The sequence below is a fragment of the Sceloporus occidentalis genome, unplaced genomic scaffold (genome assembly GCF_023333645.1).
Source record: "Sceloporus occidentalis isolate IW3139 unplaced genomic scaffold, rSceOcc1.0.p SCAF_66, whole genome shotgun sequence".
Taxonomy (NCBI): Eukaryota; Metazoa; Chordata; class Lepidosauria; order Squamata; family Phrynosomatidae; genus Sceloporus; species Sceloporus occidentalis.
In genome coordinates, this window is record NW_028317046.1 from 1,883,104 (window position 1) to 2,015,360 (window position 132,257).

The 132,257-nt window shown below is 42.3% G+C and overlaps 3 protein-coding genes and 1 pseudogene across 3 annotated transcripts; 3 read left to right on the forward strand and 1 right to left on the reverse strand.

Moving 5' to 3' along the window:
- Window positions 1-36,688: 36,688 nt before the first annotated feature.
- LOC149286833 (kazrin-like) lies at window positions 36,689-85,955 on the forward strand (annotated as a pseudogene).
- Window positions 85,956-98,360: 12,405 nt separating this feature from the next.
- LOC149286834 (transmembrane protein 51-like) lies at window positions 98,361-102,486 on the forward strand. The gene is made up of 2 exons (XM_089493658.1): window positions 98,361-98,707; window positions 102,084-102,486. The coding sequence occupies exons 1-2, from the start codon at window positions 98,361-98,363 to the stop codon at window positions 102,484-102,486; spliced, it is 750 nt and encodes a 249-aa protein (XP_089349784.1).
- A 4,351-nt stretch (window positions 102,487-106,837) lies between these two features.
- LOC149286835 (EF-hand domain-containing protein D2-like) lies at window positions 106,838-111,462 on the forward strand. Its single transcript, XM_089493764.1, has 4 exons — window positions 106,838-107,031; window positions 109,661-109,808; window positions 110,872-111,006; window positions 111,328-111,462. Exons 1-4 carry the CDS (start codon window positions 106,838-106,840, stop codon window positions 111,460-111,462), a joined length of 612 nt encoding a protein of 203 aa, XP_089349890.1.
- Window positions 111,463-114,875: 3,413 nt separating this feature from the next.
- FOXJ3 (forkhead box J3) lies at window positions 114,876-123,178 on the reverse strand. The gene is made up of 11 exons (XM_089493612.1): window positions 122,855-123,178; window positions 120,594-120,668; window positions 119,719-119,802; window positions 118,928-119,029; window positions 118,154-118,282; window positions 117,476-117,635; window positions 116,759-117,157; window positions 116,170-116,259; window positions 115,591-115,782; window positions 115,074-115,190; window positions 114,876-115,009 (listed from the first exon to the last, which is right to left on the reverse strand). Exons 1-11 carry the CDS (start codon window positions 123,176-123,178, stop codon window positions 114,876-114,878), a joined length of 1,806 nt encoding a protein of 601 aa, XP_089349738.1.
- Window positions 123,179-132,257: the final 9,079 nt, after the last annotated feature.

Consider the following 132,257-nt stretch of genomic DNA (forward strand, 5'->3'; position numbering starts at 1 on the left):
TGAGGATAGAGGTGAGATGTTCAAGATGGAGCATGACATAGGTTCTTCATTGGTGAAAAGTTCCTCCCATGAGCAAAAAGCTATGGAAAGTAGCACTTTCTGCCCCATAAAAACAGAAAAAAGTCATGTTTCTGTGACCGGCTTCCACTTCCACTTCCATCACAAGCCTTAGGACATTCATGTCTCGTGGCCGCCCATAACGCCATGATAAACGAGATGTTCAAGAAACGTCTCATCACTTCTCATGTCGGAAAGTGTCAGTTTCTTCCATGTGAAGTTACCGTGAAAGTTGACGAAAATTTTACTTTTCTGCTTTAGCTTCCTGAAGGACCTTTTTTTTCTCGAGTTTGTGACCAGCTCTAATTTCTACATCATCGGATTAAAGTTTTGAAGCTTTGTAAAGTTATGTGCTGCTCCTAAAAAAATCTCCCTCTCTTTTCTTGACTGAGCAGAATTTTTTTTTTCTGAACTTGTTTTGAGTGGGGAAAGTCACTCGTCTCTCCGACAGCGAAAAATGTTGATTTTTCCACGTAACCAATTTATAGATATCCAGAAGTGGAGGAGACCTGTCAAACTCCGCGGTGCTTGAGTGACACAAACGAGCAGCTTAAACTGGGTCATCTTTAAGACGTGACTTTGTGTCATTTTGTTTGTGTTTTTTCCTAAGAGCAAAAAATAGAGAATCTGAAGGCAAAAACTTTAACCCTTAATGCAAGAGATGCTTTGCTTCTTTTTATTTTTTTTATTACTAAGCTTAAAACTCAAATGCTAATGAACCCTGGGCTCCTTTTCTCCAAAATATAGCCCCTATGTCTACACCAGGGCTCTCGTTGTTTTGCTAATGCATCAGGCGTCATACTTCTAGGATAACAGGTGATAAAATAGGGAAAAAAATTTATTATTCATATTTCTTTAACAAAAAAAATCTAATATAGTGAGAGAAAATGGCCTTTCACACCATATGTCTCTGTTTAACTATGTCATTTTTCATGGTACAGGACTGAGAGATATATTGGTGCCATATAAGTAAATTATAATAACAACATTACGATGATTTGTATTGCAGCTACACAATTCTTTAATTCCCTGCAATCCTACATTCCAAGTTCCACGTGGATCACTGGGAGCTCTTATCTAACTGCCTCACGAGCTTCCGTAGTCGTGCAGGGGTAGTGATAAAAATGTAGAGAGATGTAAAAAAAAAAAATGTTAAAAAAAGGGAATTACGGTACATTTTCTGAATGAAAGCGTGGCTCGGCCCGTACTGGGCACCTGCCACACCGGGCAAATGCTGTCAGCGCTACAGAGTCGCGCTACATGAGCATAAAAGCGTAGCATAGAGCCGCGCATATCCAGCAGGCCTCAGGCAGCCGTTGGCCTCAAAGTGACAGGAACACCCTGCCATTGCCAGTCCGGTGGAAAAGAGGCCGATAGGGCCACATACCTACCAATAGTACTGCTGTTCCAGAGGCAGATCAGGTCCTGCATTTATTAAGCGTTAATAACCCTAGATAATTAACCCTAGATAAAAACAGCAATTCTATACCTTAATAATATTTTTTTCTTTGCCCCTTTTTATTATTAATTTACGGATTTTTACAGCTCCATCATATTCCATAGCAACGTACAATGACGAAACATTCTACCTTTTTCTAATAAAAATGATCTAATGGAAGACCGTATGCCCTCTGCTATAAATAGAGCAGTTCTGGTTCAAAGTTCTAAAAGTGACTTTGTTCCCATGGCAACCTATAGAATGTTCCTGCTCATTGGCAAATCCTATTGGTTTCTCTGGCCATAAGACCTCTTCCCACTATCCTTCACGTGCCACGTCTTCATTTTAATATGTTACTAATTCACTACGCATTCCAAAACTAACGGGTTAAAATATCTCAGGCACGAAATACGGCCGACCCTGATTGAAAACAATCGGCTAGAGATATCATTAATGCATTTTATATATATGAAAACCGCAAGGACGCACGAGGACGGAATTGTAATCTCATTAATTGCCGTCTAACACCAGGGAGAGGAGTGTCCGCAGCGCTGAGATAATAGTGGGGTTGGGAGGCATCATGATTGCTTTGGGATCTGAAGCTGGCCACTTATTTCAACGGTATTTTATTTAATTTTATGTCACATGGAGGCCAGCCAGCCAACCTATAACTAATGTGATCCATAGTCTTTTCCGTAGGATACTAAAACAGGGGCTTGGAAAGTGTGCACCTCATGGAAGAACTCCTATGGGTTGTTTCTTTTATTGAGGGTACAGTTGTGTAGTAGGGTACCTAGCGTTGTGTGCTTTGTACGTTGGTGTTAGTCGAAGCAGTATGTTGGAAAACGTGACAAAGCACCTCTCGGTGCGAAACGCGTTGAGCGTGTTCCTTTTGCTGCGCTATTAGCGGGTTTGACCGGCCGGTATGTTTATTGTTTTGTTTTGGATTTATTTAACTACGGGACTACGGACCTAAATAAATGACTTATCATACATGTTAGCAATGTATTACTTTCATCAAGGATTGCCAGCACTTGGTTACATTTTATGTTGCCGTTGGACTAGGGTGCTCCACATTTCATGCTTGAGCAGCCCGAGAGAGACTATAATACGTCGTTTGGCTACAATTTCACAGTCGGAGCTGGCATTCCATCCATTAAGCATGTTGGAAAGCAAAACGTACCCAAAGTTTTCCATATGTGTCCTTGGTTCCTGGTTCTTTCCATGTGCACAGCCTGCCATTTTTTTTCCATCTCTCCCACCCGGACCCTTGCGTGGAGCTGCACGATGCCTAAAACTGCAGCTTTTTTGGCAATATCCAGTTTCTATATGGGACACCATTTGCAGCCACCATACGTATGTGATGACTACGTTGTGTGGAACGTTATTGCTGAAGTGTTCAAGGTCATGGGGCAAAGGTTGGAGAGTTCTAGAGGATTATAGATGAGTATTCATGATAAACATCAACGTAAGTAAAATGCATCATTTTTTACATACTTATTGATTTATTAAAATAAAAATGAAAATAAAAAAATAATAAAATAATACAAAATATTATAATAAATCTTTGGCCAGGGTGGTGGGAGTTCCGCATTAAGGGTATAAGCATAGAGGACTTGGGGAGACTTGCCCTCACATTTAGATTTTTGTTTTATAAAAATTAAATGTTTTGTATCAGGGAGTCGTTAAAATTGTCTTTCCTTCTCAAAGGGTTGGCTCTTACAAAGCTTAGTCCTTTGGAAATTGATTACTTTTTTGCTTAGAAAAGGATTAGTACATGGTTAAAAAAAAAAGGAGCGTATATAAGGATTTTCCGGCCGATAAAGAAAAGCCAGAATACATTTTCCTGACAGCTCTAACTTGCCTTTAAACTGTATGTTTCTCGGTGCAAAGATCACTTTCTACAAAATTGAGGACTGCCACATGCTATGATGACCTGATACATAGAATTTCGTCTCTAAATACAGTATTTTGACAGTGGGAGGCATCGTGTACTATGGTGGGACATGCTGGATAGAGTTTACCCCTATATTAACCCCTTAACGACAAAGCCCATACATCTACGGGCTCAAAATGCATTGTTTTCAATGGGTTTAGGGACCGCCCATTGCCCTTAAGGGGTTAATGGACACAACCCAACATTCATGCTGAGATACCTACTTAGTACACATTAATACAAACTTTAATAATATAGAAAAAATAATATAATGGAAAATATAGTAAATTGAGTGGCTTTACTCTCACCCGAAACAGAGATACCCCCGTATGAAGTGTCCCGAGACACGATCGTAAGCCTTTTTCCATGTAAAAACTGAGCATTATCGAAGCAGAACCTAAAAACGTAAAAACTAAATAGAAAAATCGAACATTGCCGTAATAAGCCTGTTATTGGCTCAAACTGAATTTAAAGAGCAAAAAGTTGCCTTTAAGCCTTTTACCATTATATCCCCCTTTTAAAGCCGATTGACTATTTTTTGCAACCGAAAAGATATTACAAATTTATTTCCCCTGCAAAGTAACAGGATTTAGTCTAGAATTTCCCCTTGATATTTCTATATCAATGTCTATTCCAGAAACTTGCTCCCAATTCTTTTTTTTTTTTTTTTATATAATCACAATTTTGGTTTTTTAATCCTCAAAAATGTTAACTTTTCCATGACGAAGACACTTTTATTTGATTTAATTGCTGGCTAGCATGGAATCCATTCCTTTTGTGCTTAAATTGCTAAAATGTGAAAAAAGATTGAGCTCATAAGAAGAAGCTTTGCCAATGGGGTATATTATTATTATTCTAGAATGTAACGTTTTTAGTTAGCATTCCAGAATGCAAAGTTCCTTGGCATCCGTGGCACAATCATCCGCTGGATCTATCAGATGCATCATTCGTGCTCCTCGCTCATATTATTTCATTCACACTTGTCCCCAGATTGGTCAAAATGTCCTAGCAGAAAATATAATTCCGTCTTCTGCCGCTCACCTTGTATCCTCTATTACATTTTAACTCAGAAAAAGTAGTTTTGCAGCAGTCTCCATGGCGAAGCAAATGAAAGTCTCCAGTTTGATCTTTTACTAGCTAGTTCTCGATACACGTTTCATTATCCGCATGTGTCAGGTTGTCATGTACGCTTTATTAAAAAACACGAGGCGAATGATTTACCCTCTTCCCACCTTATGCTCGGTAATATCGGTGCTCTCGGTAGCAAATTCCTAGCTGCCCCCAAATGTCCTTTCACTGGAAACCTCTAAAGAAATATATTATTCACACTCTGAATAAAAAAAGAACTATTTTTGCGGTTGCTAATAATTTTAATGGTGTTCTTCTATATTGACCACCATACTTACTTAATGAGCTGACGCTGAGACTCTTGGTATAATAACTAGACTTGTGTATTCGGATTCGTACCAAGCTCCAAAAACGGGGTAATACCCCCCATGAATTGAAAGAAAACTAAGCAAAAAGTGCAGAATTTTCGTCTGCAAATTATGGGTCCACATTCACTCACACTCTCTCGCATTCTCATTCACTCTCTCTCTCTCACAGTCTCTAAATATATTCCTACCTTCTCTGCCGACCTCTTCCGCTTCTTCATCTTCTCCGTGAGAGAGAGTTAAAGAGAGTGTGAGTGTGAGAGTTAATGTGGGCAGCAAATTTAGTTCCCGAATCAAAAATGCTAAAAAAAAATGGGCGGGTAACAAGATTTGTTGCCTGAAAACAAACGGGACTGAAATGCTGATGGAGATTTTTTTCTCTTTAATGATAAAGTGAGCTAAAATTTGGGATGCTCCTAATGAAGGACGCACCGTGAGGAGGCTACTAAAATGCCATTCATTCTGAGTTAGCCTCATAACTCTCTGTACACATTTTTGGGTATCTCTTTAGGTTTTCCTCAAGTATAATGGGGAGTCCAGATGTAGACCTCCCTGATCACGTTTAAAGCAGGGAGCGTAGGCAAGAAGATCTATGATAAACCAAAAATCGTCTTTAATTGCCGTGTTTTGGCTGAGAATGCTTAAAAAGTCTGTTGAATTGGTCCACGCTAGTGTTGTAGTTACAGAACTCATCGTAGTCTCATATCACTTTGTCTACTGGGACATAGCCTTGGTTGCCATTTCATAAACCGGACCCAGTTTCTTTACTTTAAAATGACAAAATTTAACAGTATGTACATTGCTAACATTTTTTCAGCACAAATGTGAAATAACCCTTAGGACTTATATAATCATTTGTGTGCAGCAAGGAAATAATATTTTCTCTACTTTCTTTTTTTTTTTTTTTTAATCTTTTTTTTATTTGATGTGGATGTCCTGATCTGACCTGTCGACGTTCACTGCAACAGTTTCATTTATAATTTATTTCCCGTCGCTTTCTCCTTCTCTTACATAGCCCGATACGCTCACCTGTATTCTCAACAACACAACGTAAACATTTGTAGGTCCAACGGGACACTATTACCGCACCCTCATCATCTGGCTATGTCCATCTCCTTATTAGTAAAGAACAAAGGTTCTGTAATAATAGGAAACAAAAACAATGACTATATGGAAAGTCACTAAGAATATATAAAACAGATCAATTTGCTCTCTCCATCCCAGAGAATATCTATATATTTGTTTTCGTTATGGTTAATGTCTGATGGGTTAAACACAGTCCCACCGGCCGGGTCACGTGGACCATTTCAAGTTTACCTCTCAATTTAGACCCAAACATATTTAATGAAAATTAGGAGGAAATACATTGCCGTTGTCTCAAGTGCCACTTAAGATATCTCACCCCACTCTGGGCCAGTACAAGAGACAAATGGGCCATGGATGGAGCTTTGAGTAGTGCGCCCTTAATTTTGCAATGGCCCCTGTGGTTACAGTAGCATTGGGACTTGGTGGCCCCTAAACTGGCACCCAAGACTTTTATTAGTGTGTCCTCCCTAGAATAGCTACTGACATGGAAGGACCTCTATGAAGTGGACAACCTACCAGGATGGACACCAGCTCCCACCAATATCGAGGGCAGGACTATGAGCAGGGGGGGTAAGGACACTCAGCTGACTCGAGGGCAATTCCATGAACATTTATGAAATTTGAAATTTCACTATTTTCCTGTGTATATAAAACATCGTCAATTTAAGCGAAACGTTGCTTATGTTTGCCCGCATCGCAATCTCGAGCTGTGCGTGGAGCAGATAAAAGCGAGATCAAAGGAGATCGGCAACAAGCTCGGAAAAAGGTGCCTCGGGCTTTTTATACAGCCTACGTGCAGCAGGAATAAGCACACAAGCCTCAAAGGGTTAAAACATCAACAACGATGAAACATTTCCAGAGATCTACAGGGCAACAAGAGACATCGCTTTCAGTCCACTTTTATCTTCTAACCGGTCTCTTGTCTGGAAACCTCAAAATGTGAAGTTTGCACCTTTTAACGCTGGCATGTTTGGATTTATTCACATCCTCATATTTTATTTTTTCATCGGCTTTTCTACAGGAACGCAATGTGACAACCATGGAAGACGTTGATTAATAATAAACAAAACCCAATGCTTCCATTTATTTAGATCCGATTTTCACTTCATTTAAATCAGTACGTGTCTAGGAAGTGTTGGAGAACTTAACTCCCGTCAGCAGTATTATCTTCAGTATTATCTTTTACAGACCAGTAAGAGGTATATCTAGAAACATTCCACCATTGTTGTCAGTCATGTGATTTTTTGGGTGACTTTCCCAGCTCAAACACAGCACTGAGCCGATGCTTTATGGCAATGCTAATGAAGTCCGTTCCTCCATAGACTTTCATTAGTCAGAGAGTCTGGCTGGATTATTAAGACTGAGTAATTCTATTGCTTGTTCAGGCAGTGTGATAAGGAGTCGGGGTGTTTGTCTAGTAGATTGGGGCTCAGATAACAGGGCGAAATACAAATTACTGATATGCAGCTGCCTGAAAACATTATACTATGGGGCAAAAACTAACTGTTAAAACATGTTAATCTGATACTTGTAATAAAACATTTGACGGGAGATCCAAACATTCTGAAGTTCAAAAAAAATGGGATGTCAAGAGAGGAAATAGGGATATTTGGTGAGGTTTAAAATAGTAGTTTTTTTGTTCATTTTGGCTATTACAATGACATTCCATTTTTGACTATTATTTCATAATCTGACACGATGGCTTCTTTTAGATTAAAACCATTTTTGTGACTTTGCCTCCTTAGAGTTTTTGGTATTGCATAAAAAAAATAAATGTAACAAGTTACGGCTCCACAAGCAGCACAAATGATGAAAGAAACTTGCATACAAATCAGACTCAACCCAAGAAGTAAAAAACATGGCGTTGAGCGAATAAGCCAAATTAATTCTTCAAGACGTATTCGGAATGCTTTCACATACTTCTCCGAGACATGTCCATGTGACGGACGCGGACACACTTTGATATCATCACCTTCCTTTGGGTTAAGGACCAAAAGACGATTTTTTTTAACACACTGCAAATGGAACAAAAAGTCAAAGCTCTTTTACAGCTCAGATACCATTGAGATAATTATCAGTAATGTGCCAAAATATATGTCACAAAGTCAATTTACAGCAGGAGCACAAATTAATCTTTGTCAGAATTATTCACATCTTTTCAAAGCACGACTTTATCTCAAGAAGTGTTATTGGAATAATGAATAATTGGTGACATGTTGGAAGAGACGTATTATAGGTCTTCTCTGACCCTTAAGAGTTCCAAATGGACAGACCACTTTCTGAAGATAGGGATATCCTTTGATTCTTGGTCTTTGTTGGTCACGTAAACACTTAAAAGGGATGCTTTTGTGAACAATAAATGTCTATTATTGCATTATTACAACCAGGTGAAAATGGCAAGAAATCTTTGTCATCAAGGGATACAGCAGACAAGGTGAATGGTTCAGCAATATTTTAGACTGAGAACACATTTGGCCCTTGAACTCTACATTTAGACCAAACTACATCGAGCAGACCGATCCTGCACATATAAATGGAATAATTATCAAAGGGTCAGTTCCCCGAGCCAATGGATGTAACTCAATACTAGATGTCGTTCAGCGTAAAGATCTAAAGCTCAGAATGTTTGCTGGGTATGAGGGTATCGCAGGCCATAAAAGCCGTACATATATGAAGGAATTCATGTGAATGGGGCATCGTGTTCTTCAGGTATAGATCTATTTTAATTTGTTCCGTAAATCGCAGTAGTAGGTTCGAAATAACGAGAGGCAGAAGAAAGTGGTGGGGAGAAGTGAGATCTTCATTCTGGCCACCCCACTGAGGTTCTGTGTAGGACGCAGAATAGTAAAAGTATCAGAACCCTGTCTTCTCTCCTATGGAATATGCATTTGCCAAAAAAGCTCCAAAAAAGGGTAAACTCTTATGGAAGTATACAATTTTCCAATGTTTGAGTTTCTGCTGTCCACTTGCCCAGTTCTATCCTCCAACCCACATATTTTCCCCAATGAAACCATCCTTCAATATCTTCAATATCAAAATAAGAATGATTACTATGGAACCAGTTCTATTTGATGGCGCTTCATACTCACCGCTCCAGCAGCTGGATATGCCCGGCCGCTACCCGAGTGTGACGCCTGCATATGGACGCACCTAAGCCATCGGGCAGCCGGAGATGCCTCAAGATCGCCAGTCCGGCCCCGTTGGCAGGTTCTTGACTTGGATACACATGGTACTAAACTGGCTGCCATGCCTGCCTTCATATTGCCGCAGGTCTCGGCGGTTGTAAAAGTTGTCAATCATTGATGGCTGGTCTATTCTAGATGCTACCGTTTCTGTTCTGTTCACATTATTCCACAATTCTCCAAGGTAGACTTTCTCAGCCTGGAAGTACACTGGCTCTGATATTTTTTCATTTCAGAATTTATAGCTCTGCCAAGATACGTGACCGGAATTCCTAATTTTCCATTTAACTGCTCAAAAGTTTTAGACTTTTCATTTTATTTCTCCTTACATGTAATTAATTTTTTAAAAAGTCTTCGAAAACCGATTTATTTTTTGTTTATGCTTTCCTTCGGGTGAGTGAAACAGGTTCCATTTAAAATGTTTATTAATATTTTAGCATTATTTTCTCTTCCAGTATAATATAATACACGGTCCTCAGCCCGTTCGTAGTAACAGTTGACGGCAAAAGTCATCTGTATCACCCGCTACTGAACTCGAAAGCTTTGAAGAAAAGGCAGAGGCAACAAAGAAAAGAGCATTATGGTTTGCTTCGGAAAATTGTCACCTGGAGTTTGTTTTTATGATTGAAAAGGATTCGAACGCAACAGAACGCATCTCAAAATTGGTTCAAGATCTTCATGCGACCTTGAGCAAATCACTTTATCTCCTCGTGACACATGTTAAAAAAAGGTGCTCATTCAAGGCAATGGCTTTAAAATGCCTATGCTCTTTATCGTACATGGCAGTTGTCCACTCCATCAAAGTAATTGGTTCTGGATTCCTCTTCATCACCTCTTTGTCTTTGGAGCTTAATTACCAGGCGCATGATGTTTTTATTAAAGGCTTTAAATATTAGGCTGTGATACAGATTAATGTACGATGACAAACTAGGCAGATAAAATGACATTTATGATGGTGGTGTGATACCTTCAAGTTCTGGACCATACCACTGTAACGCAGAGGGTTCAAATGTAGGGAGCGTGCTTCTGGAGTATTTCTGCCAATATATTATTATAGATTCCAAGATTCAGGACACAGAAGAGGGTGGGAAAGACGGTCTAAGAATAAGCTAAAGACCTATTTTTCCCCTAATAAGAGAAGACAAAAAAAAAGCCTGGACCGCTATATTTCTTTATTTGAATATATGAATTTAATAATTTTGCTGTAAGCAGCCAAAAAAAAATCACTATTCTGCCTTGATCTTTTTTTAAATTAAAACCATGCGAGCCTTCTTTACCTAATGTATCGGTTTGTCTTAGTCTGTCGGGTTCTATTTTTCTTGGGACCGTTTGAATGCATGGACTGTAAGAAGCGCTGCGGAAATTGTTGGCGCCGTATAAAAGAGAGGTAATAATAATCTGAAATAAAAAGCTATAGGGAGCCCACATCCGAGACTGCAAGGGAACTATGAGGACATTTCAGGTCGCGTGGCCAGGTCGGATACAAGGTGTTTTTGCAGTTATGTTTCAGCGCACTGACATTTGATGGAAAATACATCCACGGATTGGTTTGCTGTCGGTTGGGTAAGCGACGAATCTCTTTGTATGTTTGACTCTGAGCGCATCTGCAGCAGCATTCTGACAAATCTGGTATTTCAGCCGAGACCCAGATCTGTCTGATTTGCTTCTGGCTGTTTGTCAGTAGAATTACCTAGATGAGGAGCGACTGGTTTCCAGCACAAACTGATTGAAGCAACATGAAGTCCTGCATCAGAGATTCCCAGGCCCCCGGACTGATTTATTTTGGCTTCTGACGTCTAACCAGGACATGTTTGTCCCCTGGTTGTTTGTAGAATTGCTTCATGTGTGATCATCAATGGCAAACATTAATAAAAAAAAAAAAATAACATCCTGCAGTTACCGCTTGTCGCAATGTGAATTCTTTGCAAATAACACAATGGGCGGGACTATGACATCAAATATTTGAGTAGTGATGTTAAGGCAGAGCTTGATACAACATGATGTCACCACGTTATGAGCATGCAGTCTCCAATCGATCCTAATATTAGTCGATAACAGAATCATATAATAACAATAGTAATAACGTATCATTGGATGTGATGAGGACAATATAACTCTCCATCAAATGAGCAGTGAGGAAGCCAATAACATTTATTGTAAATTATTTAATGTCAAAATGAATGTAAATAAATTCTTACGATGGGCAAAGTGGGAAACAGAGTATTCCGCAATTGTACATAAGCATATTTTTATTTATTAATAGCTTATAGATGACCTTTAAAGTACAGTGGGCTATAAGCATTTTGATCGGGATAAGTGCGAATACATTATGAAAGGATGTGCATGAACCATAGAGCTTACAATCTAAGTACCGTACTGAACCCTGAGAAGAAAAGGACTGATTTCTTCAGCCTGACAGGGATTTACTCTTCACCGGTGCTCATGCAGGACCGTCTACCAAATAAAACATGGACTTTGTTGAGTTGGGGATGATATCAAGAAGCTCTTTATAGTCAGGGCCAACGTTACCTCCCGGATACCCTTAGACTAAAGGCTTCAGGGACTGACCATGCCCAAAATATGTCCAATAGAGGGTTATTGGTGCATGGAAATGTTTGTGATGACAATGGAGGTAGGTGTTGGAGCTACACCTGGACCACGGAAATACTTGCCTTATTTTTATTGTTACGCAAACTGCTCAGCAGACTAAAATATACTTTGAACGAGAGACTTCCAGCAATCAAACACCGAAACACACCCTACCTTCACAAAATAATGATGGATTCCCTTAAGATAAAAGTTCTGAGACGGGTGCTTCTTCGGTCTGCGTCAGCGCCGTCTTTCTAGTCTGCTGACTTCGATAGTCCCCTGAGAACCGACCGACGCACGGACTAATAATGCCATCGTCTTTCCTGACACCTCCAATTATGACGGCTGAGGAATGGGTTTTGGATCGCGTTTAGATAGATGGATAACTCAAGCGCGTCGGATGGGTCCCCGTCTGCCTATTACACGAGAGTTTAGATAACTCGAGGAACTAAAGCGTGGTTTACTCGGAAACATCGTCAAGTTCGGAATGAGCATTGAATGCTAACGCTCGTCCGCAAGCTGTCACCCCCTTCCTGAAATGAATCTTCTCATTTGCAACAACTGTTACGTTACTGTTTCACTCTGATATTTCAATTAATAACAGCAAAAAAAATGCAAGATGCGTCTTACGTCTGGGGAAACAAAAACAGACGGAAGACATAAACTGGTTGGAAATTTGTATGCGACGGACGGAAATATTGACGTTTTGTTGCCTCGTCAGCTTCGGTAAATATTGTGACTTTGAAAACGCACGAAGACGGGCAATGTTAACCCCTTCAATCCCAGGGGTTTTTGGTACCTCAAAGCCCAGAGCAATTTTGCCATTTTTGGGGTATGTCGGTTTAGCGATGATTCTCTTTTCCTGTGAATAGTGTACCCATGTAAACTATATATTGTTTTTTCAAGGAGAGATAGAGCTTTCGTTTGATACCATAGTTGGATGATTAGCTGAAAATTTAGAATGAGAAATTTAGTAAAAACTAGCGAAGATTAGAAAATTAAACTAATTTTTTTTTACATTTTCCCTCTGAATCCTCACAAAATTAGGTAAAGTGATGGAAAATCCCCTCCAAGTTTATTAATTCAGGTTTCCTGATTTCAGAAATACCTAAATTATATAGATTTTCCAGACTTTCCCAGCACCAGGGAGCATAATATAAGGTGTAGAATTTTGTATAATTTTTATGCCTATGGGTTAACGGGTTTGGGGGTTGTGAATGGGGGCAGAAGGGTTATACTGGCTAGATGTTATGCTAGGGCAATGGGAAGTAAGGTTTTTAAATAATTTTTTTATTATCTTTTTTTATATTTTTTTTTTTATTTTTTTTTATTTTTTTTTTAATTTTTATTTTGTGACATCACAGCTCACATTATAATTTTTTTTAGTATTATTTATATTATTATTTTAATGATTTATTTAATATTATTTTTAAATCACTAACCGTTTTTTTTTTCAGCTTTTCCGTTTCAGGACGGGAGGGGGAGTGAGAGAGATGGTTTCTCACTCCCCTCCCCACGATCCCCCTGCACCGATCACACCGTGATCTCTATGCAGGTCCTCACAGACCTGCATAGAGATCGCAGCGTCTCTGTGCGTCAGCAGTGACGTAACCTGGAAGGGAATGCCCGATCGCGTGTTTGCAACTGCGCGATCGCGTGATCGGGCACTTTCAACCTTAACAGCTTACCGGCTTTCATGCCGGAAGCTGTTACGGGAGATCGGGCAGCAGAAAGCCGGCGATGCCGGCTTCTGCTGCCAGGGGGAGTCCAGGCTGTCAAACGACAGCCTGGTCTCCCGTGCAGCGGCAGGGATGTGTCCCTGACGCTGCACGAAGGGCTGGACGTACCGGGACGTCCATAGGGGTTTCTTTGTGGGCGTTTTTTGGACGTTCCGGTACGTCTATAGGGGAAGGAAGGGGTTAATTTCAAAGCCTTATCTTGGAAAATGGTGCCTGCCCTGAGCGGGGCTGGACCCTTATCCTAAGAGCTCCACGTGGCCTAATAATATTAGGTTAATGGGTGCAAGTAGGCCAGGGGTCCAAAAAAGCCTTGCATTCATCTGCTAATTCTGCTTAATTGCACCTCGAGCTCCGGCAGCTGCCTGCCACTCGACGGATCTCCTGACGCTAATTTTGTTTGGTTTTTGAACCAATATCTTGGTTGAGTCACGGAGAAGGGGTAACTTTTCCGAAAAAAAGGACCGGGGTGACTGCTAGGTGTAATGAAAATGTCCCCAGAGAGAAGGGATTTCAGAGGAGATTCAAATAGTATCTTAATTATAATAAAGTAAGGTCAAAGATGTTGGAAGGTGGGTACAGGGTCTGGGGCCCCAGATCTAGGAGGTTATACCGAGTGTGTAGTTCAGGTTTACATTCGGATGACTCTGAAATTGGCTTGTGATGTTCCGTAGAAGCACAGAATCTGACGACACATCGGACCCATTGGGCTCCATCTAATCTGACATTTTTTCTTGCTGTAAAGACTCAGTCCTTGGTCTCGCCTTCAGATCGTCTTCCGGTTCCGGTTTCCTATTCCCATGCTTGTTAGGACACCCTTAGCTTGGATGCCGATACAAAGTAGTAACTTCCATCACCAATGTCCACCAAATAAATCAGAGCACTTGAAAGGAACGTGTTTCTTCTTCTTTGCTGGGTCAGGTATAGACAGTTCTGTTTAAGATATTGTCTTCTCAAATACCTGGTTTAATAGAGTGTAAGCTCACAAGAGTAGGGCCGTCGTCTCCTTCTGTACCAGTTATGTCTTAACATATGTTAATTGTACTGTCAGTTCTAACGTTACTGTTAAAAGTCCAATTCAGTTGGATACAGCTATATAAACCAGTACTTTCAGGTCAAATCTATCTCCTTCTCCGTCAGCCGCCCCGAGCCCAAGCCTGCAATGGCTCGTCCGGGCATAGAGCAAAAACGGAATCCGTGCATTCAACCGTAAACTCACAGCGACTTTAATTTAGAGAACAAATCCGCAACGTTTTCCGATCCAGGAACGCTGCGCCAGCGGGCAGACGGCGGTTCTAAAACCCGCAGGGGTCCGGACGTCGGCACCACTATGGGAAATATATATAATTATCCGGCAATGATGACAGTGAGGATCAGAAATGACATTTACTGCCGCAGAAATGAATGTGCAAAAACCCCTGGTGGCATCTTAGAACAAGATACACAGCTGACGCGGGCTGTTCTGTAATGGGAAGTTCCATAGATATATATTATTTAAACTCAAAATGCACCTGAAACGCTTAGATTTGATTATTATTTTAGTTATTTATTGATGTATCCAGATGCATAACAATGGCGGTTACAGATGGCTGGGCCGGTAGTTATCTCTGTCCCTTTTCTCCAGGTCATCAAGTGGCAGAGAGCATTGAGACCTGCATTTATAATATAAATCTTGTCTTGTAAGGCTTAGACGCTCATAACGGTGCTACCTTATGAGTTATAGTGTCTTCTCTGCTCAAGGACGACAAAAGATAACAAAACAAAGGTCATCAACACAAAGTACAAATAACACAAAAGGTCAAGGCCAAGTAGGACAATATTAAAGGATTTATTGGCAATACTAAGTGGGCTATAATGGGCTTGAGTGTGGGTCTTACGCAGGACATCCCAGGAGCATTTACAGGTACGTGGGGGTCTTCAAATATCAGACGAGAGCGATGAACGATTAAGGTATGAGCCTTTAAAGAAGAGAAAAAATTCTATGTTTCTATATGAAGATTGTACGTAAAGGAGCTGAAGTCTTTATCTTAGCACGGATCAAGGCTTTTTTGTGTATTTGTTTACTGTTTTGCGCCTGTTTCCTAAAAATACGAATTTCAATGAAAGTTGAAGCAAAATGATATGGTCATCAATTAAGCGCAATATCTTTCACTAATGTTGGCCAATATTAATAAAATACCTAGAATTAATAGCAAGTTCTGCTGAGAAAAAATGCAAATCAATATTCTGAACAAGTGAATTTTATTACTACATGTGCAGAATTATGTTACTCACTTGGATACAGTGTTATCAAAGCACTCCAATATATATATGATATATTTTAATATATATATATATAAAACGCTTAGTAGAATGAAACCTGAAGTTAAGAAGGTCACAGACAGCATGATAAGTGCCTTGTTATTATGTGATTGAGTTCTCTCTTTGTCTGGAACATAAGTTTTAGTTAAATTGAGGTTATTTTGGTGTTTGTTCAGAATTCTTAATTCATTATTCCATCGTTAGCAGGAATATGGGACGGAGGAATTGTGGGTGATTGGGCCAATGGTAGCTGTGATCATGGTTGATTTAGAAGGATCGCGCGGGGGAAGTCATGGCGTTATACGTTCCGAATTCTTTAGTGCATGACGCTTTAATGAATAGGCTTTCTGTGAATTGCAATTAGCATTTCTTTCATTCAGTAGCAGAGCACACCGCTGTTATAACAAAGACATTCGGGGGATAATTGCTAACCTTGGATGATTCTACTTTTCCAGGGAACACGGTGATTGCCGAGGAAAACGCAAACGGCCCATGATTTCAGATACATTAAATGAGTAGGTTTGTTGCCGTAGCCAAAGTTGAGGCTTTGCTTCCAATTTGGTGGGAACAGTTTGGGGAAGACCCTTTTCTATTCCAGCATGACTGTGGCCACAGCGCACATAGCAAGCTCCATAAAGACATGGCTGGATGAGGTTGGGGTGGAAGAACGTGACCGGACGCACAGAGCCCCGACCTCAACCCCATCAAACACCTTTGGGATGAACTGGAAATGAGATTGCGAGACGGGCGTCTCGTCCAACATCAGCGCCGGAGTTCACAAACGCTCTACTGGATGAACGGGCAAAAAATTTCAACAGAAACTCCCCAAAATCTTGTGGAAAGCCCTCCCCAGAAGAGTGGAAGCCGTTATAGTTGCAAAGGGGGGACCAACTTCATATTAATGACCATGGTTTTGGAATGGGACGTCCAGCAAGTTCATATAAGTGTGATGGTCAGGTGTCCACACACTTTCGGCCCTACAGTTGATATATAGTTTAAAAAATCTGCATCTAACGCTATTGTGGCGACGTCTCCTTTAAATCAGTTATCTCACAACTTCCATTATTACACTTCCAATTTTAAGTTTAAAAAAAAAATCTACAAAGGTATCATTTTGGTTTTAAATATTAACAAGGCGACTTCATTCAACTCCCAGTCAAAAAGTAAGAAACAAACAAACCAGAGAAGATGTGTTTAATAATGCATTACCGTTCCGATATCATCCTTGTTTGAATTAAAAATGAATGCAGATAAAGTCTGGAGGCACAAAGTGAAAGTGAGAGACTTCTTATATAGAACTGACTCAGAATCCTAGTGAGTTGGGGCGCTTATGTTGTTAACAATCATTACATCATATAATAAATGAGTATATTTCAAAACGCAAAGAAATTTCCCAAAATGTTATAATCTGATGTATGCGTTTTATATTAATTTAAATTGTTTAATACAAGCGGCGTCAAATCTTTATCCTGGAGAGCTACACATACAGCAGCAAAGTATTCTAGCCTAGGCCTACTATGCCTAAATCTTGGGTGATAGTTCTGGAGGCAGCAGCCCCCAACTAGGCCCTAGTTGGGCCACCAACTAGGCAGCTGCTCAATGGGCTGCTTAAGAGTATCTCTGTAACCATGGCAATTTCCACTAGGAGGTGGTCCGCCATTTTATGACATCATGTCCCCGCATAAAACATGGAATGGAGTGGATGGGACACTGGTCTGGATAAGTCCTAGGTCCGAGCCCTTGTCAAATACGTCACTGCGTCCCAGGCGTCAGTCGTCCCAAATGGTCTCTCAATTTTTGAGTCTCCTGGCAACCCTACATGCGCAATGCCCAAGCTTGGCACCCAAAGACTTAATTCACCAATGAGAAATCTGGCATCCAGTGCTAAACCTTTATTCTAAATGTCCTATTAGCAACAATATAACAAGTTTTACTGTAATAGATGCCAAAATGTACAAATAACATACATACGACATGTGAAAAAGAATACTTTGTTTCTTATAACATCAGAAGTTTAAATTTTTTGAAACCTTATATTTTTTCATGATTCTCTATTACAGAAACGATCGTTACCATCAGTTTGGCCCATTTTAGTAAGACTTAATTGCTTAATTACTAAGATATCTCATGGGATTCTGTAACCTGATATATTATTTGCTTTTGCCTGATACTCTGCAAGTAGATTTGGAAACAACTGCTTTCCCACATATTTATTCATCTATATGTTTATCGCTATATATATCGTTATATAATACTGTATATATATATATGTTTATAATGCATTTACATACAAGAATAATAAATACAGTAGGCGAATGGGCCTTAATTCCCACAGAAACACCCCAAAATCTTGTGGAAAGCCTTCCCAGAAGAGTGGAAGCTGTTATAGCTGCAAAGGGGGACCAACTACATATTACATTTTCTTTAGGTATTTCAGGTACATTATATAAATTTTTTGGCTTAAACAGAAATTATCCACAAGGGAATTCATAGATACATTTACTTTATGTTTTTTTGTAATAGAAAACCTGTGTTAAAAATGTTGCTTCCAGCTATTTTATCATCATTATTAGAATAATTCATTTTCATTTTTTTTCTAATACACGTGCCGTACATTGCAAAAATCAGAATGTGTATTAGTAAAGGAATGGCGCTATAACAGCTTGGGTTTGCAAATAAGACATTTTAATGGGGAAAAAAATGTCAGTTCCGACTTGCGATTTGTCCAAGTTCCTCTCCGAGTTTTCAAACGCTGAATGATTTGCTGTCACTTTATTTTACTGATATTTGAAGATTTTGTCTTTTTTTTAGCTTCTGAAGATAACATTTTTTCCCCAAGAAACTAATCCATAACCACAGTTACTCATTGGTAAAACAGAGAGGCAGAATACGGTTTTCAGTCGAAAAATACCAACTGGAAAAATCCAAAATAATTGAAATATTTGAAACGCCTGTTGGAGCTTCTGATCTCTCCGATTTTGGACAACTCATAATTGGAGGGGTCAGCATCTGCGTGTCAGGGTTCCAATTAGAACAACATATAATCAATGACCGTTAAGCCAACCAATGGGAAAGAACCCATTGGCTGCCTCCAGCTTCCCATTCTAAACTTCCAGTTATTCTCATTCCATGACATCAACGTTTACACAAAGTAGGATTTTTGGGGTGAATTTGACATTTCAACTCATGAACTGTTTATACAAGGCTGGTCCACGACCAAATACCATCCAAACAAGAAGCCCATTTGTTGCCCACACAAGCACATGCTTTTGAGACCTTTTGAGCATGTCCTCCACCCTGGTGGCTTCTATCAAGTACTAGGTCAACTTCTACTCGCCGGGGACCTTTTCTGTGACTGGCAGCAAGGTCCTGACCCATTCATGCCTGGCACTGAGACCGGCCCTGCGTGCATTATGAGGTGACAACCCTGCTTAGTTCTTCTCCTGAAAGAAACCACATTGGGCCTGAGTAATGAAGAATGTTTCTTGCAAGTCATGTTGCTGATTTACTTATACATTACACAGGGCCGGCTTACCCTTTTTGTATGAGAAGCTTACTGGCTTTGGTAGTGAGTTGGCAAACTCTCCTTTTAGTGAATACAATCCTAAATCTTGATAAAGTGTTCTAAATTAGAGCACTAAGAGGCCAATAGGAAGAAAGCTCGCTGAAAACTCTGCCATGTATTCTACAAAAAAAAATGGAAGTGCCTTCACGTTGTGATTCTAAATAAGAACTCGGAGAGACATTTATAAAGAGCAATTCTAGGATAAAGTTCTAAATGAAAGAAGTCACCATGGAAACCAGTGGAATGTTCCTTCTAGTTGTTATTTGCGCCAGAATGGATCATTCTAAATATGTCCCTTTGTGTGCAACATTAAAGTGGCAGAAGGGTCATCCATTCCACTTCCCCAAAGCTACACAACAACAACAACATTAAAACCAACAATCGAAAACTTTTAGACCATGTATGAAATTTTACATTAAAAAAAACTAAAAAATAAGTAACAAGGGGATGAGTTCTGTCTGCTTTGTTCGTTTAATTTCCCGATGAGATGCAGAGGCACTCGGGAGTATATTTTGTCTGAAACTGTCATTAGGTTCTTGCAGCTTGCGAAAATTAGCATTAGCCGGTATTTTTCTTCCTGCTGGATTTTTTCATCTTAGAAATAAGTAATAAGGAGAGAAAAAAAGTCAGTCTTGAGAGTCTTTGGAGTGATAGAGACGAAGCAAATGATGTGAGCGGGTTCCTAGCCAGAAACAATCCTTACGCATTTATTATGCCGTACAAGAGACTGAAAACAGCTGGTTGATTACCTTCTTTTCTCCTCAAGGCAAACCAACACAGCCATAATATATTCTCTTACATAAAGAGATATTACATCCTGCATCAAAAAAGAATTAGAACAACAATCCACTTATTGTGCGATCAGTGATGTAAGAACTTAACGACGACTCAGTAGGGCGCCGGGTTCCTGGGAGTCATGTCCGCCATGGGTGGGTCTCTAAAGCTGGCTTCACCTGTTTTGGGACTTCTAAGTGAAAAGCTCGAAAAACTCTAAAAGTAATCTAGGAACGATTCGAGCCTCAGGCAGAGGTTACAGCTGGCAACATCCCTTAAACCACAAGGGGACAGCCAATATAAGGTTTTGAAGAAACATGAATGAGCCATCCATCCTTTCAACCCATGGATGGATACATGTGCCACCAGTCTGAAATCCATATAAAAACATTTAGGGCAGGATGAGGTTATTGGATTTTAGTTATTTTTCAACTTAACTATAAAAAATGTTTATGGCATTGTTGTTGAGTGAGATAGAATATGGCAGGGGTACTACAGCTACTGTATCCAGTTAAATCCATTCAATGGCACAGATCCATCGGCTCCTAAATCTAAGAAGAGGCCCACGACTGATTACGGTTTAAGTCTTCACAGCAGGAAAAATAGACGACTAGACGGGCCAAATGGGGCCGATCTGCCGGCATATTCTACATCTCTCTAGTTTTTTTTCATTTTGTAGTAACAAGAGTGCAAGATATGATGTCGTAACCCACCACCTTCATTCATACATCTTCTGAACCTAGATCTTTCTGATCCTGGCTGCTGGAACATCAGAGTGTCCACATCCTAAGGATCAGGTCCTTCATACCCACCATGGGCATAACTTTGGTGTAGAGCCCTCAAGCCCGACTGTCCTTATGCTCAAAGTTCATGGAATTATCAAATTGAAGGCACTTCTCCCCAAATAGTGTATCTGGGATCCCGTGATCAACCCTCTGATCATTTTTGAAACAAAGATGTGGAATCTGCCATAACATTCCTCCAGAACACTGACGGAAGATGGAATACAAATCACTTCTTCAAATCATTCACTATCCAGAGATACTAAACTAGATGAAACTTAAATGAAAGCGTTGATGAAACACATAATGCAAGATGATGTATTTGGCCTGTTGAGCATGTATACCAGCCAGAACATTTTTCTGCTGATGTTAATGATGCAAAGAGAAAAGGATCTGTCAGTTTCCTTGGCAACAAAGGACGTCGCATTGAATGATGTATATATTGGTAGCAATGCGAATGTTGCATAAGTGGAGAATTGTTCAAATGATAGCACTGAAGCTGACTAGAAATGTTTCTTTATAAAGGTGAACACAATGAGAGAAAAATGTATTTTTTTTCCCCCGAACTGTGTTGCAGATTGATAAATGGCTTAAATCACTTTCGAATTGACAAAATCTCACTTCTTTTCAAACTCAACAAAAGCATAGTATTTATTCCCGGCGATGCTTTAGAACTAGCTAATATTTTTTTTGTTAGATTTTGTAAAAAAAAAAAAAAGACGTTTCAGTGTGTGTAGGCAATCGATGGCTGACCTTCAGAACTCTGAAACAGTAGCCCATTGCTGTTCTGAGTGACTTGTGCAACTTTACAATTGGGGATCTGAGTAGAAGTAAAAAATTGGAACTCTTTTCAAAGGGTTCTCCGCTACTTCTGGTTCCCTATAATGGCTCTGAATATAATCACTGCGTGTATAGGTGTTTGAACCTGTGATTGAGAACAATACAATAACCATTGTCATTCAGTACTGGAGTGTTGGGTACATTGTTTGATTACTTTTTTCATTGTTTGAAATGACTGAAGACACTCTAAAACGAGCCGGGTTTTTTTTCCAACAAGGCAAGCTGTTGGGTGGACAGAATCAAAACTGAAGCTACGCTGTAGTTCCCCTCTGTATTGGTGGTCAATGTTCCTAGAATGTGTTGGATCGTTGAGATAAGGAGAAGTGATCCGATTTTGGGGGGTCATAAGCTAAATGTTGCACTTTGAGCCCACTGGCAAAAGTCAACAGTAGGAGTGAGCCAGACGCACAGTGGCTGAGGGGTCTGAAGCCCATGGTCTATTGTGGAAGCCCCTGATACTTGAAGATCAAGAATATGGGCAAATACAAACATGATAAATTGTAGCCTACAACGTACGTAAGGGATTTATATAATAGGAGGAGTAGTGATGGTTGAGCAGGTGTTGACTGAAGTCCAACACCTTTCTCGGCCAGCTGGGGTACAAATTGGAGCAGAGAAAGCTCAAACTCCTCATTTCGAGACACTTGGGAGGTATGTGAGGCCATTCTGTGCCCCTGCCTGGGGAGCTTGTCCCTGTAACTTTAACCATCCGTGGAAAATTACAATGTTCTTCTGATTATATTTCAAAATTAAATAGAAGAAAAACATGTTTTATTTCATTATTGCTCCAAATGATGATTATATGTCTATATGTTGTTGAAGCAACTGTAACATTTGGATGATATTGTGTTACAATGTACTTTATATCTTCATAGATTTGTAAAACGTTCCCATTCCGTCTAATTCTTTTTGCCAAAATATCCCCAATAGATTACTGCGGGAAGGTTTGGGTGGGATGTGGCCCGGGGGGAACGTAGTAAAAGACTGAGGAACGCAGGTGCTGAAGCCTGGAGTAAGTCCTAGGTCGGGCTGAATTGCATTTCACGGAGGGTTTATTATTACTTTCTTCCAGCAGAATAGCTTTTAGATCGCTCGGCTCTCGGAAAGAGAAACACACTGTCCATTAAACACTTAGACCAGCTCCAATGCAAGGGTACGGAAAAAGAGAAAACCTAATTCATTACCGCTTTACAATAATTAAGTTACTGCCTTGATTTATGTTTTCTAACTTCCACTCTCGGATATGTACTGAGGGAGACAGCATGAATTGCGTAGGTTTAGATGGATATAATTGCGTGCCTCTGCCCCGGACCTGGCCTATAGAAGCGATGCTTTTTGAGACAATCAGATTAATCACTTACCTTTAAAGAGAAGCTGCAGCCCCAGAGCTGCAGCGCATCGCCTCTTACGTTGCGCCATTTTTTCCAGCACTGTTGGCTCCTCGAAGCAGCCAATCAGCAAGAAAGAGCTCTCATTGAAGTAGTTCAGGGGTTCTCTTTAGACCCTTGGTGCTGGTGAGTATAGCATTCGAGTGTTTTAGCGGACCGGAGGTGTCCTCGGTGGGATACATCCCCTGCAAGCTAAAGAGCTGGGGGGCAGAAAAAGAGGCAAATGCATATGGGGGTATCTACGGAATCCATCCATTCTTTCTTCTTGTCCCTCCTTCCATAACATGTGTATAGACTGTGTTAATAAAGTTGATTGTGTGACTAAAATGTTCAAAATGTCATATAAACGACATAAAAAGTCTTGTGTTACCCACCCAACAGTTGCACCCCAACCAATGTCTGCGTTAATCTGTCAAAATGTTGGGATTTATGGATATCTTAAATATATACATTGTATACATTGTGCTACATTATATGAATCAAGAATGTGAGAGTAAGCGTGTTAGAGCGTGTTTCCTTACCGTATCACACTATATAAAATATAAAAATAACCTAACGGGACGGAGGAATTATCCTGCCACAGCCAGGGGTCGGATCCCGGCTTCCGGGGGACACAGAATTCCCACCAAGAACATTATTACTGGAGAGAGAGGTTATGAGGAGGAATTTGAAGGGCTGGGAACTCGCAGCATAAATCCAGAGACTCCTGGTAACATTAACCCATAAGGCTCTCCAACAGGGGTCAAACTTAATGTGGGGAGAAATATATAATTTACCTAGTTATTATCATAGTTGCCAACAGTCTTGAATTGGCTGAAACTGACTGCAGCATGTCTGGCATCTGTGCCCTAAATAGGCAAAGCTATTGCATCATCAACGTGACATGTGATGTCACTTCTGCACTAACATTTTTGGCTGGAACCATTTAGTGATGTCACATGCATAGGTTTAATAACTGATACTAAACACTTCCAATTCAGCTGCTGAGAATTCAAGGTGTCAATTTTCAAGGAAACAGTCTAAATACAAAAAAAAAAAACAACATGGGTTTTATACAGGAGTTTCTTATTATTTACATACAGGCTAATACTCTGTTAGGGGCTTCATACCCGTGTTGGCTCCGTGTCCCACCTGTAGCGTTACTTTAAGTAACTAAGTAATCTCTATAGCTTTTTTCCAAAAAGTTTAAGCCTAAAAGTACAATGGAAGCAGATAGACCGCAAAATGGCAAATAAATAAAAAAAAAAATGATATAGAATGTTCAATGTTCTGTTTAAAAATAAAAAATAAAAACCATCTGAAAAGATTACCATGGTAACGGACAAATAGTACAGGTTATGTGGCCACATTAAGAGCATATTGTAAGTTAAAGTATTATATATTTTGATATATATATATATATATATATATATATACACATATAAAATAAAAATAATATATATATATATATAAATAATCGGATAACGACAGCGCATACCTAGGTATTAATATTTATGTGGATAATTTAAGTTAAATATATATATATATATATATATATATAAATTAAAACACATATATATATATAGGTATTAATATTTTTGTGCGTGTTTCTTGCAGGTAGAATGCGCTCTAAAAGATCTGTGAATATTTATTTGATTTTTCCCGTCATTGATTTCTTAAGTAGTGCATTACATGGAAGGACTATAGAGGCTCAATTAACCTCTGCCCTCAAAGGATCTGAGCTAATTATGGGATAAAACAATTAAGTGACCCAAAAATGTGGCATAAAACCAATTTGGTGATCTTAAGAAAAAAAAAAAAAAAAAAAGAAGGGAGAAAGGTTTATTGAAAATAATTGCCCTCTGCTTTTGTATTGATTTGGGTAAAATGAAGCTGTTGAGGTATTATTGTTAATTTTTATTTTATGGATGTAAATAATTCCCGACACAGCTGGGGTTCTCGCAGAAAAGGAGAAGGACCCCCAAAACTGACCTCATTTCAAGATCTTAGGCAATGGTGGTCGGACCCCTAAGCGAATCGTGTTTCTGGGTCTCTAAGCTTATATCTCGGCAGTCCAACCAGACACCGGTGGCCAGGCTTGGACCGGCAAACTGGGCAGGTGTCTTCCCTTAAAGCTTCGGGGCTTTAATATTCGGCCATGGGCTGTCCAAGTGCAAGAGCCCCCAAATGTCTCTGTTTAGAGGATAGTATATCTTCGGGCCCCAAATCCACGCGCCCCTTTTTTCCTCCCCGATACCCCCCTCTATGAGCTCAGGATGTTCACTGGGCATCACAGGTTTCTACAGCCCTAACAACCCCAATAATGTGCAGAGAAACCGGTAACGGCTTTACGCATCTAAATATATGATTCTTTGTTTAAATGGCTTAATCAGTTGCTTATATACGGTACCTGCTAACAGACCCAAAGCCACATATAAAGTCTTGATAAAGCCCTGTCCCTAGCCATGATTTTAGCCCTCGTAACGCGGGGCAAATGGAAGGTTTGCAGAATACGGATAGCCTTCGCTAGTAACTTTTTAAAACTGGGTGTTTTGGTTAAAAGTTACTAATAAGAGATCCAGGCACCTTGAGATATACATTATTCCCTCGCAGGACATCAGTCCCGTGCATATAGGGGAATAATCCATAATAAACCGCGTCCTTAGCTTTCACGCCAAAGGGACGATCGCCCCGTCCTGTTAAATAAATCGTTACTTTGAAATTCGCTTTGTAGTTGGAAAAACATAAAACACTAAAGACTATTAAAAAAAATAACATGTTGGGTTTTAGTCGTTCTGTTGCCGGCACTAATCCGTCGGCGGGATCTTCTGCAGCGCGCTATCTGATGGAGCCGGCAATTTTGAAGTGAAACTGCCCGTGCTAGTCCATTAAATCCAAATAAATCCTCCGCAAAGCCGCTTACATCACTCTTATCTCACTAGCGGACATCGCTTAACAGCACAAAATTAAAGGGGGGAAAAATATGCCGCAAAATGTATTTTGAAACAAAAGGGGGAGGGGGTATTTACAAAATTACCCTTGAAAAAAGTCCCCCTTTAAATGATAAAAGGCACCCATTAATGCCATGGTATCTTGCTACTGAGAAAAGTACTTTTTAGCTTTCATGTATGTTTTGTATTAATTCTATTTTCTCGTTGGAGAAGAAGGACGAGGGGGGGGGGGATTAATACTCCACGGCACAAAATTCCCTGAAAAAAAAAACACGAATATGGGTTTCTTTTTAAAGGGAATATCCCATCATTTTTTTCCCAAATATTAGTATCAGATTAAAAATAACATTTTCAAAAATATTCTGCTTTTTTCCGTTATTTACCCCAGTTGTAGTTTTTTGCCCCATAATATAAAGTTTTCAGGCAGCTGCATATCAGCCATTTGTATGAATTCTCGCTCTGTTATCTGACCCCCGATCTACTAAACCCCCCCGACTCCTTATCATACAGCCTGCGGGGAACAATAGAATGGCTCAGTCTTAATCACCCAGTCAGACACTAAGACTAATGAAAGTCTATGGAGGAACGGACTTCATTAGCATCGCCATAAAGCATCAGCTCAGTGTGGTGTTTGATCCGGGAAAGTCACCCAAAATATCACATGACTGACAGCAACGGCGGCTCCAGGTCTGCAGATAAAGGGAGTTTATTGGGACAAAATGAGAAAAAAAAGGTTTTTGTCACCGACCGACATTACTGTATACAGAGCAAAAATTTGCTAATATTAATGAAAAATATTCTTGAAAAGGATATGTTGAAACAAAATTACGTTAACACTGCAGTTATATTTAGTTTGCTAGATGCTGGCTGTGCATGATGGGAGTTGGAGCCATCAGCAGGCTGAGCGTTAGAGTTGATCTATATTAGATTATGCCGAAGATGTAAATCCGGTCAGGTTGGAATGGAAGCCACAGAGAAAGCCTCGCTGCGTTCTACGGGACGACGCCGCGTGTTCCGCGCAGACCACGTGTTATGGAAACAATGAGGCGACGAAGCTAACAAGATGACAGCAATCACGGAAACCACAATGATTTGTTACGTTTGGACTCGATCACGTCGTTTCATAATCGTCTAACTCACAACTCCCTTTTTACAAATATCTATTTGAGATCGCTGGAAAAATAAACATGGCAGCATGCGCGAAATACACGGCTTGGGGCGAATCGTATAATCCACGGCGCGCTTTGAGGCAGACATTCGCAACCATAATCGTAAAATAAAAATCTAATTAAACATATCTTAAGCAGAACCAATCTTTTATTACCAGTTGTGTTAATTGAGCGCAGTGGCAAGGAATGAATGAACCATTTCCACGGGATGTGAAAGAAATTGAAATCAACACAAAGAGTTAAGCGGACATAACAGCTGCCCCCGAATCTAAGGATGAATACCCCGATTCATTATATTTTAATACAGTGAGGGGACATATGGCTCCTGGATGGAAGGCGAGACCATAGACCAACGACTGATATATATATATATTATATATATTATATATATTATATAGTATATATATATATATATATACATATATATATATATATATATATAAGAATAGAAAGAGAGAAAGAATCCAAAAGTACTAAGGATCCTCTTAATAAAGGTTTATAATAAGGTCTGTCACCGTTTCGGGGATAGTCACAGGACTTTTTGGAGTTTATAATAAGTATTTACTAAGGTGATGCTGAGTGCTCTCGGAACATAATCCAGGCACTAAAAGGTAAAATTACTCGAAGGGCCCCCAGCACCCCAAAAATAATAATATCAAAGTATGGGAAGGACTGTGTATTAGGTTTCATAATAGGCAAGGCTCCTAGTGGGCGGGGAATTACAAACAAATGGGCGTTAATTGGTCAAAATTGTTACATTCTGGGTGTGGCTATTACTGAAGAACTACCTTAGGGATTCTGTTTTGCAGTAAATTAAACAAGGGTTAATAATACAACAAAGGAAATAATAAAGCCAGTTGGAATAAAGTTTGAAATGAGTTACTGATGTTGTTATTTTTGTGTCTATTGATAGCTCAGATTATCCCGTTTATCCAGCTATTTTTATCCGTTTTTGCGGCTTCTTCAGGAAGTTTATTTCAATCATCTCATTACTATTTATAAAAGTAATTATGTCTGGGGGGGGTGTCTTCTCACAATATTAGACAAGGCTAATTCTAGAATAGTGTAGTTTGTGAATACTCTACTAATCATTAATATAGAGAAAAGCATATAATAAAAATAATAATAATTTATTATTATTATTATTCACCCAATGCCATATTTATATAAAATGAGTAAAAGACAGCTAATTCTGTGTTTGTTTTTTTTTAAATAATTTAACTGTATAGATGTTTTCCATATGCAATTTTTGAATTTTTGTTTTATTTTTGTATCTATTTCTTATCTGTTTTGGGTAATGCACAACATCTTAATTTTTCTTAAACAATCACTGTAAAGTTAAACAAAATCACTTACTATAGACAAGTATCTTGGGAATATAAAAAGAAAAAAAATATGATTACAAGGATACTTTTTAAAATCTGAATATTTTTTATAGTTTTTTTTCTATATTATTATCTTTTTCTGCCATCTGCTCCATTATTTGCATTCCTCTTTTTTTGTATATATCCAGTAGGCATCCCTTTGCCTACTTCCCTTAGTGATTAATTAAACCTTAATAAAATCACCAGCTATTAAATATATAACACTCGCAGGAGAAATATCCAGTACAAACTGTCCTAATTTGAAGATCTCACCCGTCTTTGAACTCTAAAGGTCCAGTCTGACTTCACATCTTGCGGCTGAACCTACGGACTGCAGAGAACATAGCTGACATTTGTAAAAAAAAAAAAATATAGCTATATATATATATTCTTGGCATTTTTCTTAGCTGCCACTCAAATTTATGGACATTATCATGTAATGACCCAGGAAAGATCCGGAATCACAATTAAGCATTTTTCTCACACGTACAACTGCATATATATTTTACCTTAAAGATTCCGTTTCAGGAATACAAATTAATTAAACTTTTTTTCTACCTAAATCCAACATTAGAAACCTCAAACCCTTCTCGTAAATAAGTCTTTACACATTTATGCTGGGAATACTTAATTGTCATGTGACACAAAAGCAGCCACTGATAGGTTGATGTAGAATTTAAAAAAAAAAAAAAAAAAAAAAGCTTCTTAAACTTTTCTGTGTTGCTTTTATTTAATGAGATCTTTTTTATTAGAGGATATAATGGCAGATCTGCTAAGATTTTTTTATCTAGCTAGGATAGACAGCTCAATTAACGTGATGCCTAAGTGGGACAGCACCTTTAAAATCTACTTTGCTTTCCAGTGTCATGTTTTAAACCTTTGATGTAGAGACTCCTTACTTCAATGTGGATGACAAGCGATCTCATTACCTCTATGATTTCCACATCCCTTTAAACATGGAAGAAGAAGAATGAAGAGACTGCTGGTCGCAATTGATTTCGACAGCCCTTAAAGCAAACTGTTACCCAAATTGCGGATACTTCTGCGTTCAATCAATGAGCTGATATCGAATGGCTACTCCGTTAGTTTACGCTCCGGTAAGCACAGCGTCTTTAAAAACATATTATTATTGTCAAGAAGACAGATGGCGACTGAATAAAGCCGTACTAAATCTATATTATATGTCTTTCGCCAAATGCTGGCCGATTTGTTACTTGGAATATTAGAACGTTTATGAAGAAGAAAATAAAGTGACCAACACTATGGGGCAGGTTCTCACACGCAGGTCCTCTCCCAACCGCTCTTCATTTGTTCCTCCCACGACTTGCGTCTCTCTTCCACCTTTATCACTTCTTTCCATCGCGTATTCAGGATTTTACCTGTGCTCTACTGAGGCGTACAGAGGCCCTTTATCACTCCCATCACTCCTGCGTTCCAATGGCCCTTTATCACTCCCATCACTCCTGCGTTCCAATGGCCCTTTATCACTCCCATCACTCCTGCGTTCCAATGGCCCTTTATCACTCCCATCACTCCTGCGTTCCAATGGCCCTTTATCACTCCCATCACTCCTGCGTTCCAATGGCCCTTTATCACTCCCATCACTCCTGCGTTCCAATGGCCCTTTATCACTCCCATCATTCCTGTGCTCCAATGGCCCTTTATCACTCCCACCACTCCTGTGCTCCAATGGCACGTTGTGTTCGCGGATACAAGTTTAAGTTTAAATGGCTAATTGATGCTTAGAAAACCCCTTTGCAATTATGTTACAGGTAGAAATATTTGAGCGGTAGGGAAAAGTATTGTACACAACCCGAAAAGGAAGGGCTCCGGGTTTTAGGCAACCACTGGCCTTAAAGTGCCAGAGCTCCCTAGTCATCCCCGGCCCTGGTTATAGCGCTCTGTGGATCTGAAATTATTTTAGAAAATGCAGAATACACGGCGAGGCCAGCAGGATTCTTGAGACGTTTAATCACAGAGTCACCGGCGAGACCCGCGTGGGTATCGGATGGCACTGCTGCATTTTCAGTTTTATGCCAAAGGCTATTCTTCCTTGTGAGCGTTTGGTAGGAGTTGAGTCAGGAGACATTTCTCATTGTGGTATCCCAGACGCGCAGCACAAATCTTCAGCCCTAGTAGAATTCAGACCATTTTTAATATCTGTCACATTCCGGCGGTCAGCAGAATCTCTAACAGCAAGGAAACCTTCAGCCACATTTCGCTGAATTTACAGTTTGGTCAATGAAAAATGATGTCTGCGGAAACGTAGACTGTATACATTATATATATAGAACACATATAACAACACTTATAACACTATCACAATATCTTTATCTTTGTGCATTGTCAGTGTAAATACGCAGTACGCATTGCAAAACTCTTTTAAAATTGATCCACAAGAAATAAGAGTAACGGGTTAACGTTTTAAATCATCTAGGAGGCTTTAAGATATATGTGTAACGTATTTCATTACAGAGATTAAAACATGATATTATCAGATAAAACCATAATAGGATCCAGCCCTAAAACTTCGCTTGTGTTATTATTAGATTTTTATATGTTATTATTATATTTTTGTTAAGTTTCTGAGGTTTGTATTTTTCAGCCCTGGCAGTAATGTACTCATGGAAGCCTCTACACTAGCCTCAGTGGTGTATTTTCTGCTGCCCTTAGCTTAACGATGCCATCTTTTGTCCCCAAACAGCTTAATAGTGCCATCTTTGGCCCCAAAAACCATAACAGTGTCATATATGTGCCCAAACAGCTTCCCAGTGCCACCTTTGTCCTCAATCAGCTTCACAGTGCCATCTTTATGTCCAAGCAGCTTGTCTCTCCCATGTTCATCCCCAAACAGCTTAACAATGCCTTATCCATGCTCACATGTACATGCAGTCATACATACATACATACATACATACATACATACATACTCCCTGCCTTCCCTCACTTACCCCCTTATCTTAACTGCAGCTTTCCCTCCGCCTGTGAGCAGCCTTGCATTTAACTTGGGAGGTCAATCGCAAAATAGCGTGATCTACCCATAGGAAAAGAGGGCTAGAGGTTACTGATGTTTTGTTGTATAAAGGTGAAAAAAAATAACATCAACTACAGGATGGTTCCCCTTTAAAGTTCCACCTATTGTGTTGAATATAACACTTTTATATACTATCTAAAAGCAGAATTAACTAATTACTTGTCTTATACATAAGTTTTGTTAGGGAGACTTAACTGTCATGCAACACAGAGGAATGGCACTGATAGGTTGCTACCTTAGAACCAGGGGGGGGAGTGGTCTTTTTACATAATGAGACATTTAGAGGAAAGAATGAAATAACAAAAATGCTTAGTCTTATTAACACAAATGACACTAGAATTAATGTTAAAGTGGAACAACACCTTTAATAACATGTCATATCTATGTGTACAGCAGATGGCGCCGCTGAGAATAAGACTGATTAAAGGAAACCTATTCTAAAATTACAATTATTTATATAGCGCCAGCAGATTCCGTAGCGTTGTTACAATCAGTGGGATAATTTAAACAATAACAAACTAATACAAAAAGAGGAGAGGGCCCTGATCCCGGGAGCTTACAATCAAGTCTATTTAGACATAGACTAGAAGATCCACCAACAGAAAGTGATATATCATTAGTTCCGGACCATAGTTACAACGTAATGACCTATAAAACCATCCGACTGCCTACAATCCAAACGCACGTCCAGCACAATCTAAAAGCCATGAAGTCCTTTTTTCCATGAAATATCAGTATATCTGGACATTTATTTGAATTTTTTTTCGGTAATAAAACGAAAACTTCACACTCCAATAAGATTTGCGTTTCCCGCGATCGAGATAAAAACCAAGATTTTCAGACCGGGAGGCGATATTCGTGATGTACTTATACGCTATGATTAGATACGCATTCATCTCATTTCCTGCAAGTGAAATTGTTTTGAAGTTTTGAAGACCTTCGTCCCCCTTAAATAATCTCGCATTCCTTATCGGAATTGTTACCAATTTCTTGATATCATTTTTCTAATAAGGCGATCTGAACTTTACGCTACATTGTAAAGAAACTGTTAAGCCGAAGCACTGGACGGAAGTGCAGATTATTCTTGTATTATAAATATGTATGTTTAATGGAAACAGTTCAAAATTAGCCATTTTTTCAGAAACCGCTTTGCAATTTTTTATTTTGCTGCGACGCTCTTTTATCAGCTCTTAAATTCCATAAACGAAAAAATATGTTAGCCGTCACAAGAATTATGTTCGAAACACAATTCGTATATTTCTTGGGGGTTCCTGTGGATTCATTATCAAAATTGGATAGATAAACCGCGGTCGGATCGCATTGCGGTTACCGTTCTATAAAAGGAAGGACAAATGTTCTTTAATATTAAATTGATAAAATTAATTAATATCCAACTTTTAAGTAAAAAGGCAACCTATAGAACAGCAAATAGGAGCGGTAATAAACCCAAAAAGCTATTATAGCAACATTGTTATGAAAAACCTATCCCCCCCCCACCTTCCCTTTTTATTATTCCTCCTCTCTTAGGTTCTTCTCTTCTCCATCAGTGTTTTCCCCATGAGAGTCGTAACTCAGGGTTAACAAGAGAGCTAAACGCACCTGTCGCTGGGCTAAGCCGATAAAGTCGTGAGATCGCAACAAAAATAACCCAAAAAAAAACACATTTCGGAGGAGTAGAAATCTACCGTTGAAGTCGATATATTATGGAGGCCAGAAGGTCCGAACCTTGAAGGAGGCGACTGGAACGCTGACCACCAGGGGTTGGAATAAACACCATTGAGCCAGCCCGTAATGGGAGTTGGACTGCCAATTGTCCACTTTTGACCTAATGCATCAGTGGAGGTTCAAGAAGGTCAAGCAGAATGAGTTATAGGAGTTGACAAGTCAAAGGGGGTCTTTGGGTTTCCAAGGGCAGCCAAATGCAGCAGAAAACGAGAGACCCTCTTTAATATTAGGAGGGTCAAACGCTGACCACGAGAGCTTTCATTCTGAGGAAGCTTCAAGAATTCAATCAACAGTTAACTTAAAGACGTCCAAGTTGATAAGGGGTGTCCTGGAATGGAATTTAACGCACTGTTGACATCGAGAGAAAATATTACATCTCAAATTCCTGGAAGCTTTAGTAGTAGTTGACACAAGCTCTGCTGCCCTTCTTTCCTACAAAGCTTGTAGTGTCTTGTAGGTTCTTAAACATGCTGTTCCATCCACCCTCCTAAATAATGTGAATACCAATTATAATTCCTTACCCTAGCTAGATTGTTCCATATTTATATTCTGTGGGAACTATTTAACGCGATTCTGTAGTCATTTGACTCAAAGAAGAACACTGATAGGTTTAAAGGTTCTGTAGCTTATTACACAAATATAAAACGCTACTTATATGCTTATGAACCTTATGAATGCTTATGAAATTCAATTTTGAGAGGCCTTGAAGAACAGTTGGTTATCAAATGATTAGAGGAACAGCCTCCCAGCAGAAGTGGTAGAGGGTAATACAGCGAGGGTATTAAGCATGCATGGGATAGGCATACGGCTCCTGAATCTAAGACGAGACCAACGACTGATTAAGGTTTGAGTCTTTACAGCAGGAGAAACGGGCGACCAGACGGGGGCCGAATTCCAGAGTTTGTAGAGTTTACGATGTCTTTATTAGGAGTAGAGCAGGTAATAATTATGACATCATAGCGATCCTCTAGTCCCCCCCCATCCTCCTGTATTTCCTAAACATGTTTTCTATTTCCACCAACGTTTGGTAAGGCGATGAACTATGTGACACACGGACCACGCAGCTCCCTGGATGTCTACGTAACCCACTCATGTGGCAGGTGGAAGCAGATCATTAAAATTTAATGCCAGACTAGATGTGCAACAAACTCCTGTTATGATCGCAACAGCAAACACGAGGAGGCAGAATTCCATATTATGGCTGTAAATATACAAGAAGAAAAAATAAAAAATCATCATGTGCCGGATAGGATACATCTTCACAGCCCGGAAAATCCGAGGGTCGTTCGCACCAATGGGACGGCGACGCGGATCAGATGTGTTCTTTCAAGGAACTTGGCCAAGATATTGTCTATGTGTAGGAAGTGTGGAAGGAATCCACGGACTTCCTCTCACCACCGATAGGAACTAAAATAAGACTAGGATGGGGCTGAAGCGCGTGTTCTTTCTTTATGATCCAAAACAATTAATCTCGTAGGGAGGGAGTAACTGGGAAGATTGGGACTTAGACTTTGATGCTGCCTTTGAAGCAGGAAAACTTGATCTGGTTTCTTAGGGAAGCAACGCTTCATTCCAGTAAAGAACAGTTTGTGTGATGCCCGGATAACACTTATGTCCGTCGTTTCGGCTTTCGAGTGCCGTCTACTTTTTGAGTTCCCAGTTATAAAGAGACAGGCTGGCCGCCAGCGTATGATAGCTGAGCGGCCCCTTTAAATTTCCATGTGGTTGCCTCTCTTGGTCGCTTTGGAGGCCGATTAAGAAAGGGACTCGTTTATACCTGGCACAGTTCCTTTAATGAGTGTTAGGGCTTGGCGATGGAGAATCCTGGAACAGGACTCCATGGCTTTCAAGCGTGTGAATCGACCCCGCGCTCCCGGAGGAGACAGCCGGTGCCGAGTCGTAGTCTCTCTCTCTCTCTGCAATGTCACTTGCACGTTGGTGATTTGATAGCGGTGAAAGAAGAGTATGCCTGAATGGCAGAAAATAGTGATGACAAGTCTAGTGCTGTTTGAATGAGACCAGGAGAGGAAAAAAACCATCTCTTTATATGTAAGGGAAGGCAGTTTTAGCGTGGTGGATATGTGGAACTGTCTTTCAGCAGAAGTGGTAGAGGTTAATCCAGCAAGTGACTTTTTAAACATGCATAAGGCTATCCTGATTATAAGAAAAGACGAAGGACTTAATAAAAATTGGCAGTTTGGATGGGCCGAATGGGTCTTATCTGCCGTCAAACTTTATGTTTCTATCGAAGACTGGGTTTGGAGTGAGAAGGGGGTTCTGGCACTTTAAGGCCACCGACCCCCAAATCACAGGCATTTGCACAATGCTGGTGCGCTGAAGGCCAACAACAGGCATACTTACCCCGAATGCTGCCCCATCGGCAGAAGGGGTCACGCCGTCGGCTGGATACGTGTAACGTGCAGCTTCACCTCTCCACATATGACATTTAGCAGCAGTTGGCCTTAAAGTGCCAGCTCCTCATATCCTGTTTCTATCTCACCTTGATGACCGTATTACCCCTGCAAATCTAGGGTCGCCCCATAATTCATAGTGAAGTCAATGAGCTGAACCGTTTAGAGAATAATCCCCAATATATTCAGCCAACACCTATTGTAACCAGCGGCGACCGTTTTATAACAACGAGCTAAAACTTTTCCAGCTTTGCATAAAGGAACCGGCGTTTGGGAACGTCACACAAGCTTCAAGTTGCGTATGTTTTTATTATTTGAAGCTCTTGTAGCGAGATCCGTGGAATAAACAGCCATTTATATTCATGAAGGATATAAATATATTATATGCAGATGCCAGGCAATTATCTGCATTCCCTCTGGTGAGCAGAATCCCCCCAGGTCTTTGTGGTTCCTCCTCACCTCCTCCCCCCTCCCGAGCCTGGGAAATGGTTTGTCTTGGGGACTCAGCACAGAATAAATAATGAACAGCGAGAAATGAAGCCAAGAACCGGGCTCAGGAGTTTGGGGCTGAGATTTAAAGGGAAAGGGGGCAGCTGCCAATCAATCCGCTCCATTAACCAATGAATAATGTTACATAGTATCCTGTAACGTCTGCATTGTGCGCTTAGAGCTCCTTTGTTACATTGTAGCGCTTTAGTAACCCTTTCCGCTGCTGCTGGGCGGATGGAATGTAGCCGGTGCTCAGGCAGGGCTCCCCTACGCTTTAGCGGCTGAGTGGTAGGTTCCATTTAAAGGGTGCGTGTCATGTGCGCCGTGTGCTGTGTCCTTTGGAGAGGGAGGCTGTTTGCTGTGCGTCTCCTGCAGCGCTCCTCATTCCTTCAGTGGAGCCTCAGCCTGTAGGCTCCGGGCTGCTCTCATCACCATGCTGATCTCTCCCCCCAGGCCAAGATCCTGCGAATGATGGAGGACAACAAGCAGCTGGCCCTGAGGATAGATGGGGCCATCCAGTCTGCCAGCCAGGAGGTGACCAACCTGAGATCAGAGCTAACAGCCACCAACAGGAGACTGGCAGAGATGAACAGCACAGACCCGAGTGTCATGGAGAACAACCAGCATAACACCCAAGGTAGGGCACTTGGGCACTAGGCAGCTTGGTGGGGGGTGGAGGGGCTGCAGACTGGTGTAGCATGCATATTAATCACCTGGCTTCCCATCCTGTATCTATTCACCCCCCCCCCCCCCCCATTTATCCTGCATTTCTGATTTACAATCAGATTTCATGTGCAAACTTTTAAAGGGCTCCTATGTGTTTGTTTTATTCTTTATGACCCTGGATGTGCATTAACCTGTTTGGGACCACATGGCTGAGAAGCACATTCTTAGTCATGGCTTAACCCCCTGTGTACCTGCAGGAGGTGGTGGCTGCAGGGATTTGCAGAGTCACCAATTAAGAGGTTTGGCATTAAGGGTGTGTTTGATATCTGAAACCCTATAAAATAAGGCAGCGGATTCAGCTAGCTAAATGTCTACAGACTACATGACATGCACGTATTGTTTTCTGCACACCAGGACCTGTCCTCCCTCCCCCCTCTCTCGTCTTACAAGGTTGAAGGGTATAATTTGACATCAGTAAGTCCAGTCTGACCAGTAAATTCCACACACACAAAAAAAAACCACCCACTGGATGCCCCACAGTGACACCCACTAGTGTTTTTAGCAAAGGTTTCCTACAACGGTCTCGAGTGTGGAAAATGTGGCGGTTTGATCTGCCTGGTTCTATGTTCACTTCCAGCGTTATTGTGTAATGTGAGAGTCAACAGAAAGAACTTGGGAGATCAAGTGAAGCGTAAAAGTTGCATACAATGGATGGGTTTAACCCTTTGAGCGTCAGGATTTGTAAAGAATCTCAAAGGCCGGCATCCCGCGTCTCCTTGAGCTCTCGTCGGTTTCATTTCCTAACCGCCAACTTCTCTTAAGGTTCCATCAATACCGAATATTGAGTATATTTATCTCCTGTAATCCTTTAAGGAGGAATCCGGTGCAGCATCTGATGTCCAGCGAGGAGCCCTGTGCATCCTCCAGGCAATTAAAATAATAATATTCTCTCTTCTCTGCCCCCCCCACCAGTGGAGAGTCCTGTAGATTAAGGGTTAATCTTCCATTAACGACTCTGCTTCAATCAAAAGACCTCACGCTTCAAACTGCATTACTTTCCAGAAATTGCTGCTGCGATTTGATAGCAACACGTCTCCGTTGTAATTCTAATTAATATTTTTTTATAGTTCCGCTGATAAGGCTGCATTGAGATTCTTTGCCGTCGCCCGTTTGTCGGAAAACATAAATAAATATTTAAGAGCGCCCCTTCCCTGCACCGCATGTTCTCCTACACCCTGCAGTGTATGAATTTTACAATGTAAGCATACAATATATATATATTATTTTTTTTTCTTTGTGCCGCTCCTGCAGTGATCTGGTTGATAAGACGTATATTTATATAAATGAGTGTTGAAAATGGTTTTATTATTAAAATATTCTCCCACAGAGGGGTTAATCCTTCTGCACAAGTGGACTGGATTTTGAGTATCTTTCCCCGTATGGTTGCAGAGACAATGCCGGTTATGTATAAACCTAAATGTAAAAAGTAAAGTGCTTGTTAGGCACGTTGCCTTAATCGCCATGGCGACTGCACCACTCTTTCCACTTTGCACCTAAATTGCTCTATTAACAACCCATAATCTATTCAGTATGAGGGTGGGCAGGTGCACATCCAGTGGGGGAGCCTTTTATCTCCAAAATTTGATATTTGGTATAATTATATATTTTAACCAATCAGGTGACAACCCCTCTCCTAAAATACTTAAAATACTTCGCATATGGCCGGCTAGAACTCGATGGCTTGTGTATCACAAACTTCTAAGTGGTATATCTCATATTGAATATCTAACGCATCACGTTGTCTCACCCCTCTGGCAGTCGTTGTGTTAAGTTCTGCTGTTATGTTTACAAATAACGATGTCATAGCTATGACCACAGAGCTGCTGTTCATAAATAGCCCGGCATCTCCTTCTATATACTGGATGATGGGAGATGCCCCTGTTAAGTGCTGGTTACTTCATAGGCTATCACGGAGTTAATAGGGGTCACGTCAACCACTGAAGACATCCTGCAACAGCACAAAGATTAACCATTTCCTTACTCGCATCCATTTACTGTCAGGACGTTCAACTGGGTTCCCAACTCCTATGAATCCTTACAAATGGTTCAGAAGGCAAAGCCAGCTGCGAGTTTCATAATAGTCATAAATTGGTAAATTATTGAGAAATAAAATGTAATTACAATGTTGCAAGTTCTGTTCTAGCCACGGTAGTCGGAGGCCCAGTCCTCTGTCTCTGTTCTTAACCTGGGTTTAGCTGTTAGTTGTCATATTGGTGCAACTTTTACCATGACTTTTTATGGCTGGCTGTTCCTGATAGGTGTCGTGGCATGATCCCATATTTACCAGTGCATTTTGTTGGCTGAGCGTTATAGGTGTGGATGTGTCTTTTGGACAATTGAGGTGTCCAGCTCTGCTGTTACCTTACACTTCATGGAGTCTGATGGAGACTACTGAATGTGGGTGTACGTCACGCTCGTTGATAAAGGACAGTTACTCCAACTTCTGAATCCTGGACCCAATATCTCTCCCTCTTACCGTTGCCTTGTGCTTCTTGGAGCTGTAACTCCTTTTTATTACGTCCCCGTTATTTTTATTACATCATTAAGAGGCAGAGGTTTCAAATATTTTCTTTATTGGTTCACGGAGGTACTTTGTTAAGTTTTTAATATTTTTATTTAGCCCAGTATAATTCTTAGTCCTAGACTATTTCCCTCTGTAATGGACATAAAGCCTTTGGCCAAACCTTTGCCCGTTGGGTGAGAATGGTCGCAGGGCCAAATCTGGGGATTCCCATCTGCTATGTGGGATGGGAAAAGAGAGCTTCTTGTACCATTTAAATGCCAATTGTCCCAAGTTCTCGTTCCCACCCCACTATTATTAAGGTTAAGCTAACAATTCTTAGGCCTTTCTTGATAAATCTCTCTACGATCTACGTTCACCTTGTTTCAGGAGTGCGTTAGTCCGCAGGCAAGTACTGTGTGTGCCGCAGGTTCAGTTTAGTAATGGTTAAACTTTTTTTGAAGAACAAGATGCAACTGTTAGATAAAATGTTCCAGTAGATAAGATGAGGATGACGCTTTTGACTTTAGCCCGATCTACTTGACAAACACCCTGTCTCTTTATGATACTATGTGTGATAGTCAATGGAATCACCCAGTCGGACTCTCTAACTAATGAAAGTCTATGAAGGAACGGACTTCATTAGCATTGCCGTAAAGCATCCGCTCAGTGTGGTTTTGGAGCCGGGAAAGCCACCAAAAATGTTGCTTGACTGACAACCTTCAATGGCGCCTCCAGGTCTGCAGATTAGAGAGTTTATTAGGAAAAAATAAGATTAAAGCCAAGTTTTTTTTGTCAGTACTGTATACAACCCTGGGGGGTTGTTACTGTGTACAAAGCTAGGGGGTTATTACTGTCAACAGCGCAGGGGTTATGCTCAATGATGACTGTGTGTGTGTGTCTATATATATATATATATATATATATATATGTGTGTATATATATATATATATTTATTTTTTTTCTCTCTCCCCCCCCCCCCCCCCAAGGCTTTTCCTACGTTCAAGTGAAGTGACCAACCTGGGTAAGATACCTGTATCAAATGAATGATGCCATTAAGGGGACCCTAACGATGGGTTTAAGGAGCAGCCCATGAGCAGTGCTTCAGGTCTGAAGAATAAATCTAGAAATTCACTTCCAACGAGAATAAACTCCATTTAAAGTTAATTTAACGCTGATTTTTAAATATCTAGGAGGAAATAAGTCATCTGCGCCGTTAAGCGTTCAGAAGATAATTTCGGTGCGCCCATGCCAATAATTCCCTGTTCCTCTGCCATTACTATAAATTGTCAGGAGCCGTAATCGTTCATCGACAAGTCAGTGGTTGCAAAATCATTGAAATATAATTTCGGATCCTCCGCGGCTTTGTACGGGGCCGGGAGTCCAAACGCCTGCCTGGCAGCTCGAGAATGAACGTTATTTTCCCCGTTGAATAGAATTAATGATTTCTATGACTCACAGAACATGTTCCTGTTTTGCGATAAACATGGAAACAAAGCAAAATGATTGCGTTTTTATTCATTCTGGTTTTCGGCCGGGGGGGGGGTGGACGGCTTCTCCTCGGGCAGCGAGGATCTGCTTCTATGCCGTGGGGATGACTTTTATTTTATTTTATTTTTTTCTAGTAATTCTATGAATGTATTTTTTGGGGAGAAACATCAATGAAATGCATGTTAAGGACTCTAGGACTTTGATACTTTTGTTCTTTTATATAAAAATGAATTCAGCCAAAGACGGCGTCCATTTTTCCCAACTTCTGCCGCCGGCGAATTGGGGGGGGTGGGGGGTTTTGGGATGTAGAATGTCACTCAAGCTGCCAGCGCCACAATTCTGCACACGTGCCGCATGCATTCGTTTAGGATATATGTTCACACGGAAATGTGTCAGGGTCCACGTATGACATTGAGACGTCTCCTGTTAGAAGGTGTTGACATGCGTGAATGTTGTGACCTGTGTCAACGCGTTTCTTGGTTATTAACTTGCATGTTGTGGTGTGTTGTCAACGCGTGCCATCGCCAAGGGGACAACTATTGTGTCCACTCACACAGGAGAGCTGCAACTCCTAGATCCAACCACAATAGGCATCACCTAGGGTGGGGGTGGCCATTCCAGTTGGGGGGTGGCCAATGGCCTCCTTGAGTGATCCGGCCACCTGGAGCTCCAGTGCTGTATGGGCCTATTAAAAAAGAAATCACTGGCGCAGCCTCCATTGTTTATTTCTGCCTTAAAAGGCAGTATGCCATGGTATGATGTCATAGTTTGGCGCTGAGCAGTAAGGACGGCCGTGTTGAGGGGGGCGCTGGTGGTAAATACGCCACCGATAATGGGATCATTCACGCTGTTTCCTTGAGTCACCTGTCTGTTTCTAGTAGGCTCTGTGCTAGTGAAGTCCATTAGTTTGGAACTACAGCTCTCCAATAATCTCCCAGTTTCGTGAATAAATCCCTCTGTCTCCCTCTCTACTTTCTATCCGTTTCTTGTATGATATTCTAGAATCCCAATGTGTTTGGGAAAAAGAGGCAAGGAGCACATTTTAAATTCCATAAATAATCTCTTGGGCTCATTCGCAGTTTTAAATGCATCATACTGGTGACCTCATAGCGAAAAGCTATCTGTGACCTTGTGGTCTGGCTCAGGAGAGACGTGTTCAGATATGACCGGTAAAAATCTTCTAGAGGAGATCCACCAATATTCCAAGGACATTCCGTTCGTATATAACTTGATTATTGCTTTGATTCCGTATAATCATTTAATATTAGTTAAATATGTGACGGGAGCGGGTTCTGAACATGTATGTACCTACAGACAAGCAGTTCTGCATCATGGAGGTGACGAGAAGACCAGTTGTCCTTCTTGACTATGGCTCTGGTGACATTGATGACATGGAATGCCATGATTTACTCCGAATTAATGTGGAGTCGATGTCCAAGCATGTCTAACGCCAGGTGTTATAGTCCATAAAGCAGCAACACCCAGACAGCAAACACACCGAAAATGTGCAACGCAATCTCTCTTCTGATTAATGACGGCTCCTTCCACCGACAGAGGCGGAAAAACAGATTTTGTATATATTACGTCCCCGAAGGCAGAGTTTCGCAATCCAAATTGCAGTGTGAATTGCTAGTAATGCCGGTTTTCCTTGGTTGTGTTGCGAATGTTTATGGAGATGATCTCATCGGGTGCTAAGGTATCGCGGAAGTGGCATTCTTTAATGCAGGGGTACTGACCTGCTTTGGATGGAACGCCCAAAAATCAACCCATCCGGGCGTCCTCCGGACACTCCTTGAAAGCTCACCTCTTGTTGCTTCCAAGCCTTCTGCGCGTAACATCGTTCCTCGCGTCTTCTGCCTTTCTAATTCTAGATTGTAAGCTCTTTGAGCGATGTGGGTCAATCCCTATAATGCCCGTGGCATCGGCACGCTAACCTGCCCTACTGATGCTTGGAACAGCATTGGGGATGCTGGGGTGAGAGCTAATTTAAAGTTAAAGGGATAAATAATGTATGTATCCATACGTTGAAAAACCTTTAGCCGCCAAAAAAAACCCTGGAATCCATTTTTAGCCAATTTGGCTCAGTAGCCATGATTACTTCCGTTGTCGTGGCGAATAAAAAGGCAGTAAATGAAGAAACGTTCTATATATGCCACATTTTATATGGATTTTCTGGTTTGTTATTTTTTTTGTTTTTTTTTTTAAGGAGGTCTTCAAAGCAATAAAGCCACCAAGCCTCGATCTCCTTGTACTTGGGCTGCCATCTTTGGCTGCGCTGTGATATATGACGGATATATTATTTTCTCTCTCTCGCTCTCTGTATGTTCCAGGGAGAGCAGTGAAATAATTCAATATATATATATATATATATATGTTTTAGCCGAGACACAATGCGTCTTGCGGTGCAGTCTCTCGGTGAGATTTATGGTGGCTTTCCGAGAACGTTCTCGCAGAAGGCGTTTGTGTGGAGGTCGGTTGTTTGGAAAGGTCACAGATGGACACCATATATCCTGCTAACGGACTGTAACCGGTTTGACCCGTCCAGCCGCAAGGTGTTAAAGCCCAGATCCGCCAGGCTTCGGCTTAACGACCGCCTTCAGTAAAAAAAAAAAAGCCGAGACGGCACAAGATTTAAGAAACTCTTGAAGTTCCATTCCAGATGAACTAAAAGAGCAAACCCGGCGATTATCCATCGGAGCCGGGACTTTAAGGATTATGAGTCCGTTTCGTGGAATTATAGCCGCGTTGGCCACAAATGCATAGAAGGCCTATGGAGATTGCTCTGGCGCTTTGGTTAAAATCATCGTTTCTGTCGGCGTAGAAGTGATGCGTTGCGCTTGCTTGGTAGTCATCGGCCGGTAATCGGGGCTTTAAACTTCCGCCGTCTTGATAAATGGCGGCGGCTGAACTTTAACGAGGTTCCCGCGTCTGTTGCTCGCTTCTCTGTATCAGCCGATGCGGGGCAGCCAACAGGTTTTTAGGACCCCCAGGGGCTTCCAGGCTCATAAGACCCATTGCAGCTAAATCTAAATGCCTCTTCTGTTTATTACCAGGCATGTGCAATGTGTTACAATATCATTGGCTTATTTATTTATTTTTTTGGCCAAATCAGCACCTTTTTGTTGCATTTTTTTGATTAATAAGCCAGAAGACCTACAGGTACAGAAGGAGAAGAGGCTCCCGTCAGTTACGATACCGCATGGAGAGAAGATCAGCTATAATCTTCTAGATCAGGGGTGTCCAACCTGCGGCCCTCCAGCTGCTGCAGGACTACATCTCCCATGATGCTCTTTCAGCTAAGGACCTGACAGAGAAGTATGGGAGATGTAGTCCTGCAGCCGCTGGCCAGACAACCCTGGTCTAGACTGTAAGCTCCTTTGAGCAGGACCCTCCGTACCGTTTTACTTATTTATTTATTTTTTCCTGGAAGTCTAATTGATGTACAATGTACTCCTGGCTACACGTTGTACAGCGCTGCGCTATATGGCGGCGCTACGTAAAATAATTGTTGGGATCCTGATGAGCAACTTAAGGATACCCATAATGTACCACGTTGTCCCATAGCATTGGGGGCACCTTTCTTTTTCTTTTTTTCTTATTTTCAGGGGTTTATCCCACGCGGCTGGTGGGTTTTAAGGTGGGGGGGGGGAAAAATCTATTTCTAAGTTGAGGATTTCTTTATTTATTGACTTTGTCCCCCGAAAGCCATTGAGATGAAATCCATCCTTTTCAGAATGTTGTTGTGGTCTTCTAATCATTAACAATGTCTGTTTAAAAAATAAATCATCTGAGCAAATGTTTAGAATGTTTATGTTGGCAACAAAATATCTCCTTGTTCTGTTCTTTGATTGCAAAGTATTCCAGGAATGGTTTTAACCCTTCGCTGGACACCTTGGTACTCAAAGCGTTTGAAATATGTTGTAATGCAGGGTGGTTCCTAACTATGTATTTTTTACTTTTTTTGGTGATCTGGTGGCCTTTTAATAGCTGGTCCCGTGCTATAAATAGAGAATGCTATGTGAGAAATAAATAGAAACAGAATTTGCCAGCAGGTCGGCCCCATCCGGCCCGTCTAGTCTGCCTGTTTCTCCCGCTGTAAAGACTCAAGAACCTTAATCAGTCGTTGGTCTTGTCTTAGATTCAGGAGCCGTATGTCTATCCCATGCATGTTTAATCCCCTCACTGTATTACCCTCTACCACTTCTGCTGGGAGGCTGTTCTTGCTTATCTACCACCCTCTCGGTAAAGTAACACTTCCTTTCATCCATTCCAGCCTCTGACTCTTCATATTGAGATTCCTTCAATGAGACGTGAGGTTTGATAAAAGATGTGATGACCTCTAAACACCAAATCGATGAAATCCTCTTGCTGAATATATCCATAGGATTTAATATTATTGTTGTTCTCCTTTTATGAAGCGCTGACCTATTCCGCAGCGCTGTACAATCTAAATTTATATATTATTATTATTATTATTGTTTTATGTAGCCCCGTACAATCTGAATATGGGGTGAATGAACATAAACAATGTACATTTACACATGCGGATATAACAGGAGTTGAGGACCCTGGCCGTGAGCTGGCATCTTTCATCCTGGTGGGCTCCTGAGGGCCCCGTGTGTTCACATTTCATATATAGGTATGTGTGTGAGATACAAGCGTGTGCGTAAACATATATGTCTCGCAATATAAATAACAATGTACAGTCTTAACAGACCGGTATATTCCCCCCCCTTTTTTTTTTTTCTTTGCTTTTGTGTGCATTCGGTTGATTGCCCCCGCGTAGGCACTGAAATGGTTAATACACTGACCCCGTGTGGCCCTTGTGCCTGCAATTAAAAAGGTCAAGAATCCGAGTGGCCCCGGCTCCCCGCGGACCCTGTAAGAGCCTTAAGGCTTTGCTTTGGAAGCAGGTTTGGCCGCAGCAAATCCCTCGCTGTGTTCGCTGCTGAAGGTTCGCATTCCTCCTCCCCATGTCCCCGAGCAAATCGCTGCGCATGGACACACCTGCTTTCATTCCAGCCCCGGCAGATGCTTATGGGGAACTGATAAAAAAAAAAAAAAAAAAAAGAAAAACACTGGACTGCGAACGGTTAATGACACCACGTGGCGTTCTGTTTGTTTAAAAACAAACAAATAAAAATATTATGCATTTTTGTGATCCGGTCAGTGTGGTTTTGTATCTTTTTTTTTTTTATTGTTTTGGTTTTTTTTTTTTAATTAATTTTATTTAAATCCGTGTTTAGGAATTTATTTTCAGTTTTGAGTCGGTGTTTGTTGGGTCACTGAAGGTTAGATTTTTCTTTTGTAACAAGGGTTAGTGATAAGATACCGAGGCATGGAGCGCGGGGATCGGTGGTCTCTGCACGGCGAGCGCCTTTTACCGGCTGTCGGCTCCGGCGCTTGATGGTTTTTCTCGTTGTTATTCAGATGAGCGAAGCATTTAAAGGGTTTTTATCACCGAGCGATGGCAGGTGGTGCAAATAGATTGCCCTTAGAGCGCGCGGTTTTATTCTTTGGCATGCGCAGGCAGCGGCCGTACGCAGAGCGCTCTGCGGATGTCGCCATCAGGTGTGTTCAAAAACTGGAGGACTTTTCATTAAACATGAACCCTGCGATCTGTGCTCTGCTTTCACTTAATGATGGGTTTTGTGGGGTATCAAAGTACGCATTGAACCCCCCCCCCCTCACATCTGCCCTAGGTGACCCCGAATGATGCAGCCGTCCCTGTTAGCTGTCAAAGGCGTTTTGACCCCCAAGTCTCAGGGTTTTTGCCCAATCTCAGGGTGAAGGGGCAGATTCTCAGGGTCACCCAGTCTGCAGCTGATGTGATATGTTACGGCTGATATCCCTGCTTGAATGCAGGTGACTCAATTTAAATTTTCTCGCCATTTGGGGGAGCCACTACATATAATCTTCATGGGTGGGCTATTAAACGGTTAATTTATTCTTTTAGTTCCCAAGTATGTATTCCATTGGTTGCCGTAGTGATAAGACCACTTTTCAAGCTTTGCACAAGTATCAATTTTTAGGGATAACCTCTGATATTTACATTTAAACAAATCTTATCCATGCTAGATAATATATTATATGAAAATATACGAGTATCAAATAATTTTTTATCAGTTAAGAGATAATCAGATTTAAAGGATTTTTACAATTTATTTTTTTTTATTTTTTTTTTCCCCCCCAAGAAGTTAACATTTTGGCGCAGTGTGGATTCTAAAAATCCTGAAGATCAGCCAATGATAAAATAACTTTCCCAAACTGCCAAAAAAACATTTTATAAAGATTCGGCTCGACCTCCGAGGATTTCCGGGGCAAAGATTCAGAAATGCTGTCGCAGGAAAGGTGCTGCAGCTTCTCAGACCGCGTGCAGCGGCAGCGAGCCCTTCCCCGAACCTCCCCGAAAACAGGAAGATCTATAACCTCTGCATAGCACTTAGACATAGTCACTAGCCGTTCCCATCTATGCTATCAACCCAATAGAGTTTAATTCATACGCAAGAGGGATTTTTACTTTACTGAGAGGGTGGTAGATAAGTAGAACAACCTCCCAGCGGAAGTGGTAGAGGGTAATACAGTGAGGGGATTAAACATGCATGGGATAGACATACGGCTCCTGAATCTAAGACGAGACCAACGACTGATTAAGGTAGACTGGATATCATCTGACATCAGATTCTGTTTCATTCATTAGATACAGATATGTATCCTTTATTCTGCAAAGGCAATTACCGTATTTACTCTATTATAAGACCCCAAAACTTCGCGTCCTGACTATAAAACATCAAAACCACTGTTTTAGCCATAAAACATTGTTTAATTACAACACAATGTATATTCAGTGTGTATATATATATATATATATATATATATATATATGTATTTATTTTACATAGCGCCATCATATTCCGCGGCGCTGTACAATGGGTACGTTGCTTTTGATTATTACAGGTCAGTCTCTCTAATTGACTAGCATTTTAATTTTCATATTTAGCTGCATCAGCTGTTTTCTCGTAGATTTATAGTGTAATATACATTATTTATTTTTTATTTTTTTTATAAAAAATCATTTGAGGTTAAATTTTTATTTTATTTTTGTTTAATTTGTGTTCTGGAAGTGGAATGTGTTACGGGCGCTCTGTTATTTGTAATAAGCACTGATTTTACTGCAAACAGAGCTCCAGCCAATAAAAAAAGATTAGAAGGGACGTTGGAATTTAATGTCTTTTTGATCTCAATTGTAACCATTTCTCTGAAAGAGGCATAAAATTATATTTTTATTTTTGACGCGTTTATTTCCCATCAAACAAAATAAAACCTGGACAGTAATTGGAGGAGCAAATCTTTCCAAATCTCTGTCCGTGCGATTCGGCGAGAACGCCTTTCCTATCGAGCCAGGAAAAAAAACGGCTAAAATAATTAAAAATGTATGAAACACGTTATCGGATTCCGTTAGAGGTCTCGTCCTCGTTGAACCGGTCGTGAGAGCCCTCGGCCTCTGCAGTCTTTTCGTTTCCGAGGGGCACAAATTGCTGGAGGTTATAAGGATGTCAGAAATTCCTCCCCAGTAGCTGTGGGTGGGGCTGGAAGGAGTTAATTTATCATTTTACAGTTTTTCAACCAGAGACTCCTGGTTTAACCCAGCTCTCTGAGTAGCCACACCCACCCCCAACCCATGCTGTGCTCTCTGTGGTAGCCACACCCACCCCCAACCCATGCTGTGCTCTCTGTGGTAGCCACACCCACTCCCAACCCATCTTATGCTCTCTGGGGTAGCCACACCCACTCCCAACTCATGCAGTGCTCTCTAGGGTAGTCACACCCACTCCCAACCCATGAATGTCGGGTATGATGTCATACGATGCTAGATGTGTTAAAGGCACGGTGCACCTTTTTGTAATGAAGGGAAGATTCTGACTGCAAAAATGGGGGCTGTGGAGTGCAGTCCTTCCACGCCCCCCTCCATGCCCGTTTCTCCCGCCATGCCGGTGGGACCGCCCACTGCTGGCAGCAGGACCACCCGGTAGTTCCCAGGTCTGGTGTAAAGACTTCGGGGGGCCGCCGCTCCGGATCGCACTGCGTGGAATTTCTCATTGTGATAAATCCTCGTGCCGTGCCAGCGTGTGATTGAATTTATCGAACCCTCTTTTAAATCAGTTTTTCTAATCTCGCTGCAAACTATTAACTATCTGACTAATTAGAAAGCGCGCTGTTTTATAATTTGTTTTCCAGATATATTTTTAATGAATTTCCCGTTTGTTTTTTTGCTGCCTCGCTGGATTATCCCTCTGTGCCAAACCACAGCCTGTTGGATTTTTTTTATTGTTTTTAATGTCCTGCCTGTTCTGACATTTTCTTCACAAATTTCCCTATGCCCCCCCCCAACACACCTTAAAAAAAATCTAGTTTTTAAAAACTAGAATTGACAGACTAAGACGACCCGATACATTAAGAGGGCCCGGGCCCCAAGAGCTTACAATCTAGAGCTATGTTTAGCCTTTGTGTCCTTTGTGCATCTTAACTCTAAATACATTGTATTGGTCAGCGAGCCGCGGGTTATAATCGGATGATCGATACGGAAACGGCTTGTTTAATGGATGAAATCTCCATGACGAAATTACCTTTTTTCTTTGTAAATCACTGCTTTTTGATGATTGCCTCGTTACCTGCATTAATCTATCATTTAATTTCTATAATTTACCCATTTTCTGAATAATTGAATCGGTCAACCCTGTAATAAATGGGGAGAATATATAGAATATTATATATATATTTTGTTTAGGTTTAAACTTGGGTGACGGACAAAGGATGCGACTCTAGCGGAGTCATTTTAAGTTCATGACTCCAGGGCTGGACTAGCGATGACGAGGTGGCCCTGGCCATTTAAGGCTGGCGGCTGCCTTGTGACACGTGTGCAGCGGGCCACATGTTTTTATGCCCACGTAACATGCGGCCAGGCATATCCAGCCTGCGGTCACACGCTACTGCACCTGATCTGCCTCCAGTAATGAATACGGGGTGAGATCTATGGCAAACGTCAAATATCCACCCAAATTTTCCCCAAAAATGGATCTGCTTCCCCCAAACCTTCGATTAAAGGCCAGTAGTCATGTAACAAACAAGAGAGCCATAACCCAGATTGTGGAATAGAAGGTTAAAACGGCTCGTCCGATGGAATCCTACTACGTATATGTGACACTATTACGCGGTATTAATGTACCGTGAAGTGTAGGATTTAGAAGAAAATATATGGCGGCTCCGGTTTAATATTTTGTTGAGTGCAAACTCCTTTTAACCTCCTAATCGAGTACCAGACAGTCGCTGTGTTGTTTTTTTTGAAGGAAGTCCGATTGTGAAATGAAAACAATAAAAGGCCGGGACGCGGCATTAAGCGGTCTTCCAAAAATATATGCGAAGACTTCTTATCTCAAATAAACAGCCCCGCGGAGTCGTCTTAAATACTCTTGTAAAACAAACATCACAAATTCCTCCGATCTGATCTATTGAGATCAGATGTACTACATCAGATACATATATATAGTACATATGGTATATAATATATATTATATCAGATATACTATATATGTACTATATCAGATATACTATATATATATATATATATATATATATATATATATATATATGGACTACATCAGATATATATTATATATGTACTATATCAGATATATATTATATACCGTATGTACTATATCAGATATGCTTATATATGTGTACTATATCAGATATGCTATATATGTACTATGTATTGGTTTTCTTGTTAAACAATGGAATCCGCAGGTATCTCGTTCTAAAAAGTTGGATAACGTGGACAGATGTTCTGCAATCTGGAATAACCCAACATCAAGTGTCCCAAAACTCAATGGGCAACCGGCTTCCCTGTGCTCTGGATTGCACTTGAAATTCGGCTTGACGTGTTTATATTCGGGAATATAGAATAGATTTTTATTTCTTTTTTTTTTTTTTTAATAACTGCATTTTACTGAATAACACGCGGCCTCATAAACTGTAGAAAAAGGTTTCTATTTGTTTACGGGCAAAGAATCTTCAAAGCGTCCTGTGAAGCCCCTTTGAATCTTCTGAAGGTGTTACTGCGTGTGATTATGGGGCAGCCGTGTCTACTTGGTTTCCATGAAGAACGGATCTTTGTAATCATTTCTGCCTTCAACTTATTAAACTTGATTTTTAAGACACCGTTGTTTGAGTCGCTGATGACGTCTACCTGTCCTTTCCTTAAGTGAAAATCCCCTGATTCAGAATATTTTGACATAGAATGTTATCTGTAATCTACAACCTGTGTTATTCCCAACAAACAGACATTAATTGTCCTTGTTTATGAAAGAAAATGTCCTCGTTTTCCGTGAAAACAGCTGAGTGACCCCAAACTTTTGAACGGTAGTGTATGTCCCTCTGTTTCTTTATTTCCTGGGTCCTGTGGATATTACACATCCCCCTCTAGACCGTAAGCTCGTTTGGGCCGGGCCCTCCTCACCTGTTGTCTCTGTAAGTCAATTTGTTATTGTTACATACTACTTGTTATGTCCTGTCTACCATTGTACAGCGCTACGGAATATGATGGCGCTATATAAAACAATAAGTAAATCCCTTCCGTCCGCTCTTCCACATTGTATGGCACTGGAAGGGTTGTATGGATGCCCAGCTCGGGTAATCTGTGTTCCGCTATTGTTACCGTCCGTCACCATGGTTTAGCCTCGGATATTATCGATGAGCCGCTGAGAATCCTGCACCCGCAGGACCATTTTGGGATCCGTTAAAACCCACTTGGCAAAGCCACCAATTAAAGTATAAAATAAATAAATACAAATATTATGGATCCCTTTTTTAAAGAGAGCTGCTGCCAGTGACTTCATATTATGTGCGTGCGCCAGGAATCTTATAAAATCACGTGGCGGACATGCGCTGAAGTTATCAGACTTGGATGACCTACATTCGGTTCATATGACTCCCGATATAATGGGAAGCTGCTGACGGTGTGCCCGGCGCTGACCAGCTGCAATTGTCATTGTGACCTGAAGATTACGGGGAGTGAGAGCTCAGAACGGCGCTGACAATGCGAGGCGTGGTCATCGACGGTCTTAGAAGGGAACGTTCACAGATTTTATTACCAGATGTATTTAAAACTAAATATCGGGAGGTTTTCTTTGGTTCTCGGTTCTATTTTTTTGCATATCAGCCGTTTGTATGATTCTCGCTCTGTTATCTGAGCCCCGATCTACTAACCCCCCCCCCCCCGACTCCTTATCATACTGCCTGCGGGAAATAATAGAATGGCTCAGTCTTAATCACCCAGTCAAACATGCTGACTAATGAAAGTCTATGGAGGAACGGACTTCTTTAGCACACAAATACCTTTTTATCTATACAAAAAAATGTTCTCTACATGGCTTTCAACTCTCGCTATCCTCAGCAAGCGTCCTTCTTTCGGGGCGATCGGTACAGACCGGGCAGTTGACAGAAAATTTATTTTTATAAAATGTGGCCCTTTTTGGGGATTATGAGGCGGAATATACCTGTAAGAACATTCTCCATTAAATGCAAGGACTGCTAATTCTAAAACAATTTTGTTTGTTTTTTATAGTAATAAGAATAAATTAATAAATTCTGTGTTGCAGAATCCATGTGGTTTTTGTTTTTGTTTAGATATTTTTTATTTTTTATTTATTTTTTTTATTTTTTTTTAGCCCTGGTATGAATCTGAATCTTCCAGAAACTTAACACCCAAGTCTTATCATATATTTGCATCTAGCAGAGCATTGTGGGAGTTGTAGTTCAACAGTCATTTGATGTATCCAACTATTCCATCTGTACGCTCCCTCCTCTGATTATCGGTCAGACCAGCGGAACGTTCGTAACTCGCTCGCCGTATAGTTTAGAGGTAACTCATCATTAGATTATATTTTAGCCATTATGCTCTTCTCGGGCTCCGGTGAGATGGATTCGCAACGCCGCTTATCAACCTTACCCGACCGCAAAAATAATTGTATGTCCTACAAAAACTGTAGGGCTTTTCAGTTAAAATGTGTTTATTTGTTTTTTCCCTTTTAAATGTAACAAAAAATTTTTTTGGCAGAAAAAAAAAATCCTGGAGTCTTAATCGCCTCCTTGTTTTTCCTGGTGGGTGGAAAACCAGAAGGGCTTGTTGGTACACAAAGAAAAAAATTATTTCATAAAATACGCAATTATTTGGAAAAATGTGGGGGGGGGGTTTGTTTTGAAATATGCTATTATTTATTTAACTGTATCATTAGGGAATGTTTGCTTTATATTTATTTTAATTGTGCATTTTTTTCCCAAAACTTAAGCTTTTGAGAGTCTGAGTGTTGGAAGTATTTTTTGGTCTCAAAGGATGAACAACATTCTCTTTGTGATATCCAGAAACGAGACTTTCAGCCAGAAGATTCTGGATCGTGGCCATTAAACCCACCGGGTCTAGAACTGGCTTCGCTCCGAGGGTCTCATTGGCATTCCGTGTCTGTAGTTTTTCCAAGGGGCTTTTTTTCGGCCAGAATCCTCAGATATTCTGTGCGTTGTCATCACGTGTGACTCTCTTGGGCCCCGGCCTAGGAGAAATCTGGGACTATTGTCTTCATTTCAATTCAGAGGCACAACAGGCGTTCGGTTACCAGGCAGGAATGACAAAGACTGTTTGCTGAAGAACGTGTTGATTTCCATAGAGTCCAACTACTGTGTTCCGGAACAGGCAACAGTGTTGCTGAGTTGCCCGGGCCAGAGGCCAAGAGTTGCCCGGGCCAGAGGCCAAGAGTTGCCCGGGCCAGAGGCCAAGAGTTGCCCGGGCCAGAGGCCAAGAGTTGCCCGGGCCAGAGGCCAAGAGTTGCCCGGGCCAGAGGCCAAGAGTTGCCCGGGCCAGAGGCCAAGAGTTGCCCGGGCCAGAGGCCAAGAGTTGCCCGGGCCAGAGGCCAAGAGTTGCCCGGGCCAGAGGCCAAGAGTTGCCCGGGCCAGAGGCCAAGAGTTGCCCGGGCCCGTTTTTATAAAGTGTTACTTTGTGGCTACACCAAGCTTCCATTTATCATCGTCTTGAGTAATGGGGGTTGGTTGCAGCACTTGCGTAATCTTACATGTCAATCACATTTACACTGTTGATACGTAAGGAAGTCCTGTCCTTTTAAAGGTGTTGTTCCACCTACTCTGAATTTATCACCTTTTGTAACGAAACGCACGCCCTTCATGGAAATCATTTGTTTTAATCACGTTAATGTTACCTCATTCATGGAGTGTCTGAATGTGACACAGAAGCGAGCACTGATTGTTGTTACCATGGAAACTGTAAAAAAGCATCTTTAAAAGTTTGTTTTATGAGGTTAAGCATTAAGCAGAAGGAATAAAAGTGTGGATCTGCTATAGTTTGTTTCTCTAACATGCTGGAGAGAGGAATATACTGTATATCTAAAACTAGAGGGTAAGAGGCTTCGCAGTAACTAAGGAAGGTCTACTTTACTTAGAGGGAAGTAGATAAGTGGAACAGCCTCCAAGCAGAAGTGGTAGAGGTTAAAATAGAGATTTTAATTTCTCTCCGGGGACATTTACCTAATCCCGAAAAGTTACCCCTCCTGTATGACTCTAAATGATATTGGTTCAAAAATCGCAGCTGGCAGGAGACCCGTCGGGTGAAGTTATGGGACCTGTAGCTGCCGGAGCTCAAGTGGGATTTAAGCAAAATGAGGTGATTACCTGTATCTTAGTGTCCAAACCTGTATGCCGGGCTCATCTCAATGTTTCCCAATTAAACCAGTTTAAGAAGAACTATGGGACGACTAGCCAAATACTGTGTAGATCATTTTTATAATTCTTTCTATTTAATATTTTCGATCTATACTGTGATGTGGCATGTTATGAAATGTATTTAATAATTATAACCTGCGAATAAGGTAGCGATCAAAAATTCCTAAACATCCCTGTTGGTCCCCCTTGCTTATTCTTAGGTCTGGAATACGGCAAAATGAAGCTGAGCAGATCTGGGACTCTACAAACGCAGGAAAAGTACACTAACGGCTGTAAGTAAATCTGGAGTTATTTCTCTATAACTTGCAATATATAGATTGTTTTATTGCTAATGGATCAGTTTTAATGGGATAAAAAAATATAACTGTGTGTGTGTGTGTATATATATATATATATATATATATATGTATATATATATATACATACACATACAAATTCTGGAATGGTGACTGTTGAAATTTTTTAAATTTTTTTTATTTCTTTTTTTTAAAATATAATTAACATTTTATCCAGACGGCACATGTATTAGTTAGGTCTATGGTGTGCTAGTTTTATTTTATACGCGTGTTCCAAGCACAAGGGACAATCGATGAATTATATTTTACTACTGTTGCTTTATGCAAGATTAATAAAAACTAGATTTTTTATATATTTTTTTTTTCTTCCTTCCAATGAGCGATTTAGATCACATGATTCATGTTTCTTAGCGATTACATAAACAACGTGTCTGAATGCTGAAATGATTTGTACAATGTGTTGTAGTTTTTTTTTCTGGAGCTTGAGAAGATAATTACTCCTTTATGGCAGGGAGTGGCGGCGCTCTCACAAAAACACCCGGATTTAATCTTTAGTTGCGATCCCAGCGAGCTTCGGCCCATTGGAGCAATAGAGGGAAAAAACTCTTGTATGGCTACTTTTATTTAAAACATTCTAATTGTTTTATAACTTTCCTTCCTTTCTTGGCTTAAGCGGGACAGTGGGGGCATCTATAACCATTCTGTTTGGTCCTTTGTGCCCTATGGGTCATTATGGGGGGGGGTGCATTGACCCCCATTGTGTTCAAAACAAGGGCTTTTGGTTGGGGTCAGTGGTTGACCATGGCAAGTCCATGGGAACAAAATAGTTCTTTTCACTTCTAATAAATGCAAAAAATATATATTTAACTATTTTGCCTTGAAATGGTATCTGACATCATGGGGTCGAAATGTCGGCTTTCACATTTTAATTATTGCTTTTAAACAGAAGGAAGTCACAATATTCTAATAAATTAAGCGCACATTGCTGCCTGCACCTTTTTGACGTGCCAAATCCTAATTTATTCCCCCCGGAGAGGCGGCCGTCACCGTGGAGCAGGTGATCTGAGGCTTACTTTTGGCTGCGTTGACAGCAAATCTCATTTCAATGCCAGAACCGAGCCTACAATGCAAAGAAAGTATAAAGCGGGTCCTTTCTGTGGCAATTCAACTAATAAAATAAAAAATGTGTAATTTAGAGTCCGAGGCACCGTTGATAGACGCTCCAAAATGCCATATAATTAATTAATGACGCTGATGTTTATTTTTGTTTATTATTTGTGTATTTTTATTGTTACATTGTTGCCAAAGAAAACACATTTCCCAGTCGGCCTGTCTTGCCATGTAAGATTTCTCAGCCCACAACCTTCTCGTTCCGTGGATCACTGAAATATCGTGAATCTGCATTTAAACTGAAAAAGATTTGTCTTTAAAACCTTTTTTTTATGTCTGGCTTTTTTTTGGATCCTGAGCTGTGGCTTCTATGTAAGGAAGCTGAGCAAATCCCCCCCCCCCCCCCCGTGCTTTAATACAACAACTCATTCCCCAAAACTTCAGATTTTTAGGGTGAACTCCCAGCAAATCCTATGACTAGTATCAGATTAGACAAAAAAAACAGTTTTTTCAGGCAGCTACATATTAGCCATTTGTATGAGTTCTGTTAGCCGAACACCTCGATTTATCATGCTGCCTGTGGGGAAACAATAGAATGGCTCAGTCTTCTTGACCCTGGTAGAGTCTCTGGGGTTTTTTTTTTTGAAAAGGATGATCTCTTCTCTCTGATTGGGTTTTACTCCGTTTCGGGTTTTCCATCAGACTTCTCCCCATCTTTCATTGAACGCGTAACGTGTTGAAACCCGCTCCAAACAGTCCCTCCTCCTCCGGGGCTGATGTGTCCGTTTAGGGCTTTGAGCGGCACAGACCCAGAGCAAACACAACCCAGTAAGACAGACAGAAGAGACCTATTGTGAGCCGAGCCAGCTCCTCCCGCCACCTGCTGACTTCTGTTGAAGTGCATGCGCGGCAGCGCGCTCTGTGCTCCATACAATAGCATACGGCAAGTTTCTATTTGAAGATGGCCAAAATCTCACGTCTTCATTTTGCTGGCTCACCTGTTACTAGAACTCATTTCTAGAACTCAAAAATTAAAAATATTAGAAGAAAAAATATTTAAAAATGTATATTTTTTTTATATTATTTTAATGCACATAACGCCTGGCAGAGCGGGTGAGTCCATTTATTTTAAATGACTTTACAAAGTACTGTGATTTATTATTTATGCCTTTAAATTTGAAATGTAGTTCTAGACTTTAAATTGCGCTCATCCCGGACGACAGATCTAGTACCTAAAACCCGTACATATTTATCTATTATTTTATTATTAAATTATGGAGGTGTGAATGTCAAATGCACCAACTGTCCCAAAAAACGTTAATATATATTTTTTTTGTATTATTAAAATATACTTTTTTATCTTTTCTTTGAAATACTATGTTTCACTCGGCCTTTTATCGGGTTATTATTTTGCGATACGGTTGTCCATCTAAATTCTCCTTTTTCAATCTGTAATCTCTCTATCCAAACGGAAAGAGACCGCTGTGGAAAGTGACCGTGAGCGTAGTTATTAGAAGTCGCTCTCGTTCAGACAGACTGCTTGATTAGGGGTTTTTTTTTGGAAAGATGAAAGGCTCGCTTGCGTGAAGAGTTCGCGTTATTAATGCGGAGAGGAGCGCTGACTCTGGTGGCGCGGCGTCGCCCGCGGCCGGGTGTTCTCTCAGAGCCGCCGTTCAAAGCCGTGGAAGCGAAATGGCTTCGTACCTCCCCGCCGCATCCCCTGCGTCGCCCGACTTCATATCCAATCTCGCTTCTTGGCAGGAGCCGGATTTTTTATTTGCTTGAGCTACTGGCAACATGCGCGGGGCTTTTATTACTGATCGCTGGGATTCCTGATGGGCCGTCTGATACGCCGTCGGAATAAAGAATCTTAATACAGTCGCTTCTCGGCGTATAAACATTCTGCGGAGTTTAGAAGGAAACTGTTGCCGTCTTCGGGTGATCCTGCTAATGAATGAATGAATGAAGTGTATGATAAGGTTTTTATTGTCTAGAAGAATAGAATATGCTCTGTACAAATACACTGTGCTGGCCAGGTGCGTCTAACAGCCTCCTTCTGTGCCAGTCGTACCGTTGTGGTGTTAATATTGTGCGCTCTTAATGTCGTTGTTAAACTTGTGTTCTGTCTTCTCTATAACTTGGTTCCGTAATCTGCTGGCCATAAATAAAAGGTAATAATATTCTAATAATTTTGAGGATTACGGGCATAGAAGTGATTTTAGAAATCTGAGGAACGCCAGACTTTTGCCCGCGGTCTGAGTGTCCAAAAATCCCTTTTAACGCGCAACCGTTTTGGGCATTCTAAAGGTTTCTTATGAAATCGCTCGCTCTTTTTTTGTATGAATCCGGCCGCAGTCCTCGGCCGAGTTGTTTGATGCGTGTCCTGGAGATGTGTTTTTCTCTCCAGTGTGACTCCAATGGTTATAGAGGAATGAATGCCGTCTTTGTTCGATGGAAATAACATTGTGTACTATTGGATAAGACATCTCATGCCACCCAACTGTCCTGATCTGTGTTGGGCAGTCCCAGTTCTCCGATCCCACTGTCCTACCGAGCACTACCTCTGTCCTGCTTTTCGGGGACGGAGGTAGAGCTCGGCGGGATTGCCTTCACTATTTCAATGCCTGGTGCCAGGGAGTGCAGGCAGAAAATTGTGAACGTGCCATGCCAGTTTGGGTGACGCTTCCTCCTCAGCATCACAATTTTCTGGGGGTAGAAGGTGGGGGGTGTGCTGTATGTACATGGGGCTCTCTTGCTCCCCGAACCTTGCTTTATTAAAGACTGGATGTCAGACTTGCAGGGCTGAATTTACAATCTCTGAATCCCTGCTTTTGCAGCAAAGATAAAGTACGCAAGGCACTAGACTAGCGCACACCTGGATGCTGTACTAGCCATCTTCTGCCAATGCTCCCTCCGCAAATAATTATATATATGTGTGTGTGTGTGTTTTTTGAGCCTTTTTGTAATGGATAACGAGCCGGTACAACACACTGCAGGCACTTTGGTGTGCCGGGACTAAGTGACATTTCGCGTTGGCATCTGTGTGTCCAGACGCGGCGAGTGAAACAATTCCAGCCCTTCTGTGCCGGGCGGCATCTGCCCGAGCGGAGATACGGGACGCCCGGTGCTGGAGCGCGATTAGCTGGTGGATCAAAAAGCCTCTTAGTGGAATTCTGGCCAAACAAACACTAAAGGAAAAAAAAACGGCCAGCCTGCGGCGGCGCTGCCCTCCTCTCTTCCGCTGCCAGCGACTCGCATGGAGTCTCTGGCGCTCTCACAAAAGCCCTGCCAGGCAGACCAAAGCAACGTGCGGCCCGATGTCCGCCCGTCACATAAAATGACATTCATTAAAATATCACCACGGTTTATCATCTGTGAAAATGAGGAATGTACTTGAAAAGCAACAAAAAAAACCCCCACACTTTTATGGTTGAAACCTTTTATTGCTGGATAATGGCGGCACGTGGTTTGTGTTCTGAAGAGCCCCTGTTGGCCCCGGATGTCACCTGCATATAGTGTAGCCAAGCAGAATGTGTCAAATATAGCCATTTCTATCTCATTGAGTTCTCGTTCTGAGCCCCGATCTACTAAGCAAACACCCCGACTCCTTATACTGCTTGCGGGGAACAATAGAATGGCTCGGTCTTAATCTAGCTGGACGGACTTCGGCCAAAATAGTTTGATAAACTTAATACTCGTTCTGTGCGCTCGCTACTGTCTTTGTCTCCCCTCTGCGGTTTTTGTTTTGTTTTGTGGGTTTTTTTTGTGGGTTTTTTTTTTTTCATGTTTTAGATTTTTTTTATTATTATTTATTTATTTTTTTTGTCTGGGGGGCCGGGGACTTCCCAAACTGCCATCTGTGCGTTTTATGTTCCCATCTCTAGCTTTGTGGGAAACCCTGTTACACTGTTTATTCTACAAACAGGGTAAAATATTTACTCGGCTTCCTTTGTTATGGAAATGCGAGAGGCGTCTGCGCTCCTGATGAATAATAAACGGTTATTCCTAATTAAACCTTAAGTGCTTCAGTAATGGTTACTATAAAGTAGAATATTTCAACAATAATATTTTGGCAAGTGTTTGAAACGAAACGAATGGATGTGGCTGCAGGAAATCGACTGGCCATTTTTACAAAATATAATACCTTTTGAAAGTTTGCATTATAATGCATTTTGCTTTTTTGTTTTGCTATTTATGGTATATTTATAATTCTTTTGTATTTTTTGATCTATGCCTTGGCTGCATACATTTCTTTTTGTTTTTCTTCTTTTTTTTTTTTTTTTAACCTGGTTTTCTCATTTCCCTGTCATTGCAATTATTGTGCAATCACCGGGCGAAGCCAGGGAGCCGCTCCGTAAATCCCTCCGGGTAGCCAGCCGGCCGGCCGTCTTTTGGCCCCTGCACTCTGTACTGTGAGTTTTGATATTTTATAGTGGTATCCAGGTTCCAGGTTGTGCTCTAAACCGTGATTAGGGAACTGTGTGTGATGGGAGTTGGAGTGAAGGCCTGCAGAGTGCGGCCGGGTAGTCTTCTCGTTCTTGTATTGTACGTAAGAATCTAAAAAGCCGGTTTTTATACCTTTTTTTTTAAAATGTATTTAAACAAAGCGTGTAGGAGGGCGCAGGGTAAGGCTTGCCGAATGTTTGAATGGCTGCTGGAAACCGGAACTGCGGTGTCGAGTTACCACGCTAGATCACCTGAGCCTGGACCGAGGAACTGCAACTCCCAGCATGCTCAGCCCTGATCTAGTGATATGTGTGTGAGTGGTTTCCGATTTAATTATTGAATCATTGAATGTAAAGACTCAAACCTTAACCCGTCTTCGGTCTCGTCTTAGATTCAGGAGCCGTATGTCTATCCCATGCGTGTTTAATACCCTCACTGTATTACCCTCTACCACTTCTGCTGGGAGGCTGTTCCACTTATCTACCACCCTCCCAGTAAAATGTCAATGACAGGGTTACAATATCCTGTGGGGGAATGCAGTGGATGACATGCCAATCGTGTATTATGGAGGTAGTACGCCTTTTCTGAAGCCCCCCTGCTATGGTTTGGAGAGAACCCGAGGCTCGCAGACAAGGTTTAGGTGACTCGGCAGCTGTGCAGGCTCCGCCCCCTCCTGTAGGTCCCGGTGACTTCACGCCAGGTCTCCGACAACCTGCTGGAGGGTCAAATTCCTGGCAGCAGGTAAAACCAACACAACTTCCTGGGAGGGGCCTGGGGGTGGATTGTGGCCCAGCGTTCTATTACCCTTCTGGGAGGATTAATGCACGGCATGAAGTCAGACGGGGAGGCAAATAAACCTGGTATGTTACACGCTATCGAGGGGCCGATCACGGCCCGCAGGAGAACGCAGTCGTTTGCTACAATGAAAGAACAATTACCATTTTATTATTTATTGGAGAATAACTGTGTTTATTTCAAATAATTACCCCGGGGGGGGGGTTCCCACTGATACCCCTCAGCCTGAAGTGCGTTTTCCCGGCGTGATCAGGAATAAGGTGTAAGAATGCCGCCCGTAACCCCCGCTTCGCAGAGAAGCAGAAAAACGTCTCTTTATTCTTGTTACGCACTCCTTGTGACGATTAAAACAACAAGCGTGCATCTTAACGCCCCATCGTATCCTCTGACATAACAGCTTAATTCCTCGACACAACAGACGGCGCTTAGCAACCGCAGCGTGGATGAATGAGTCCGTGACTGTCTATTTTCTGTTTATATGTTTAGAGCCAACATATTCTGCAGCGCGGTACAAGTTGGAGTTCCAAGGGTGCGGAAAGGCATCTGAGAGCTTTGCGAGCATCTTAATAGGTGATGGTTTAGATTTAATAGAAAGGAGGTTTTACTTTAACAAGAGGGTTGTAGATAAGTGGAACAGTCTCCCAGCAGAGGTGGTAGAGGGTAATACAGTGAGGGTATTAAACATGCATGGGATAGACATACGGCTCCTGAATCTAAGACGAGACCAACGACTGATTAAGGTTTGAGTTTTTACAGCAGGAGAAACGGGCGACTAGACGGAGGCTGATGTGCCGGCTGACTCTGGGTTTTTTTGGGGTTTTTTTTTACACAAAGTTAAAAATGGATAATAAAGGTAATGTTTCTTTTGAGCCACCCTGGGTCTAAACCCCTCCCCCCTATTTACTAAAGCTGTTGATGGCCAGCAGGTAGCTCACGAGCTGTTGGAACTACAACTCCCAAGATGCCCTGCCAGCCGCAGACGTGCCTTTTCTTTTAAAATACTTGCTGCTCGTCGTGTAGCTCTAGAAATACTTAACGCTGCCACTTCTGCGCTCAGCAAAGGGGTACCTGGGGAGAGTTAAATATAACCCCCCCCCCGTTCAGTTTAACCCTTAATCTAAATCCGTAATTACCAATGTTGGGTTTATTTAAACTTTTCCTCCCAGCCTCCCCAGTAAGATTCGTTGTCTTGGGTACCTCGTCGCATGTCGGAAACGCAGCTCCGTGCGTTACACCAAGTCTTTCTACGCTGCTCCCCGACAGCCAAGAGTCCTTTGGCGTGTAACACGCTAGCGCTGGTGCGTGTGGTGCTTGGGCAGAGCATGGAGGAGGAGGGAGGCTCGCGGTCAGACGGTCGGTGACATTGTCTTGCCTCTGTTTTCATTACCTCTGTTTTCATTACCTAATTCTGGTCTGTAGCCAAGGGGCGACCAGCGCTATCCGGCAGCCCCTGTCCCCCCGCCACGGACAGAGCGAGCCATGTGCCTGATCTCTGATGCCGTCTAAACGTCCTGTGGTTAAGGACAGGCGACGTGTCCGTTATCGTGAACCCGCAAAATATCCGTGTTACGTGATTTCACATCCAGGTGGATAGTCGTGTGACCCCCCCCACACACCTCCCTTCATCGAGAGTGTTTGTTTTTCCTCCCCAGTTTCAGGGCATCCAGGGGGATAGATAAACAGCTGGGCTTGTTGTGTACATAAAACCTCTGGAGTCTGAGAATCTCGTGTGTCAAGTATTGTAACTCTTCTCCTCTTTACAATCGCCCGTGTGAGCCGTGACGAGAGCTCAGCCCACGGGGGCCGATAGTCCTGTTAGCGACTTGCAGTTGATCGCGTTACCCTCCGCCGCTCGATATGATTCGCTATTCTCTGAAGGGTGATTGGGGTGGAAATGGCTCTCTGGTTAGTCGACAAAAATGGTGAATTCTCGCGGTTTTGGAGAAAGTCGCACCGGCGCTTTTGATTGGTGATTTATTTTGTGTTACATTGTAACACAATGTGTCGGACGCCGTGTAGCAGCCTGCCGGCGGATCAGGACCCCTGCCTACTCCGCATGAGGTGCGTTTTTGGCATGTTTGGCAGTTGGTCTCGTCTTAGATGCCAGAGCCGCATGCCTTTCCCCTCGCTGCATCTACCACGTCTGCTGGTAGGCGGATTTTAATTGTAGTTCATGGAACTTCCTCGGTTCTCGCAGGTTTCCGTCTTTTGCAGGTTCCGTTTCTCGAAATAATACCTTTTTTTATTATTTGTTATTGAGCGATCGGGCCGGGTAGCTTTGGGAGTAACGCCGGAGCTGAGCCCAGAAATGTAACGTCTGCCGACCCGATAACGCAGCGTTTCACGCGGGAGAGACTGATGATGTCTGACAGGTGGAGACAGAAAGATTCTTCTGCGTTTTGTAGACCGGCCCACCGGCAGATAGCGACACAACCGCGGGAGGAGAATGCCGGGAATCGCAGGGCTTCGGAAATAAATGAGATCGCACGGAAATGCTTGCTCCAAAACCTTGGCAAAATTTGTATTTTTTGACACCAAATACAATACATTAAAGCGGTAAATATTAATACATACATACCGTACATACCATACATACATACATAGCGTACATACTTACACCACCGTTCAAAGGTTTGGGGTCACTCAGCTGTTTTCATGGAACATAAGGAAATTTGTGGCTGTAACATAATTACAAAAGGGTTTTCTAACCAGCAATTAGCCTTTTAAACTTAAACTTGGATCAGCGAACACAGGAGTGATGGGAGTGATAAAAGGCAATTGGAACACAGGAGTGATGGGAGTGATAAAGGGCCATTGGAACCCAGGAGTGATGGGAGTGATAAAGGGCCATTGGAACCCAGGAGTGATGGGAGTGAGAAAGGGCCATTGGAACCCAGGAGTGATGGGAGTGAGAAAGGGTTGTTGAGCTGCCAATACCATGATCCTCAGCTAGCTCTTAGTTGATCACCAAGATTAGCAAAAGAACCAGGAAACAAAGTAACAATGTACTGACGAAGCCTTGGTATGGATCAAGCAGAGGGTGTTTTTTTTTTGTTTGTTTTTTTTCTCGTTCACGAAAGGCTTCATTCTTTGTTTTTCTTTCTAGTGCTGTTAAGAGAAGAGGTGTCGCAGCTTCAAGATGAGGTTCACTTGTTACGACAAATGAAGGAAATGCTAGCCAAGGATCTGGAAGAGTCGCGCGACAGCAGGTCAGCAGAGGTCCTCTCCGCCACCGAGCTGAAGGTGCAGCTGGTACAGAAGGAGCAGGAGCTTGCGCGGGCGAGGGAGGCGCTTCAGGGTAAGACCACCTTAGCCGTCCACCTTTTTTCATTCCCAACGTGTCAGGTTTGAGAAGCCCACGTCTGCTTAAGCTCCACCGTCGCATGCTCTCAGCGGATTATTCCTCTAGCTGACGTTTCACGTTATTCCGTCCCAGTACCCCGATGAAAGCTAATATTTTTACCGTTTTTAGGATTATATATATTTAATCTCATTCATCCAGGTTCTCATATAAAGTAAAGGTTTAACCGCCACGTTTATGTTATACTGAGACAAGCGCAAAAATGCAAATATATCTAAAACTATTGAGGGATAATTTGCCGTAGCTTTCGAAGTTTCCCAGTACCGAGCTGGAAGCCCCAAGCAGATGCTAAAGACGTGCTGAGTGTTATGGGAGTTTTAGTCCACAGCATGTAGAGAGCCATAAGTTCTTTTTCCTGCTCTTTGCTGCCATCTTTCCTGACTCGATACTCAATGCCGGCCCAAAGCGTTGGGTTTCTTACGTATTCTAGTTCATCTGTCTTGTTTAGCTCCTCCCCCCGGCTGCCGTCACTGAAAGCGGAGAGCGTACTAGAGTATGCTTCTTGCACATGCTCAGTGGAAGCCTCGTTCTAGTCTGGACTTTGATCTCTACTGATTATTTCTTTGTTATAATAATTTAAAAAAGAACTATACTATGGGAGCAAAGACTTCCAGCCCCGTTCTAACAGCCCCCACCCCACCTTACGCTTGCGCCTGTAGAAATGCTGGGTCTTACTTCCCTTAAATGTAAAGTATGACAGGGAACCGGCATTGAGTTTCCACGTCTATTGTGAGCGCGGCTGTAGAACAGGTGAGCTGCATTGTAACCCCCACAATACCCTACCGGTTCCCAATAACAGGCGCCCGCAACAATCATTCTTTTGTGCAGCATTTTCGTGGTATGTGTGTTTCTTCTAATTTACTAATGCGCTTTGGCATGCTTATAGCCCAGGTGTGTTTATACCGCGGCATCCTTCGGCTTTGGATCTATTTTTCCTTTTCAACCTTTTTGAATTATTATATTTAGATCATTTATACCGTAAACTATTCATAGAATGTAGAGGCAACGCTCTTAACCCATTCAGCACCAGGTTAAATCACGTTTGTGATATCTATATAATATATGTGTGTGTGTTTATTTTTTATTTTATATTTTTTTTTATACAAAGCATCCCTAGGCTCAAAAATATGGCGAAGGGGGTTTGCTGGCGTCAAGCTGATGAGAAATTAGGTTCTACATTCCTCTGCTGAATTTTGTTACCCGTCACAGGTGGCCGCACCAGCGGAAATTTCCATCCCTGTTTTATATACAAGAAAAATACGCGTACAAACCACGCGCGCTCCGGGTTACTGTAGCCGTGAACTCTTTTAATATAAAAAAAATATATAATAATGTTGGTCATTTTACATATAGAAGGGTTAGAACAAGAGGTCATGATCTAAAACTAGAGAATCAGAGGCTTGGGTGTAACGTAAGGAGGTTTTACTTAACTGAGAGGGTGGTAGATAAGTGGAGCAGTCTCCCAGCAGATGTGGTAGAGGCTAATCCAGTGAAGGGATTTAAACATGCATGGGATAGACATACGGCTCCTGAATCTAAGACGAGACCAACGACTGATTAAGGTTTTAATCTTTACAGCAGGAGAAATGGGCGACTAGACGGGGGCCGAATGGGGCCGATCTGCCGACAGATTCTGTGTTTCTATAATTAATGTAGTTGATAAACATTAAATTTACTACATACCAGGAAAGTACTCCAAGTTGTGGAACTCACAACTCATTTTGGTTATTTCTTTAACAAAACGTTTAGTTCTCCCCTTTCAATTTATAAATCTGAAACATTAGCTGCCCCCCCCCCCCACCCAACCAGTCATTATCTGTGATTTAAAGGACTGTCGCCTTTCTTTGCCGAAATAATATATATTCTAGAAATATTTAATAACGAATATTGAAGCGCGGGTTTAAGAAGTGTGGCTTTTATTGCATTGGACAGGGGGAGATGGTTTGAGGAATCCTTATGACCTTTAAAAAATAAATAAATAAATAAATAAAAAAAAATCTTTAACCGATTTATAAAGAATAAATAGGATTCCAAACTCGCGCGTCTGCCTATTTCTCCTCTAGCTGGCGGGATAATATCACGTCTTGTGTTATATTAAGACATTTGTGCGGCCGCGCGATGGGGTTTGTAGAACTTCGCTGTTCATCTTTTATAAATGATCTCATTAGCTCCTGGGAAGCAAATTCACGCCGGCCGAGGGTTTTTCATTTTAAATTATCCAGAAAACCCGCTGCGTGCTTTTTAAATAATGAAGCTTTAAGAGTGTCGGATCAGGAATATTTACCAAAGAAATGAATATGATTGACAACCAAGTTCAGAAAACGGGTTCAAACAATATAGTGTGAGTGTGTATCGATATAGTGTATCAATATATATTTTTATAATTTAAAGTGGAATTGTGCTTTTTTGGGGGGCTTTATCATAGGTACACGCCCATATGATGTCATCCGCCTTCCCTTGTATGCAAATCAGCGGTACGGTTAATTTTACACCTGTCTGTACCATTAATTTGGTTTCCGACAAAATCATTTGGGTTTTAATTGAAAACTGGAAACTGCCGGTTCCCAAATCATCTGATATTAATCAAACCTGAAAGATCTATTAAATATTTAAACATTTATATATTGTATAGTTTAACTTTTTTATTTTGTTTTTAATGCAGCTATGAAGGCCGATCGGAAGCGTTTAAAGTCAGAAAAAACAGATTTAGTGAGCCAAATGCAGCAGCTTTACTCTACCCTGGAGAGTCGGGAGGAACAACTGCGTGACTTCATCCGAAATTACGAGCAGCATAGAAAGGTACGCACATAAGCGACGCTCTCGACTTTCAGCCGTGACTTTGTCTTGTGGTGCTATAGGCGAGCAGGGAAAATATACCCCGTTACGAGATTTGCCTTCTCTCCTTGTCGGAGAATCCTCCAAAATGCCGTTTTGTACATAAAATGTAGTTTGTATATTGGATACAGTATTCCGGGACCTGCTCTCCCATACAATCTAATCTTCTTCCGCTACCTACTTGACTGAAGTCGGAGTTCACTTCGCTATTTACAAAGTTCGGCACAAAGCTGCTATTGTGAAAGATTTATTTTTTTTTCTTCTCCTTTCTGACTTCAACTCTAAATCACTCTGCTCAGATCTAATCAAAGAGGCGTTCTAGAGAGCGCTGGATACATTGTTAAAGCTTAGTGCGGACTTCAATCGGCAGCATGGAGGTAAAAAAAATTTCAACCAAAAAAGAATATGTGATGGGAGTGATAAAGGGCCATTGGAACACAGGAGTGATGGGAGTGATAAAGGGCCATTGGGACACAGGAGTGATGGGAGTGATAAAGGGCCATTGGAACACAGGAGTGATGGGGGTGGTAAAGGGCCATTGGAACACAGGAGTGATGGGAGTGATAAAGGGCCATTGGAACACAGGAGTGATGGGAGTGATAAAGGGCCATTGGAACACAGGAGTGATGGGAGTGATATAGGGCCATTGGAACACAGGAGTGATGGGAGTGATAAAGGGCCATTGGAACACAGGAGTGATGGGAGTGATAAAGGGCCATTGGGACACAGGAGTGATGGGAGCGATAAAGGGCCATTGGAACACAGGAGTGATGGGAGTTGTAAAGGGCCTCTGTACACCTATGAAGATATTCTATTAAAAATCCAGCTACAATAGTCATTTCTAACATTAACCCCGTCTGCGCTGATTTCTCATCCATTTCATGTTATTTCAATTAAATTAAAGCAAAATGTGCTTTTCTTTCAAAAAACAAGGACATTTCTGACCCCCCAGCATTTGACCGGCAGTGTGTGAACTATTGATTTTAATAACCTTTCCAAAGTTTGCCCTTCAGGTACTGAAAGGGTTATAGTTGAAAATAAACCAACAAAAAGCCCCCCTCTCCCGCCTACAGTGTGCTCTTAGGTAACGTCTGTTACCTCTCCGGTTAAGGAACTTCCCTGCCAAAAACTCTGCGGCCTCCAGATGTCAGCCACTTCATCAAGGTGATGACGCCCTCGGAGCCGTGTTTTGGAAAGAGGAAACGTGCGCAGGGTGTGAGAATTTGCAAAGATACGATTCGTGCGGATGTAGGAAATCAGAGAGAATTTACAGAAACTTCTAGAAAGCGTGAATATTTTAAAGATAAAAACTCTGTACATTTTGGGTGGATGTTCAGCCTCTATACCATCCGACGGCCCGGCCAAGCTTCTCCCCGTTAGACGCAAAGGGGGTCGCTAATAAATCCTCCTTCGGGACACGGCCTGGTCCTGCGCAATGTTACAGGATAAGCCGCTCTCGTCTAACATCGTGAGCCTCCGTTGGTTAAAACGAGACGTGGGCGCCGGTGGAAAATCAGTGTTCCTTTTCAGTGGGGGGGGGGGGGGGTTCTTCGTATTCCACGAAATTTGTACGTCTGCATTCGTTTTGGACGAAATTCGTCCATTTTTGTTTTCGGAAATCCCATTTGTTTGTTCGGTTGCCATGGAAACATTAAATAAATGCGTATAATTTGAATATTGAATTTGAGATCCGTGGATGGAAGGAAAAGAGTCAGCATTAGAAAGAGGGTAGTGGACACACGCGGGTTGGTTTATTTAGTGTTAACCTTAAACGGCAGGATTTTTGTAAAAATTTCAGATATTTTGGGTTATTTTTATTTTTTGAGCAGTAGAACTTCCAAATCTTCCATGTGATGAATGCATACTGGATGTTTTTTGTTGAGATTATCTCCGCTTTTCGTTCCTTTAGCTGATCGAGTCCTTTTGTATTCAGCTACAGTTTGAGGATGAAAGAAAAGACTTAATTCCTTGAATCGCCAACTTTCAAAATAACCCCTATTTGTAGATCTTAGAGAAGGAACCACAAACAGCATTTTTATTTATATTTTTTAAAAAAACGTCAAAAGGAGAAATTCCCTCTCAAAAAATCATGTGAGCCTCCCTTGTTTAAAACTTCTCATTAAAGTGGACCGATCGTCTGAATTTAATTGACATTAATCAATAGAACATTTTTTTCTAATGATACTTGATTCCCTGATTGGCTGCTCGTGGGAAAGCTCATTAAACTGCGTAGCTTTGTTTTTGTTTGCGTGTAAATTGTAAGAGAAAGTTCAGATGAATGCCCAAAATAATTTCAGTATAATGACTTTCATAACTAGCGTCAACATTTTACAGATACTCCAAAAACTGTCATATGGCACATATGTCATATATTCGTTCCACTGATTTATTTTATTAAAATTCTCACGTTGCTGCACATGATCTCTTAAATTTGGGGGGGGGGGGGGTGCAATGCATCGAATATCGTCAACAAGGGTCGAGTTGATTTTCAGAAGCCATTTTTCTTTTCGGGTTTAAATCGTAAGAAATGTTATTATTATTCCACCGGGGCCGTCTATTAATGGATGCAGCTCTGCCAAGACCCTGGCCCCTCGCGCGCCGCTAAAAGCATTTAATTGGTAAATTGCATTAGCGCGTCTCTCACCGGCTTTGTACACCTTTAGCCATTTAAAGCAAGAAAGGCTGAGCCGTTAACCGTATTTACTAAGCACAAACACTTAAGACCGAATTAATAGGGAATAGATATTTGGCAATGTGATTGCGCTCGCGTTTCGCGCTCGCCGAGCCAAATAGATATTTGCCTTGAAGCCCGTATTAAATGAAGCCGCCCAAAAAAAAAAAGCGGTGCTTATTTACCTTGTTGTGTATAATGCATCAAAACGATAGTTTTGTTTTTTTTATTAAAACCCTGCAGGCCTCCGTTAAATGAATATATCCGTTTAGTGCTATAAAGCATTGGAAAAGCAAGTGTTTAACCGAAACGTAGAAAGTGAGATTACTAGCAAAAAAAAAAAGATTATATATAAAAAATATATTTTTACATTTATTTTTGTCTTTTTATAAAACCTGTGCCTCCCTCCGCTCTCCTTCTTTTCTCTAAGGGTGAATTCGGTGAATATTGTCTTATGGTCATGAGTGAGCTGCAAGAAAAGGCGATATTGGGAAGTCTGTAATGAATACAGCGCTCCTTCGATAAGCCGGGCCATCTGTTTCATAGCGGAGGTCATGTTATAATGGGGCTGCGCATGCACGATGCATGTTGTAAGCCGCGTTACTTTGTGCCAGAATCCCAATTACCCGGTAACTTCCATTTTTTAAATAAAAATAGGATATCGGTGTTTAGCGGTCACAGCTATAACTCTACAGCCTTACGATCTTATATTGTTGGCTGTATATACAGCCTTTTTCTGTGACTTTTTTTATTTATTTTTTTTTGGGGGGGATGTAGATCTGGTTATAAGTTTTTGCTTCAAGGTCATTTACAACATCTGCTTGTCATCTTTATATATGTGCTATAAAGCCGTCACATCTGGAAATGCTTAAAACCACTCTGGGACCTTTTATTGCGAGACTGCGCTGAACTTTTAGAATGTCACAATGTGACCTCTCCCACGCCAAGTCTCCGGTCATTCCAAACTCTGCTCACATACGTGAGCGCTGCCGTTCAAATGTTTGGGGTCACTGAGCTGTTTTCATGGAAAACAAAGGAATTTTTAGCTGCAACATAATTGCAAAATAGTTTCCAACTATCAGCCAACTTAAACTTGGATCAGCGAACACAACGTGCCATTGGAACACAAGAGTGATGGGAGTGATAAAGGGCCATTGGAACACAGGAGTGATGGGAGTGATAAAGGGCCATTGGGACACAGGAGTGATGGGAGTGGTAAAGGGCCATTGGGACACAGGAGTGATGGGAGTGGTAAAGGGCCATTGGGACACAGGAGTGATGGGAGTGGTAAAGGGCCATTGGGACTCAGGAGTGATGGGAGTGATAAAGGGCCATTGGAACACAGGAGTGGTGCGAGGGATAAAGGGCCGTTGGAACACAGGAGTGATGGGAGTGATAAAGGGCCATTGGGACACAGGAGTGATGGGAGTGATAAAGGGCCATTGGGACACAGGAGTGATGGGTGTGATAAAGGGGCCATTGGAACACAGGAGTGATGGGAGTGATAAAGGGCCTCTGTGCGCCTATGAATAGATTCCATTAAAAATCAGCCGTTTCCAGCTACGATAGTCATTTACAACATTAACCCCGTCTGCGCTGGATTTCTGATCCATTTCATGTTATTTTAATGGATAAAATTTGCTTCTCTTTCAAAAACAAGGACATTTCTAAGTGACCCCAAACTTTTGAATGGTGTGGGAGAGGGGCTAGGGTTTCCAGATGGCCAAGAGTAAGACATTAATTATCCATTGTCTACCCTCAATTTTGGGAATGTAGACGTTTTGGATATTATCCTTACCGATAATCCCAAATATTTGGAAAACCAATCATTCTCTGTCCAAATGGCACCGATGGCATCTCTGTTAAAGCTGCGCGGTATAACGGGAGGCGCAACGTATTCCTTCTTCATGGGCCATTTAATAAAACGAGAGGAACAACCCTGCAATGTCGTATACCCCGGGGGGCACATGTTACTGAGCTCCCCGGAATTAAATGTGAATGTACAGAGATGCCTAGGAGCCCAGAACTGGTAATTCCTTCAGATGACAACAGGATTTTCCCACTCCTATATACACCGGCGCAAAGCCAATTCCGGTCTGCTTTCATGTTGAGTGTAAAGCATTCCATTTCATCCACAATCTATCTTTTTTCGGTCTGTGATGACCCCGCAAGCGCCTCTGATTTAGTTTTAATGATTAATACCCATAAATAAACCCTTTTATTCCACTTGTTTAGCAAATGAGTGACTATTTAAATCTTTGCTTCGTGCTAAACGGAGCGCGAGGGCCTCCCCCTGGGCTCTGGGTCGGGGCGGCCGCCTCGCTCCTGTCGGGCTAAGTAGGGGCCCTATGGCCTTCTGTCATGGACATCCAAAACCTGAAATAAGCAGAAATTAAAGAAACCTAACGGATAATGGTCAGGTTGGACATAATTGGGTCGTTACTGCCTCTTTTAGGTATCTATATCATTACACGCACACACACACGCACACACACTTATACATGTACAATGTAATTATACACACATTTTTCTTATTTGCTATAAATTTTTACCAACAAATCTTAAGCATTAAATAATGATAAAAAAAATTTTTGTTTACATTGCGCCATCCTATTCCACAGCGCTGTACAATGGTTTAATAGGACATAACAACACAGCATGGACTTGCATAATATAGCAAAAGAGCTGACGCTCTAAACGGGAACAAGTGTTCGTTCTCCTTTCTATTTTTCTATTTCTAGCGTTTTATTTGCGCGATTTGTTGGTTTATTCATCGGGTCAGGTCTGGTTCGAACGGCTCTATGTGAACGGCTTGGGATCATTAACTTATATGGCCAGATATGACGGCAGCTGATTACTCTGCCGCATGATGCCAAGGATCCCATCCGGGTTCATTACTGCCTTATCAGACATATCAAAGATGGAGATAACGGCGTCAGAAGGTTGGAATTTTTTGTGATTAAAGATTAAACAAATACTTTTTTTATTTTGTGTTTATCAGCCAGATGTCTGCCTACCTGAACACTGAATATACCAGACTCCTAGGCACAGTCCTCTTCTTAACGTCCCCTATGTTTCCCCCCCCCCCATAGTCTTATTGACATTTTTTATCTTTGTTTTTGTAGCACCAGCAGATTAAGACGCTCTGCTCTCCGAAGCATTCAATGAGTTGGAATAGTTTCATATTAGTTTAGTAGTTTTTGTTTTGTCCGAACCTGGCAGGCCAATGGTAAAATGATCCTTAGTTCGTGCACTAAGGCTCACAAAGCGATGGGTTATCTTTTTTTTTTATTATTATTATTTATTTACTTTATTTTTAAAGAAAATCTGGATGTCTTTTGAGGATCGGGATTTTCAAACCAAAATGTTAGTGTTCTATAGAGAATTAAGGGTTTTTCTTGACTTCAAATGGGTCTCGACAATGACTGTTGACTTTGGTAGACGGTACCAAATGGCAGGTTCTTTTAGCTGATTTGTGGAATTCCGGTGATGAATAGACACGGACTGTAACTTCTTAAAATAATCTGGCTGGGTTTTTGGGTGCCCTGGAAACCCTGGACAACCAGTATTCTGTAGAATGAGGTCACTCTAGGTTCAGTTTCCAGCAAATCTTAAATGGGTTCTAATCCCTCTTCACCAATCCAAAGGCGTTCCGGTAGACCACCACTCTTGAGGGTCGTTTAACATTATGGCTTCTTTTGGATGTCCCTACAACGTAGAACAAAGTAATGTTCCTCACCGATCTGTCGCTAGAAACCTTTATCCCATGTGTTTCATCATCAATGCTTGATATCCTTTATTATGAGGTCATCCCTTAAAGTGTAAATGAGATGTGACTGCAGAAATAAATGGTCAGGTCTTTGGTGTTTGACCTTATGTGACCTCCCCTTGTGTCTCCTCCAAAGTTTTCTTGTGGACACAAAAATCTGTGATTGCCCGTTTTTTACTATTTTTGTTTTCTTATTTCAGGAGAGCGAAGATGCAGTAAAGGTTTTAGCAAAAGAGAAAGACCTTTTAGAACGAGAAAAATGGGAACTTCGGCGCCAAGCCAAGGAGGCGACGGACCATGTAACGGCCCTTCGGTCGCAGCTGGATTTAAAGGAAAACCGAATTAAAGAGCTTGAAGCTGAGCTTGCGATGGTGAGACACTCATAAAATTGTATTTAGTTTTTAGAATCATTCACTAACGCTTGTTTCCAAAACATCAACGCCCTTGTAACATTATTAAAGTGTCTTGTACGGTTTTTAAATACTGATTTTTATTTATTTTTTCCCTCCTGTGTTTTTTGGTTTTTCCTTTTTTATTCCCCAAAGTTTCTGTATGCACGTTGTCCTTTGGGGTCACTTGCTGTTTTTAGTGAGCCAGATCTGTTTTTCTGTCCACTGTGGTATGTTGAAAATATTTTGTCCTAGAAACAGAACGGTTTGCTGCTGCTAATTTAGGACAAATTCTGGAGAATTTATGTGGTCAGTGACCTAAGAATCTTGTACCAGAATTCCATCTGAACACACACACTCCCACAGACCCCCACATTCTCTCACACACACACACACACACACACACACACACACACACACAACTATTCTTCAGTACGAATAGCCTAAATCTTTCGCAGTACAGGTCACACATTTAGATTTTAGTTTGGAGGAAGAGTGGAATGCGTTGTTGTTGTTGATGCGTAACATTCTGAACCGAAAATATTGTCGTAGAGCCGAGAAATGACACATGTAAAGTGTATCAGTGGTGACAAGTCCACGGCATCCAAATGATTTGTGTTTCCAGCTGGTGATCTTACGAGATGCCAAACTAGAAGCAGATGGTGGCTGCTCCTGCTTCTTCTTGTCTGAGCAGCCTTATTGGTACGCTATGTGTGTGTGTGTGTATGTATGTGCAATATAAATATATATATATATATATATATATATATATATATATTTGTATGACAGCTATTAATTACTAAACTATCGGCAGTTTTCTGATACTACTCCAGTCTTGTATTTAAACCTTAACGTGCTATATAAAACAATTAATAATAATAATCCTAGTGGTTTTTACCGCATGGTGGCATCACTGCTGCCCCTAGTGGTGGAGAGAGGAAACTGGAAATACGCTTCTGCAAAAGGTATTTTTTTCTAATGTAGGATAAAGAGTTTGTATTCAGCCAATAGAAACCAGCGGAAGCCTAGGAGGGAACACACACTTAGAAACGGCCAATGGGAACTGATTGATCCAATTGATCAATTAATTAGATTTACGGGAATAACACTGGTAACAGGTAATGTCTGCATCTGCGATATCCACACAAGGGTAATTTACTGGGTTCGTTTCTCCTTAAAGTGTTCTTATTATATTTATTTTATGACTTGATGGTTTCTTCTATATGTTGCTGGAATAATTCCATAGTGGTGACGGGTGTCCAAGCTATACAGGTTTTTCTATAGCTGTATATTTAATAAATATGGGTAGGTGAAGCAGTATGGCTTCTTAATCCAGAAAATGCTGGGGGATACAGCAGTCTATCTGGAATATTTTTTGTGATTTATTTATTTTTAGTAATTAAACAAAAGAAAAATGGACACAGCCATATTACCCAAGAGAAAACATAGTGTTTAGCTGAAGTTGACACCTTATATCGGGCCAGCGTAGAAAAAGAAGAGAACCCGCCATTAACGGTTATTAATTTGGGGATGAATTTAGCCGGCTCCTAAACTACGTATTTAAATGATTTACCTACAATAATTTGGATTATTGACAAGTTGATACAAAATGCAGATACAGCTTCTGTTATTTTCCTGTAACTTTGTTTAGTTTTTAGTCCGAAATCCAATTTGGAGTCCTTGCAATTTTATTTTTTTCTTCTTCCAAATCTTGTCACTTTTGTGTTTTTGTTTTTTTGTTTTTTTTGTTTTTTTTGTTTTTTTTTTTTCTTTCTTGAAAGAATGTTCGTCTTCTGTTACATAAACTCTAAAGTTTTCTAAATTCCTGGTCTTGCATGTGATTGCTTGCGCGGACCTATGGTTTTCTTTTTTATTATTTTTATATTGAGGAGAAAAAAAAAAAGGGAAATAAATCTTAATTTTGAAACAGATTTTTTACAAATTTCATTGATATGTTTTCACTTGCCTTTTAATGTTGTATGTAGTATATATATATATATATATATATATATAGTTTTGTCTCTTTATTCTCCTCTTGCCCCTCCAATGTGGCTCGAATTAAAGGATTCCCTAGTTAGATTATCATTCTTGTGACCTGTTTCTCCAGATAACAAGGTGTGTTGCCCAGAGAAAGGAATATCGTGTTTTTGATCACCTCTCAGAGAAGGAGCCCTCATCAAGAGGGATTTCGGTAAGACTGGAGCCTTTAGGGAAAATTTACTCCATTTTCCCTAATTATTGTATGTCCTTTTTTTTTTTTTTTTTCTTTTCCTTTTTTTTATATAATTGGATCAGAATGCACAATTTTGTCATGGCTAACATGCACCCTTATATTCTGGAAATTTGCACATTTTTTTGTTTATTTTTAACACACTGGTGGTAATCCGATTATAAATTCTGTGCTAACGGGGTAGGCATATGCATAATTGCCAACAAAATAACTAAATCTATTAAAGAAAACGTATAATTAATCCAAAAGACCTTTAATAGGCTTTTTACATGCTGAGAATCTCGAGTCTCAAAGTAAAGACATCTTTATACGTTCCACCATATTCTGATTTTGTATTTACAGCGTACACCCCAGATATTAGGATTTTTTTTTATTTTTCTTTTTAAAGATTTTGACATGTTGGCGCTTATGCATGTGTTTTGGGAATTTTAATTAGGATTCAATTAAAACGCTATTATCTTCCTGTTTAATAATTTGTTATTTTTTTATGTAACCAGCTATGTCCTTTTAAATATAGATACATTTTCTGAAAACTGTAACATTTTAATCCTCTAATATCTTAGCCACGCGTATTTACTTACCCTGATTCCATGAAAGAGGGAATAACTCCTTTACCATAAAAAAAAAAAAAAAAAAATTCCGTTTAAAGGCGATGCACTCTTTAAATGTGTCTCCCAAGCACATACTATCACGCAAAACATTTATTGATTAATATGTATTATTTTATTACAAATTTCTGGGTTTGCAGAGCTGGGAGCTGTACCCCGAAACCTCTCCCAAAAGGATCATTGACGACGTGTTGGAAAATATATGCTTTTGAACTATACACATGCTGGTCACTTGCTAGCACAATGCAAATCTCAAAATCTAATGTATATGGCTTGCACTGTAGCAGGGGTGTCCAACTTGCGGCCCTCCAGCTGCTGCAGGACTACATCTCCCATAATCCTAGGGGGCTGCTGAGGAGTATGGGAGATGTAGTCCTGCAGCAGCTGGAGGGTAGCAGGTTGGACATCCCTACGCTATAGGGGTTTTTTTTTGTTTTGTTTTTTGCCCCTCGTCTATGGGAGCAGAATTTAACTTACATACCCTTGCTGCGGATCAGTATTTTTTTTATTTTTTACTTTTTGTGTTTTTTTAATTTGTTTGGGTTTTTTTTTTTAAATAAATAAATAGAACTATGTGTGAGGACTTGGGTTTCTTTCTTTCTTGACGGTTTATCGATCCTCCCCATCGCTTATATCCGTCTCTCAATCTTTCTGCGAGGACGAGCGAAGAACGGCACAGGGAGCTCTAGTGATGTTACCCAGCAGGGGCCACACAAACCGCTCAATCTTCCTCGCTCATTAAAAGCAGATGCCTTTGGATTTTCAAGGAGTTGGCCATTATGATTAGCCCCTGCTGGAAACCCTCTGCTTCCTTTTAAATAACTTAAATTGGGTTATTTTTGTTTTCTCTAAAATACCCAATTTGCTATTTTTCTTCTCGTTTTCTTATTTTTTTTTTTCTCCATCACAGATAACCAGGGGCAAAAAAATCTGTGTCGATATTTGAAATGAAGATGTTTGCCGTTTAATATCTGTCGTTGAATAGCTAGTTCCCTGTTAAATACGTCACAATTAAATACGACTGGCTGTAACTTTTCACCAAAATATACAGTAATCATCGTTGAGTAAATTTACGGCGACCCCAACGGGGTTAATTATTAAGACCGCGTGTGCACCAGGCATTCAGACACAACGTCAAGACAAACGAAACCCTGTAAATACTGCGTTTAAATAAACTCCAGGCAGGAACCGTCTTGATAAACGTCCCGATGGGAAGAAAGTATAGCTCCGTTTTTTTGAAACACTTTAGTGAAATGAAACGGTCTCCTGTGCATTGTTCTAGTTTGAGCTTCAGAAGCTGCGTCTGGTATAATGAAATGTTGCGCGTTTTCATTAGGTCTGCAAATGGTTTGTCAATTTTTTTATTTTTTTTTAAACCACATATACACTACTGTTCAATAGTTTGGGGTCACTTAGAAATGTCCTTGTTTTTTAAAGAAAAGCACATTTTCTCCATTGAAATGGATCAGAAATCCAGCGCAGACAGGGTTAATGCTGTAAATGACTATTGTAGCTGGAAACAGCTGATTTTTAATGGAATCTCTTCATAGGTGTACAGAGGCCCTTTATCACTCCCATCACTCCTGTGTCCCAATGGCCCTTTATCACTCCCATCACTCCTGTGTCCCAACGGCCCTTTATCACTCCCATCACTCCTGTGTTCCAACGGCCCTGTATCACCCCCATCACTCCTGTGTTCCAACGGCCCTGTATCACTCCCATCACTCCTGTGTCCCAATGGCCCTTTATCACTCCCATCACTCCTGGGTTCCAATGGCCCTTTATCGCTCCCATCACTCTCCGTAATGCGATCTAGGAAAAAAAGGAAATGAATACCGAGGTTTTTAGAATTAGCTGTTTGTTTATTTCAAAGAAATATGTTCACGGGCATCTTCGTTTAAATTGCTGTCTGACACATTCAGAAATTCCGGGAATTTAAGGATATTAAAATCTTAAAATTAAATGCCCCAAATCACAGTAAATTTAATTATCTTAAGTAATAAGTGCCACAACAAATAAAAGGTATCTTCCTCTGCAGTGAGTTAATTAAATCGCATCTATAGTACCGTTCGTTTTCGCGGTGTTCCTTATCCTCCCTTAATTCCTTGTAAAATTTATGATTCTTGTCTCTTTCCTTAAAAAAAAAATCCATTATTGCCCTTATCTTTCACCTCTAATCTCTTCCGTAATCCGATGTAATTTACCCAACCTGTACTTTTACCCCCTCGTTACCCTGCCCCCCACCTAATCATCCTGTCACTTTCCCCCCACCCCAATGCGATTTAATGCCCCGTTCCCCTGCCGACTATCCTCCTCTGACAGCCGCTAAAGTGAATACGGAAGGGGTTAAACGCATCCCAGGACTGGTCTTTCTGAGCGTTTTCTTGTTGAAAACCCTCCTGAGGTGAGCGAGAAACATGGTGTCCATGCCCAAAGGGACAATATATATGGGTCTGTATGGTTGCTATGGTTACCATGTCTGCATGTGAAGTGGCCATGTGGAGAAAGGCTTTAATATGAATCAACGTGACGCTGGCTCTCTAAGTGTCAGCCGCACATTGATTATCCCTATGGCATTTAAAAGGTTAAAAAGCAAATTACGATAAGATATTGAACAAAACGGTATAGGGGTTATGCGTTAAACGTAATTGTGAAAGTAGTTCCTGCTGATTGGACCATTCCATTGGTTGCTATGGGTTACCAAGAGCGTATGTGCTGTAGCAATTTCCGATATCATACGCACCATTGACTTAATGTAAGGATCTTGGCATGTATTGTATCGTTTGTATCCGTCGTGTTGGATGGTTCTAGACTCTCAGGCTTCCGAGTGTCGAATTTGTAGACAAATCCAGACCCAAAGAGGTTTTTGGCCGTCAGAATAAAAAAAAAAAAAAAAATAGCTGACATTCCAGAAAACGAGGCAAGAAGCCATAAGATTTTTGGCAGAATAATTTTTCAGGTTTTTCAGAAGGCCGGAGGGATGGATTTCGTTGTGTGAGGAGCAGCTGGAAGCGTCTCCGAGTTCCCTGCGTTCCTCGCGGAAGGAAAGCCTTGTAGGGTGCAGAGCACATCAACACACTTTGTATGTGCGGATTAACGCGCGCCCCAGAAACCCTACTTTATTACATACGCTTGTCAGAGAAAATAACAAAAAAATATAAAATATATAAAAAATATATATACTGGGAATGTGTGAAAGACTAAAAATCACCTTCGAGATCGTTGGCCTTCAGCTAAACGAGCCAATGATTAATCCCGCCGGTGGGTTTTGTCCGTTCATGTTCCAGATGGAACGATCCATCTTTAGATTCTTAAATTCCACTGATGGGTGCAACAGACCCGAGCGAGCGAGTAGCCGGCCCTGGTGTTCCTCCTCTTGATTTTTGGCAGATGGTGGTTTTGGCTGCAGGTTTCCGTCGGTCGTATTTCCTCTTGGCGTACAGATAAAAGATTTCCAGGGTTCCACAAGATGTCAGCTCTGTAGCGTTCCGAGGATCACGACGAGGTGATCGTAATTAATGGATCTTAGAACGCTACTTATTGTAATTGCTCAGCAGAAGAGATGGCAGATGGGGCTCTCGAGTAGCTCCGCACATCCCTACCCTACGCCTGTACGCTTTATTGTGACCGTACGTCATCTACTTGGTGAGCATGAAGGGTTCCGGTGTCACTCAATGGAACTACCACCGTTCCATACAGCGAGGGTATTAAACATGCGCGGGATAGACATACGGCTCCTGAATCTAAGACGAGACCAACGACTGATTAAGGTTTGAGTCTTTACAGCAGGAGAAACGGGGGCCAGATGGGGCCGGTCTGCCTGCAGGTTCTATGTTCCTCTGCATCTGTTAACATGTTCAGAGCCGCAGACTCCTGAGCAATAAAAACTCCATACATAGATAAAACAATAACATCGTGATCCCAAGGAAAGTCCTGTTGAATATATATATCCCAGACTGCCATACTAATTGATAAAAAGGCGTATAAAAGCAAAGTGGCTTGAGGCGGTGATGCATTAATGAATAAATCTTTACGTTTTGATGACATCATGTTTTTGCAGGGTGCAAAAGTGCCACTGATGGTGACACGCGATGCCCTTATCTGTAACCCCCCCCCCCGGCGAATGCTTTCATCCGACTGTGTCTGCATCTCCTCTGTCTGCTACAAACATTGTCTCCGTATGTTTCAGTGTATCCATTATTGCCTCTTCTGTCTCCATCTCCTTTCCATTAATCCAGAAGGATAGACGGACAGAGCTGTCAGTCCGCAACTGTGTTTCAGAATTCCACATGGCGGATACTCACAACCGCTGTTACCAAAAAATTCAATTTACATCCCCTAAAAAGCCTGAGAAAAGACTGACAAAAAAATAGTTACTTGGAACTTCTCCGTGAATATTGAGCAGAACCAAAAGACTGCAAATAAAGCCCAGGACAGGGTGTCTGCATTTTATGTCATTTACATAAACCATATATTGCATCCATTTTTCTTTTCGTTTAGTTTTGTCTTAATTTTTCTTTAATCTAACTTTTTTTTATTATTATTATTGTTTTATGTAACGCCATCAAATTTTTTTTTTTTTTTTTTTTAAACTTTACAAGCATACATTGAAATTTGCAATGCTGGTTTAGCCATAACTGTCCAATTGGAGCATAATTGACCCATAAATGCTTTATCAGCCTTTGAGAGCTCCTTAAATATCTATAGAAGAACTTCATGGAAATGTTACTGTATTTTGGGTTTATATATATATATATATATATATATATATATATATATATATATATATATATATATATATAATATAATATAATTTTAATTAACTTTTTAGATTTTTTTTTTTATTATTTATTTATTTATTTATTTTTAAATATGGTTTAAACAATATTTATACATACCGACCATGGATAACATAACCTCCTTCTCCTGATTCCCCCACCAGTTATAAAAATGGTTTATAAAAGGTAAATAAAATTAGGGCAGGTAAGAAGAAAGGTGTGTGACGGCAAATCCTGTTTTCTGGGTCTGCAGATGACATTAACGCAAATCTCTTTTGAATCGGCCAAGCCTTTAAGCGGTGTTTGTGCCAGATACGTAGTATTTTATAGGCTTTATTGATTTATTGTGAAGTTATGTTCTCTTTTAATTGCTTTAACCCTTTGAGTAAAGGGTAGCAACCACCTGGCAATAGATTCTGGGTATTAACATGGGGAGCGCCGATATTTTCGCTGCTTTTCTCCCCGTCTTTTTCGGGCGCTTCGAGCAGCCTTTCTACAATCATTTTTTCCTTGTAAATCCTGAAAAGGATGCGTTCTGATGGCAGCGTTCAGCCATAATGGTGTATAGAATAATTTCTTAGAGATCTGTTGTCGCCGGGAAATGTAAAACCCATTAGATGCCGGCATTCGGAGGCTGGAATTAGCCTCTTTCAGTGTGTATTTAAAGGCTTTTTACGGAGTACAATGCGAATACATTGCGCGTTTATATGGCCGGTTTAATGGGCTCCTGCAATGTACTTCAAATTAAGGCAGTCTTCTGTGATTCTCTAATTTGAGGTAAGTGGTGGCTTTTTTGTTTTTCTTCTTTTTTTTTTTGACAAGGAAGCTATTTGGATGATGACATATATCTTTCATCCAGCCTGATTTGACTATCGGATGTGATTGAAAACATCATTTTGTAGACCTTTTTCATTTTTATTTTTTATTTTTTTTTGTTCATGTCTTGTAATTTTTTATTTTTTTTTTTGTTTTTTAGGCCAAGCAGTCTTTAGCAACACTCACTAAAGATGTCCCCAAACGCCATTCGCTAGCGATGCCGGGAGAGACGGTGCTCAACGGGAACCAGGAGTGGGTCATGCATGCGGATCTGCCGCTCACTGCTGCCATACGGCAAAGCCAGCAAACGCTATACCACGCGCACCCGCAGCATACCGCAGACCGACAAGGTTTGTTCCCGATTTCTGGCGGTTCCGTGTCCTAACACGTGGAAAACAGGCAGGGTAGGACAATGATGGAGCTCCTTGTGCTTAAACCACGGCGCCTGTATGGGCAACACTAGGCAGCCCTGGTACTTTAAACTGAGCAACCGCCAGTTAGATAGACGCGGCCGCATGTTACATTTTTATGCTCTCGCGACATGCTCCCCGCGTTGTAGGACCCGATCTGCCACTGAAGCACCATTATCAGTAAGTATGTTGGCTACCCGCCAGTTGCCCGGTATGCCAGATGGTCAGTCCAGGTCCTAAAACTGCTACAGGCAAAAGCCAACCATAGCCGTTAGCCCAACTGTCCAAGAGAGAGGGTAAGAGAGGAATGACGGGTAGGACGTCTCCAAAGGGCATCCAACACCTGAGAAGCATTAACCAGACGTCACGTTCTGTTTTAGCTGGGGCAGCGTGTTCCATGGAACTTAAATTTACCTTCCTTTCTAGTATTTTATTGCACATTTTCTTTGGTTGTTTCTTTTTGCCTTTCTGTTTTATTTCATTTTTTGTGTTTTTGTTTTTTTTTCTGTTATTTCTTTTCTTCCAGAGTCTCCATTCCTAAAACTCCCCATGTTTTGCACACAATGCTTTTAGGTATTTTCCAAACCTAGAACGGAATATACAGTCGCCAGTAACGTCCTACATACGAATGTTCACAAGCTTCATATATATTCTGTGCTAATACTTTTATCCCGTCGTCTCCATCTGTGTGTCTTCGTCGTTTGAATTGTCCGTACTTGGCATTTCCGTACTTAAAGACCATTCCCTGCTGTTTCTCTTTAAGCGGTCAGAGTAAGTCCCTGCCACTCAAGACAACCCTCTATAATATCTGACGCGTCGGCAGCAGAAGGAGACAGGTCTTCGACGCCAAGCGACATCAACTCCCCGAGGCATCGAACGCATTCCCTCTGCAATGTAAGACGGTAGTGTAGGTTTTGCTTTTCCTTTCGGCTTCTACAATCATTTCCTGCAATTTTCTGAACCCTTTTTGCCTTATTTTCTCCATATTCCGTCGGCGCGCTCCGCTGAGTAGATTGGGTTGGCGCCAGCGGATCGAGAGGCTGTTGTGTTTCATTATAGGCGGCGGCGCTGATGCCTTTATTCGGGGTTAGTTACAAGGTACGGGAATTAGATGTGACATAAGGAGCGGAGGAAAATTTATATACGTTGGCGAGCAAGCGTGCCGGCGAATTCATTGAGATTCATTGCTGTCGGATCGGCGCGTTCCGTCTTACTAACAGAATGAGGCTCCGCGGTCTAAAATAAGGAAGAAAAGCTGCTAGGATTGCCGAGGCCGTAGGACTAATGTGTACACGCGACAGAGCGTTTTCAAGAGACGCTCGGGGATTTTACCCAACGTGGCCTGCGTGGGTGTTCCGAGACGCTCCTGTGTAAGTGCAGAAAGTCTTTAGTGGCGGCGGATTAAGTTATTTAAATTAACCAAAAAACAAAAGGCTTTAATACTCGCTGAATCGACGTGCGGCTGCAATGTACCCAATTTAATGATAACTGGGACATTTTAGAAAGCTGCGGGTTTGATGAACTCATTCAATGAGCCGTTGGAAACTCAGGAACTTTTCTAAATAGTTTCTGGAGCTTCCACTGCTCCACCTTCTCAATGTGTCCGAAAACCCAGCGTTAAAAATGCTAGCTTTAGACGAGGACCGGATCGGGTTCATGGCGCAGCCCGTTTTCCGATGGGCTCGTGACGCTTCACCTTATACCGTAAGGTCTTTTTTTGGCTCTAAAGGGAAGGAACGCTGAATCCCCGGGTTCCATTGTAACATTAAGGGGACTGCTGTTCGTCTTTGAGTCCTTAAGCCTGCCATCTAATATCTAGTGATTTATGCAGCGCCACACGATGAGCAGATATTATACTTTGTTGAGGTTCCATGCTTAGAATGGTTCATACAGATGTAGACCAAACCCCAACATGGTTTCTAAGAAAAATAAAAAAATAAAATAAAAGGTACATGTAGAGATGCCTCAAAGGCTAAACTGCCCCCTTATATTTTTTTATTATTTTTATTAAGCTTTCACAGGCCACACGCTTTTCCCCCTTCATGCATCTCTGAGCCAGATGAGATGCTCCTCTAGCGGTATCGCCTCTACAGTAAGCGCATCCTAATCCTCACGCCAAATGTAGCATTAAAAAGTCCTGTTGAGTGTACGGACCTGCCCCGAAATAATTCTGTAATCATAAAAAATTTCACTGTATTCATAATTTTTTCGGGATTGCTTTTGTCAGGTGACGCTAAGGCAGAGCCTGATTGGCTGTCTTTATGTGATTGAACCTCCAGTGGAAATAATTAATAAATGTTAGAGCCTGATAGGTTTGGGGTTTTTTTTCCTCTCTAAAAGGAACAGCAGCTTTGTGTTCGAATTAACACCTGAGCGTCCTAAATTCCAAGTTGTAGATTGCGGCGGATGATAGGAATTGTAGTCAGACAGGTCACGCGTTCCCAGGCCTTTCCAGGACAATCAGCCCTGAACTTGCAAAGAGCGTATAAACTATTTATTAGCCCCAAGCGTAACTTTTCCTTCCCGCTGGTTTCGTTCGCAGTCTTTAGAAGACCTCGAAGACCAAAAGAGGAAGAAGAAAAAAGAGAAGATGGGCTTTGGTTCAATTTCAAGAGTTTTTGCAAGGGGAAAGCAGCGGAAATCCTTAGATCCTGGCCTTTTTGACGGTACGACCCCTGACTATTACATTGAAGAGGACGCGGATTGGTGACCAGCTGTATTGCCTGTGTATTCTGTGTGTGTAAATGTCAAAGGGTGTTGGTGCCCGTTTACCAAGTCACAAGACAAGTGAGCCTTTTATTCATATTTTATTTTTATTTTTTTTTATTTTTTTTTGCATCGCCGATTCTGTACTTGCTGTAAATACTAGAGAAATGTGTGTAAACATCCGTTGTCGTCCATTATAGCGATGCAAGTGTGTTGTAAAAATTTTTTGTTTTTACTGGGTTTTAGTCCCTGCGATCGGGGTAAGGGCATTTTTTAAAATTTTAAATTTTTAAAAATTTTTTGTTTATAGTTAGATTTTTTTTCTTTTTTTTTCTGGCTTATTTTGGTAATTTTTTTTTTATTATTATTATTATTTTTTTCTCTTTTTAGGTTTTTTTTAGTTTTTTTGAAAACTTGAAAAACTGCTGTGTATTTGTAAATAACAAAAACTGTGCACTTTGTGCTTGTAGCGTCTTTTTGTCCAGAAAGCTGGTGTGTTGAGCCCATGGTGTGATGCATTCTGTATTTGATATGTTTTTAAGTGATAATATCCTGTTCAAGGGGTGTGCCAGCGCTTTGTAGAAAACAAACAAAAAAAAAAGATATTCTATACACAGAATCTTTGTTCAGAAACGTACTTTTCTGGATGATGTATTAATCTTTTAATGCCTGCCAGACAGAATGTTTTTTTTTGTTTTTTTTTTCTTTGTATTTTTTAATTTATTTGCATAAATGCACAAAGTTGTTTTATCTAAATTATAAAAGAAAATGTTGAAGTTATATTTTTCCTATCGGATGAAGGGTATGTTTATATCATGTGTTCTCTATGGCTGCTGACTCGCCAATGTAATAAGCGCAGATATATACATATAAATATACATATATATATATATGGTGGGTTCAGACAAAAAAAAAAGAAATTCAGCGCAACCAAATTATGTTAGCAACTTAAACAATTTCAATATTCGCTCGGTTATGTCTTCCAATATCCCCCCCCTGCACCCTACCCTCAGTGTTCAGAAAAAAAAGTTACTATTTTATCAGGATTTGGAGAAATTTACATATTTTCCAACACAGGAGGTCACAGAAAAATATACAAAAAAATCCAGAATTTTTTTTTTTTAATTTTTTTTTTGTTCCCTCCTCTGTGATTTTCATGGAAAAGCAGCTATTTTTGGGGCCATGCTGAGTAGTCTGACAAAATCCTATAAAAAAAAAAAAAAAAAAAATCATTGTTTGGGCATTTTTATATCGAAGTACTCTGTGTGCAAGTGACTGTGTTATTTAAACTCTTACACATTGGCTGACTTGCCTGTAATTGGTCTGTGCTTTTAACAAAAAAATAATGTTTCAATGGTACTGCCGCAATTTTATTTTATTTTATTTTTTGTTTTTTTGGGTTATTTTTGTTTTAAACAAAAAATAAATGAATGTCGAGCTCTGAAACATTGTAACATTCGATAATGTTAGATGGTATTTTTGAATTTAGTCTTACAAACTTAAACCTGTTTTATTGTTAACTTGAGTCTTATCACTGACGAGCAGTGACTTTAACCACGATTTACTGCTTTTTAAAGGGAACGCGGCCAGGCGAATGTTTTTATAAAGCTTTTTTTTTTTTCTTTTCTTTTTTTTAAAAAAAAAAAAAAAAAAGCTCATGGTTATTTAGTAGGTTTTTCATTACACGCTAGGTTCTAATTTTAAAGAGTTACTAAGCAGATGGTCTATTTAAGAGAGCGATAATACATAGTTTAATGGATTGGTAAATTTAGTTTTAATTATGCCCACCTGAGTGTGGATGAACTCTAAAGGCATGGAGGAGAAAAATAAAGCTTATTTTAAAATACTGCTGGCTGTTGGCTTTCTTTGCGTGCGTGTCGCTGATTTGGGGAAACATGCGGCAATACGATGGGTGCCGTGACTGAAGTCAGATTCATGGAGATTCCGCTTCCTCCCCTGATAACAAATCGCTCGGAGCCGCGGAACGCCGCTGTTAATCCCGACATCTCGGAGCGTTCCACGGAGAAGAGTTTCACCGCAGCGGGGTCTCGCTGGATGCGTCACGTGCGCCTCGGCCGGAGGAAGGTTAATCCATCGCAAATGTCACAGCGTGGAGTGGAGTAGCTGTAAAAAAAAAAAAAAAAAATGGCAAATTTGGTGACGAAATAGTTCAATATTCGATTAAATGTTTTATTATATTAATAATGCAATAAAAAAAACTTGGGGTATTTGCCTTGTGGGCTGCCATGGAGAGATTGAGCCAATAGGACATTAATATGCATTTTAGCTCTAATGCCCCATATAACCACCAGGCTGTGCTTTTTAGGAAGGTCTTTGAGCGGATTGACCGGATCCATCATGTGCTCCATCCCAAAGTACTGTTACCAATGTCAGGTGAGATCAGCCGTGCCCTTTCTGGAATAATCGGGGGTTAATGGTGAACGGGCTTTAGATAGACTCCAGAACCCCCCCCAAATGATCCTTTTTATAATAATGCACCAAAAAAAAAAAATATGCACAGACCGGCAAAAGCTTTTTACGCAATATAAAAAGTACCAGTACGCTTGCCGTATGAGCTTACACTTCAAAATAAAGTATAGGCAGCGGTGAGATGAGAGTCTGGCGCTTGTTCTAAAGAAAATTTCCAGTTTGTGACCTTTTGGAATCTATAAAATGCATGTTTTTGATAAAGTGAGTCATGCGCCGGTACTTTATTGATTACCTGTAATGAGCTTTTACTATTTGATAATATCTCTGGGGGAGGGGGAGGGGGGGCAGCGGTGACATTTGCCTCCTTGAGCATTACTGCTAATGGTACTTTGGGCACACTTTCTCCTATCAGACGGTTTGAGTCACGATCTAAGCTGATAGTCGAAATGCCGAGGGTCACCTCCTTAAAGGGCAACGCAGGAGCGTGTAAGAGACGGAGCCAGGAGATGGAAGAGGTTGGGTTCCTGCCTATGTCAGAGGGGAATGATGTCATACTTGCATAGTTCCTGTCTGTGGCCCTTTATAAACAGAATGTTGGTAATAGAGCCCTGTCCAACACTGGGGGTTTATTGACTAAACAGTGTGTTGCAGGTGACGCGTTGAGAAGCAAATAGCATTAAATATATTGTAGACGAGGCTGAGGGGTAGGCCAGGCTGAGTTGGTCCGTCTTCCTCTTCCCATAACTCTAACCCTTCAGCTTACCGTTTAGTAAATACACCCCGCAGACCCCAAGACGGACTGAATAGAAAGGCTTAAAGGCCACAGAAAGTATACAGACTGCTGCAGACACGAGAAGCATGGGGTTGAGCTTAAAAAAAAAAAAGAAGAAACCGCTAATAAACTGTCTTTCCCACAAAACCTAACGAAGGGTGATTTATTTTAATGGGAAAAAAACAGAAAAAAAATCCGCCAACGTTTCGATTATTGGAAGCCGCTCACGGACTGCAACGCAAACCATCTGCCTTTCATTTGGTGTAAATACGGCGGCGCATGTTTCCTGCTCGTCGGTGAGAGTCGAAAGGAAACACGTTTTTCACATTTGTGTTTTTACCCCCCCCCCCAAGTCTTGGCATCGTTACCCAAAACTGATGCAAACGTAGCCATTTTCAGTATACTTTCTTGCTTTTCTCTGTAATATTAGCTTTTTTCTGTCGCCTCTGCAGCTTTTGGGATCATTAAATCCGTTTACTAAACACCGGGGGGGGATTTATCTTGGAGATGATTGGTTTAATGGCTCCAACGTACTAACAGCATAAACCCTTTTGATCAAATCGGCCCGAACGAGAAGCGTGACGCGGATTTATCATAATGAATCATCCCTTAAGTGTGCTATGTGGATACCAAAATTCTATGTCCTCGGTGGAGAGGGTGGTAGATAAGTGGCACAGCCTCCCAGCAGAAGTGGTAGAGGAGCCTAAATCTAAGACGAGACCAACGACGGATTAAGGTCCGAGTCTTCACAGCAGGAAAAATGGGCGACTAGATGGTTCTGCTGTCATATTTTATGTTTTTGTGTTAATTTTGCATATTTCTGGTCTGTCATCTTCTCACCTACCAGCAGGTGGCAGCGCAGAGTTTCGGAAAGAATGTAAAGTAACTACTTTTTTCTGTAAGCAAATTGCTTGCAGGGACTTATGGCTAATAACAGGGGATACATCTCCTATAGGACACCCAAGGGTGTGTGATGTCTCGCAGGCAGTGTAGGCAGTGTGACATCATGCCACCGTTGGAGTATTCCCCGTACGTATCTACCAGCGGAAATGGTAATCAGAAAAGCTGTTGGGACGAGACTATCCAGGCATATTCGAGACTGTTGGCAGCTATGCCATTTGTAGCTGCCAGGCATCACTTAGTGTCCTGTGATTGGACAGCTGGGGGTTTTTATTTTATTGCATCATGGGTCAGTTCACAAGAAGATCTTTTATGGGTCATCACACATGGCTAACCTTTGATTTAATGCGGGCTACCCAGTAAGAGGGGCAATCGTGATGGTCCTGTTGTGGTCTTTTGCTTGCAGCTGGGGCTATTATTTAACCGTTATTTGAATAATCTCTGCCATATTAAGGAAATGGATTGTATTTGGAACAAAATCTTCAATGATTTAACAATCGAAGCAAAACGGTAACAAAGCGGATAAAATAGAATAATATAAATATACTTTATACAGCCAGAAAACGCCAACAATAATTAGAAAAAAAAAGACTTGCAGAAAACATGAACCCGAAAAATAGAGAAGTTACACCAATATTACGTGTTATCCCAATATATTTCATTGAAATGCGCAGATAATGTCCCTTTAAACATTCTTGTTGCTTGGTTACCATGTCCTCGTCACAGAAACATAGAATTTTGGCCAGGTCTAGTCGCCCGTTTCTCCTGCTGTAAAGACTCAAACCTTAATCAGTCGTTGGTCTCGTCTTAGATTCAGGGGCCGTATGTCTATCCCATGCATGTTTAATACCCTAACTGTATTACCCTCTACCACTTCTGCTGGGAGGCTGTTCCACTTATCTACCACCCTCTTCCTTGCATCACATCTAATTAACGATGACAGAGTTCCGTATTGTGCGTTTAGGTTTTGTCACGGTACATAAACGGGAATACGGTTGCCACAAGAAACAATGGCTTCTGGATTTGCCTCCTCCTGGGGCAATAGACCATCAGACACCTCGTCATGCCTCAGTAATAGCGTTTACTCCACGGCAGGAAGTAACACAATTAGAATATTGTTACATTGTTACCAGCCTAACATATTACTTCCTGTACAAACACGGAGGGCGTTGGATGTTTGACCCGTTATCAGGTGTATAGAAAACCCTTTTTGCAATTATGTTACAGCGAGAAATGTCCTTGTTTGCCATGGAAACAGCTCAGTGACCCCAAACTTTTGGACAGTGGTGTATATATGTATATATATGTATATCGAAGTCAGTCGAGATAAACCTTCAAATCCCGTTCTAATACCAAGGAGAAGATGCACTTCAGGGGTTAAATAACCACAATATTTCATGAATAAGTGCTTTCCCGGGAAGTTGGTTTTATAAAAACTGATCCGACGCCCGACGTGACACAAGATGGGCTAATGATGGGCTAATGATGGGCTGTAGGGTGATGTCCAACAGAACTGGGGCTGAGCTGGGAAATCAGACTGGAAAATCGGTAGAGGGAGAGGATAAGCGGCACCGAGTCCAAGGGTCAAGTCCTGCTATACTCCGTTCCTGATACAATGCTTGTTTGCACCTGTATGACACTCAAATAAAAGGAGTGTCCGTTCATACATACAGGCACGTGAGTATGCGTATGGAGAGCTGCGGGGGGGGGGGGGGGGTTATCTAGCAGTGCAAAGTTTATATTGGAGCTCTAAGGGTGAGTTTGGTGAGAAAACATTGAATCAAAAAAATCCAGCTCTACATTGTTAAAGATCACTTTAGGATGTGATGGATCCTACAAAGGTGCGAGCCATGTACCATTTAAATGGTCATTACGGAGGATGACCCCATTGGCCACATTTTCTAATACATATGGTTTCCGCATATTGGTGACCGTCGCGGGTACAGTGCTGCCCCCCGCAGGGCGCGGGAAGTATGGTCATGGAAGGGAATTATACCTCTCGCTCACTGCAGGGGGCAGCACTTCACATGTGGAAAACATGGCGGATGGGGTCACCCTAGCTGAGACCGGGGACTGGGCTTGTTACGCCCGCAATACACGTCCATGAAAAGAATCACCCGTGCTACGTCTCCGTGTGTTCACCGCGTGTCACATAAGTGCCCCCTATCTTAGCAAATTATTTTATTATTATTATTTATTGTTTTATAGAGCGCCATCATATTCCGTGGCGCCGTACAATGGGTAGACAGGACATAACAAGTAGCGCATCACGTAATAATCAGGATTTACAGAAACAAAAATTGAGCGCAAAGGAGCTTATAATCTATTTACGATGACACCCGTCTCTCTGGCACTCAGAGAGTTAACTGGCAGCGGGGGGGGGGGGGGGTTTAATGCCCTCACCATAAGGGTTATTTATCAAGAATAATTTTGTTGCAAACTGATAAGAAGAAAAAAAAAATCAAGCAATCACCATGGCAACCAATGCAATGTTAAGTGGCACTCAACTTTCCCCACTTTACCCCCCGGGCCCCTCTTTATATTCGCGGCCGTGACGTCTTCAGTCTCCTGCTGTTCTTCTGTGCGATGGGATCGTTGGGAGGAAGTAGACCTCCACGGCAGTCAAAGGGTTAACGAGGCTGCTCTGGCCCGCCTGGGGAGGCTGCTTGCTTTAACCCCCCGTGTGCCGGAGAGGTCCAAATCGCTTAGCACTGGGTTGTCTCTGACTTCCTGACTCGGTCTGAGCTTTAGGACCTGGGAAGTCGTTACCAGTTCACTCCCAGTTCCTGAAAGTGGGGGTGGGCGGGGGTGTGAGTGCGGCTCAACTCACCTTCCCAGTACGAGAGCAGCTGCACTCAGGGAGCTGGGACTCGCGCGGGTACTCATACACCTGGAGGAGGGAGACCCCCCGGGGCTACAATGCAACTGAAACAGGTAAGAGAGGTCCTCCTGGGTCAAGGGCGCAAGCTACACCCGGGTAGGGGTGAGAGGTAAGCCACGCGCCCGGCGGTGGGACGTATTCACTAAACCGTCAGTCGTAGGTGAGTTCATTTAGGACGAAGAATCTTATCTCAGCCCTCAGGAGGAGCCGGCCGAGGTCGGCCCTTTATAACGCATCGTCTTTCTGTCGCTTTTCTATCAATCCTATAACTTGGCTTTTAGCAGACCCCATTCAAACAAAGCCCAATTCATGGGGGTCCCTGGGGTACCAGGCGGGGGGGGGGGGGCTTCGCTACAAGTTTGGAGGAGGGAAGTTTTGCTGAGAGTCCCTTTCGGGGTATCCACGTTCTAACGTTTGCCCCGGTGCTTACAAAAGTTTTTTTGGGGCTGGCAGCAACCTTGTAGCGTTACGGCAGAGAGAAGCTGGAGATATCGACTTGTTACAACAAGACTCGTTCTGGCTGCGCATGTACAGTATGTTTCCTACAAGGTACGATCCATACGGTGTCTTGAGGAACTTGGCCAACTGGTAGCAGATGGCCGACGCTCCGACTCGTGCGGAGTGAAATTTTAGTACTGAATTTATTTTTTCTCAACCCAAACTTTTGGAATTTTCTCTGTCGGTTTGTTATTCTCCGTAATGATTTCTTGAAAGAGAACGATACGCGGCCCGTACGCCTCTACCGGTTTAACACCCCACGCGATGACTACACAACTCCTTATTCCTGATACGTTAATACCGGGAGAGAACCGGTCCTGCCTCGCGTCTCACATCTTCCAGTCTCCAAAAAGAATTCCTTGGTTTTAGTAACGGTGTCGGAGATGGCTCAGCAGTAATCGCCGCTTTGCTTCGACACCCGGGGGGGGGGGGGGGGGGGGTTTGGGACGCGCTGATGTTGGGGAAGGATTCGCGTAGATCGCTTGTTTGGGATATCTATATTTTTTTAATTCAGGGTTTAGATGATGATGGTTTTTTTTTGGTTTTTTTTTTATATCTAAAGAACTCGCTTCCTCCTTAATTATTTCTTGTTTGGGATAAAATTATCGTTTTATTTAAACAAAAATCAGGAATTTTAAATTTTATTTCAATTTTAAATTCTGATATTATTTAGGTTTGCGTTCTTATCTTTATAAGATATTCCAGAATTAGAGCGATGGAATTCGGATTGTCAGCTCTTCTGTCTCACTTGATTGTTTTTTGATCTCTCCGAAGCGTTGGTCGCCTCCCGTACTTTATTATGTCTGTAATATCGTGAGTCACGCAGATGAGCGATCGCCCAAAACGTGTGATTTATTTAGCAATGAAGTCCTTTTTTTACGGCTTCCGATTTATTAATATCCCCGGAAATGGATGATTTTGCCGGCGTTTTTTCTGAGAATTCCGAAAGTTCGTGGGAAATGTTGGAAGAAAATAATCCTTGAACGCTTGATTTGGTCGCTTCATGGCTGTAGAGTTGATACTTTGTTGCCGCCGATAGCGTAAAAGATCGCGAACGTCCGCGGAATCTGTATTTTTGGCTAAAAGCGGCTTTTTGTTCCGTGTCGGTCGGTCCTCGGGGCTGTTGGCTGATATCTGGTGACTTAAGCGGAAAAGGTGGCTGATTTGGCAACAGCCAATCAGGACGGCCGTATCTGAAATGTCACGTTACAAGCATGTGGAGGTGACCAGTGAACTTCAACTCTCATCACTATTAGCCTAAAAAAAAAGAGGCTGCATGCTATACCGAGCAGAACGGGGTAAATCCAAGCAGTGATTCTGCACATTCACCCCCCCCCCCCCCAGAAAACAGGACAGGGTAGTGAGTGCATGGAGCAGCCTTCCAGTAGAAGCAGAAGGTGCAAATACTACAGGGCAGTTAATGGTGGCTGTTCTTTTGGATTGTGAATGCGTGCACCCCAAGAGTCCCAATTTAGCACTTCATTTTAAATTGGTAGTCATGGATACCAGACGCCCTCCGGAATTCCGGCCTTTTGCCCCGTGGGGATTGATGGCCGTAACCCGCTCATCATTGTCCATCGTCGTAAAGGCCTTTTCTCAAGCCTTCGCTTTATTTAACCCGAAAAACAGCGGCGCTTCCGGCGAGGGGCAGATTAATGAGACGGCGCAGCTTTGGATGAGCTGTGGGGTAATAACATTCTTTCCGGGAAATAGAAGTAAACGATAAAGAGACTCATGTGGTTTCTGGGCGCAGTAAATGTGAAATAAAGTTCCAGCCCTGACATTGTTTCGATAATCTGTATTGTTAATAATGTCGTCATTTTTTTTTTAATGGGTTATAAACACGGACTGGACGTGTTAGTCAGTCCAATAAGGAGGTTTTATGTCTTTGGTGATTAATCCTCCTTTTAAAGGTGCCGTTCCACCTACTCGACTTTAATCATCTAAACGTTGCCTTCGTTCATATTTTTTGCTGGGAACATTTAATTGTCGCGTGACCCAAAAGAAACCAATGATTGGCCATTGCCGTAGAAACTGAAAACTTTACTTAAATCAGTACATCAGTCGTCGGGCCCAGAATGGCCACTGGCCTTAAAGTGCCGGGACGGCCTCGTCATCCCCGCAGACGGCCCTGGCCCCTGTGTAATAACAGAACATTGCATCTGTTTTAAGGTGAATGCTCTGTTCTTGTGTAGTTTAGCCGCACCTCCCAACAGTCCCGCTTTGCACGGGACAGTCCTGATTTATTTTCCTTTTTGGGAAAGCGGTAGATGTCTGGCGATGCGTACTGCGCAGGCGTGGAATAGGGCACATGCACCTTAGCGCTGCAGTTTGAGTGACACTACCTCTCGAGCCCCGCCCCTCGCGTGCCCCTGGGCAGGGTGGGGGGCGGGGCTGAGAATTACCCTTAGTCGTCCTTTTATAATAAACTGGTTTTCGCGACAGCGACTTATTTTGATAACAAGCAACCCGAAGCATGTGTTTACCCAACAAAATCCCGTCTTAAGACGCCGGCGCTGCGCACCTTTTACACTTGGCTGCCTTTCCACGCGTGTTGGGTTCCAGTTATTTTAATAAGTCGTAAAACGTATCTTTTTGGTGGGAAAACTTGCTGCGTTGTCTCCCCCAGCGGCACGCGCACCAAACACCCCCCCCCCCCCCAGCGTCCGTCTCGTGTTGCGCTTCTGCTGTTATCGGCTTGAAATATGATATATCGTTTATTGCGGATATCCATCGCGTTTTGCCGAGCGGCACAATGAACGACGACGGACGCGACGCGGAGCCCCGGAACGAGACGGATCTTTTATTTCAAGGAGATGAAACTCGTCTGACACAAACTGTCAGCGCCGTTACAATGTATCAAAAAAACAAAAAAACTTCTTTTCTATCCCGTTTCATCTAAACTACCAGCCAGGCGGCCGATCGCGTTTATTAACTTCGAGGTTTTAACCCGATTGGATCATTTCTGTTTTACCAGGCTAATATTTTTTTATTTTTTTATTTTAATTATTTTTAACCCCAGCCGGTTCTAACCAGGAAACGTTGCCTGACTTATCTGTACAGGTGGTATACAAACTATAAGAAATATTATTACAAATAATATATATTTATAATAATTGTAATATCTTACGAAAATGAACATATATGTATTTTTTAGTAAATAATTACAATTCATATATTAGTAAATAGACAAAATAGTCGGTTATGTGCTACATAAAGTATAGTTGCCATGGTAAACGTGTGACTTTAAATTATTATGAAATCATTAGGTTATCTTGCGGTTCGCCTGGTGAGGTCATGCTGAAGCGCGGTGCACCCTCAGCCACCGGATGATTCAAATGTAATCATGGAACCGGGTTAGTCATTTATTTAGCCAAACAAAATCTTAATTACTTTATTTTTTTATTTATTTTTTTTACAACCCCCTCTCCAACTCCGCCAGATGGTATGATCCACGATTACCACCGATTCACCTGCCCCGGCTTATCTTTCATAGTTGAGACACCGGAGTCCAGACTCGAGGGTCCCTTTGTCCGGAAGGGTAGCCGGTGCTCCTAAAATATCACTTCTGGCCCCTAAAATAAATAATTAAAACTACTTTAGCCATGACTTCTTCAAAAATGAGCTCGGCTCGTGCTGACCGGATAGTGTTCTTGCGCGAGGAACTTGCCCCATCGGTTTCTTTCACATTTGTGCGGTGCCCTTCCTTTTATAAACTGTAAATATTTAGAAAACAAACAATGCTGAAACATAAAAATGAGCTCGGCTCGTGTTTGCTCAATCACCGCGTTCTGTAACCATTTCTCAACTTGCTGATTCTGGATAAGAAACTAAATGTTTGCCGATACAAGGAGGAGAAAAATCTCATAATCTAAAGCTAAAGGGTCAGAGGCTTAGATGGAACGGAAGGAAGTTATGCTACTGATGGAGTAGTAGATAAGTGGAACAGTTACCCAGCAGAGGTGGTAGAGGGTAATACAGTGAGGGGATTTAATCACGCACGGGACAGACGTACGGCTCCTGAATCTAAGACGAGACCGACGACTGATTAAGGTTTGAGTCTTTACAGCAGGAGAAACGGGCAGAGTAGACGGGGGCCGAATGGGTCAAAAAGCAACGTCCCTTCTGTCCCTATTTGCGGATCTTTGACTGTCCCCGGTGATGAGGGAGAAAGTAGGGCTACGGGTGATGTTTATCATGAAAGTCAAATATTTGCTGTCCCCGGGGGTAGTTTGCAGTTTGCGGGGTCCCATGGCGCGTGGACACAGGTGGAAAGGTATCTCTTATTTGCAGTTGAGTCACGTGACCGGCAGAGCAATAAATTACCGTCCAGCAATGAGGCGGCTGGGCGGCTGATTCCCAAACGATACATTAGTTACAGAGATTTAACGCGTTTAACGCTTACTGCGCTTTCATCAAACGTCAATCGCATCGGACTTCGTAAAACAAATCCAATAAGATCCTCTAAAAAAATTAAAGAATTTTTATCCTGCGACTCATTCATGAGTTTAGGCGCCTCCTCTGAACGCTCTCGGTATCCCTCCGGAGATGGGGGGGGGGTCTCCAGGACTGTACCCCAAACTCTGACCAGAGATCTATAAAGAGTTGATAATTCTACAACCTGGGCCCCCCGATGATTGTAGGACCCCCCAATCAGACCCAATCATAATGTATCTGCGCAGCACAGTAGCTTATAGAATCTGATAAAGTAAATGTACGAGATCCTTGCCTCTAGAGCTTGCAATCCAATATAAATGGATCTTTTTTTTTTTTTTTTTCCCCCTGTAGGTTTTTCTATAATGGCTCCGTCATGAAGCCCCCGAAGTCTGGATTTTCCGGTATATTTCTGAGGATGGTATAACCGGCCCGCGGGGGACGCTCTCTCTCTCTCTATATATTTTCTCCGCACAGAGGTCTTGGTGGCAGTGATGGCCCAGTCCAAATCCACCGGCTCGTACTACGCCCTGACCGCCATCGGCGTGGGGCTGCTGGTCCTCGGTGTGGTGATGGCCGTGTGGAACTTAGTCCCGGGATTCGGCAGCAACGGCAACCCGGGACCTCCCCAGGGCAACAGCAGCCAGCCGGAAAACAACGGGGGCACCAACCTGAAAAGCAAGACTTTCTCGGTGGCGTACGTGCTGGTGGGGTCGGGGATCGCTCTGCTGCTCATCGCCATCTGCCTGAGTATCCGGAACAAACGCAAGCGGAGGCAAAGCACGGAGGGCACTCAGATCGCTCACGAGGAGACGCACGGCCCGCCGGCTAATGGAGAGGGGTAAGCGAGAACGGGTGCCTGATCTGGGTACAAATTATGATTTTTATTTTTTTATTTTTTTTTTTTTGCACCTCGTTTGCGCTGCTGTTCAATGATTTTAATAACCAAACGGTGGAAACTTCATTTATCCTACTGCCGGGCGACCAAACAATATTTCCATCACGTGAAGCCGGGAACGCTTAATTGTCACGTGACTCGAAGGCACCAGCTGATAGGTTGTTGCTATAGGATTTGAAAAAGGCCTTAAATTAGTTTTTTTTGTTTTTTGTTTTTTTGTCATGCTAGAAGGCTCTTAATGTTTTGTAGAATGGCCCTTTTAAAGGGAAAGTTGATTTTTTTTATTTCGGTAAAAAAATCACCTTTTCCTGCCAAGAATACTCAGATGACAGAAGAGGAGGGTAGCTGAAGCCCCTGAGCTGCAGCTTCTACTTAGGGGAAATGTATTTATTTGTAAGAATGCATATTCAATAATTTTGAAGTGCTTTAAAATTCTACTTTTAAAGTTAAAAAAAAAAAAGACTGTTACCATAGCAACGATTGGAACGGCGCCTCTTTTTGGATCATTCCATTGGTTGATGTAGTCACAAGACCGCTTCTCAAACTCTGCACCGGAACGCCTTCGTCTTTAATGAAGTAATGCTTTGTTTTTAGGATATAAAGGAAGACGCTGTTTATCTTGGGTTGTACATTCCGTTCCCGTGAGAATAGCGGGAACTTCAGGGTTAATAATATGGCCGTGGCTGCCTTCCCGCTGGATAAATGGGTCATGCGAGCCTTTCCAGTGTTTTTTTTTTTTTTTTTTTTTTTTTATTCACATTGTCCGATGTAAGAAAGGAGTTGAAATCGCACCGGGATGGATCGGTTTCACGCTCACGCAGCCGGCGCCGCGCAGGGTGATCTAGTATTAACCCTTTGAGGCCACCTGGATCTCCAATAGTTAAACAGTCTGTGAAATGGTTACTCGTTTTGAGCCGCGTATCTTCCCAAGAAAGCCTCATTTTATGACTACGTGTTTATTCACAAACGCCCGCTTTGATCGTTCTTCCTTGTTTGTGGAAATCGTTTAAACCGCGATCCCTAAAACAGATGCCGGCTCGGCGGGTTCTCCCACGGCTGCTCCGAGCGGCTCGTAAACCTGTCTGTGTTTTGCCGGATTCCTTTTGATCTGGATTTTATTTCCGGAGTTCTGGATAACGCCGGGAATATCCTCTTCCCTGCATTAATACCAAATAGCGAGCGCGTAGCGAAGCTTAGAGACCCGGATACGTTTGTTAAAGACCCGTAGAGTCTGGCCAAAAGGTCATCGAACTGGATTTCCTGCCATTCATTGGCTTCTGCAAGCAGCCAATCGGTGGCAAGAGCCATCAGATCAGGGGTTCATTTATATTTGAAATTAAATGAAATCGCCTCCAAAAAACACATTTACTGAATATATCGATTCAGGCGCTCGGGAACATGAAACGAGCTGGAAATCTGCGCATGAAATGCGGCTGGGATAATGAGACTGTTTGGGATTTAGGAACGATCTCCGTCTCTCTATTAATCCGGATTTTTAGGATGTATGTAAATTCGCTTCGTACAGATTAGGTGGTCCCTCTGCGTCTCCCGATGATGATAATTCCAGAAATATTTTCTATTAAAATGATTTATTCTGTAAATTCTCACGATTTTTAAAATGTAATTAATTTTTCCAGTGAGCCTTTGAGTAATTTTACCAGGATTAGGTCAGGGCTGCTTCCTTGGTGACCCCATTTCCTACATTTTACCCTCTAGATTGTAAGCTTGCGAGCCAAGCCTTCTTTTCCTAAATTATCGGCTCATCTTAGTCTGCCTGTTCTAGTTTTGTCAGACCCTTTTGGTGTAGGGACTGTAAGAAGCCCTGGTGGGGGGGGGGGGGGATTATTAGCGCTATATAAATAAAATAGAATAATGGATTTTGCCAAATTTCTGGCAATTAAGAAAAAAAATCCTTTGCTTAGTCTTCTAAACCATTAATTTTAAAATTATTTTTCTATATATTTTTTTGCCAAAGTACATAATTCTTTAGAATACATACTTTTATTTGTAATTTTATTGTCGTATTTGTCTGTAGGATTGGCAGTTTTTTTTTATTTATTTTTTTTTTAGTTTCTACGGTTACAACTTTTTTCTGCTTTTGAGTCACTCGACAAATGTTCCCCGGCAAAAATTCTGAATGAGACAAATGATTTCAGGGAAGGGTTTGAGCATCAAACGTAATGTTTCTAATGCTGAATGTAGTTAGCAAAAAAATAAAAAAGTGGAACAGCACCTTTAATTTCATTGTTCTTGTTACAAATTTGTTTGTATCCCCCCGGTAAGAAAACACAATCTCTCCTTGCTGATTGTAAGGAAAAGCAATGACTCCAAGATGGAAAAGTCTCTAGAGATACATTGCATGCCTGAGTCGCCGCGACTTGCGTGTGCGATCCGTGAACACGTTTACACGACATACGAAGTCACATGGAGGAAGTAGCCGCAGATCACGCGATTAACCAACATGCAGACGGAGCAGGGGATATAATTAAAAACTTCAAAGAACTTCCTTACGAAGCCGACTCTGTATCAAACGGTTCTGCCTTGTTACATTTTTTTTAAAGGTTCTGTTCCACTTAGACAAAACATTACAGCAACAAACTTTAGCAGAGGTGAAGGGTTAATCCTATAAAGACACCGAAGAAATGCCTATCAGTGTTGGCTTTTGTGTCACTCGATTAAGTGCTGGAGAAATATTAAAAACCTGCAGGAAAAGACCTCCATAAACATTCAAAAACAATAATAAAAAAATCCTATTGCTAAATCTTAATGTTTTTTTTTGTGTAGTCGGCAGGAAAAGAGAGAGTTTCTCGACCACCACCTTGAAAGGTCCTTTTTCACCAATGTTGTGCAATTGTTTGCAGGTTGTGTTCCAAACAGTAATTTGTGTAGGTGCCGTTGTTGATGGGAGTTGAGATTTGTATTTATGACGCTGACAATGTCACAAGCTCAAGGGCAGCAGGACTCGTTGGTCTTCTCTCTGCCAATCGAGGACGGTTCTGTCTTCTTAGGAGTTCTGGTTACATCGCGTAGGATGCCATAGTCCTGTAACAAAAGCATAGTTATTAAAACTAACAAGAATATACAACTTGACAAGAATATTAACACAGTACAGATGGAGCGGAGTGCCCCTGACCTTGAGAGCTTACAATCTATTATGCATACATGACCCAGGGATCTTTATTTTTAATTTTTTTTTGGGGGGGGGCGCGGTTGACCTTAATGTACCAAGATGGGGCAATATTTTCCACCTTGTCTGGATTCATTCTGTAGACCATAGTTTTTACTTCTGATTGCTTTATTTCCTTTTTTGTCTTTCTAGCCCCGAAGAAGAAACGGACGCTCCCAGGTACACGGCCCCCAGTTACGAAGAGGTGATGAGGATCGGGTACGAGCCGTCGCGTTCCACCGAGATTGACCAACACGAGGGAATGAGCATAACCCTCCCTTCCTACGAGTCCTTAACGGAGCTCGATGAGTCGACACCAACTCGGCCCAATGCTGGGTCCGCTAAATCGGGACAAGCCCCGAGGACGAATTCCGGGTCGGGGAAAGAGAAAAAACCCTTAAACGTTCGGAGAATCAAATCGGATAAGCTTCACTTAAAGGAGTTTAGGCTTAATCTATCTGGTCAAAGCAATGCATCCAAGACTCCCGCTATCGAACCATTGACTCCACCGCCGCAGTACGAGGACAAGCAACTTGGGTTAAACCAGCCTTCATAGACCTACCGGACATACCGTATACCAAGCCCGGTGACGACCAGTCTTTGGCCTCCGGTTGTATGTCGGTTCTAGAATGCTTGGCCAACCAACTGGTCATCATCATCATTAACATTGTATGACCGTCAAACCACGTTTGCTAGAATGCCGGACATTGGTCATCAGACTCCTAAAATACATGACTCTCTATTGCCTAATGGGACCTTCCGCAGGTGGATGTTTGCTCTTCCATATAGTTTTTTTTTCCCATTATTGAGTATTAATATTTCACTGCTAAAAACCAACATATTGTGACCTCAAAATTATTTCCGTTGGTAAATTTGCTGCCTGTGGGTTTCTCGACCGCGTCGTCATCTGACGTTGACAAGCAAATAACCCATTTATTGGCAAACTGCTGCACATCGCAAACTGTTAACTTTGTTACAGAACCTTTTATTACTTTTCTATAAATCGCCTTTCCTTTGGAAGTTGTTTCTGTAAAAAGATACAAAAAGACAGATTTATTTATAAAGTTATATACATCAAGCATCTCTAATCCATTCTGGCCGTCTGAGTTCGTTTTGCAAGATGTCCACTAGATGGCGACGGTGCACAAGTGGTCTCATTGGCCACTAAATATGTTCATTTAAATTCTATATAATGAAATATTCCTACTGAAAATTAAATTCACCTTCATTCATAAAATTTGGGTAAAACACTGTTTTGTTTTTTTTTTTTTTTAAATTCCCGTCTTTTCTACGATACAAAAAAAATCAAATGGGCAATCGGGTCTAAAATTACATTAATAAACGGGAATCGCTCTGCTCTGCTTCTGGAAGTCGACCAAACTATAACTTCATCTCTTCATTACTAAAGGGGCTAACTTTCGATATTTTTCTTTCTTTATTCTCCCTATAAGTGCAAAGAAATAATTTGGACTTTTATGTTACTTAATAGCAAAAAAGAGTAAGTTTTGAGTGGCAAAAATAGTTTAAAGGGAAATACCGTTCACACTGTATGGTTTTATTTGTTTGTTTTGTTTCTTTTATATATATATTTTTTTATATTTCATCCATTTATTTGGTTGTTTTTGGGACTCTGTTGGTTGAGTAAGAGTAATTGCACTAATGATAGGTTTTTTTTTTGTTTGTTTTTTTTTCCGCCTGGAACAAAGCAGACCCCTTACCTCTTGGAAATCTTCTCCACATCTGTTTTTGTGAATGACCATAAAATGGAACATTTTATATAATAAAATTATATATATTCTATACACACACACACTAAAATACAACTGCGCTGACCAGATGAGAGTTCTGTCTGTTTCTATTATGCAATTTAATTTTGTTAATTGTGGTTCATTCTTGGTATAATTTGTGTGGATATAGTTCGTCATGGGGCTAATAGGGAAATTATTTCATAGCCCTTAGTTTTTTTTGTTAATAAAAGAAGAAATGTGAACACTTTGCAGTATGGTGGCTGTGTCCCGTTTTTTTTTAAATTTTTATTTAAGGAAGAATGGTTGTCATGTTTCCGGTGTTCTAGATCACTTAAGTGCTAACAATAAGTCAGAATGGATCAGCAAGGTCGTTCTAGATCGCTTTAGTGCTAACAATAAGTCAGAATGGATCAGCAAGGTCGTTCTAGATCGCTTTGGAGGTAACACTAAGTCAGAATGGATCAGCCAGGTCGTTGTAGATCGCTTTAGAGGTAACACTAAGTCAGAATGGATCAGCCTGGTTGTTCTAGATCACTTTAGAGGTAACACTAAGTCAGAATGGATCAGCCAGGTCGTTGTAGATCGCTTTAGAGGTAACACTAAGTCAGAATGGATCAGCCTGGTTGTTCTAGATCGCTTTGGAGGTAACACTAAGTCAGAATGGATCAGCCTGGTTGTTCTAGATCACTTTAGAGGTAACACTAAGTCAGAATGGATCAGCCAGGTTGTTATAGATCGCTTTAGAGGTAACAGTAAGTCAGAATGGATCAGCCAGGTTGTTCTAGATCGCTTTAGAGGTAACACTAAGTCAGAATGGATCAGCCAGGTTGTTCTAGATCGCTTTAGAGGTAACACTAAGTCAGAATGGATCAGCCAGGTTGTTCTAGATCGCTTTAGAGGTAACACTAAGTCAGAATGGATCAGCCAGGTTGTTCTAGATCGCTTTAGAGGTAACACTAAGTCAGAATGAATCAGCCAGGTTGTTGTAGATCGCTTTAGAGGTAACACTAAGTCAGAATGGATCAGCCAGGTTGTTCTAGATCGCTTTAGAGGTAACACTAAGTCAGAATGGATCAGCCAGGTTGTTATAGATCGCTTTAGAGGTAACAGTAAGTCAGAATGGATCAGCCAGGTTGTTATAGATCGCTTTAGAGGTAACAGTAAGTCAGAATGGATCAGCCAGGTTGTTCTAGATCGCTTTAGAGGTAATACTAAGTCAGAATGGATCAGCCAGGTTGTTCTAGATCGCTTTAGAGGTAACACTAAGTCAGAATGGATCAGCCAGGTTGTTATAGATCGCTTTAGAGGTAACAGTAAGTCAGAATGGATCAGCCAGGTTGTTCTAGATCGCTTTAGAGGTAACACTAAGTCAGAATGGATCAGCCAGGTTGTTCTAGATCGCTTTAGAGGTAACACTAAGTCAGAATGGATCAGCCAGGTTGTTGTAGATCGCTTTAGAGGTAACACTAAGTCAGAATGGATCAGCCAGGTTGTTCTAGATCGCTTTAGAGGTAACACTAAGTCAGAATGGATCAGCCAGGTTGTTATAGATCGCTTTAGAGGTAACAGTAAGTCAGAATGGATCAGCCAGGTTGTTATAGATCGCTTTAGAGGTAACAGTAAGTCAGAATGGATCAGCCAGGTTGTTCTAGATCGCTTTAGAGGTAACACTAAGTCAGAATGGATCAGCCAGGTTGTTCTAGATCGCTTTAGAGGTAATACTAAGTCAGAATGGATCAGCCAGGTTGTTCTAGATCGCTTTAGCGGTAACACTAAGTGAGAATGGATCAGCGTGGCCTTGCGCCTCCGGTTCCTCTCTTTCCCCCCAGAGATCTTTCAAATAATGTACCCTTTATGTTAAAGGCTCATTCATTAAACAAAGAATAATCGGATATTTAGATACAATGTTTCTGATTGGTTGTTATTGGGGAGGATCTATTTTAATGGCTGTTTTATTAAAAGGAAGGATTTCGAGGAAATGGAACTATTGCGAGAAACGATTCCCACCGCGTGACGATCGCTCCATTAGCTCTCGTTCTACCCGATATACATATATGTAGCTTTTCTGAGTCACGGGGTGTGAACGCTCAGGAAAAACGAGTCTGACGATCCTTTCTATACAAGACAAACCAAGCGGAGTTCCCCAAAAATAAAGCGCTGATACGTCGCACCTCCTGTCATCTCATATACTCTCCCTCGTGGGCGCAGCTGGAGGGACAGCTTGGGGTGCAGGTTTTCACCCACTTTTTATGTTATTAAATGCTTAAATATTAGTTGTTGGCGAAAGCAACAAAAGTGTAATTGGGGGGGGGGGTCTTATTCTCTTCTGCTAAGAAATTTAGTGAGACCTCCAGCTGCGCCGTTACTTTATTATTATTACTTTTATTATTATTATTATTTAATTATTATTATTTATATATTTTTTCAAACATTTGGGGTAAATGAGGGGCCCCTCAAGCCCCGCCTCACCGCAATGTATATGGGGGGCGACATAAACATTGCTTTATATGTGCTGTGTATTGTGTAGTATATGTTGTGTAGTATGTATTGTGTGGTATGTGTTATGCAGTATGTGTTGTGTAGTATGTGTTGTATGCTGTTTAGTATTGTATGTTGTGTAGTGTGTGCTGTGTAGTATTGTAGTGTATTGTGTATGTGTGTTGTGTTGTAGTGTATTGTGTAGTATGTTGTGTAGTATGTATTGTGTGGCATGTGTTATGCAGTATGTGTTGTGTAGTATGTGCTGCGAGTTGTGTAGTATGTGTTGTATGTTTAGTATTGTAGTGTATTGCGTGTTGTGTAGTGTGCGCTGTGTAGTATTGTAGTATATTGAGTAGTATTGTGTAGTATGTGTTGCATGTTTTTTAGTATTGTAGTGTATTGTGTGCTGTGTAGTATTTTAGTATATTGTGTAGTATTGTGTAGTGTGTGTCGTGTAGTATATTGTGTTGTGTGTGTCGTGTAGTACTATGCGGAGTGTATGATGTTTCCCGCAGCCTCCAGCATCCCCCACCCCCCCCCCTCTCCTCCGCTGGACCAGTCCCCCGGCGGCAGCCAATCAGCGCGCTCTTTGCATGGCAGTCGGTGCCGGGTCACGTGTTCCGGCTGCTGCTCTGTACGCGGCTCGTGTAACCGGGAGCAGCGGGCAGAGAGCGGGCCATGGCGGCAGACGAGCTGGCTTCCAGGCTGAACATGCGGCTGAAGCTGGGGGCCGGCGGCGGAGAGCCGGAGGATGCGGAGTCAGCTCGGCCCGAGGGGGACAGGCGGCCCTGCCGGAGGGTCTTCAACCCGTTCACCGAGTTCAAGGAGTTCAGCAGGAGGCAGATCAAGGACATGGAGAGCATGTTCAAGCAGTGAGTGACCCCGGGGCACGGATGGAGGGGGGGGCACCATTCCCGCAACTCCCACAACGCTCAGCCAGACACGTCCCATCGGATCGTTAGTCCGGTCATTCGTTAACGGGATGCTATTCATTCAGCACTGGCCGCTGGGTGGGGGCAAGGACTTATGGTGACCGCCACTCCCAGAACTCTCAGCCAGCCGCGTTCCAGGGATCGGTGGGATATTTCCCCGCACTGAGCCCGGCGTGTGGGCTGGATGGCTGTTTAAATGCTCCAGAAATTGCTGCTGCTGCAGAACCTCTTGGAGTTTCTCTCTATATCCCTTTACGTCCGTATTATGTCACTTTACCAATGGAGGCGTCGGCGTATGAACCGGCAGCGCCTGCTGAGCATTAATCAGCCCGCTTTCTGCCATCAAAAAGCACCGTTTCCCCCTAAAGCTGGGATTTATGTATAACTCCCATTAATACGAGGCACCCGCCTGCTTACAGCATAGCGATCGCTCGCTCTGGGGGTGGCTGCTGCCCGTCAGCCGGGTTCTGATACGACGTTCCGCTCCGTTTAGTTTCCGAGCCCAAACCCCGGATTCCAGCGAACGGCAACAGGTTTTACGAGGCGGAATAATGCTGAATTTTCATCGTTCTCATCGTTTTTCCATGGTTTTCTTTTATTAATGCAAATAATTGACGGCGTGAGGCATGCAGGACGGCGCCGCGTTTCCCCCGAAGCTGAAATGTTAGATTTTTTTTTGTGTTTTTATTATTTTTGCATTTTCTGCAGTTTTTTTCCCTCCTCGTTCCTGATCTGCAGAGTACGGCTCCCGGTGCTGGGGGGGGGGCGGTATATATTGGGTTAATTCAACGATGGTATATATTACGTTTATTACATTAGGGAGCGATCATGTGAGATTATTGCCCGGTATCACGATGCAAACATCTAATGTCCCTTCCCTATAGATTGTCAGCTTCTTTACCTAACGTATCGGCTCGTCTTAGTCTGTCTCATTTTGTCGGACCCTTTGAATGTAGGGACTGTAAGAAGCGCTTCGGGGATTGCTGTCGCTATATAAATAAAATATAATACATAATGATAATTAATGATAATGGAATATTAATTGAAGATAAGTGAGATACGTTGTGTTGGGTGTTCGGTGTAACCGTACAGGCGATGTGGCGCGCGCAGCGGATCCGTCTGTAGGAGGCGGAATACTAAATCCCGTTCTTCCTTTAATGTATTTCGCGGTTGGGGGGGACGGCAATCAGCCCATCCCCCGAGCCCACCGGATACATCGAAAAGAGTGAAAGATCGCATTAGCCTTCGAATGTCATCTATACGGGGAGAGGATCGCTTGGATGTAACGGATCTCACTCAGGGGCGGAAAGAAATGCAAAAATATATATATTTGTCTGTTATCGGTTCATTAGCTGGACGCGAAAACGTCTTTTATTCGTATGAAATATCAGCCAAACGGGAAAAAATGAAAAAAATAAATCCTGTCATCCCGACAGAATTGTAGATTTTTAGTATTATAAAAATGTTACATTTGGACTCATTTTCCAGATAGAATGTTCCCGTTTTATAATGTTTTCAGGCAGCTGCATATTAACCATTTGTGTCCCACTCTGAGCACCAATCTACTAAACAAACCCCCCCGACCTGTCTGAACCAACACTGCTCGCCCCTTCCCACAGAGACTGGGCGGCTTGTACCGACACTGTGCCGTTCTCTGTTCCCGACTCCTTATTACACTGCCTGTGGTAAACATTAGAATGGCTCAGTCTTAATCACCCAGTCAGACACCGTGAGTAATGAAAGTATATGGAGGAACGGACTTCATTTGCATTGCCATAAAGCATCAGCTCAGTGTGGTGTTTGAGCCGGGAAAGTCACCCAAAATTATATTACTGTATACAGCGCTGGGGGTTATATTACTGTATACAGCGCTGGGGGTTATATTACTGTATACAGCGCTGGGGGGTTATATTACTGTATACAGCGCTGGGGGGTTATATTACTGTATACAGCGCTGGGGGGTTATATTACTGTATACAGCGCTGGGGGGTTATATTACTGTATACAGCGCTGGGGGGTTATATTACTGTATACAGCGCTGGGGGTTATATTACTGTATACAGCGCTGGGGGGTTATATTACTGTATACAGCGCTGGGGGGTTATATTACTGTATACAGCGCTGGGGGGGGTTATATTACTGTATACAGCGCCGGGGGTTAGAAGGATCTGAGCGCTGGTTTCCGGTACGAGGCATTTGCAGCTTCTGCACGATTAACACTAATAGCTGAGCGCTGTAATTACCGTTCCATGCGCGATGATCGGCGCGGTAACGAAACCCTGAGAATTAACGGCAGGCGATGTGAGTTATTTCCGTGTTATACGGGAGTTCTTTTATGTGCTTAACAAAATCCCTTCCCTTAGAGGGAAGCTTCAGCTCCAGGGCTGCATCAGAACGGCTTTACTCCTCAAGTATCCAATGAGTGGCAGGTAAGCGTGGAATAAACGCCATCATGGGAACGAGCTCAGAACGTCCAAAGCGTTTCAGTCGGTGCTGAATTATTCGGCAATTCTGCTTTAAATGACCGACGTCATGCACACGGCACACGCTAACTCCCCCCCCCCCCCAGGTACGATGCGGGTAAGGACGGCTTCATAGATCTCATGGAACTGAAGCGAATGATGGAGAAGCTGGGAGCCCCCCAGACGCACCTCGGCCTCAAGGACATGATTAAGGAAGTGGACGAAGACTTCGACGGCAAACTCAGCTTCAGGGAGGTGAGTCCGAGAAATCCTCGGCAGTCAAACTACGGATCGTAAGCCTGCGAGCCGAGCCTCTCCGCCTAACCTATGGTATTGTCTGTCTGTCGGACCCCTTGAATTTATGTATTGTACTAAGCGCTGCGTAAACTGTTGGCGCTTTATAAATAAAAGATAATAATAATGATAATAGTTGTTTTGAAACATTTGTATCAGTAGATCGGCACTAAAGGAAATACATGAAATAAATCTTTTTCTATATTTTATATCTGTGGCAGCGATATACATAGGACATATATATATATATATACAGTATGGTAATCAAATCATTATAAATATACCCCTCGGGACCCTCTAATGAGAGTTCCTTTCTATGTTTGATAAACTCTCTGTCCCACACTGGCTTGTTGCGTATGATGTCATCATCCATAGCAGGTGGAGACCTCCGTTAAGCTTCTAAAATATATATATATATATATATATATATATATATTCACAATCAGTAGTTTTTATATAGCGCCAGCACACGCCGCAGCGTTGTACAATCTCCTTGGTATTACACAGACCGCTACGGCGAAGGCTGGACCCCTGGGCGCTGTGTAACATATCGAGCGGACTTAACACTCGCTGTAACGTAAATCAATCGCAAGTAGAAACCTCCGCCATCCGTGCCCCCCCCCGCCGAGAGCCGACATAAACGTCAGACGTTTTTCTTTAAAACATAAACGGGATACGTTGGCCCCGAGGATACGCATTGATTTTGCTGCCTTTTGTCCCCCAGCTCCTCATCGCGCATGCACTCTATACCCATCGCCAACCGAGACTTACGGAACGAGCGCTCATTCATTCCAGTTCATTCCCCGTCTCTGGGTGCAGGACCGTGGATGAATGAGAATGTTAACATATAGATTGGGTTGGCCAATTGGCTGGCAGATGTGTAGGGGGTGAGAGGACCGCAGGCGCACAGATATAACCTAAACGTTCGGTGTCCGTATCCATCTTAGTGACGCAGAGAAAATATAAATGTTGGAATTTGGATTAAACATTAAAAAAAAAAGTAATTTTTTTTGTTCTCTTTCAGTTCCTGTTGATCTTCCGGAAAGCAGCGGCCGGGGAGCTGCAGGAGGACAGCGGCTTGCACGCTCTCGCCCGCCTCTCGGAGATCGATGTGTCCATCGAGGGTGTCAAAGGGGCCAAAAGCTTTTTTGAAGCAAAGGTAAAGGGGGGGGGGGGGGGGGTAACGACTCCATCTTTGTGATCTCGCTGGGCGAGCGCCGAGTCTCCGTACGACTCGTTTATTCATAAGAATTACACATTTTTATTTTGGAATCTGTTACGGTTTTATATATATTTTCATGATAAAAAAAAGCACAAGTAGCAAAAAAACCCCAAAAACCTGTCAGGCTTTAGGAAACAACATATTGCGCTGCAGGTGTTTGCATCCCGCGTTTGGAAACCCGTTCTGTAAATAAATATACAATATTTGTCACGGAAAACGTAAATACGGTTTTCACGAGCGTCTCCGTTAACCGTTTAGGTGCAGGCGATGAGCGACGGCAGCCGCTTCGAGCAGGAGATCAAAGCGGAACAAGAGGAGAAGAAAAGGCAAGCGGAGGAGAAGGAGCAGAGGAAAGCCGCCTTCAAAGAGCTGCAGTCCGCCTTCCGGCCCTGACGGCCCCCGAGCCGAATATTTTCATAGCATGCAGAGAAATATATATATATATATATATATATATATAAAGTACGGAAATCCCTCTAATTTATTGCTTCGGACGGACCGATAAAGTTCACCATTTTATTAGTGATTCCATTTTTTATTCTGTTGCAGACGATATTTTTTTATGTCATTCTACACTTGGTTTTTTTGTGTGTGAAACGTGTAAATAAAGACATTGCAGCTACGCCCGCGGTACCCGTCCCATTGTACTGCGCTGTGGAATATGGCGGCGCTCTATATATATCTATCAAATAACCAACGGTTTAAAATGTTTAGAGAGGATCTGCGATTTTCCCATTTGAAGCGTAGCAGTGCGCAGACGTTCCAGGGGCTCTATTACAAGAGGCGCTACTATGGAACAATTTGCTCCCAGAAATTAGCAGCCAAAACTACAGACTTAGGTGCAACGTAAGAAAGTTTTCCTTTACTGAGAGGGTGGTAGATAAGCGGAACAGCCTCCCAGCAGAAGTGGTAGAGGGTAATACAGTGAGGGGATAGGCATACGGCTCCTGAATCTAAGACGAGATTAAAGTTTGAGTCTTTACAGCAGGAGAAACAGGCTGAGGGCCAAGTGGGGCCGATCTGCCGGCAGATTCTATGTGTACGCATGCTAAAGCGAATTACCAAGTATGTTACGTGCATTCCCGTTGAGCTCTGCGCTATTAAGCCCACCTTATCGAAGTCCTGCCGCGTCTTCTCCAATCTAAGCGCGAGCCCCTCGGACCCGTGAAGAAAGTCACGTGACGGCGTGTAGGGAAATCTGTTAGCATGTTTTTATTTATTTATTTTTTTTATAAGTGCCCTTCATGCATATCAGGTCTGTCGGTAACAATCCTAACGACACTTGGTATAGTTTTTTTTTTTTTTTTTTACAGCACTGCAGCTTTACAAGGAGACGCAAATGTATTAAACCGTGCAATAACCAAAAAAAAAAAAAAAAAGGGAATAAACATGAAACCACTGACCGCGGGACAGCCGTACGGGCAGAGGGTCGCGTCGCACAAAGAGCCAAATCCATTTATCACATATATACAATATAGATATTTACACGGAGATCATCCTCTTAACGAACAATATCAAAATAGTCTATTCCTAGAGCTTTGCCTCGTGCCATAAAACAAGACAATTTAAAGATTATTTACAAAAAAAAACCCAAAAACATACAAAACGCACACCGACTCACGAGGGCCACAAATGCCAAATTACCGGTACGTCTGAGCAGTAATAAAAACGGGTAGAAAAAGACAGAATCGGTTAATGGATCGTAAAGTGAGATTCCACATATTCAAGATGATGCATCCTGCTGCAAAACGAGGCGTAATCAGCGTCGTCGTCCCTTGGTTTCTATGGCGACTGCACCATTTTGCTCCTTATACAAAACCAGAATTTTTGCAAGTTTTTTTTTTTTTTTTTTTTTAATCTGGTGTCCCATTAATTTTTTTTCCTAGATAATAATAAATATGTTTCTAAACAAAGATAAATATATTTATTTTGCAGGCACAAAGAAAGTGTCTGTTCCGGATGACACCATTAAAATTCTCCCTTAATAATTTTTTATTTATTTTTTTTTTAATTAAAAATCTTCTGTATTTTTCATGTCCTTGTCCAAGTAAAATCTGCTCCGGCATCTTGTGCATTAAATATTTTTTTAATTCGCTTTTTCAAAAAAAAAAAAAAAAAAAAAAATATATATATATATATATTTTTTTTTTTAGCCAATTCACCTATTTTTTTTGTACATTAAAACAGGAATTTCTAGGGATGTTGCAGAAAAAAATATAAGTTATTATCTAACTTAACTAAATATTTTTTCATAGAATTTACACTCTAAGCTTTTAATGCCATTTTTCAAGATTAAATTCATGCAATTAAAAACTTAAAACCATTAGAAACAAACCAAATTCAGATAAAAGAGGCAGTTTGTAATTAATACTTGTACAAAAATATTTGTAAAGTTGTGTTTCGCGCACTGCGTGTTTATTAAATGTATCTATACGCTGCATTTAAAAATATTAATTTCAAAAATAATAAAAAAATGTCAGAAATAATACATGTGCAGGCGGATGCATTTAAAGTACCATGAATAAAAAAAACTTTTTTTTCGGGGGGGGGGGTATTATTGCCCTTTTAAAATCCACTGGAGAAAATCCTGCGCTCCAATTGCCTTAATCATAACAAAATAGGTTGTATAAAGAAATTTTTTTTTTTTTTTTTCTTGGTGGGTATACGACTTCTGTATAAACCATTCAAAAATCCAGAGGAAAAAAATGTAAACATATAAAATGATGCTGCAATGGCAATATTGCACTGTGTTAAAAAAAAAAAAAAAAAAAAAAAAAGGGCATTTATGGTCGGGGGGGGGTTTAAAGGAGGATTTTTTTAATAAACTGTCTGGTAGTGCCGTGATAATCGCGTCGGGACAAAGCAAAAGTCACAGGTTTTAAGTTGAATCTGGACACCGAGATATATACATGCAGGTTGGCTTTGCAATGGACGATAAATATAGAAAAAAAATATATATGTGTATTATAAAAAAAAAAATCAAATATTAGAAGTATATACTAGAATTTTCTGTGATTCCTACTGAAAATCCAAGAAATTGGGACATGTGCTGTCAGAGCACAATAATACATTTTAAGAATTTTAACATCACCTACGCCAAAGGGATGGGCCGAGGGAAAAACCATTGGCAGATCCCGTGGCAGTGGCGGGTAGAACTTTTTGGGAATATGGCTTTTTTTTTTTTTTCTCTCTTTCTTCCGTTACAAAATATCTAGAAAAACAGCCACCGCAACACGAAAACCTTATAAAGCATGAATATCGACGATACCTCCAGCCTTGGCTCGTACATCGGCATTTATGGCACAAATATGACGCGTCGTGCCAGCCTAGCTTGGACTGCTCTGCTAAACGGCAGCGTAATAAGGACAGGTTCCTTCACAAAAGAATCCAAACAAAGTACAATGTTACAAGACCATAAATAAAATCGGGGACGTAGACGGGAAGGAGGATCCCGGAGAAGGGGTTTTTCCACTCTGCGGTGGGGCGGAAAGTTTAAAATGCAATCTCAGAGTCCTGCTTGAAGAAAGATTGTTTTTTTTTTTCCAGATCCCAGGCTTACACTTGTGGTCAACAAAGCTGAACAAGCTGTCTAAATCATGGAACGATAAAGAGCGACGGCAGCTTACCGGGGAAACGGACGGGCAGTATGCCACGAAGCGCTCTGATCGTTTGATTGTCATCGAAGTCACCGTTGGATAGCAGTGCTTTTCTCATCGGACATCTTTACCTTTTTCTCTTCTGATCACATTCGTGGTCGCGAACCAACAACACATGGTTAACAAGATAATAAAGCCGCTTGAACAGTGCTATACAATAGAGTCCCAATCAAAATCATCTTGGATGTCATCTGCGGGAAGGGAGCGCACGTGGAAGTTGGATGACGGCATCATATGTGGTTGCTGGTTCATGACCCCGTGGTGTCCTGTTAAACAATAAAACGCTGTTATTAGAGCAGTTTATGGCTAGTAAAACGCTAGCGGGCATCGGCCAGGCTTGGGGTGAACGAACGGTTGGTGTCTTGTGCCTACCTGTAGTGCTCATTGGCGGTGCTATTAGAGGGTAGCTTGGGGGGCCCATCATGGACGTTGGTACATTTTGCCTCGAATCCAGGTAAACGTTTCCTGCGCGACAAAATAATAAGGCGGGTCACACAGAGCACACGCTTAACAGGGTAAATTCTATGGTTATGCTCAAGCATGGACAACATAGTCATGGCTTCTGGTTCTTCTCTATCCTCCATCCCACACTGCACTACTCTGTTGCCCTCCAACATCTTCCCTCCTCCATGTTTTGCCAGTCTGCCCATAGCTTCTACCCATCCCCATTAACGCCAACCTTTTCTTCTTTCACCGAGCCCCACCACCAGGCCCCCCTTGCCCTCATTGATTACTTGCTACCCCGAAAGTTGCTCTACCCGTGGGTTTAGTGATGTTGGTCGGGGTACGCGTCAGCATTGTGGACCAAAAATTATTCCTACCCGGTTGCAAGCATATGTTATAAGAAGGGGTTTTAAGCACGTGCCTGTTCTGAGGTGCTGCGCCGGTTTCGCGGGGTGCATGTTTCCGTGACACACCGGTGACTGAACGTTGCTTTGCGAGTCGATGAGGCCGGTTTGCGTGAAGAACTTATTCAGCGAGGAGCACAAGTCAGCAAACTGAACTTGATCCAACGACCAGTTCTTAAGGTCTGCTTGCCTCATACTTTCCATCAGTCCTGGAGAGGAGGCAGAAAACAATGAGATGGGGTAAAAAAAAACAAAAAACGTTTCAGACAAATGATATTGGTTCTCCAGACCTTAAAGTGCCAGAACCACCTCGTCATCCCCAGTGTGGCCCTGATTGGCCTTGTTAGCCAACGAACCGCTAGAAATTAAATGGGTAGAGAAAGCACACGCTCTTATCCAGACATCCAGCTGCTCAGAGGATCCTTAAGTCGAGCGTCTTCCAAGCCCCGCTCGAATCTGCCAAAATTCTACAGAAGCGTGTTGCCAATTCCTGGCAGACGGCCCCAGCGGCACGGGGCTACGAAGCTTACGCTGGATCTCGTTACCAACGACGGCCAGATGCATTTTATAAGAAAGACCCAGGGGGAAACGCGTACCTTGGAACTGCGAGAGGTCCACGTCAGACCAGTTGGTGCTGCTGGCGATCCGGCAGCTCTCCTTCAGAACTTCAAGAGAGGGGTACCATTCTGTCAAGGACAGTAACATATCGGTCAGGTTCTCTCCTGAACGTTGCAAGGAAAACATAAAATTACTTTTTTTTTTTTTTAAGCCGATAACAGTAATCAATGAGCAAAAAAACCCCAAACACTACAGACGTAATACGTGAACGAGAGACCCCGGTCAGGCCTTGGCTTTAGCCAAATTAAGACAGCGCAGTCCTGGACTTCATGCAGCTCTGCGGCTACAGGTTAAATATAAATCTGATAACCCTCAGCCAGATTTGGCTGTAGGATGCCTGCTTGCACCCGTCACACAATGGCATCGCCTGCTGTCGGCGGTACGTTTGTTCATTGCCTGCAGGGTAATAGACAATGGCTGATGACTACAGAATCGTAAAGGGAAGGCGAGGTGATTCCGCTTGAGGGGATCTACAGACGTAGGAAAAGCCGCCAGAGACAGAGATGTTTCTGACTCATCTGGAAAGAAATACAGAGAAGGAAGCAGTCCGGCTCCGTGGTCGCTTACCGTTGCCGCAGGCGATCTGCTGCTGCTGCTGCGTTAGAGATGTCGGATGCCCCATGGTCTGGTGCTGGTGGTTGGGGTGGTGTTGGAGATGCTGATGCTGCGCTGGATGGTGCGACTGGTGGGGGTTTTGCTGGTGACACTGGGACGGGTGCTGGGTGCACTGCTGCTGATGGTGTACTACGTTGTGGTGGATGTGTTGGGACTGCTGTGCGTGGAGCTGGGGATGGGACAGGTGGACCATAGAGTCACCTACATTGGTGCCAAGGCTACTGGGATGGCTATTTGTCAGGCTATTTTGGCTACCGTGCTGCTGAGAGCTCATTGTGCTGCTCGGGGAGTGCTGATAGGAGCAGGGAGAATGTGTCTGCTGAGCCGGCTCTGAAGGCAAGTTCATTAATCCTGAAAGAGAAGACGATCCCAATGAAACGGCCTCGCAGACCATGACGGGACAGCGCGGACACGATGCAACAGGAATGTAATAACGCTTTCATACCGCCGGAGAACGACCCATTTATCCACTAAACCTGTGGCGTGCAATTAAATTATCTTATTATTATGATGATTTAATGGATAAAAGTTCGTCCCCAGCTTCCTCGGCTGCACAGTATTCTGATTATATATATATATATATATATATATATATATACACATATATATACATACACACACACACACACACACACACACACTATGAGATATCGGTTCAGGGAGACCCACCTTGGTTAAGCGAATGTGCAAACACGTGCCTGTAGAGGCTCCTGAACGAATCGCTCAGATCCTCAAAGTTATATTCGGGGAAATGCTTCTCCTGCTCCTCACTATTGTACTGGGACTGCTGGGTTAAAGTTTGAGCGGACGGCTCCGGATGGCTCGTCACCTGATGAAAAAGAAGATTATGGAATGGCGCAAACAGCGCAACATTTTCCATGTTATAAACCAGATGTGCGTTTACAACCTTCCTTAAAATAAAGCTGTGGTTCAACAGCGTGGGTAACGGGCTCGAGCTTCCAACGCTAGCAGCATGTGATGTCTGGGGCATTTAATAATATCCAATAGAGTAATTCAAGCAAGAGACCCCAGTGCCCTTTAAACCATGTGGAGCGGACACCAGGCCCACTCACCCCTGGCTATGGTCAGTGATATAATATTCTAGATTCCCACCTCTCCATCTTTATCCTGAGCCTAACCCACGGCACTGCAACCAGCTGCCCGCTCCATGCCGCCGACCTGCGGAGCGCCGGGATAATACGCCGGCTCTCCAGCTTTTAAGGACAGGCGGAAACAAACAATGGCGGCTGTGCAGAGGGGGCAGATCCCCCTTCCAACCGGCCCACTGAGTAGTGGAACTGAATGCACAAGACAAAGATGGAAGGAGCCCAGCAGGGAGGCGCTTACCGGTGTGTAACTATGTACGCTGCCAGCGCTGTTCAAGTTTAAAGACGACACGCTCTGATCAGAAAGACTGTTGTTAAGGCTACTTCGAGGGCTATCGTTGCCATCCTGTTCTGGGGAGATTAAGGTTACCTGGAAGAGAGTAAAGAAACGTAAGATTAGGAAACAAAGTGACCGTTTACCATGCGCTTTCTGGGTTAATCACCCACGGCGAGGTGCCGGATACGCATGCAGACAGATTTAAATCCATCACGCTCGGTGTTCCGATTAATAAATTCTAAGTCTGCCGAGATCGTTTTATTTTTGTTTTTAATGGAAAATGTGATCTGGTTTTGTGTTTTTTTTTGTTAAATGTCATAAAATTAGAAAATCTCTGCTGAATGTAAAGGATGCATCAATAAACCAAAAGCGAGGTGGCAGAAAAAAAAAAGGACCATGTCTACTGAGCAGTGCTACATTATAACAGCGATGGGGAAAGAATCAGACTCCGTGTAACAGAGATAGCTTTCTGGTCAGCCCTGCATAGAACAGTCCAGTTGCTGATGAACGGCAACTCCTATGAGCCGTATGAAATTATTTTACATACGGCCACATACAGATAAGCAAATGTCTCATCATTTGGACTTAATTTTCTTAAAAAGCCCAAGAATAGGCAATAGCTTCTAGAATTCTGGGCCAGGCTACGCGGGTAGAGCTTTAAAGCAGGTGAGCTACACGGGCGGCCGCGGTTCATCAGACAACGTTTGGGTTCTAGAAAGGCAAAGCTCGTGACGTTACCTTGTTAGTCACAGTGTTGATAGCCAGTTTCGGAGAGGCACTTCCAGAGATGATACAATCCATTCCCATCGAGTCAGAATCTACACTGTATGGCGGTGAGACCTAAATTATAATTAATAATAAAAGTCAAGCAAAATAGTGTGATAATAAAAGCAAATTATATATATATACACACATTCACACTTACATACACACACACACACACAACTATCCAAAGGTTTGGGGTCACTTAGCTGTTTTCATAGAAAACAAGGACAATTCTGGCTGTAACATATAATTGCAAAAGGGTTTCTAACCATCAATTAGCCTTGGGAGTGATGGGAGCGATAAAGGGCCATTGGAACCCAGGAGTGATGGGAGCGATAAAGGGCCATTGGAACACAGGTGTGATGGGAGTGATAAAGGGCCATTGGAACACAGGAGTGATGGGAGCGATAAAGGGCCATTGGAACCCAGGAGCGATGGGAGCGATAAAGGGCCATTGGAACACAGGTGTGATGGGAGTGATAAAGGGCCATTGGAACACAGGAGTGATGGGAGCAATAAAGGGCCATTGGAACACAGGAGTGATGGGAGTGATAAAGGACCTCTTGTATGCCTATGAAGAGATTCCATTAAAAATCAGCTACGATAGTCATTTACAACATTAACCCCGTCTGCGCTGGATTTCTGACCTATTTCATGTTATTTTAATAGACAAAATTTGCTTTTCTTTCAAAAACAAGGACATTTGTAAGGGACCCCAAACTTCTGAACGGTAGTGTGGAAAGAGAGGGAGAAGTAGAACGTACCCGCTCTCCAGATCGCGGCCTCTTCTTTGGCCGAGCTGGTAACGCGTCCTCCTTTGGATTTGTGTCTATTGCCCAATATGAACCCTGAAATTGAAGCGATAAACGATCATCAGCCATAATCGAACATTCTAATCAAACGCTATTTAACGTTATAGAACAATTTCTTTAGAATTTACACACAGAAGGATCACAGTCTATTGAGAAACGCCTTGATTTCTGTAGCTGTCCGGCAGACCGCAGACACGATGTGCTGATGTCTCGGCCAATCAGAAAAGAGACCTACACTGGTGGCTGTCGGTGACCAAATTGCTGTTTCTGAGCAGGCAGCGCTGGTTATCCCGAGAAAGCAGCTTGTAACTTACAGAGAACAGGCTGCTTTCTCAAACAAATGTAGGAGCCTTCAAAACAAGTCAGTTAAGGAGGACATCTTCTAAATCATGTCTGGAATAACAGTGTTCCTGGCTATATCACACTGCATCCATGTGACATACTAGCCACCAATCAGCTGCAGCACTGGCTCAGCAAGGGTTTTGATTGGAGGGGGTGTTTAAAAGTAACGCAATACGCATTCTTTGCTGGGGAGGCTGCGTAAGGGTTTGGGCTGTCCCTTGAATATTGTAATTTTGGCCGCTAATAATGAAAGGATAAATAAAATTTTGGAAAAAAAAAAAAGATTCCCCTCCCCCCATCAGTTTTTTTGGAATTTTGGTAAAATCAAATCATTCTCTAAACGCCAGCGTGAAACCTGAAAACAGGTAGGTATCAGTTTGTCTGGTATGAAAGCCAACTGTGAATGTAGAACCCGACAGAGCATGAAGAATAGAGGTGGGCTTGTTGAAATCCCCACCGCCTGGTGCAAACGGGGTACGGGTTACCTTTCCGGGATCGTCCTTGGATCGAGGCACTTTCAGAAAGCACTTATTCAGGGACAGGTTATGTCGTATAGAATTCTGTCAAAAGCAAAATGAAACAATGATTATTGACCGTCCGTCAGCGTCACTAAAACCATGAAAAAAACTGTATGAATTTGGTATTTTAAAATTATAATTTTATATCAAAAAAATAAAAAAAATCCAAGGTGGAAAAGTAATATTAAATATTTTAGACGTCATTGCGGATTATTTCATACACCCCTCCAACGCATTTCTTTCCTTAACTTATTTTTTTCGGCGGTGGCTGCACAGATATGTTCTCGATCTATACTTATTTCCTCAATTCTAAAAGGAGCAACGTTTTTTCCATAGAATAGTAATATTCTACTTGTCCACTTCAACAAAACCGGGCGCTGTAGAGATGACCCACAAAAAAATGCAGCAGGTAGAAACATAAAAACAGCATTTATCAGAGAGTAAGAAAAGTTGAGTGATCTAGAACATGCCATGAGAACGTTAGAACATTAGACGCTAGAAGCGATGGACTTTGGTGACTGTAACCCCTTAACTGGGGTCATTTGCTAAAAATACAACTTTAAGGGAATGCCAAAAACTGGTTGACCGTGTGAGGTCACAGGACAAGTCTGGTTCCCTCGAATAAATGTATCTAGAACGCCTTCGCGTGGAGAGCGTTAAATAAACGGCCTCATTAAGGGTGCCGAGCGGCAGGTCCTGGCACAGTTGTTCGTCCTGCTGATTATATGCAGGATCCTCTTCTGGATTTATAATCCTTGTTAAAAGATTCCCAGGGAAACACCGTCAATAAACGCGGAATATAGACTTCTGTTCCGTAAGTTACCGCCGGCCAAGAGACGATTCACTGATCATTTTATTTAACCCTCGATTGTAACGTCTAGAACACTGCACTATATCACACAGAATGTAACCAGTGTTACTGTCTTTTAGCTTGGAGAGTTTATCCTGTAACATTATCTCAAGTTTACAGAATAATGTTGCCTGCACAGATATATATTTAATACGCTACCATTCAAAAGTTTGAGGTCACTTAGAAATGTCCTCTTTAAAAGAAAAGCACATTTTGTCCATTAAAATAACATGAAATGGATCAGAAATCCAGCACAGATAAGGTTAAAGTAAATGACTATTGTAGTTGGAACCGGCTGATTTTTAATAGAGTCTCTTCATAGGCGTACAGAGGCCCTTTATCACTCCCATCACTCCTGTGTTCCAACGGCCATTTATCACTCCCATGTCCCAATAGGCCTTTATTACTCCCATCACTCCCGTGTTCCAATGGCCCTTTATCACTCCCATCACTCTTGTGTCTCAATGGCACGTTGTGTTCGCTGATCCAAGTTTAAAAGGCTAATTGATCGTTAGAAACCCTTTTGCAATTATGTTACAGCTAGAAAAATACTGATTTTCCATGAAAACAGCTCACAAGTGCAGACCAAAAACAACATCTTCAAATCTTTCCAGCAGTATTTACGGGAGAATCTAAGACTGGAGCTTCCAGCTGCTGCTCAGCGTATCATGTATTGAACACGCTGATATTTTCACGGGATACGCATATGTGTAATTTCAGGGGAGCAGCTGTCGGAAGTCTTTGGTTATTAAAAGTCACGTCTCCAAAAGTAGAAACTGCCCACCGAGCCGCCGTTGCCCTTCGCGGGGGGCTTTTTTTGTTGCCATCTGTCACCATAACGTTTGCTTTTCTTCTGGATGGTTTAAGCTCGGTGTTTAGACCGGTTTTTGGATGCAGACGTCTGGACCGAAAAGCAAACCGGAAACCCGGACGAGACTTTGTAAAACCGGTATTCACGGGGATATGATCTGCCCCGTCTGCGGACCGTGTGGATAAGGAGAAGTCGTCTATCATCAACTGCTGGCTCGTATAGCTTAAAACTTCTCAATCGCAGGACGCCGGGCTGACGGGTGCCGCTCACCCTCTGGCCATCCCCTCCTCTAATGAACTCCATGGGACGGCCAGGGGCCCCAGCGCTGCCAGGCCACGGAGAACTGATCACTACCGGCAAAGACATGATTACCAGGAAGGAGACCCCCGGCGACCAGCGTGACCAGACAGACCCCGTCACCCAGACGCGCGAAAAGCTGGGGAATTCTGACCCGGGGTCCGCGGTCCTCAGGGTCAAATCTACTTACAAACACAACTTCACCCACACGCTCAGCCCCCCCGGCAGCTTATTTTTGCCCCTTAAATGCTTTAAAACGAAAATTCTTACCTTCCAGCCGCTTCCGGCCTCTTTGTAGTACGGGAAGTTATCACAGATCCATTGGTAAATCTCGCTAAGAGTCATTTTCTTTTTTGGTGAGCTGTTGATTGCAAACGTAATGAGGCTGGCGTAGCTATAGGGGGGCTTTCCATCCTTGTGCTGCTGGACGTCCTCCTGGTCCAGCGTGGTGTTCGGGTCGAGGACGGCGCCCTTCTTGCCGGCGCCGGTTCCGTGACCGTGTTGGGCATTGTCCGAGTTCTGGATGGCCGCTCTCACCGTCAGCTGCGGCAGCCAGTCCATAGAAGTCAAACTGCTCTCCAGTTCCGAAGTCATCTCGCGCGGCGTGATTTATCCCTCGGGGCTGTCCTTCCAGGTTAACAAAAAAAAATAAAATAAAAAAATCCGGGTGGTTTTCTGGTGAATTTTAGGATCTCCAAATCAAAGGGTGATCGACCTCCAACCTGAAACGAAATATACACAAAAAAACGTAATATAAGAATTTAAATCATGGGTTACCCTCTGTTAAAATAGGGTCACCTGACTGTGTCAGTCCTATCACAAGAGCAGAAATATTATATTATTAAAAAATAAACACAAAAAGATTGCCAGGAGATCGGCCCCGTTCGGCCCCCGTCTAGTCTGCCCGTTTTACCCGCTGTAAAGACCCTAATCAGTCTTAAATTCAGGAGCCGTCTTCCTATCCTCGCTGTATTACCCTCTACCACTTCTGCTGGGAGGCTGTTCCACTTCCGTACATTACATCGAATCGTCTGACCCGTAGGTTGCAGCCGATTTAGTGAGGCAATGGATTCCATGATGTTAAAAGCAGATCCCCTTAGCCCGGGGGGGGGGGGGGGGCAATGACTCGTACAAACCCCAAAGGGCAAGTGGCCACAAGACTAAGACGAGACGATACGTTAGATAAGCCAGCCCCTTATCTGAAACAGCACTATGGGAGATGTAGTCAGGGCCGGCCTTAGGGGTGTGCGACCTGTGTGACCGCACAGGGCGCCATGGTAGCAGGGGACTACCCGGGACTTAACTTAAAACATCGTTTTTCTTTTTTTTTTTTTTACTTTATTTAACATCATTCATGTTAAATAAAGTTTAAAAAAAAAACAAAAAAAAAAAAACGATGCTTTAATCTAAGTCCCGGTCAGGGTCGCTCGTGAAGTTCTCAGCCACCACTCCGCGCCCCTTACTCTCCGTGACTCCGTCGCGGTGCCGGCATCTCATGTTGAGTGGCAGACTATTCCGGCCCTCAACATGAAATGCCGGCACGGCGGCAGAGCGAGAAGACGGATGCCTCCCGCTCTCACCGCAGGACTCCGGCAACAAGGTAAGGGGGGGGGGGGTGTAGTTTGAAGGGGCAGAGGGGGGGGTGTAGTTTGAAGGGGCAGAGGGGGGGGTGTAGTTTGAAGGGGCAGAGGGGGGGGTGTAGTTTGAAGGGGCAGAGGGGGGGTAGTTTGAAGGGGCAGAGGAGGGGTAGTTTGAAGGGGCAGAGGGGAGGGGTAGTTTGAAGGGGCAGTGGGGAGGGGTAGTTTGAGGGGGAGTAGTTTGAAGGGGCAGAGAGGGGGGGTAGTGAGGGGGGGCGCCAGAGGAGTAGTCCGCACAGGGCGCCACAATGCCTAAGGCCGGCTCTGGATGTAGTCCTGCAGCAGCTGGAGGGCCGCAGGTTGGACACCCCTGATCTAGAGGATGCAGTCTTTACTTTTGTTGGCGAGAGGGCCGTGCGCGTGAAAAACAAATGGGGGAGAGCGTCGCTTTCCATCCCACATGATCACGCCGGGTGTGTAAAGTTTCAGCACAGAAACTTCCACCGGCTTTCACACATTCCGAGGCGCAGAAGCGGACAAAAAAAAAAAAAAAAAAAAAGGAAGGTTCCTGCTTTAATACATATTATAATTTATTAACCAAACTTCTTTCCTTTACATTTGAAAACAGATGTTTTTTTTAAATCCCTCACCTCGTGTGCGATGTCACAAACGTGTAGCTCGATCCACGTAAACCCATCTGGACAGGAAGGAAGTCCCCTATAAAGAGAAGAAGAGGGGGACATTAAATAAAGCGACACTTCAGTTTCCTTTCACTTTTCAAAATTTTCGCTCTCTCCCCAGCAGTCACGCTGCCCCCCCCTGCCGCCAGCAAAGAATTCCTTTTTATGAGTATTACACACCGAAACTCCTCGCTAGAGCAGTAGAAAGCATCACTTCTCACGTGACTTCCCGATGTGATCGGGTTAACCCTTCAGAGGCAGAGCAGCTGGAAGGCGACCCGAGAACGTCCTTATCTAGAGCCTGTCATTTATTCTAGCGCTTTTGGGGGTCGAAACAAAAACATATATAAATAGCCAATAAAGTCAACTGCTGTGTTTTTTGCCCCAAAATATAATGTTTTCAAGCAGCTGCATATTAGCCATTTGTTCTCACTCTGTTATCTGTGCCCTGATCTACTAGACAAGCACAACATAGAATGGCTCAGTCTTAATCACTTAGCTGGACACTAACTAATGGAAGTCTATGGAGGAACGGACTTCTTTAGCATAGCCATAAAGAAGCTCAGTGTGGTGTTTGAGCCGGGAAAAATCACGGCAAAAAACAAAAAAAAACAAAAAAACAAAAAAAAAAACAAAAAAAAAATCACACGACTGACAAAAATCCAGGTCTGCAAAAAAAAGAAAAAAGAAAAAGTAAAAAAAGAAAAATAAAAAATTAATATAAGGTTTTGGATCAACAACTGACTGCGCGACGTTACGCAGCACACGGCAGGAAACGGAAACGTGAATTAAACACGGATCCTACGCGAGCGCCGACGCTCCCAGCGCAGATTAGGAGCGGGAATCCAGACTATACACACCGAATTCTTTTTTTAGTCTGGTTTGTGCGAAGGCAAGTCGGAGCAGGTCTACGCGGAACACAGCGGAGCGGGAAGGAGAACGTGAGGATCTCTCCTCGTAGCACAGCCGAGATCCGTATGGAGAATTCCCGGCTCGGTTCGGTGGGCTCGCCGGAGCTCGGGGGATCTGGGTAGCAGCAGACCCTTATCCCCGGATAAATTATACCCCTGCGTCTCCGGCCGTCTGCCGGCTCTAGATAACCAGCCTGTGATGAGGGAGTCGGCGTGTGACGAATGGCTTGTAAATAGAACAAGTACAGCTGATTGAGCCGAGGCAGAACAAGCGCAGTGATTGTGTTCTTATGATTGCAGAAGACAAGCCTATGGGAGCCGGACGTGTCCCGGGACCGCTTTCTAACTTTAAAGGGACACCCCAGCCATCGTATACACGTTAATGTGTATGACAACCGGGTGGTCCCTTTAAATTTTAACTTTGTCCGTTTGCAAATGCATGGAGGCGTTCTACAGAATCCCACCGTACGTATTTGCCCCACCAAAAAAGGGTAAGCTTTGCCTCGCAGAAGCACTCAACAGGTTTTTCTCATCTTAAATTCTCATGCATATTTTAACTCCCTCACTGTTTTAGCCCCTACCACTTCTGATGGGAGGCTGCTCCACGTATCTACCACCCTCTCAGTAAAGTAAAACTTTATTTATATAAAGCGATTCCACAGAAGTAACTTTTAACACTAAATCGAGCGTTCCTGCTATTTCTAAAGCCTTAGATGACAGCACAAGCCGGCTACGACCTGTAATAACACTCCTGGTTGGGGGTTCCTTAATTCCGAGCCACTCTTTGCAAATCACAACAGGCTTAGACGGTTCCCGTGTTTCGCACACTCGGCGCGCACTCATGGAAGTGTTCCTCAGTCTGGCCAGGTGTCGCTCGACTGTGAAATGTAACATTAGATCGAGGAAATACGCAAACAAAGAAAGAGGCATCGCTTTCCGATCCTCAACGCAAACTGCAGAGGTCACTTAAGGCAAAGGCTGGAGAACACCAACACGAGCCAGATCCATCAGTGCCAATTCCGTGCCAGGTTAATGTCTTCCCACCGATCGTTACTTCTTGGCTTAACCCCTCAAGAGTCGGACGCGCAGACGCCACCGAAGCAGCCAACCCGTGGCAGGGAATCGCTCCCGCCGAGATCAATGGGGGGGGGGGGGGGTCCAGCAGCAAGAATATCACGTGGCGGAAGATGTCTTCGGCCGAACGCATCAGCATGGAAAACACCTGGTTTCGGGGGATGGGGTAAATATATGCAGGGGTTTCTGCAGACCCCCCCCACACACACACACGCAAAAGGGACCTATCAGCTATCACATGTATTAAAGTGCATATGATGGCTGCTGTGTCCCTTTAATTCATCAAATACTGGCCTTTTAAGAAAGAAAGAAAAAAATGTAACTTGTTTTCATCATCCTTTTTATTTTCCTAGGAATTCTTCCACTAAACATGGCCGTTCACAGCGCTCTCGAGCAAAGTCAGGATGGTTTTTCTCAACTACTTGGGTCCTCCCAAAAGAATTAATCAGTTTTATAACAGTATCAGAAAAGGGTAACCCTTCACATTCTGATTGAATGTCTTACTTTTTATAAAATGAGTTTAAAAAAAAACTATTAAGGTGGCCTAGCTACCTCGCGATACATGCTGATCGAAAACAGGAAAGGGAAAACCGATTAGGAAGAAAAAGGAAAGGAAAGGGAAAACCAAAAAAGGAAAGAAAAAGAAAAAGGAAGAGAGAGGGACGGAAAAAGTGTGCAATTTGCTGAATAGATCCAGATTATAGAAACGAATGTCTTAATAATTAATGGTTAATATCTAACAGCCCCAGCGAAGATTAATGAGCGGCAGCCATCGCTAACTGGCGCACATCAGCCTACCTTTCAACGCTTTGCTGATTTGGATGTAGTACAGACTACTTTCTGTTGCCCATCTTTGTTGAAGTTATCAGCTTCTGTTTCTTTTCTAGCACCCGGCACAAAAAAATGAAACAGATCACCTATAAAAAAAATAAAAAAACGGATATCAAAAATGTAACATGTTGGGGGGGGGGAGTAATTATCATTCTCTGCGCTTTTAATAAACCTTCCCACTCTCAGAAACCCCCGAAAAATACCTGACCCCGGGGCGTTAATCAAGGTCGCAGGGGCCGGGGCAACCCTTGCAACCACTTGCCTGTCCCTTTAAAGCTGCCAGGTGCGGGTAATACCCACAGCCAGCGGCACAGAGAGACAGCATATGATTGGATGATCTCTCACACTCTCTCCCTCCATGCCGTGTCTGACTCATTCAGCGGGCAGGAAGTGACATCACATTCATTTCCTGCATGCTGGATCAGTCTGCACGCAGCATGGAGGAAGAGAAAGAGGCACCCCCCCCCCCCCTGCAGGTAGGTGGTTTGGAAGGGGCACAGGCAGACTGTTTGGGGACACTGGCAAGCTGTTTGGTGGCAAAGATGGCACAGGCTAGCTGTTTGGGGCACTTTAAGTAATGCGAACCTCACAGGCACCCTCCTGTTCCAGTACAGCCACCATATGGAATTTCATTAATTTTCTAGCATCTCTTTACTGGCTCTTTATTGTATGTTAAGAAATATTTGAAGCACAACTGATACATTGTTTCAATAGTTTATGATATGACACAAAATCCATTCTCCCTTATGAAAGATATTTGGCATATAAGACAGTCACAAGATTTTCAATTGAATCTCCTCATAGGCGTACAGAGGCCCTTTATCACTCCCATCACCCCTGTGTTTCAATGGCCCTTTATCACTCCCATCACTCCTGTGTTCCAATGGCCCTTTATCACTCCCATCACTCCTGTGTTCCAACGGCCCATTATCACTCCCATCACTCCAGTGTTCCAACGGCCCATTATCACTCCCATCACTTGGTGTTCGCTGATCCAAGTTTAAAAGGCTAATTGATGATTAGAAATTATGCAATTATGTTACAGTCAGAAATGTCCTTGTTTATCATGAAAGCAGCTTAGTGACCCCAAACGTAGTGTAAACTTCTGCACATGCGCGTTACAAACCCAGTTTATGTGTATATCACAGCATTGGCCATCTTAACATAAGTACTTAAAAGCGTATGATGGCTGTATGGTTGGTTCCTTTAATATTCCTTCTTCTGTACCGGGGTGTCTGGCACATTCGACTGTCCCTTTAACTTAACTTTTAGACAATCCAGCTAACCGCTTTCAATATAACAAGTGTATTTTTGGATATAAAATTGTAATTTTATCCAAAAAATAAGTACTTTGGTCCACGGGAACCGTTCGTATAACCCATGGCATTTAAATCAGCAACTGAGACAAAATATGAGACGGCAAACACAAAAATACCAGGAAATTATGCAAAAAAAATAAATAAAAAACGCCAGCACTTCTGGAAAAGTAGTAGTGATCATCATAGTAACCAGACAACAGGTTTAAATATTCCGTGACGGGGGAATTAACATCTCATTCTTTTAAGGGTTCTGGTACAGATCGGCATGTGGAAGAAAAAAAATATATACTGGAAAGCAACGAGACGCACGGTGCCAGTCCGATTCGCCTCGGGCTGCCAACCGGATGCCAACTTAAACTCATTTGTATCGTACAAAACTATAAAAGAGTCTCTGACACGTTACGACACAAAGTACATACAAACGTAATTGGAAGATGTTTTATTTGCCCCAAAAATAATCATTTTGATGGCTGCATCTCTCATACATCTATAACACTATCGCTCTCTCTTTCTCCGCGCGTTATGTGTCTTTGTAGATTGTAAGCCGGGTCCTCTGTACCCGATGTACCGGGTCACTTCTAGTTTTGTCGGACCCTTTGATCGCATGGACTGTAAGAAGGGCTGCGATATAAAAAAAAGATAATACAGAACCAATTTGGGATGCCGTCACATGCCTACAATCAGAAGACGGATACAATTCCTCACTACGAATCTGCTGGCGTTAACGATAATTAATGTTTACGGCACCGGCAAGGACAAGGAAAACAGGTTTACTTCCCAAAGCGCCAAACTGGGATCGGTATACTGGTGGCAGACGGAATGATCATCTCGCCAGCATCAATCGGCCGAGCACCTCGGGTCTGGCTGATGTTTGCCAGCGACTAACGCTGCAGCCACAGATTTGTTACTTTTCTATTTAATTTCAGAGCCACTTTATGACAGTAACAGGGGATTTAAACATGCATGGGATAGACATACGGCTCCTGAATCTAAGTCGAGACCAACGACTGATTAAGGTTTGAGTCTTCACAGCGGGAGAAACGGGCGACTAGACGGGGGCCGAATGGGGGCCAATCTGCCAGCAGATTCTATATGGTAATACGAAATCTGTATCCCTTATGAATAAAGCGGGGTATCCGGGTATCCGTAACAGATGAGTGAATGTGTTCTTCCGTTACACCAAACTACGCCGCTGTTAGCCACTTATTTGCCAGTGACTTCCCTCCAAAGGGGGCACTTTTGTTTTATGGGGTGGGGCTTAACCAAGACCTTTTAAGTAACACTGCGCCCCATTGGTGTTTGTTTAGAGGGCATTTCTAAGAATAATGCATTTTTACTTAGATAAGTTAATATATAAACATATTTCCTGCTGTTTCTTTACACATTATCGGGGCTTTTAGGGCTGTAGAACCCTGCGATACCCTCATACCCAGCAAACATTCCGTCCTAGAAAAGAGGGGCATCTGGGGAGCTGTGCTAGAATATACCAATTCTATATATATACACACACATTCCCACACTAAGCCCTGTATATTAATATATATATATATATATATGGCCTTATCCACAGCAGAGATCCCTGTAGCAGGCTATACGTGTACACATTGCTGTATATGTGTATATGGCACCTAGAGGGCCTTATACAGAGGCCCCGTTGTTCTATACAAGCGACATAGGAGACGGACACCCCAGCACGGCGCCTCCTGCCACCTAGGGGCGTTTAATGGGGGTCCCAGTGCCAGACCGAAGCCCCATTAAAGAGCTATAACTCCGGATCCTTGCCGTCCCCTCAGCTGCTACTGCTGCCAGGCTTCAGCTCACACCCGGCCCGGACCAGCCCCTTCCTCTAATCCCAGGACAGACGGCCTGGAGCCCTCATCTCCGCACTCGGAGTTCCGGTGCTCCAGCTCGACTGCCGCCTCAGCTTCTACAGAACGAGTTAGGAGTGTCTAACCTGATCTGCTGCTCCGTGCGGTCCCGACGTGTCGGCCAGGAGAGGAACGAATGCAGACGTGCCAAGGAACTACAACTCCCGACATCCCCGCGAACGGGGGGAAACTAGATTCAAAGCATGAAAACTTTAATGACAGTGTCGTGTAGAGTCTGGGAACAATCGTGTTCTGTATGCGCTACGGGTAGTGAAAGGGGACAAGCCTAATGTCAGTGCGGAATTGCAACAGGCCAATGTTATTTGAGAATAGGTGGCTTTAGATAAACTATAGGACACCAATAATAAATACATGCAGAACAAAGCTTGGGGTTTGAAGGAGCAAGGAATTCCCCAATAGACATATTATTGTTATATATATATATATATATATATATATGTGTGTGTGTACATAGGGATGTATATGTGTATATGGGACCCGGAGTGCCTTATACAGAGGCCCAGGTGCTCTATACAAGGGACAAAAAAGATGAACACCCCGAGCCAGGCATCTCCTGCCCCCCCCGCATGGACAATGGTGGGGAGCTGTGACTCCCAATCACTGCCACCCCCTGAGCAGTCATGTGGTCATATTACTATCGCATAACTGTCAACTGTCCCGCTTTGCATGGGACAGTCCCGATTCTATCCCTCGGGACAGAGGTAGAGCTCGGTACACTTACTAAACCTATTTAAGTAAGTGCTCTGTGATTAGAACTTAAATTTCATTTACAAATTGCTTCATTCTGGAAGACAGAATGTTGTGCAAATCCTTTTAGGCGTCCTATTAAAATGATATAAATCCTGCGCATTCACCGTGAACACCGCGCTCAGCAGGAAGCGGGTTATTTTTTGCTGCGTTATCGACTCTTCTATGCAGCGTTCTCACAGTCTTATTGATTGGAAAAAGCATTCTAAAAAAAACAACAAAAAAAAAACCCCTCAAGATTCAGCAGAAATTGGAGTCTTATTGACGAGCATTAAAACAAATGACTTCTACATGCAGTGTAAAACCATGGGGAACATGCTCCTTGCCACTCTGGCTCTTAAAGGGTTAAGTGTGTCCCTCAATCAGGGTAAAGGTAAATGCAGTCTAAGGGGTTAAACTGTATTCTAAGATTCCACTTTTTTGTTAAAGCTACTTTTGGTCCAAATTCTATTCTAAAAGCAGAGGATGTTTATCGAATTGGAGAAAAATATCTCCGTCTTATCCCTTATTCATACATAATTCCATTTAACCTCTGTGCTGCCGGACCCATACAGAACACGTTGTACAATAACAGACGAAGCACCGTGATGATAAGGATACGATGAAGGGGATGCAGGCAGCGCTGGTACCCAGAGAGCATCCTTT

Excerpts from the sequence above, each read along its gene's own strand:
- FOXJ3 (XM_089493612.1), bottom strand. The coding sequence starts at position 123,178 with ATGACTTCGGAACTGGAGAGCAGTTTGACTTCTATGGACTGGCTGCCG. Across the intron at positions 117,636-118,153 it reads GCGTACATAGTTACACACCG|GTGACGAGCCATCCGGAGCC; the intron begins GTAAGCGCCTCC and ends CTTTTTCATCAG. Across the intron at positions 116,260-116,758 it reads GCAGATCGCCTGCGGCAACG|AATGGTACCCCTCTCTTGAA; the intron begins GTAAGCGACCAC and ends TGTCCTTGACAG.
- LOC149286834 (XM_089493658.1), top strand. The coding sequence starts at position 98,361 with ATGGCCCAGTCCAAATCCACCGGCTCGTACTACGCCCTGACCGCCATC. Across the intron at positions 98,708-102,083 it reads CCGCCGGCTAATGGAGAGGG|CCCCGAAGAAGAAACGGACG; the intron begins GTAAGCGAGAAC and ends TTGTCTTTCTAG.
- LOC149286835 (XM_089493764.1), top strand. The coding sequence starts at position 106,838 with ATGGCGGCAGACGAGCTGGCTTCCAGGCTGAACATGCGGCTGAAGCTG. Across the intron at positions 109,809-110,871 it reads GCAAACTCAGCTTCAGGGAG|TTCCTGTTGATCTTCCGGAA; the intron begins GTGAGTCCGAGA and ends GTTCTCTTTCAG. Across the intron at positions 111,007-111,327 it reads AAAGCTTTTTTGAAGCAAAG|GTGCAGGCGATGAGCGACGG; the intron begins GTAAAGGGGGGG and ends TTAACCGTTTAG.